At 38.7% G+C, this 144,179-nt stretch overlaps 3 protein-coding genes across 9 annotated transcripts; 2 read left to right on the forward strand and 1 right to left on the reverse strand.

The window, feature by feature from the left end:
- Window positions 1-56,161: 56,161 nt before the first annotated feature.
- Window positions 56,162-112,937, forward strand: LOC122030936 (uncharacterized protein YnbD-like). 7 transcript variants are annotated; one of them, XM_042589983.1, is made up of 9 exons: window positions 56,175-56,385; window positions 57,602-57,812; window positions 57,908-58,004; window positions 58,973-59,177; window positions 59,269-59,290; window positions 59,402-59,437; window positions 106,017-106,193; window positions 110,316-110,892; window positions 112,595-112,937. In XM_042589983.1, exons 8-9 carry the CDS (start codon window positions 110,355-110,357, stop codon window positions 112,813-112,815), a joined length of 759 nt encoding a protein of 252 aa, XP_042445917.1. In that variant the 5' UTR covers window positions 56,175-56,385; window positions 57,602-57,812; window positions 57,908-58,004; window positions 58,973-59,177; window positions 59,269-59,290; window positions 59,402-59,437; window positions 106,017-106,193; window positions 110,316-110,354; the 3' UTR covers window positions 112,816-112,937. The 7 variants fall into 7 exon arrangements, with proteins under 7 accessions (XP_042445949.1, XP_042445917.1, XP_042445933.1 ...); XM_042589999.1 differs by having other exon boundaries at window positions 59,034-59,177; XM_042589995.1 differs by having other exon boundaries at window positions 57,602-57,807.
- LOC122030925 (expansin-A11-like) lies at window positions 57,687-58,718 on the reverse strand. Its single transcript, XM_042589966.1, has 3 exons — window positions 58,563-58,718; window positions 58,096-58,417; window positions 57,687-57,996 (listed from the first exon to the last, which is right to left on the reverse strand). Exons 1-3 carry the CDS (start codon window positions 58,705-58,707, stop codon window positions 57,687-57,689), a joined length of 777 nt encoding a protein of 258 aa, XP_042445900.1. The 5' UTR covers window positions 58,708-58,718.
- On the forward strand, window positions 75,668-76,870 carry LOC122002564. Its single transcript, XM_042557777.1, has 2 exons — window positions 75,668-75,730; window positions 75,971-76,870. Exons 1-2 carry the CDS (start codon window positions 75,668-75,670, stop codon window positions 76,868-76,870), a joined length of 963 nt encoding a protein of 320 aa, XP_042413711.1.
- Window positions 112,938-144,179: the final 31,242 nt, after the last annotated feature.

The raw sequence follows: 144,179 nt of genomic DNA on the forward strand, positions 1-144,179 counted from the left end.
TTTACTTTAGGAGGTAAAGTCATAACTATGGAAAAGTGATAAGCATAGGTGTTTTTCTGGACTTCACCATAGAAGCTTAGTATATGGCAAGCCTCTGAGGTAGCCATAAAAGCTGAATGACTCAATAACCTCAAGATAGACTTAGATATGATTTCTAGTTTGTCCAAAGATTATTACAATTTATTGTAATAATATTGGTGCAGTAGCAAACTCGAAGAAACCATAAGTCTATAAGGCAAGTAAACACAATAGAGCGCAAGTACCACCCAATACGAGAAATCGTATAAACGAGGAGAAGTTGTTGCTGCCTAGATTGCATCAGATGATGACCTATAGATCTTTTCGCTAAGGTCCTAAAGGTAAGAGCTTTTGATGGGCATGTTGAAGGGTTGGGAATCAGATGTATGGTAGCAGATATGGCAGCTTAGTCTTTTAGTATAAGTGGGAGATTGTTAGAATGTATACTAAAAGTCTAGCTTTTGGTATAAACATTTATCTAGAAATAAGAATCACATTGGTCAAATGTCTACATTTATGATAAATGTAGTTGTTCAATTAATTTATATTATAGATAACATGGTGTGTGGTGTCACACACAGAAGATCATGTTATCAGTACCTTATAAATTATAAACAGTAGCTCACGACCAAAATGGAAAGGAACAAACCATTGGAAGGTCGTAGTGTAATTAGGAATTAGTTTATCTTAACTATATAATTACACTAGTACACTTAGAGTGTATTGAGTAGGACCATTAGAGGTAGTTTCTTTTATACCGACTTTATAAAGAAACAAATACCTCAGTTATTATGGAAGTGTGTGCTCTTAATCCTAATATAATAACAAGCACATGTATTTGATATTTATTTCTTTAATTTATCAAATGGTGAGATTTAGTTCGATGAATCAATAAGCCCGATAAGTTGGGAAATGATATCACTTATAGTGTGTGATGTTGATTATAGAAGGAAGTTGTGTCCTAGAGATACTAGGTTGATAATGTCCCCAAGAGGAGCTCATAAGGATTGTCATGTTAAACCCTGCAGGTGGACTTAGTCCGACATAACGATAAGGTTGAGTGGTACTACTCTTGGACTAAGACATTAATTAAATGAGTTGTCAGTAACTCACTTAATTAGTGGACATTCGATATCTTAAACACAGAGAGACTAATACACTTATAATAAGAAGGAGCCCAAAAAATGTAATTTGGGATTGGTGTGGTAGTTCAATAGTAGTTCTCTAGTGGAATGAATTATTATTGATAAAATTAAGTTGTGTGTTCAGGGCGAACACGGGATGCTTAATTTTATCGGGAGACCAAAACCAATTCCTCCTCTCGGTCCCTATCATAGCCTCTTATTTATAGAGTACTATACCCACCTATACCCACCTTCTATACCCACCTAAAGGGGGCCGGCTAAGCTAGCTTGGGAATCAAGCTAGGGCCGACCTAAGCTTGGTTTATGGGTGGTCGGCCCTAGCTTGAACCCAAGCTAGAGAGGGCCGGCCATAATAAAATTAACAAAGAATTTTAATTTTAATTTTTTATTATGTGGAAGATATAATTTATTAAAGAGAATTAAAATAAAAATATCTCTCTTAAAATGATCTACAAAAGATTAAAGAAAGAGATTAGATCTCTTTCCTTATTTGTAGAATGGAAAGATATTTTATTTTCTCTTTGAAAATTATTCACATGTTGAAAAATTAAAATTATAGAAATTTCTTTTTATAAACCATGAAGGGATTTTTGAAGAGAAATTTTATTTTTAAAATTTCCGGAAACAAATTAGGAAGTTTTAATTTGATGATTGAAACTTGTCTAATATTTCCTCTCTATGATGTGACCGACCATTATAAGATTAATTGGGAAATTTTATTTTATTTTTCTCAATTAAATCATGTCAAGGAAATTAAGGAAATTTTATTGTAATTAAATTTCCTAATTTACCAAGACTAAGGAATATAAAAGAGGGGGTTGGGGTGCCTTCATGAGACACAACCTCTATTATTTTTCTCCCTCTCTTATTCCTTGGTGTGGCCGGCCAACCTCTCTTCCCCTCTTCTTCTTTGTGGTGGCTGAACCTTTCTCTTGGCTTGGAGCTCTTGTGGTAGCCGGATACTACTTAGAGAAGAAGAAAAAGAAGGAGAGAAAGTTTGCATCCCTTGGAGCTTGGTTGGTGTTTTTTCTTCTTCTTCCTTGGTGAAGCTTTCTTGTTTTGGCCGAACCTAGCTAGGAGGAGAAGAAGGTGTTTGGTGGTTTCTCATCATGGAAGATCGTTGCCCACACAACGTCCGAGGTTAGAAGAGGAATACGGTAGAAGATCAAGAGGTCTTTCTAAAAGGTATAACTAGTAATTTTTCTTTCCGCATCATACTAGTTATTTTTGGAAATAATACCAAATACAAGAGGCTTACGATTCTAGTATTTTGAATATGTTTTTCGATGTTGTATTCTTTTGATTTATATTTCCTTGTGATTTGATTGTTTCTTTCGGTTAACCTAAAGTTATTTTAGGAAATTAAATATTAGCTTTCCATAAAAGGTTTTGTCTAGTCGGTGGTGGTTGCTCCCATATCCAAGAAGGCCATGTGCCTCGCCACGTCAGTACTGGGAACCAATTATGGAAATTAATATTTAATGGAATTAATAACTTAAGGTGATTTGGATCGAACGTGTTAAGTTCCGCAGGAGATCCAAGTCTAAACCTAAAAGAACAAATAGATTAAGTTTTGGATCAAACGTGTTAAGTTCCGCAGGCGATCCAAAATTTAATTTAAAAGAACACATGGTAGCTAGGAAAAGGTTCAGACCTTTGTACAAAATTTTTGTACAGTGCAACCTCTAGGTTTTCCGAGTAGCATGACTATCCTTATAAGCTTCTCTTGGGGACATTCTCAACCTAGATAACTAGGACATAGATTCCTTCTATAATCAACAACATACACTTTAAGTAATATCATTTCCCAACTTATCAGGCATATTGATTTATCGAGCTAAACCTCACCCTTTGATAAGTCAAAGAAATAAATATTAAATATATGTGCTTGTTATTATATTAGGATTAAGAGCACACACTTCCATAATAACTAAGGTCTAGTTCTTTTACTAGGTCAGTACAAAAAGAACTTACCTAAATGGTCCTACTCAATACACTTAAAGTTTATCAGTGTAATTTATTAGTCAAGGTAAACTAATACTTAATTACACTACGACTATTCTGATGGTTTGTTCCTTTTCATCTTAGTCGTGAGCAACTGTTTATAATTTATAGAGAACCGACGACATGATCTTCTGAGTGTGACACCACACTCCATGTTATCTACTATATAAATTAATTGAACAATTACATTTAACAAATAAATGCAAATATTGACCAATGTAATTCTTTTATTTCAAAAATAAATGTTTACAAAAACTAGGCTTTTAGTATACACTCCAACAATCTCCCAAATTCTGGCGGAGGTGATGGTGGAAAAGATTGAGGAGATTCTTGAGAGAGTAGTAGTGAAGGATGCCAAAGAGCGGAAAGAGACGGCGGATGAGAAGGAGGCTTGGAGGTTGCTGAAAGACGCGGTGGTGAGCTACTGCGGAAGCGCAGTCGGGACGGTGGCAGCCAACGACCCGGCAGCGGAAGCTCTCAATTACGATCAGGTTTTCATCCGGGACTTCGTCCCTTCAGCGCTCGCCTTCCTCCTCAAAGGGGAGACCGAGATTGTTCGAAATTTCCTCTTGCACACCTTGCAATTGCAGGTAATACCTATAAAAAAATCTGCTTTTACATCTATTAATTACTCTATCGATCTCCTGGTACAACTTTATTCCTTTTCAAAGATTTCCTCAACTATTCCACCAATCCAAACCCGAGCAAATCATCCCGCTTGGTAAACTAGCATATAGCCTCTAGTCCTTCTCATGTACTTTAATATATATCTTACTCAATCAATGTCCTTGTCAGGTTACTCGATATGCTAAACAAGTAAATATCAGGTCTCGTGCGTACGCATTGCATACATAAGGCCTACGAGGCATAAGGAACTGCCTTCATGTCCTCTATCTCCTTTGATGTCTTCGGAGACATCTCTTTAGATAAAGCTACTCCATGCCTAAAAGGTAAGAAACCTTTCTTGAGTTTTGCATGCTAAAGCGAGCAAGGATCAGATCTATATATATTAGGATAGACACAACATTCTGATCCCTTATCTTGATCCCAAGAATGTGTGCACATTCTCCTAAGCCCTTCATATCAAATTGTTTGGACAACCATACCCTTACATCTGATAATACCTTGATATTGTTGCTAATTAACAAAATATCATCTACGTATAGTACAAGAAATACCACCACGTTTCCATCATCCGGACATTGAATAAATCCATATGACTAGATTACTTCATTAAGCGATGTTCCAAGATCTTAAGTTTGCTTCATCCATAAATGGACCGATAGATCTTACACACTAGATGCTCTTTGCCCTTTAACTCTTCGGGTTGCTTCATATGGATGTTTTCTTCAAGACTTCCGTTAAGGAACCTTGACATCCATTTGCCAAACCTCATAATCCATATGAGTGGTAATAGATAAGAGTATCCGGATAGACTTAATCATGGCTACTGGCGAAAAAGTTTCCTCGTAATCGATTCCCTCTTTTTGAGTGTACCCTATCGCAACAAGCCTTGCTTTGAAGGTTTCCACCTTCCCATCTGTCCCTCTTTTCCTTTTATAAATCCACTTGTATCCAACAGCTTTTACACCATTTGGTGGTTCCACAAGCTCCCAGACTTTATTAGAATACATAGATTCTATTTCAGGGTTCATCGCTTTTTGACAAGATATTACATCTTTATCTTGGAATGCTTCATCATATGTCTGGGGATCAGGTTCATGTTTACCAAGGATCAAGTCTAAAGACTCTCCCAAAAACATGAATCTTTCAAGTTGCCTCATAACCCTCCCACTACGATGAGACACTGTCTGTGGTTGTGTATCATTTGTGATACGTGTTGTAGTTTCTTGTGATATTTCATCTTGTACTGTTGGTACTAAGTTAGGCGTGTCCTCTCTTATTTCTTCTAGAACAATTTTACTCATGGGCTTGTGGTCGATTATATAGTCTTCTTCTAAAAATTGGGCATTGGTGCTAACAATGACCTTCTGGTCTTTAGGACTATAAAATAAACCACCTTTCGTTCCTCTGGGATAACCCACAAACACACGAACTTCTGTACGAGATTCTAACTTATCAGCATCTGGTTTCAGCACATGTGTTGGACTACCCCAAATTCGAATATGTCTTAGACTGGGCTTCCGCCCATTCCACAATTCTGTGGGAGTAGAAGATACTGATTTAGAAGGTACTAAGTTCAGAATGTACGCCGCTGTTTCCAGAGCGTATCCTCAAAACGAATTTGGTAATTCTAAATAACTCATCATCGATCTAACCATCTCCATAAGAGTCCTATTCCTTCATTCTGCCACAGCATTCTGTTGGGGTGTACCAGGTGCGGACAATTGGGATTGAATCCCGGCCTCTGATAAGTAATTCGTAAACTCTCCTAAGAGGTATTCGCCACCACGATCAGATCGTAGTGTCTTGATACTTTTACCTAAACGTTTCTCCACATCAGCCTTGTACTCTTTGAATTTATCAAAGCACTCAGACTTGTGGCGCATTAGGTAAATGTATCCATATCTTGAATAATCGTCTATAAAAGAGACAAAATATTCAAAACCACCTCTAGACTGGATAGACATAGGACCACACAAATTAGAATGAACCAATTCTAACGCTTCTTTGGCTCTATACCCCTTGGCCTTAAAAGGTCTCTTGGTCATTTTACCTTCCAAGCAGGATTCACATGTTGGAAAGTTTTCCAACTCTAATGGACTCAAGAGTCCATCGGCTACAAGCCTTTGAATCCTACTTAAGTTAATATGACCAAGCCTTAGATGCCAAAGATGCGTTTGGTTCATTTCCGAAGGTTCTTTTCTCTTATTAGAGTTAGAAGATGTGTTATTAATTTCCATATTTTGCTTTGTGGGAGAAATTGGATTTAAAGTATATAAATTGTCAACCAATGCACCAGAACAGATAATCACTTTATTTCTCTTTATAACCACATTGTTACTAAAAGAAACTGAATATCCATCCAAATACAGTTTAGAAACTGAAATTAAATTCTTTCTAAAACTGGGTACATAAAGACAATTTCTTAAAACCAATTTTCTATTCCTATCAAATGATAAGTAGACGTCTCCCACTGCAACAGCCGCCACCTTAGTAGCATTGCCCATGTAGACAGTTATCTCTCCATCAAATAGTCGTCGGGTTTCCTGGAACCCCTGCAAAGAATTGCAGACATGATCAGTGGCTCCCGTATCTACACACTAGGTGCTGGTAGATAACACCGCTAAACATGTTTCAACTACTAGAGTATGAGATATACCTTTATTGCTCTGGTTCCTACGAGGACAGTCCGCTTTCCAATGCCCTGTCTGCTTGCAGATGAAGCACTTGCCTTTCGGCTTCTTCATTCCAGCTTTTTGTCCCTGAGGTTTATTCATTCTCTTTGCTGAAAAGACCTATTTCTTCTTCTTCTTGTCTTTCGGCTTAGAAGTAGAATCATTTTCAGCATAGTGAATATGATAACTTTGACGAAATATTCCTTCTGCTGCCTATAGTTCTGTCAGAAGTTCCGCCAACGTATACTCTCTTTTGTTCATGTTATAGTTCAGGCGGAATTGCTCAAAACTTCTGGGTAGAGTTTGGAGAATTATATCGACCTGGGTTTCCCCATCGATTTCTCCTCCAAGGACTTGTATTTCATTCAGATAAGCCATCATTTTGAGGATATGATCCCTTATGGGTGTTCCCTCGGACATGATCGCTGTCATTAATTTTCTCATTGCCTTTTGCCTAGCGGTCCGACTCTGGTGCCCAAAGAGTTCTTTGAGATTGTCCATTATATCATAAGCTGTTGGTAAATCTTGATGCTGATGTTGCAATACATTTGACATTGATGACAAAATGTAACACTGCGCCATCTCATCAGCTTTTACCCATTTCTTATGATACTCAATCTCCTCTGGGGTAGAGTCATCGTCAGGTGCATCAGGGCAAGCCTCAGTCAGTACAAACTTATAGCTTTCAGCAGTAAAGACAATGTCCAGGTTTCTTTTCCAATCTATGTAGTTGGGTCCAGTAAGTTTGTTTTCTTTCAATATAATGGCCAGTGAGTTGAAAGTCATCCTAAGAATCACAAAAATAACTTTGGTCAGGACTCTAAATTTAGAATAATATTGATTCCTCAAACAATACTATTTTAAATTAACCAACACCTCAAAACACCGTGAATTTTGTATGCCATGATAGTGTGGACGTATACAAATTCAACATTTGTAAAAGGAGGGTGTAACCCATTAATTTTATTATCTTGTCAACCTAATTTTTTGACAAATAAAATTAATAGTTGGTTTCCTTCGGTCACACAAATAATAGCAGTGACTCCGATGGGGAGAATACTATTAGACGTGCCTAAGTGTATACCATTACTTGACACTAAGTCCATTAATAAGATTGTGCCCCTTCCGATGGGGAAGATCACACACTCTTGATTAATTTCCTATAGTCATCCAAAATGAAAGTTTGATCTAGTGATCCGCAAACAAACTCATCCGATATGGAGGAATGCACTCAGAGCCAACGCGCAAGTTTGTTTGCATCACTTACAAACCAGTAATGGAGACCGTGGAATTTACTAAAATAAATTCCTCTCCCACTTAGTTATTTAAAGTGAGGAATTTTAAACTATCCTAGCATGCATCAAATGCATACACACACATCACAATAAATAAAAGTAATAAATATGGAAATTATTTTCCAACTATTATGACCTTTTTCTGTTACTGTCCTCCATGTGCTCCAACCCTAGCTGCTGTCATCTTTAGCCACCGCTATCGGGTAGAGTCGTCGCATCCATCTTGCTTCTTATTCCGCTGCGCCTCTGGTGCTCCAAAAGTACCACGCCTCGCAAGAATCCGATATGTGATAAAAATAGAATTTTACATATATCGATCTTATATTCCTCGAGGGAATGTATATGTAATCTAGATCGAAAATAAAATTCTAAAATCCTAGGGCTAATACAACTCCTACTGTACTAGTTACATACAATCATGCACACACAAAATATTGCCCTTGACATGTCCAAGGGTCCAATCACACACAACATCAATAAGCCATAATAGTTGGAGCCTGCAACCAAAGAGTTAGTACATCCTACTATTATCCTGCCTAAATTATGTATGACATGTGCATAACCTATTTGAATTCTAAACACACAGAGGTAAACCCTAGCTCTGATACCAATTGTTGGTTAGTCCTAGGAAAACGTATCGGTTCCACTGTATAAAAATTTTTGTACAAGTGTCGAACCTTTCCTTAAATAACCTATTGTGTTCTTTAGAAGTTAAATTAGGAATCGCAGACGGAACTTAACATCATTGATTCCAAATTTAACTTATCTGTTCTTAATGGTTTAGATTTGAATCGCAAGAGAAACTTAACACTATTGATTCAAATCTACCTAAGTTATTAATTTCATAAATATTAATTTCCAAAATTGGTTTCCAGGACTGCATGGCGAGGCACATGACCTTCTTGAATATGGGAGCAACCACCACCGCCTAGGCAAAGCTTTTTAAGGAAAACTAATATTTATTTCCTTAAATAACTCTAGGTTAACAAAAAAGAACAATCAAATCACAAATTCAAAAAAGAAGAAAACACAAACTCGAAAAATAAATTCAAAAAACTAGATCTAATTGCCTCTTGTATTTAGAATTCTTACAAAGAAAATAACTAGTATAATGCGGAAGAAAACTACTAGTTATACCTTCTCTTTGTAAGCTAATGACCTTGACATCTTCTGCCGTATTCCTCGCCTCGCCTTGGACGTCGTGTGGGCGACGATCCTCCAAGATGAACACCACCCAAAAGCTTCTTCCTCTTCTTCTAAAATCCGGCCACCAACACCACCAAGGAGAAGAGAGCAAAAGGGAAAAGAGAGAAGAGAGGGAGGGTCGGCCACTTGATGATCTCCAAGCAAGAGAATAAGAATTGTGTCTCATGAAGCCCCCTCACCCCTTCTTTTATATTACTTGCCCAAGGCAAATAAGGAAAATTTTTTACAATTTTCCTTTTCCCTTTTTATTTTCCTTTTCTTTCCTCTTGATTGAATCAATCATCAAATCAATGGTTGTGATCAATCCTATTTGGTTTAGGATTGGGTTTGGCCGACCCCTTGCTTGGGCACCAAGCAAGGAGGTCGACCACCATATTTAGGAAAGAAAATAATTTTTTTTAATAAAATTTTACAAGAAGAAAAAATTTTTATAAAATTTTACAAGCTCTCTTTCCTAGAGTAGGAGTTAAAAAAGAAAAGTTCTAAAAATTAAAACCATGTTTTAAAATTTAAAACTTCTCTTACAAAATTTCCTTTTTTAACATGATGATAGAAAATTTTAATTTTAAAACTTATCTCCCTTTTTTTTTTTCTTAAACCATGAGGATGGTTAAAAAAGAAAGTTTTAAAACTTTTAAAACTCTCTATTAAAACATGTGGCCAAATTCAAATAAGGAAAGTTTTTAAAATTAAAATCTCTCTTTTAAAACTTATAATTTTCTACAAAGAGAAGATTTTAAAAATTCAAAAACAACCCTCCTTGTTTGAATATTGTGGCCGACCCCTTCATGCTTGGTCACCAAGCAAAGGGTTGGCCCCTATAAAGAGGATGTGGCTAGCCCTTGCTTGGTCACCAAGCATTGGACCGACCCACTTCTTGGACACCAAGAAGATCCTTACATTTGGATGGACTTGAGGCTATAATGAGGCTACGATAGAGACCTAGAGGAGAAATTGATTTTGGCCTTCTGATGTGCTTGAGTATCCCGTGCTCGCCCTGAACACACAACTCAAGTTCATCGATAATAACTCATTCCACTAGAGAGTTATTACCGCACTACCACACCAATCCCAAATTACATTATGGGCTCCTTCTTATCATGAGTGTGTTAGTCTCCCTGTGTTTAAGATAACAAATGTCCACTAATTAAGTAAGTTACTGACAACTCACTTAATTAATATCTAGCTCCAAGAATAGTACCACTCAACTTCATTGTCATGTCGGACTAAGTCCACCTGTAGGGTTTAACATGACAATCCTTATGAGCTCCTCTTGGGGACATTCTCAACCTAGATAACTAGGACACAGATTTCTTCTATAATCAACAACACACACTATAAGTAATATCATTTCCCAACTTATCGGGCATATTGATTTATCGAGCTAAACCTCATCCTTTGATAAGTCAAAGAAATAAATATTAAATATATGTGCTTGTTATTATATTAGGATTAAGAGCACACACTTCCATAATAACTAAGGTCTAGTTCTTTTACTAGGTCAGTACAAAAAGAACTTACCTAAATGGTCCTACTCAATATACTTAAAGTGTATCAGTGTAATTTATTAGTCAAGATAAACTAATACTTAATTACACTACGACTATTCTGATGGTTTGTTCCTTTCCATCTTAGTCGTGAGCAACTGTTTATAATTTATAGAGAATCGACAACATGATCTTCTAAGTGTGGCACTACACTCCATGTTATCTACTATATAAATTAATTGAACAATTATATTTAACAAATAAATGAAAATATTGACCAATGTGATTCTTTTATTTCAAAAATAAATGTTTACAAAAACTAGGCTTTTAGTATACACTCCAACAGTACCAAAATATTTGGTATATAAAAATCATACCGATATCGTATCAAAATTTTGATATATTGAAAATTTGATATATCAAATTTTTGTTATAGTTAAATTCCATACCGTTTAGAGTAAAATTTTGGCATTATACGGTACCAAAAATTTCAAAATAATGTTATACTATACCAAAAATTTTGGTACTATGTAATACCATATCGAAATTTTTGATATACCGTTAAATTAGTATGGTTTGGTATATTTCAGTATAGTATATGTGGTATATCAAAAGTTTTAGTATTTTCCTCCACCCCTAGATTACCAATCGATTGTGATACTGTGCATAATGGTAGGGTCTGGTCAAGGGGATGTGGCAGTCAGAAGTCAAAGGGACGTGACAGCCATAAGTCAAGGGGACGTGGCAGTCAGAAGTCAAGGGGACGTGGCAGTCAGGAGTCAAGGGGACATGACAGTTAGAGGTCGAGAAGACGTATCATCCCACAGAGGGGCTGCAATTTTAAAAGTCAGCTAACACTCATTCGAGAGGCCTAGGTATTATACGGTACCAAAATTTCAAAATGTTGTTTTGCTATACCAAAAGTTTTGGTACTATGTAATACCATGTCGAAATTTTTGATATACCGTTAAATTAGTATGGTTTGGTATATTTCAGTATAGTATATGTGGTATATCAAAAGTTTTAGTATTTTCCTCCACCCCTAGATTACCAATCGATTGTGATACTGTGCATAATGGTAGGGTCTGGTCAAGGGGATGTGGCAGTCAGAAGTCAAAGGGATGTGACAACCATAAGTCAAGGGGACGTGGCGGTCAGAAGTCAAGGGGACGTGGCGGTCAGGAGTCAAGGGGACATGACAGTTAGAGGTCGAGAAGACGTATCATCCCACAGAGGGGCTGTAATTTTAAAAGCCAGCTAACACTCATTCGGGAGGCCTAGGTCTGAAATTCAGACAGGTTACTCGGGTTGTTGGAACCCCAATGTTGTTTTGGTGTGATCAACAAGTTAAGTTAGGTCCTGTGTTGTTCTAACCTTGTGTATAAGTGTGCAAGAGCTTAGGAGCACTATCTTAAAAAGAACCTCTCTGAATTCTTAACATTTACTAAACTAAATGTTTTACTAAGTTAAGTACTTTTTCAAGGTATACCTAAACATTTTTTTTAAATCTTTTAAAATATACTTAAGTACTATGATTTTTTACTCTCCTTGTATTTTGATGTATGGCAAAGGGGAAAGTAGCATAAAATTCAAAAGAAAGCTCTAATTAAGGGGGAGAGCCTTACACTTTAAAAGTTTTAGCTTAAGCTTTGATTGCGTCCAAAATTGTGTTCTATGCTTACACTAAAACTTTAAAAAATTGTTGTTACTTATGCATCTGTTTACTTATGCCTGCTTTTACTTAATTTTGAATTTGAGTTGTCATAATCAAAAAGGGGGAGATTGTTGGTGCTAGAAACATCCGATGATTGAACCCGTGTTTTGATAATGGTAAAGGATTCAAAGTTAAGTTGTTTTGTGATCTAATAGTTTGAATAAGCTTGCAGCAAAGTCCTAAGTATACTTAGGTAAAAGTCCTAGCGGTGGTTAGGCAAGTGGAAAACCCTAGGGGGAGGTAACCCTAAGTCATAGGGGGTGGTAATCCTATGCAAAAAGTCTTGGCGGGTCGAGAGCTTCAGGCAAAAGTCCTAGGGGGTGGTAACCCTGTTGGAGTGTATACTAAAAGCCTAAGCTTTTGTAAACATTTGTTGTGAATAAAGAATCACATTTGGTCAAATTATCTACATTTGTTTGTAATTGTTCAATTAATTTATATTGTAGATAACATAGTATGTGGTGTCACATGCAGAAGAATGATCAGTTCTTGCAATTATAGCAATTTTCACCTCAAATTCACCATGGAAGGTGCATAATTAATGAATTGGGTTAGTTTATCTTGACTATATTTTATGAGTGTAGACCTTTGGTCTTCTTTTACCTTAGAAAAGGAACAAAGACCTCGATTATTATGAAAGTGTGTGCTCTTAATCCTAATATAATAACAAGCACATATATTTGATATTTATTTCTTTAATTTATCAATGGGTGAGATTTAGTTCGATGAATCAATAAGCCCGATAAGTTGGGAAATGAATATCACTTATAGTGTGTGTTGTTATAGATTATAGAAGGAAATCCTAGAGTAGAATACTAGGTTGATAATGTCCCCAAGAGGAGCTCATAAGGATTGTCATGTTAAACCCGGTGGACTTAGTCCGACATGACGATAAGGTTGAGTGGTACTACTCTTGGACTAAGATATTAATTAAATGAGTTGTTAGTAACTCACTTAATTAGTGGACATTCGATATCTTAAACAGACTAACACACTCATAATAAGGAGCCCAAAATGTAATTTGGGATTGGTGTGCGTCTCACAATAACTAATACGCGAAATTTATTTCATATAGGTAATTAGGATATCCCAACACAACAGAAAGCTCTGATTTAAAGAGCAATTTAACAGTAAACGATATGGCAAAGCAAATTGAAATTACAATTCATAGGCATAATTGAAAGCGACGAAAAAAGAAGAAGGGGAACCTGGAGCGTCGGCGCCGAAGGGCCGAGCAGCTGGTCAGCCGAACAAGGTGCGCGTAGGAAAAGCAAGCGACGTCGGTGAACCCTATTCCCAAATTTAATTATTAAAATTTTAATTTTAATAATGTATTATGTGGAAGATATAATTTATTAATGAAAATTAAAATAAAAATATCTCTCTTAAAAGGATCTACAAAAGATTAAAGAAAGAGATTAGATCTCTTTCCTTATTTGTAGATTGGAAAGATATTTTATTTTCTCTTTGAAAATTATTCACATGTTGAAAAATTAAAATTATAGAAATTTCTTTTTATAAACCATGAAGGGATTTTTGAAGAGAAATTTTATTTTTAAAATTTCCGGAAACAAATTAGGAAGTTTTAATTTGTTGATTGAAACTTGTCTAATTTTTCCTCTCTATGACGTGGCCGGCCATTATAAGATTAATTGAGAAATTTTATTTTATTTTTCTCAATTAAATCATGTCAAAAAAAGTAAGGAAATTTTATTGCAATTAAATTTCCTAATTTACCAAGACTAAGGAATATAAAAGAGGGGGTTGAGGTGCCTTCATGAGACACAACCTCTATTATTTTTCTCCCTCTCTTATTCCTTGGTGTGGCCGGCCAACCTCTTCCCTTCTTTGTGGTGGCCGAACCTTTCTCTTGGCTTGGAGCTCTTGTGGTGGCGGATACTACTTGAGAAGAAGAAGGAAAGTTTGCATCCTTGGAGCTTGGTTGGTGTTTTTTTTCTTCTTCCTTGGTGAAGCTTTCTTGTTTTGGCCGAACCTAGCTAGGAGGAGAAGAAGGTGTTTGGTGGTTTCTCATCTTGGAAGATCGTTGCCCACACAACGTCCGAGGTTAGAAGAGGAATACGGTAGAAGATCAAGAGGTCTTTCTAAAAGGTATAACTAGTAATTTTTCTTTCCGCATCATACTAGTTATTTTTGGAAATAATACCAAATACAAGAGGCTTACGATTCTAGTATTTCGAATATGTTTTTCGATGTTGTGTTCTTTTGATTTATTTTTCCTTGTGATTTGATTGTTCCTTTCGGTTAACCTAAAGTTATTTTAGGAAATTAAATATTAACTTTCCATAAAAGGTTTTGTCTAGTCGGTGGTGGTTGCTCCCATATCCAAGAAGGTCATGTGTCTCGCCACGTCAGTACTGGAAACCAATTATGGAAATTAATATTTAATGGAATTAATAACTTAGGTGATTTGGATCGAACGTGTTAAGTTCCGCAGGAGATCCAAGTCTAAACCTAAAAGAACAAATAGATTAAGTTTTGGATCAAACGTGTTAAGTTCCGCAGGCGATCCAAAATTTAATTTAAAAGAACACATGGTAGCTAGGAAAAGGTTCAGACCTTTGTACAAAATTTTTGTACAGTGGAACCTCTAGGTTTTCCGAGTAGCAACCAACAAACCCTAGGTGGAAAGTCCTGGTGTCACGAACTAGGTGGAAGACTGGACGGGTCGGGGAGCGGGCGTCTAGCAGAAAGTCCAGAAGCATCGAGCGCTGAGCAAAAGTCCAGTAGATCTGGAGGATCGTACTGGAAACAGGTAACTCTCCTGAGTGGAGTAGGTGAGGATGCGTTCCCCGCAGAGGGAATAGTAGGCGTCGAGTCGACCTAGGGTTTTCGGTAGGGAATCCGAAGTCAGACTCGAACAGTTCAAAAACTGTCAATATCCTATTCATAGCTATTATTTGCTAACTTTGTTTTGCAGGGTATGTGTTTGGGACTAACACATTTTGCAGGAACAAAGGAATAAATCACACCTCGGATGAACAGTGTCCGAGGCGCCTCCATGGAGCTTGGAGGCGCCTCGGGTGCAGACTGTGAGCTGGCTACGAAGAGGTGCTGGAGGTGCCTCGAATGGAGCTGGAGGCGTTTTGGACTAGTGCTTGGAGGCGCCTTGGACTAGCATGGAGGTGCCTTCAAGTGGATAAGTGACGAATTCTTCAGCGCTGATCGACGCGGCTGACTCAACTTGTTAGAGGCACCTTGGAGCTTAATGGAGGCGCCTTGAACACCCTTTATAAGAGGGTCTCGACCAGCAGCTTAATAACACACATTCTAAGTGATCCTTTTGCGACAAGTTGCTAACAAGCAGTTCCCGAAGTGTTGTAGCAACATCCAGACGACCTGGAGCTCCAGATTTGATATTCTTGTTATCGGTATTGCTTTCTTTACAAGTTCAAATTGTAATAAGTTTGTAATAATCTTTCAAGCTTATAGTTGTTGCCCACTAGAAGCGATTAACGATCGCGGACCTTGGAGTAGGAGTCGTTACAGGCTCTGAACCAAGTAAACAACCTGTGTTAGCGTTTGATTGTGTTATTTCTCTCTATTCCGCTGCGTTTATTATCTCGAGTGTTTTAAATCGAATGAAATAGCCACGAGCGCTATTCACCGCCCCCCCTCTAGCGCTTCTCGATCCAACATAAGAAACTGCCTTCATATCCTCTATTTCCTTTGATGTTTTAGGAGACATCTCTTTAGATAAAGGTACTTCATGCCGAAAAGATAAAAAACCTTTCTTGAAATTTTGCATGCTAAAATGAGCTAGAATAGTATTGATGTATGAAACTTGGGATAAGCACGACATTTTTTTCTTGCAATCTCTTATTACTTTGATCCCAAGAATATGTCCACATTCTCCCAAATCCTTCATATCAAACTTCTTGGATAACCATACCCTTACGTCTGACAACATTTGACATTGTTTCCAATGAGCAAAATATCATCTATGTATAGTACAAGAAATACCACCATGTTTTTGTCAATATTCTTGTATACACAAGACTCATCCGGACACTGAATAAATCCATAAGATTGGATCACTTCATTAAACCTGATGTTCCAAGATCTCGAACTTGCTTCAGTCCATAGATAGACCGATTGAGCTTACATACAAGATTCTCTTTGCCCTTCGCAATGAATCCCTTTGGTTGCTTCATATGGATATTTTCTTCAAGACTTCTATTAAGGAAAGCTATTTTGACATCCATTTGTCAAATCTTATAATCCATATGAGCGGCAATAGATAAAAGAATCTGGATAGACTTAAGCATGGCTACCGGCGAAAAGGTTTCCTCATAATCGATTCCCTCTTTCTGAGTATACCATTTTGCAACAAGCCTTGCTTTGAAGGTTTCCACCTTCCCGTCTATCCCTCTTTTTCTTTTATAGACTCATTTACATCCAATGACTTTTACACCATTTGGTGGTTCTACAAGCTCTCAGACCTGATTAGAGTACATAGATTTCATTTCAGAGTTCATTGCATTTTGCCAAGATGCTGCATCTTTATCTTGAAGTGTTTCATCATATGTCCAGGGATTAGGTTCATATTCACTAGGGATCAAGTCCAAAGATTCTCCCAAAAACATAAATCTATCAGGTTACCTAACAACCCTCCCACCACGACGAGGCACTACTTGTAATTGTGCATCATTTGTGACACGTGCTGCAGTTTCTTGTGGTATCTCATCTTGTACCGTTGGTGTTGGATCGAGACGCGCTAGAGGGGGGGGGATGAATAGCGCTCGTGGCTAAAATCGTTCTATTATCGGAATCGTAACAACTATCGGAGAAGTAACGCAGCGGAAAGTAAACAAACACACAGAAAGACAAGAGTCTGAAGTACTTCTTCACTCAGAACATAATTCAAGCATGGGTCCCCAAGTCCAACCTAGTTAATCAATTGGACTTGGACAATATTGGGTCCCCAAGGATCAGGTCCACTACCTCGATAGACCATATCGAGGCTATGATCCAGGGGGAGCAAGAAGGAAAACAATTTTAATAAATTAAATTCAAAATTCATAAATCTAAAATCCACAATTAAATTAAAATTCAAAAATTAAAATTCAAAATTTAATTAAAATTCAAAATTCGAAATTAAAATTCAAAAATTCAAATTACAAATTCAAAATTCAAATTTTGAAATTTAAAATTCAATAGAAGGAGGATCCAGAATAGTTGGCACTCCCAACTAAACTACCCGACTGGGTAACCGAACTTAATCTACCCGAAATGGGTAAACAAGAGTAGACAACCCCGGCAGGGTAATTAAGGTTAGATAAAATAGGCTAGGTTTAACTTTACTAACAGTACTGGTGAAGTTTTTGGATGATAGTACGTTAGGGAAGCTTGGCTGGTGCATTTGGCCAAGTGGAACTGACCGAAGCTACCCTTAAATGGATCCTAACTAATTAGACCAAGTTTTAGTATTAAGTTCAATGGGTAAGACTATTTGGAAAACCTCGAAGGCATGGTTACTTTAATGAGTTCATTGTGACTCACCATAGCCCAGAAGTTTATCCAAAGAATGCTTACTTGTTGAACCCAAAGCTAAACCTGAATCTAACACAAAGTTAAACCAACCCCTTAAACTGAACCACAATTCATCTCACCACAATTATAGGATTACCTGATTGAAAATTTAGATCGGGTGAGATGACTAAGAAATTAAAACTAAAATTAACTTAAATCAAGTTAATTCAAAATTCATTTCAAAATCTTTTAAAACTTAATTTCAAAATCATTTCAAAAATCTTTTGAAAATCAATTTCAAAATTATTTAAAAATCATTTCAAAAATCTTTTAAAACTTAATTTCAAATTCATTGCAAAAATCTTTTCAAAATCAATTTCAAAATTATTTAAAAATCATTTCAAAAATCTTTTAAAACTTAATTTTAAAAATCATTTCAAAAATCTTTTCAAAATCAATTGCAAAATTATTTAAAAATCATTTCAAAAATCTTTTGAAAATCAATTTCAAAATTATTTAAAAATCATTTCAAAAATCTTTTAAAACTTAATTTTAAAAATCATTTCAAAAATATTTTCAAAATCAATTTAAAAATTATTTAAAAATCATTTCAAAAATCTTTCGAAAATCAATTTCAAAATTTTTTAAAAATCATTTCAAAAATCTTTTAAAACTTAATTTCAAATTCATGTCAAAAATATTTTGAAAATCAATTTCAAAATTTTTTAAAAATCATTTCAAAAATCTTTTAAAACTTAATTTCAAATTCATTTCAAAAATCTTTTCAAAATCAATTTCGAAATTATTTAAAAATCATTTCAAAAATCTTTTAAAACTTAATTTCAAATTCATTTCAAAAATCTTTTGAAAATCAATTTCAAAATTATTTAAAAATCATTTCAAAAATCTTTTAAAACTTAATTTCAAATTCATTTCAAAAATCTTTTCAAAATCAATTTCAAAATTATTTAAAAATCATTTCAAAAATCTTTTAAAACTTAATTTTAAAAATCATTTCAAAAATCTTTTCAAAATCAATTTCAAAATTATTTAAAAATCATTTCAAAAATCTTTTGAAAATCAATTTCAAAATTATTTAAAAATCATTTCAAAAATCTTTTGAAAATCAATTTCAAAATTATTTAAAAATAAATTTCAAAAGTATTTAAAAATCATTTCAAAAATCTTTTAAAACTTAATTTCAAAATCATTTCAAAAATCTTTTGAAAATCAATTTCAAAATTATTTAAAAATCATTTCAAAAATCTTTTGAAAATCAATTTCAAAATTATTTAAAAATCATTTCAAAAATCTTTTAAAACTTAATTTCAAATTCATTTCAAAAATCTTTTCAAAATCAATTTCAAAATTATTTAAAAATCATTTCAAAAATCTTTTGAAAATCAATTTCAAAATTATTTAAAAATCATTTCAAAAATCTTTTAAAACTTAATTTTAAAAATCATTTCAAAAATATTTTGAAAATCAATTTCAAAATTATTTAAAAATCATTTCAAAAATCTTTTAAAACTTAATTTTAAAAATCATTTCAAAAATCTTTTCAAAATCAATTTCAAAATTATTTAAAAATCATTTCAAAAATCTTTTGAAAATCAATTTCAAAATTTTTTAAAAATCATTTAAAAAATCTTTTAAAACTTAATTTCAAATTCATTTCAAAAATCTTTTGAAAATCAATTTCAAAATTATTTAAAAATCATTTCAAAAATCTTTTAAAACTTAATTTCAAATTCATTTCAAAAATCTTTTGAAAATCAATTTCAAAATTATTTAAAAATCATTTCAAAAATCTTTTGAAAATCAATTTCAAAATCATTTCAAAAATCTTTTGAAAATCAATTTCAAAATTATTTAAAAATCATTTCAAAAATCTTTTGAAAATCAATTTCAAAATTATTTAAAAATCATTTCAAAAATATTTTAAAACTTAAAATCATTTCAAAAATCTTTTGAAAATCAATTTCAAAATTATTTAAAAATCATTTCAAAAATCTTTGAAAAACTTATATAAAAATGATTTGAAAAATCTTTTGAAAAACTTATTTAAAAATCCTTTGAAAATTCATTTCAAAAATCTTTTGAAAATTCTCTTCAAAATCTTTTAAAATTAATTCAATTACTGTCAAAATATTAATTTAAAAGGATTTAAAAATATTTAATTATCAAATTCTGATTGCTAAAGTTAACTCTAATTAATTTTCAATAAATTCTCAAAGGTTTAGCATTTTCTCATTTGGAACTTAAATTTTTAATATTTTCAAATAATCTCATCTCAAACTCATTCATAAGCTGCACATGTTTGATAATCTAGAATGGATGAGCTAGAATTAGGATAATATAAAGTTCTTCTTATGCTTGTACTCTAAGACCCTAAGAATTTAATTTGGCATTAATTAAGGGGGAATGAACAGAGTCATGCTAGTACTTTAAGGCTAAACAAATTCCTTTAGGGCTCTGATACCCAATCAAGTTAAATAATTTAATTTGATTCATGCTTAGACACCTAAACTCAAAGAAGTTATTAAGGCATTAACTTAAAATTTAAATTATCTATGCAACAATTCTTTTCAAACACCTTATGAATTGAGCTAAGTACTTCACCTAAATTTTTTAAGTCTGAGTACTTAACTATGCTACCCTTTAGGGGGAGCTTAAATTAACTAGACTATTTCTCTCTTCTTAATTCTTTTTGATTTATGTCAAAGGGGGAGAGAAAAGTCAAAGTTAAGAAATCAAGAATGAAAGGGGGAGCATAAACTTTAAATTTTATTTATGCATTGATGCTTCTGGTTAACTTTCATTATTTATTCCTTTATTTAAAAGTTATGTTTTACTTAACTTTGAACCAAGATTGCCATAATCAAAAAGGGGGAGATTGTTGGTGCAGTGAGCACCAGATGATCGAACCTGAGTTTTGATTATGGCAAAGGGCTCAAAGTTAAGTGGTGGTGTTATCTAACAAAGTTCATGGAGCTTGCAGGAAAGTCCTAAGTGATACTTAGGCAAAAGTCCTAGCTGCGGTTAGGCAGGTAAAAACCCTAGGGGTGGTAACCCTAGGTCATAGGGTGTGGTAACCCATGGAAGAAGTTGGCGGTCGATGGCTTCAGGCAAAGTCCTAGGGGTGGTAACCCTAGGTGAAAAGTCCCGGTGTCGCGAACCGGTGAAAGTCCGGACAGGCCGAAGCGGATGTCCAGCAGAAAGTCCGAAGGCGTCAAATGAGAAAAGTCCATCGATCCGGAGGATCGTCTGCGAATGTAAATTTCGAGGAGTAGGTGAGGGGCGCGTTCCGTAGAGGAAAAAGGCCGTCGGTCGACCTAGGGTTCCGGTTAGAAAACCGAAGTCAGACTGACAGTCCGAGACTGCTAATACTTCATTTATAATATCTTGTATTATGTGCTAACTTTGTCGTGCGCAGGTAGTGTTTGGGACTAACGTATCTTGCAGGTGCAAAGGAGCAACTTAAAGCCTCGGATGAACGGTGTCCAAGGCGCCTCCATGGAGCTTGGGCGCCTCGGATGCAAGGCGGGAGTCTGAGCTCTTCAGAAGCGCCGCTTGATGAGCAGTGGAAGGCGGCTTGAACAAAGCGCATAGGCGCCTTGAGTGCGTGATAAATCCGATCGCTCCTCATCTCCTCGTCAGGCTACAGGCGCCTTGGTGAATAGGCGCAGAACACCTTTTATAGGGTTTGACCAGCTCCGGAGAACAACTTCCAAGCATTTTTCACGCCGGCTCACGATCGGCGATCGATGCACAGACCGACCGTCCGAAGCTCCGAGATTACGATATTGTCGTCAATATTTTTTCATTATTATTATTACTTGTACTCTTGTCGAACTTATAGTTGTTGTCCCAAGGCGATCAAGGATCGCGGCCCTTGATAGGGAGTCGTCACATGCTCCGGCAATTTTTCTCAGTCTTTACGTGTTGTTATTTCCGCGTTACTTCTCCGAGGTTGTTACGATTCGATAATAGAACGATTTTAGCCATGAGCGCTATTCATCCCCCTCTGCCCGTGGCTAAAATCGTTCTATCGGAATCGAATAACCATCGGAGAAGCAACACAAATGAAAGTAAACAAACACCTGAAAGACAAGAGAATTTACTTGGATCCATCACTCCTACTGGCCCGCGATCCTGATCGCAGCAACAACTATAAGTTCACAAGAGTACAAGTATTACGTTAGTATAATGAAAAGTACGCTTATACCGACGACAATATCGTAATCAAGATTTTGAGCCCGGTCGCCTGTCTCGTAGACAAGACTGGATCGCCTGGCGTGAGCCAGGTGAAAGATTGCTTGGAAGTTGTTCTCGGAGCTGCTGGTCGAAACCCTTATAAGGGTGTTCAAGGCGCCTTCACTGCTCACCAAGGCGCCTTGAACCCGAGTCGCACGGAGACGAGGAGCGAATCCTCGATCTTATCACAGACTCAAGGCGCCCACTGCTCACCGCGCCTTCATCCGTGTTAGGACCAAAAGTAGCTAGAGGGGTGAATAGCTCGTCGATTGCTCGTTGCTGCTCGGCGTTGCTTGTTTCTTCAAGAATATGCAGCGGAAAATACAGAAACAAATACAACAACGCTAACACGGTTGGTTTACTTGGTATCCACCTCACAAGAGGTGACTAGTCCAAGGATCCACACCACGCACGCACCCTTCACTAAGAAAACACTCCTTTTCGGTAACTACCGAGGGCAGAGAAGCCCTACAAGACTCTCAGTACAAGAAGAAAGGAAAGGGAAACAAAATACAAGCGCAAAGCTTACAATGAGTACAGAAAACCCTAACCCTAGCTTCTCTTCTTGCCTTTGATCCGCCTCTTGACTTGGAAAGCTTCCAAGATCCTTCAAGAACTGGCGATCTGATCTTTGAGAGCGCTATGGAGGAGTTGGCGAGTAATCTGGAGTGAATCGGAGAAGCAATACCGGAGCCATCACACGCCTGCAGCTATAAACGACGCCAACGGTCGGATCCCGATCGATTCGAATGATCCCAATCGATCGGGGAGGCTTTGGATCGATCCACGGATCGATCCGAGGATCGGCTGGAAACGCGCCTGGATCGATCCACGGATCGATCCAGCGCTTATCGCGCGAAGCAGCCGCGTCCCAATCGATCCACTGATCGATTGGGACCTCTGGATCGATCCACGGATCGATCCAGAGGCTCTCTGTTCGCTGGGACATGTCTAGATCGATCCAAAGCCTGGATCGATCCACTGATCGATCCAGCACTTGATTTTTGTCCAAAACCAAGTCCCAAACCTCCCAAACCAACATCCGGTCAACCTTGACCTGTTGGTATGTCATGCCTAGCATCTAGTCACTCCCTTGACCTGCTAGGACTCCCTTACCAAGTGTCCGGTCAATCCCTTTGACCCACTTGGACTTTTCTCATGTCAAGTATATCCGGTCAACCTTGACCTACTTGGACTTTTCTTTCATGCCAAGTATCCATCAATCCTTTGACCTACTTGGACTTCCCAGAACCGGATGTCCGATCATCCTTGATCCATCTGGATTTTCCCTCGGCTTCACTCACGGGACTTTCACCTAGCTTCACTCACTAGGTTTTCCATCCGCCTAGCTTCACTCACTAGGACTTTCACCGCCTCTTCACTGGATTTCCATCGCCTAGCTTCACTCACTAGGACTTTCACCGGCTTCACTCACCAGATTTCCATCTGCCTAGCTTCACTCACTAGGACTTTCACGGCTTCACTCACCAGATTTCCATCTGCCTCGCTTCACTCACCGGGACTTTTCCTGCCTGGCTTCACTTACGAGGACTTTCCTTCTGTCGGCTTCACTTACAGGACTTTCCTTGCCTAGCTGACTTCCATCTGCCTGGCTTCACTCACCAGGACTTTCATACTGCCTAGCTTCACTCACTAGGTCTTTCATTTTGCCTAACATCCCAGTTAGGACTTCCCAGTCAAGTATCCGGTCAACCTTGGCCTACTTGACTCTTCTTCAATTAATATCTTATTGTCAAACATCTAAACCCAAACCAAGACTCGGCTTGGTTACCCAGGTCAACCTTGACCTGAGGGATATTGCACCAACAATCTCCCCCTTTTTGATGTTTGACAATACCACAATAACACTTACAATCCCATATGTAAGTTAGGCTAATCCCATAGCCTCCTTCTTCATGCCACTAGGTAATGAAAGCATAAATTAAGCTCTTCATTCTCCCCCTAAGAGGGCAAACTCCCTCTAGGTAATGAAAACCTAACTTACTCCCTTTCATGAGTCCTTTCATTCTCCCCCTATGACCTTCCCATAGGTAATGAAAGCCTAAACTTAACCATACATTCTCCCCCTATTGGCACACATCAACCCATCGTTGGACACACATCAACCTATGCTCCAATTCTGGGCACACTTCAACAAATCCATTTGTTGAAGACTCTCGAAGAGTTGCTCATCGTTGTTCACAACATCACTCGTTGTGATCAACACGATAATGAAGGTCACATACCCTTCATTTATCCTTAACTTCTCCCTCAATGTAGACAACTACCCAACCTTGAGCATTATCTACCACTTGAGTGTCCACTTGAAATAATGAGGATATCCACTCCCCATTTCTTCCCATTTCAAGTTTAAATGCTCAACCTTGAGCAACTTCACAACAGAAGGTTAACCACCTTCCAAGGTTCATGAAAAATAATTTTCATGTCTTTAAAGAGTCCCTCCCCCTAAAGACATGGTGGTAACTTCTGTCATTGCACCAACAATGACTTGGAATCCCTAAAACATTAGGAAACCCAAATTTAGAAGTTTTGAGGTTCAAATATTCAAAATTTGAAACACACTCAACCTAAACTTCTACTTAGTCTTCGTTAACCAATCCATCCTTGTTTTCAACATGAAAACACCCTTTGTATGTATACAAATGTATTTAAGGGGTTTGGAATGGTTACCTAGACTCAAAGAGGTTCAAAGATGCTGAAATCAAGCCTTCCCCAGCCAAAATCAGCAACTTGGATCGATTGGAGTTGGGTTCCAATCGATTGAACCTTTCTGAATCGATCCACTGATCGATTCTGGATCGATCTACGGATCGATCCAGCGAGCTTCTGCTCGTGAGATTTACCTTCTCAATCGATCGCTCGATCGATTGAGGCACTCCTATCGATCGAGTGATCGATTGGAGTTCTGATAGTTGCTGAAATTTCATTTCAGTCAACTTCAGAAACCCCTAGAAAATTCTACAAAAATCCAAAAATCGTGAAATTTTGTGTAGACACTATTTAGGGCATACTTTATCATGGAAAAAATAGTTTTCTACGGAAATACATCATATTTTCAAAGATTGACACAAACTTGAGAACTTGCGAAAACTTTAGTGTTTTCTTCAAGTTTGTGTCTAACTATTCAATGGTGATTATTATCAAAAGATAGCCTTCACCAAGGTTTTCCAAAAACATTTTAAAAACATTTTCAAAACCAATATCCCATCATGTTCCTTGGGCATAATGCACATGACTTGTACATTAGCTTTCCCAATGATGGGAAAACACATAACTATGTGTTTTGATGAATTTAAAACTCAAAGGAATGCACTAAATCAACATCTTGAGCTTTGTTCATCATCCTAACATCTCACTTGTATATAATATGCACTAAAACACATACAAGTCACCTTAGAGGTCTTTGTGAGATGTAAAATTTGGTTTTGCCCTATTCTAGGGATCATGCATATCTATCTAGGCATTTTAGAGATATTAGACATCCACCCAGGATGTCACTTATTAATAAGTGTCGTTAAATGCCATTCGTCCTTAATTACAAGGAATTAAACAAAATGCATGATTATGTTATGGCATACATCAAAAGAAAATAATTTTCAAAAGAAAATATCCTATTACTACATGATGTATGAATGTCATGACATGGTATTTTTGGATTTTTTTCATAATAAAACATGAGTGCAAAAATAGACATGATGTCATGGCATATGATGGGCAAACAATCATGGCAAGATTTAGCATAAATAAAATATACCTAGATTAACTATCTAAGTATCCTTAAAGTCTTAGCTAAACTTACAACTTAAACCTAGATTGCTCTAAAGTGCTTCAAGAGAATGCCAAAACCTAAATTGGCATTTCTAATTTCCTTGATTTAATGTATGCCAATTGAAAGTAAACATGTCCTCAAATGTTGGCATATTCCATTTTTCCTCAAGAGTAGCACTTTTAAATTTTAAGGCCCGGATTGCCTTAAATTGCCTAAGAACATACCAAAATCCCAACTTGATAGTTCTTATGAATTTCCCAATATGTGCCATTTAATATTAAGATCAATTCTTCCACCATTAGGCACATTTTACTCTTTCAAGGAGTAGTCAATAGGTCCATTTCATTTTCAAAGGTTAACTAGAACCTTGAAAATGCTCCTTGAGTGTCAATTTCCTCAAAGTTGGGTTAACTACCCTTCTAATTGGAGTTGACACTCTCTAACCCATCTATGGGGTAGAGAAGATGCTCCTAGGAACCCAACACCTATTGGTGCTCCTTGGATGCTCTAGGTACTCACTAGGGATAACTTCCCTAGATACCTTCCTAGTGACCTTGTTGGGCTTCTTAGAAGCCTTGGTCACAGTTTCTAGGTCAACTCTAGGGATATCTTCCCTTGTAACCTTCTTTGTGACTTTCTTAGACTTCTTAGAAGTCTTAGTCACATTTATTACAAAGATACTCTTAGGGATGACTTCCCTAGTATTTTTGGCTTGACCACTAGACCTAGGGTATGTTCCATAACTATATGGAACCCTATGATAACTAGGCACATCCTTCTTAGCTTTTGGTTTGTATCCCAAACCTTTATGGCCATTGGATGGCTTTGATTTTCCTAAACCTAAGTTATGCTCACTTTGCCCTAATAGGATATTTTCCATCATTTTTAGGGTCTTCTCCATTTTATCAAGTCTTGACCTCAAGACTTGATTTTCTCTCACTAAGTCCTTAGTATTTGATCCATGAGCATTTTTGTTTCTAGGCTTGTATCTTACATCCTTAGAGTTATCGCCTAGGTTTTTACCTACATTCCTAGCCTTAGGGATAGTAGTTTTGGCATGTAGGGCCACATGCTTTTCCTTAAAGCCCTCATGCTTCCTATTCTTATGGTAAATCGCATTAAAATGATAAAAATTTGACCTAGCATGCTTTTTACCATTTTGCAAGGGAATAGGCTCAATGAAAGTTACCTTCCTTTTTACCTTAGAGGCTCCCCCTTGACTAGAGCTTTCTCCATGAGCCTTGACCACCTTCTTCCCCTTAGGGCATTGACTTCGGTAATGCCCCTTTAGATTGCAAGATAAGCACACGATGTGCTCCTTGCTCTTCTTTGTTCCGGGGATGGTCTCCTTGGGCTTCTCCTTGCCCTTTTGTGCCACTTGGCCCTTCTTCTTGGCCAATTTAGGGCATTTGCTCTTGTAGTGCCCACTTTCCCTACACTCAAAACATATTATATGATTTTTATTTTTAATTGAACCATTTATACCTTCTTGTATAGGGATGGCATCTTTTTCTTTGGATCCAGAGGTAGAAACTTCCTTTTGATAGGACCTTGATTCTCCTCCATTTGATTTTTCTTGACTTGTGGAGGTAGAAGCTTCTTCCTCCTCTTCTTCTCTTGACCCGGATGTAGAAGCTTCTCCTTCTTCTTGATCCGGTGTCACCAAGGATTGCTCCCCCTCAATCCTAGAGGTGGAGGCTTCATCATCTTGAATATGAAACAAGGAGTATGCTCCCTCCTTGTTCCCTTCGTTGCATTCCCTTGAGGATGAAGCTTCTTCTTGGATTTCTTCTTCGGAGGTTGAGCATCTCTCAACCTCGGAGTCCTCCTCTTGGTCTTGCTCCAAAGAGTCACCCTCTCTGGATTCTTCATGATCTTGTACAGTGGAGGGGATCTCTTCATGAAGCTTAGCCAATTTGCTCCAAAGTTCCTTTGCATCTTCAACTTCTCCAATTTTGCAAAGAATGGTGCTTGGCAATAAATTGACCAAAAGCTTGGTCACTTTGTCATTTGCCTCGCACCTTTGGACTTGTTCCGAGCTCCATTTGCTTTTCTTTAGAACTTTGCCCTTTGAATTTCTTGGAGCCTTGAAGCCTTCCATTAGAGCAAACCATTGCTCTATCTCCATCATAAGAAAATTTTCGATTCTTGATTTCCAAGAATCGAAACTCGTAGAAGTGTATGGTGGAGCCACCCTTGTGTCAAATCCAAGCCCATCTTGGAATTGCATCTTGAAGTTGAGCTTGATAAAGTCTTGAACTTGAAGAATTTGCTCCAACTTCTTCACCCTCTAGCTTTTCTTGTTATGCTTGAGCCTTTTGATTGTGATAAGATGAATTGCCTTGCTTATACCACTTGTTAGGACCAAATAGCTAGAGGGTGATAGGTAGTCATGGTGTTATTGTCGTTTCTTCTCAAGAATATGTGGAAAAGAAACAAATACAACAACGCTAACACGGTTGGTTTACTTGGTATCCACCTCACAAGAGGTGACTAATCCAAGGATCCACACCACGCACGCACCCTCCACTGTGAAAACACTCTCCGAGGGCGGAGAAGCCCCACAAGACTCTCCACGAAGAAGAGGAAAGGGAAACAAAATACAAGCGTAAAGCTTAAAATGAGTATGAAAACCCTAACCCTAGCTTCTCTTCTTGCCTTTGATCCGCCTCTTGACTTGGAAAGCTTCCAAGATCCTTCAAGAAGCGCGATCTGATCTTTGAGAGCACCGTGGAGAGGCAGTAAGAGAGTGAGTGAATCGAGAAGCAATACCGACCATCACTCGCTGCAGCCTATAAACGACGCCAGCGGGATCCGATCGACGAATTCCCCATCGATCGGGAGGCTTGATTGATCCACGGATCGATCCCAGCGCCCCTGCGCCTGGAAACGCGCTGATCGATCCGGAGCTTATCGCTGGCCACAGGCGTCCCAATCGATCCACCGATCGATTGGGAACTCGATCGATCCACGGATCGATCCGGGCAGGCTCTCCGTTCGTCTGATCCGGATCGATCCAATCGATTGCTGCGGATCGATCCATCGATCGATCCAAGACTTGATTTTGTCCAAAACCAAGTCCCAAACCTCCCAAACCAACATCCGGTCAACCTTGACTGTTGGTATGTCATGCCTAGCATCTAGTCACCCTTGACTGCTAGGACTCCCTTACCAAGTGTCCGGTCAATCCTTTCACCCACTTGGACTTTTCTCTCATATATTGATCCAATCCCTTCGACCTACTTGGACTTTTCTTTATGCCAAGTATCCATCAATCCTTTGACCTACTTGACTTCCCAACACCGGATGTCCGATCATCCTTGATCCATCTGGATTTTCCTTGCTGGCTTCACTCACGGGACTTTCACCTAGCTTCACTCACTAGGGTTTTCCATCCGCCTAGCTTCACTCACTAGGACTTTCACCGCTTCACTCACCAGATTTCCATCCGCCTAGCTTCACTCACTAGACTTTCACCGGCTTCACTCACCAGATTTCCATCCGCTTTTCACTCGCCAGGACTTTTCTTCTGCCTGGCTTCACTTACCAGGACTTTCCTTCTGCCTGGCTTCACTTACCAGGACTTTCCTTCTGCTTGGCTTCACTTACCAGGACTTCCATTCTGCCTGGCTTCACTCACCAGGACTTTCATACTGCCTAGCTTCACTCACTAGGTCTTTCATTTTGCCTAACATCCCAGTTAGGACTTCCCAGTCAAGTATCCGGTCAACCTTGACCTACTTGACTCTTCTTCAATCAATTTCTTATTGTCAAACATCTAAACCCAAACCAAGACTCAGCTTGGTTACCCAGGTCAACCTTGACCTGAGGGATATTGCACCAACAATCTGTTCAAGGCGCCTTCCACTGTTCATCAAGGCGTTTTGAATAGCTTCTCGCAGCCAGCTCCAGCCTTGCATCCGAGGCGCCTCCAAGCTCCATGGAGGCGCCTTGGACACTGTTCATCCGAGGCTTTAAGTTGCTCCTTTTCACCTGCAAGATATGTTAGTCCCAAACACTACCTTGCAGCACAAAGTTAGCACATAATACAACAGATATTATAAATGAAGTATTAACAGTCTCCGGACTGTCCGAGTCTGACTTCAGGTTTCCAACCGGAAACCCTAGGTCGACCCGACGCCCTCTGCTCCTCTACGGGAACGCCCTCACCTACTCCACCTGAGATTTACATTGCCGGTACAATCCTCCGGATCGATTGGACTTTTGCCTCGGCATTTGACGCTCGACTTCTCGGACATCCGCTTCCCGGCTAGTCCAGACTTTCACCTGGTTCGCGACACCAGGACTTTTCACCTAGGGTTACCACCCCCTAGGACTTTTGCCTGAAGCCATCGACCTGCCAAGACTTCCCGCATAAGGTTACCACCCCCTATGACCTAGGGTTACCACCCCCTAGGGTTTTTACCTGCCTAACCGCAGCTAGGACTTTTGCCTAAGTATCACTTAGGACTTTCCTGCAAGCTCCATGAACTTTGTTAGATAACACCACCACTTAACTTTGAGCCCTTTGCCATAATCAAAACTCAGGTTCGATCATCTGGTGCTCACTGCACCAACAGTTGGTACTAAAGTAAACGTGTCTTCTCTTATTTCCTCATGAACAATTTTACTCATGGACTTGTGGTTTATTTCATAGTCCTCTTCTAAAAATTGGGCATTGGTGCTAACAATGACCTTCTGATCTTTAGGACTATAAAATAAACCACCTTTCGTTCCTTTAGGATAACCCATAAACAAGCGAACTTCTGTATGTGATTCAAACTTATCAGCTTCTCCCTTCAGCACATGTGCTGGACTACCCCAAATCTGAATATGTTTCAGACTAGGCTTATACTCATTCCATAATTCTGTGGGAGTAGAGATTACTGACTTGGAAGGTACCAAGTTTAGAATGTACACTATCGTTTCCAGAGCATATCCTCAAAACGAATTTGGTAATTCTAAATAACTCATCATTGATCTAACTATTTCCATAAGAGTCCTATTCCTTCGTTCTGTTACACCATTCTGTTGGGGTGTACCAGATGCAAACAGTTGGGATTGAATCCCGGCCTCTAATAAGTAACTTCTAAACTCTCCTAAGAGGTACTCGCCACCACGATCAGACTGTAGTATCTTGATACCTTTGCCATGGTGTTTCTCCACATCAGCCTTATATTCTTTGAACTTATCAAAGCACTCAGGCTTGCTGCGCATCAAGTAAATGTACCTGTATCTCGAATAGTCGTCTATAAAAGAGACAAAATATCCGAAACCACCTCTTGTCTGGATAATCATAGGTCCGCACAAATCAGAATGAACCAATTCTAACACATCTTTAGCTCTATACCCCTTGGCCTAAAAGGTTTCTTGGTCATTTTTCCTTCCAAGCAAGATTCGCAGGTTGAAAAATTTTCCACCACTAATGAACCCAAAGGTCCATCGGCTATTAGCCTTTGAATGACCAAGCCTTAGATGCCAAAGATATGTTTGGTTTATTTCCGAAGGTTGCTTTCTCTTATTAGAATTAGAAGATGTGTTATTAATTTCCATTTGTTGTATTATGGGAGTTATTGGATTTAGAGTATACAAATTGTCAACCAACGCACCAGAACAGATAATTACCCTATTTTTCTTGACAACTACTTTGTCATAAAAAAAACAGAATATCCATCCATAAATAGTTTAGAAACTGAAATCAAGTTCTTTCTAAAACATGGTACGTAAAGACAATTTCTCAAAATCAATGTTTTATTCCTATCAAAAGATAAATAAACATCTTCCACTGCAACAACCGCCACTTTTGTAGCATTGCCCATGTAGATGGTAATCTCCCCTTTATGTAGTCGTCGAGTTTCCTAGAACCCCTGAAATAAATTGTAGGCATGATCAGTGGCTCCCGTATCTATACAACAGGTACCAGTAGATAACACCACTAAACATGTTTCAACCACTAGAGAATAAGAAATACCTTTATTGTTATCCTTTTTACGAGGACAATCCATTTTCCAATATCTAGACTGATTGCATGTGAAGCACTTACCCTTCGACTTCTTCGCACCTACATGCAGCCCAGTCCCTAGAGATCGATTCACTTTCTTTGTTGAACCAACTTGTTTCTTTTTCTTCTTTCTGCCTTTCGGCTTAGAAGCAGAACCATTTTCTCAATGTGAATTTGAGAACTTTGACGAAATAAGCCTTCTGCTGCTTGAAGTTCTGTCAGAAGTTCCGCCAACGAATAAACCCTTTTGTTCATGTTGTAGTTCAAGTGGAACTGTTCAAAACTTTTAGGCAGCATTTGGAGAATGATATCGACCTGGGGTTCCCCATCGATTTCTGCTCCAACGACTTTCATCTCATTCAAAAGAGCTATCATTTTGAGGATATAATCCCTTACGGATGTCCCCTCAGTCATGGTGGTCGTCATCAAGTTTCTCATAGCCTCCTGCCTAGCAGCCCAATTATGGTATCCGAAGAGTTCCTTGAGATTGCGCATCATGTCATAAGCAGTAGACATGGCCTGATGTTGATGTTGCAGCACATTTGACATAAAAGCCAAAATGTAACACCGCGCCATCTCATCTGCCCTGACCATCTTCTTATGATACATAATCTCCTCTTCATTAGAATCGCTATTAGGCAGGCTTGGACAAATCTCAAAAAGGACAAACTTGTAACCTTCAGCCAAGTTTTGTTTCTAATTAATGTAATTAAGACCAGTAATTTGTTTTCTTTCAATATAATAACAAGAGGATTGAAAGTCATTTGAAATCCTAAGAATCACAAAATATTTAGTCAAAACTTTAGAATTTAAAATAATATTGATTCCTCAAACAATATCATTTAAATTCACCAACACCTCAAAACACCGTGAATTTTATATGCCACGATAGTGTGGACGTATACAAATTCAAACATTTGTAAGAGGGGGTTTTACCCATTAATTTTATTATCTTGTCAATCTAACTTTATAACAAATAAAATTAATAGTTGATTTTTCTTCGATCACACAAATAATAGCAGTGACTCCGATGAAGAAGATACTATTAAATACGCCTAAATCTATACCATTACTTGATACTTAGTCCATTAAATAGAATTGTGCCCCTTCAGATGGAGAAGATCACACAAACCTAAATAATTTTTTATAATCATCCATAAAGAGAGTTTGATCTAGTGATCTGCAAAAAAACTCATCTGATGTGGAGGAAGACACTCAAAGCCAATGCACAAGTTTGAATGCATCACTTACAAACCAGTAATGAAGACCGTGGAATTTAAATAATTCATCTCCCACTTAGTTATTTAAAATGAGGAATTTTAACATGCACACACACAGCACATATAAATAGCATAAAAGCCAATAAATATGAAAAATAATTTTCCAACTATTATGGCCTCATCCATAGCTGCCCTCCGTGTGCTACCAACCTTAGCCGCCACCAACGGGTCATGTCGTTGCGTATATCTTGCTTTCTTTTCCTCTGCGCCTCTGGTCCTCAAATAGCACCACGCCTCGCAAGGATACGATCCACGATAAAAATAAAATTTTACATTTATCGATCATATATTCCACGAGGAAATGTACATGTAATATAGATCGAGCAGAATGTAAAATCCTAAAACTAATACAGCTCTTGTTGTATTTAATAATTATAATCATGCACACACATAAAATGCTCTCGACATGCCCGAGGGTCCAAATCACACACAAACACAATAAGGTCATAATAGTTGAAAATAGGATGCCTGCAAATATAGAGTTAATCTATTTGTACATCCTATTATTATCCTGCCTAAATTTATGTATGAAAAGTGCATAATTTAACTGAAAACCAAACACATAGAGACATAAAACTAGCTCTGATACCAATTGTTGGTGTTACTCGGAATTCTGTTCTGTTTCCCCTGTACAAAAATTTGTACAAGCACAGAACTTTTCCTAGCAACCCATGTGCTTTACAGAAGTTAAACTTGGATTGCAAATGAAACTTAACATTATTAATCCAAGTTCAACCCATGTATTCATCAGAAGTTAAATCATATTACATAAGTTGATTAAATATTTATTTCGAGGATTGACTTCCAGGTCGTTGGCGAGGCACTCGACCTTCTTGGGTATGAGATCATCCACCACTTCCTAGTCAAAGCCTTTCAAAGAAATTGAATATTTAAACTCCTTACATTAAACCCTAGGTTAAACTACAGAGACCTCAATCAAAGCACAAGATCTTTAGCCTCTTGTGTTGGTATTTCAAGATCCATACAAAGGAAAAATAAACTAGTACGCAGCGGAAACAATTAACTAGTTATATCTTTCTTTGTAGCTTAAAGATCTTCTGTTGTATTCCTCTTCTTCTCTTGGATGTCGTGTGGGTGATGATATACCAAGACACAAAAACCACCCAAGTCCTTATTTCTTCCAAGACTTTCGGCCACCAAGGGATTAAAGCTAGGAACACCACATCTTGTTCTTTTTTCTTCCTTGCAACTCGCCGGCCACAAGATGGTTGAAGCCTCTTGATGTCGCCGACCTTAGGTGAGAAAGCAAGGGGAGAATAAGAATATGAGGGGGTCGGCCACAAGGAGAATAGAAGAGGAATAGAAATTGCGTAGATGATTATTTTCTCTAAGGCACTATCTATCCTCTTTTATAATCCTTGGTAATGGCTAAAAAAGAAAAATTTTAACAACAATTAAAATCTCTCTTTTAAATTTCCTATTGTGGATGACTACAAAAGAAAAGTTTTAAAATTAAAAATCCCTCTTTTAAACATTATAGATGGCTACAAAAAGGAAAGATTTTTATAATTAAAACCTCTCTTTTAAATTATGGTTACAAGAAAGGAAAGTTTTAACAAAAATAAAATCTCTCTTTTAAACCATTATAGATGATTACAAAAGGAAATATTTTTTTTTAAATTTAAAACTCTCTTTTAAAACCATGTGGATGACTTCAAAAAGAAAAGTTTTTAAAATTTAAAATCTCTCTTTTAAAACATTGTAGATGACTACAAAAAGAAAGATTTAAAAAATTAAAAACTCACTTTTAAACCCATCTTGGCCGGCCCCTTGCTTGGGCACCAAGCAAGGATGTGGCCGGCCATAAGGATGACTTGGGTGGATGCGAGGCTTTATACATAGAGGCTACAACAGGGACCTAGAGGAGGAATTGATTTTAGCCTACTGATGATCTTGAGCTTCGTGTGTTCGACCCGAACATCCAACTCAAATTCATCAATAATAACTCATACCACTAAAGAGTTATTATTGAACTACCATACCAATCCCATATTACATTATGGGCTCCTTCTTATCATGAGTGTGTTAATCTTCCTGTGCTTAAGATATTGAATGTTCATTAATTAAATGAGTTACTGACAACTCACTTAATTAACATCTAGCTCCAAGAGTAGTACCACTCAACTTCATTGTCATGTCGGAACTAAGTCCACTTGCAGGGTTTACATGACAATCTTTATGAGCTCCTCAAGGGGGCATCATCATCCTAATAAATAGGACACAGTTTCCTTCTATAATCAACAACACACCATATAAATAATATTATTTCTCAACTTATCGGGCATATTAATTTAATGAATAAATCTCAATCTTTGATAAATTAAAGAAATAAATACTAAGTACAGGTGCTTGTTATTATATCGGGATTAAGAGTACGCACATCCATAATAACAGAGATTTTGTTCTTTTATGCAGTCAGTATAAAAGGAACAACCTCAAATGGTCCTACTCTATACACACATAGTGTACTAATTTAATTTTATAGTCAAGATAAACTCATACCAAATTACACTACAATTATTCCAATGGTTTGTCCCAATCCATCTTGGTTGTGAGCTTCTATTTATAATTTACAAGAAACTGATAACATGATCTTCTGTGTAACATCACACACCATGTTATCTACAATATAAATTTGATCATGTCCGAAAGCTGAATCAATGAACGCTGGGCACGTGGCACTCTTCTAGCTGCTGACATAGATCTCCTGACTGTCCGCACAGACCTCCGATGAACCTGCACAGAAGTCGGGCCGGGAAGGGGTTCCCGGCGACGACCCTCCGACGCTCAAGTCAGGTAAGCGAATAATAAAGAAGTGGCTCCAAAAATCATAGAACGCGTACCTCCGGCGAAGTATAAGGCTCCTTATATAGAGCTGTGAAGGTGCTCACGCACACCTACCTGTTGGTGCAACATCCCTCAGGTCAAGGTTGACCTGGGTGACCAAGCTGAGTCTTGGTTTGAGTTTAGATGTTTGACAATAAGAAATTGATTGAAGAAGAGTCAAGTAGGTCAAGGCTGACCGGATACTTGACAGGGAAGTCCTAGTGAGTGAAGCTAGGTGAAAGTCCTGGTGAGTGAAGCCAGGCAGATGGAAAACCCTAGTGAGTGAAGCTAGGTGAAAGTCCTGGTGAGTGAAGCTAGGTGAAAGTCCTGGTGAGTGAAACCAGGTGAAAATCCTAGTGAGTGAAGCTAGGTGAAAGTCCTGGTGAGTGAAGCCAGGCAGAAGGAAAACCCTAGTGAGTGAAGCTAGGTGAAAGTCCCGTGAGTGAAGCCGGTGAAGGAAAACCCTAGTGAGTGAAGCTAGGTGAAAGTCCCGGTGAGTGAAGCCGGTGAAAGCCCTAGTGAGTGAAGCTGCGATGGAAAACCCTAGTGAGTGAAGCTAGGTGAAAGTCCCGTGAGTGAAGCCGCAGGAAAATCCAGATGGATCAAGGATGATCGGACATCCGGTGTTGGGAAGTCCAAGTAGGTCAAAGGATTGACTGGACGAGAAATTGATGGAAGTCCAAGTAGGTCAAGGAGTGACCGGATACTTGGCATGAATAGAAAAGTCTAAGTGGGTCAAAGGGATTGACCGACACTTGGTGGGAAGTCCTAGCAGGACAAGGGATGCTAGGCATGATGTACCAACAGTCAAGGTTGACCGGATGTTGGTTTGAGAGGCTTGGAACTTGGTTTTGGGCAAAACCAAGTGTTGGATCGATCGGCTGATCGATTCAGAGTCGATCGGTGGATCGATCCGACTTTTCATGCGAGCAGGTCGGATCGATCCGTGGATCGATCAGATGTTCCAATCGATCGCTGGATCGATTGGGACGCGCGATAAGCGCCGGATCGATCCGTGGATCGATCCAGCGCTTTCGTAGGCGCTGGATCGATCCGTGGATCGATCCAAAGCCTCCCCGATCGATTGGGAACATTCGAATCGATCGGGATCCGACCGTTGGCGTCGATAAAGGCCGCAGGCGTTCATTTCCTTCGGCATCTCTTCTCCGATTCACTCCAGATTTCTCGCCAGCTCCTCCACAGCACTCACAAAGCTCAGATCGCCAGTTCTTGAAGGATCTTGGAAGTTTTCCAAGTCAAGAGGCGGATCAAAGCCAAGAAGAGAAGCTAGGGTTAGGGTTTATACTCATTGTAAGCTTGTATTTCTTGTATCCTTTCCCTCTCTTCTTGTATTGAGTCTTGTAGGGCTTCTCCGCCCTTGGTAGTTACCATAAAGGAGAGTTTTATTTAGTGGAGGGTGTGTGTGTTGGTGTGGATCCTTGGATTAGTCACCTCTTGTGAGGTGGATACCAAGTAAAACCAACCGTGTTAGCGTTGTGTGTTTGTTTCTGTATTTTCCGCTGCATATTCTTGAAGAAACGAGCAACGCCAAGCACCGAGCGAACGCGACGAGCTATTCACCCCCCCCTCTAGCTACTTTTGGTCCTAACAAGTGGTATCAGAGCAAGGTTGCTCTTCACCGGAATCACCGCCGGAAGGGGCAAACATATCAAGAAAAGCTAGAGGGTGAAGAAGTTGGAGCAAATTCTTCAAGTTCAAGACTTTATCAAAAGCTCAACTTCTACAATGGAATTCCGAGATGGGCTCGGATTCGACACGAGGGTGGCTCCTCCATACACTTCCACGAGCTTCGATTCTTGGAAATCAAGAATCGAAAATTTTCTTATGATGGAGATAGAGCAATGGTTTGCTCTTATGGAAGGCTTCAAGACTCCAACAAACTCAAAGGGCAAAGTTCTCAAGAGGAGCAAGTGGAGCCAAGAGCAAGTCCAAAGGTGCGAGGCCAATGACAAAGTGACCAAGCTTTTGGTCAACTTATTGCCAAGCACCATCCTTTGCAAAATTGGAGAATTTGAAGATGCAAAGGAACTATGGAGCAAATTGGCCAAGCTTCATGAAGAGATCCCCTCCACTGTACAAGATCATGAAGAATCCGGAGAGGGTGACTCTTTGGAGCAAGATCAAGAGGAGGACTCCAAGGTTAAGAGATGCTCAACCTCCGAAGAAGAAGAAATCCAAGAAGCTTCATCCTCAAGGGAATGCAACGAAGGGAACAAGGAGGGAGCATACTCCTTGTTTCATATTCAAGATGATGAAGCCTCCACCTCTAGGATTGAGGGGGAGCAATCCTTGGTGACGCCGGATCAAGAAGAAGGAGAAGATTCTACATCCGGGTCAAGAGATGAAGAGATTGAAGAAGCTTCTACCTCCACGAGTCAAGAAAAATCAAATGGAGGAGAATCAAGATCGGATCAAGAGGAAGCTTCTACCTCCGGATCCAAAGGGAAAGATGTCACCCCTATAAGCAAAGGTATAAATATTTCAATTAAAAATAAAAATCATATTATATGCTTTGAGTGTAGGGAACATGGGCACTACAAGAGCAAGTGCCCTAAATTGGTCAAGAAGAAGGGCCAAGTGGCACAAAAGGGCAAGGCGAAGCCCAAGGAGACCATCCCCGGAATAAAGAAGAGCAAGGAGCACATTGTGTGCTTCTCTTGCAATCAAAAAGGGCATTACCGAAGTCAATGCCCCAAGGGGAAGAAGATGGTCAAGGCTCAAGGAGGCATTCGTCAAGGGGGAGCCTCCAAGGTAAAGAAGAAGGTAACATTTATTGAGTCTACCCCCTTACATTATGGTGAAAAGCATGATAGTTCTAACTTTTATCATTTTAATGCAATTTACCATAAGAATAGAAAGCATGAGGGCTTTAAGGAAAAACATGTGGCCCTACATGCCAAAACTACCCAACCTAAGGTTAGGAAGGTAGATAGACACATGGGTGGGAACACTAAGGAAAATAGACACATGCCCAAGATCAAAAATGCTCATGAACTTAATGGAAAACCAAAAACTAAGGACTTAGTGATGGAAAATCAAGTCTTGAGGTCAAGACTTGATAAAATGGAAAAGACCCTAAAAAGGATGGAAAATATCCTATTAGGGCAAAATGAGCATAACCTAGGTTTAGGGGTACAAAAGCCATCCAATGGCCATAGAGGTTTGGGATACAAACCAAAGGCTAAGAAGGATGTGCCCTCTTACCATAGAGTTCCATATAGTTATGAAACAAACCCTAGGTCTAGTGGTCAAGCCAAAAATACTAGGGAAGTCATCCCTAAGAGTATTTTTGCAATAAATGTGACTAAGACTTCTAAGAAGTCTAAGAAAGTCACAAACAAGGTCACAAGGGAGGTTATCCCTAGAGTTGACCTAGAAAGTGTGACCAAGGCTTCTAAGAAGCCCAACAAGGTCACTAGGAAGATATCTAGGGAAGTTATCCCTAGTGAGTACCTAGAGCATCCAAGGAGCACCAATGGGTGTTGGGTTCCTAGGAGCATCTTCTCTACCCCATAGATGGGTTAGAGAGTGTCAACTCCGATTAGAAGGGTAGTTAACCCAACTTTGAGGAAATTGACACTCAAGGAGCATTTTCAAGGTTTTAGTTAACCTTTGAAAATGAAATGGACCTATTGATTACTCCTTGAAAGAGTAAATGTGTCTAATGGTGAAAAATTGATTTTATTTTAAAATGGCACAAATTGGGATTTTGGTATTCTCTTGGAAATTTAAGGCAATCCGGGCCTTGATTTATGTAATCACTCTTGAGGAAAAATGGAATATGCCAACATTTGAGGACATGTTTATTTTCAATTGGCATACATTAAATCAAGGAAATTAGAAATTCCAAGTTAGGCTTTGGCATTCTCTTGAAGCACTTTAAGGCAATCTAGGTTTAAGTTGTAAGTTTAGCTAAGACTTTAAGGATACTTAGATAGTTAATCTAGGTATATTTTATTTATGCTAAACATTGCCATGATTGTTTGCCCATCATATGACATGACATCATGTCTATTTTTGAATTCATTGTTTTATTATGAAAACTTCAAAAATACCATGTCATGACATTCATACATCATGTAGTAATAGGATATTTTCTTTTGAAAATTATTTTCTTTTGATGTATGCCATAACATAATCATGCATTAAGTTTAATTCCTTGTAATTAAGGACGAATGGCATTTAACGACACTTATTGACAAGTGACATCCTAGGTGGATGTCTAATATCTCTAGAATGCCTAGATAGATATGCATGATCCCTAGATTAGGGCAAAAACCAAAATCTACATCTCACAAAGACTATAAGGTGACTTGTATGTGATTAGTGCACATTAGATACAAGTGAGATGTTAGGATGATGAACAAAACTCAAAATGTTGATTTAGTGCATTCTTTTGAGTTTTTAGGTTCATCAAAACACATAGTTATGTGTTTTCCCATCATTGGGAAAGCTAATGTACAAGTCATGTGCATTATGCCCAAGGAACATGATGGGATATTGGTTTTGAAAATATTTTTAAAATGTTTTTGGAAAACCTTGGTGAAGGCTATCTTTTGATAGTAATCACCATTGAATAGTTAGACACAAACTTGAAGAAAACACTAAAGTTTTTGCAAGTTTTCAAGTTTGTGTCAATCTTTGAAAATATGATGTATTTTCATAGAAAGCTATTTTTCCATGATTAAGTATGCCCTAAATAATGTCTACACGAAATTTCATGATTTTTGGATTTTTGTAGAATTTTCTAGGGGTTTCTGAAGTTGACTGAAATGGAATTTCAGCAACTATCAGAGCTCCGATCGATCCATGGATCGATTGGAGTGCCTGAATCGATCCGTGGATCGATTCAGAAGGCAAGTCTCCCGCGAGCAGAAGCTCGCTGGATCGATCAGCCGATCGATCCAGGTAGTCTGAATCGATCAGTGGATCGATTCAGAAAGGTTCAATCGATTGGAACCCAACTCCAATCGATCCAAGTTGCTGATTTTGGTTGGGAAGGCTTGATTTCAGCATCTTTGAACCTCTTTGAGTCTAGGTAACCATTCCAAACCCCTAAAATACATTTGTATACATACAAAGGGTGTTTTCATGTGAAAACAAGGATGGATTGGTTAAGGAAGGCTTCATTGAAGTTTAGGTTGAGGTTTGTTTCAAATTTTGAGTATTTGAACCTCAAAACTTCTAAATTTGGGTTTCCTAAAGGTTTAGGGATTCCAAGTCATTGTTGGTGCAATGACAGAAGTTACCACCATGTCTTTAGGGGGAGGGACTCTTTAAAGACATGAAAAATTATTTTTCAATGAACCTTTGAAGGTGGTTAACCTTCTTTGAAGAAAATGCTCATGTATGAGCTTTTGAACTTGAAATGGGGAGTGGATATCCTCATTATTTCAAGTGGGAACTCAAGTGGTTAGATAATGCTCAAGGTTGGGTATTTGTCTACATTGAGTGAGAAGTTAAGGATAAATGAAGGGTATGGGACCTTCATTATCGTGTTAATCACAACGAGTGATGTTGTGAACAAAGATGAGTAACTCTTCAGGGGGAGAGTCGTCAACAAATGGATTTGTTGATGTGTACCCAAAATTGGGGCATGGGTTGATGTGTGCCCAAAGATGGGTTGATGTGTGCCAATAGGAGGAGAATGAAAGGACCTATTAATGGGTGTAAGTTAGGCTTTCATTACCTAGAGGGAGTGTGCCCTCGTAGGGGGAGAATGAAGAGCTTAATTTATATGTTCATTACCTAGTGGCATGAAGATTGAGGCTATAGGATTAGCCTAACTTACATATGGTATTGTAAGTGTTATTGTGGTATTGTCAAACATCAAAAAGGGGGAGATTGTTGGTGGAACATCCCTCAGGTCAAGGTTGACCTGGGTGACCAAGCTGAGTCTTGGTTTGAGTTTTGATGTTTGACAATAAGAAATTGATTGAAGAAGAGTCAAGTAGGTCAAGGGGGACCGGAGGAAGTCCTAGTGAGTGAAGCTAGGTGAAAGTCACGGTGAGTGAAGATGGAAAACCTAGTGAGTGAAGCTAGGTGAAAGTCCCGTGAGTGAAGCTAGGTGAAAGTCCGGTGAGTGAAACCGGTGAAAATCCTAGTGAGTGAAGCTAGGTGAAAGTCCCGTGAGTGAAGCCGGAGAAGGAAAACCCTAGTGAGTGAAGCTAGGTGAAAGTCCCGTGAGTGAAGCGGTGAAAGCCCTAGTGAGTGAAGCTAGGGATGGAAAACCCTAGTGAGTGAAGCTAGGTGAAAGTCCCGTGAGTGAAGCCGCAGGGAAAATCCAGATGGATCAAGGATGATCGGATATCTGGTGTTGGGAAGTCCAAGTAGGTCAAAGGATTGACTGGATACTTGGCACGAGGAAATCTGATGAAAGTCCAAGTAGGTCAAGGGAGTGACCAGATACTTGGCATGAATAGAAAAGTCTAAGTGGATCAAAGGGATTGACCAGACACTTGGTGGGAAAGGAGTGACCGGATGCTAGGCATGATGTACCAACGAGTTAAGGTTGACCGGATGTTGGTTTAGAGGCTTGGAACTTGGTTTTGGGCAAAACCAAGTTTGGATCGATCGATGGATCGATCCAGCTCATGACAGAGAGCTCTGGATCGATCCGTGATCGATCCAGATGTTCCAATCGATCGGTGGATCGATTGGGATTGGGCGATACAAGTGCCGGATCGATCCGTGGATCGATCTAGGCACTTTTCCGAGCACAGGCGCTGGATCGATCCGTGATCGATCCAAAGCCTCCCGATCGATGGGAACATTCGAATCGATCGGGATCCGACAAGATGGTCGATAAATGCCGCAGCGCTCATTTCCTTGCATCTCTTTCCGAGCGCCTTCACAAAGCCTGATCGGCTTGAAGGATCTTGGAAGTTTTCCAAGTCAAGAGGTGGATCAAAGCCAAGAAGAGAAGCTAGGGTTAGGGTTTATACTCATTGTAAGCTTGTAAGCTTGTATTTCTTGTATCCTTTCCCTCTCTTCTTGTATTGAGTCTTGTAGGGCTTCTCCGCCCTTGGTAGTTACCATAAAGGAGAGTGTTATTTAGTGGAGGGTGTGTGTGTTGGTGTGGATCCTTGGATTAGTCACCTCTTGTGAGGTGGATACCAAGTAAAACCAACCGTGTTAGCGTTGTGTGTTTGTTTCTGTATTTTCCGCTGCATATTCTTGAAGAAACGAGCAACGCCAAGCACCGAGCGAACGCGACGAGCTATTCACCCCCCCCCTCTAGCTACTTTTGGTCCTAACACTACCAAGGCAAATACATGTCCTTAGCCCATACCTCGGTATGTGCTTGTCAGAAGAGCTTACCTGACACCATACTGCTACAGTCCAAGCACGTCCTCGATGAGACAGCGGAACCCCTTGTTGTCAGATTTGGAGTATGGCCGGATTATAAAGCATGCCCGCTGTCAGAATATGTCCTTTGTCCTTTTCTCCTTACTCCCTGTCGGGCGTCCGACCGGCCAGCACTTGCCTTACGTCCGGCCGGCCATATATAGTGATCTACTTGGGAGATACTCGGTAATGTGCTTTGTGGAGACTGTTAGCAGTATGCTACCTTATGTCTTCGGCCAAGCGTGTCATCTGCTCAGCCTTACGGTCCTGTTCAAAGAGTGCCGGAACCCCGACTCCCGCCGGGGCGTCTTTTGCCCTCAATCGGACATCGGTCGGCCGGCCGGGCGGTCGGCCCACCATTCTCCGGTCGGCATAGCGATCCCACCTTTTCTAAGTCGTCCGGTCGGTCCATCCTTCGCCGATCGATCACCGGGCCCGTTGACTTCCACGTGGCGTTGACTTCCCGGGACGGGGGTCCTCTGTTCTTACCACCGGATTACTTGCCTCCCCTTCAAGTCTAGTCGAAGGAGGCGATTAGCCCGACTGACTGGACAATTGGTTGGGCCGAGCGGCCCCATGCATCCATTACCCGCTCGAGCACAAAGGGGGTAGCCAAAACGCCAGCCAACGCCCAACATTTTTTAGCGTCTCTTCGAATCAACGTACGGCGGCGGCGTCGCAGGTGATGAGATCGAGGCGGTTTGAAATGAACGGCGCGATGCGTGCTTTGGTTCTCGTGACCTAGATCCAACGGTGGAGGCCGCTCGACCTCCGCCCTATAAAATCTTCGTTCTCTTCATTCGCCGCATTCTTGCTCCGACGATTCTGCTCCTGCTCTCCAACGATCTCCAGTGCCTCTTCCTTGATCCTTTTTCTCGTAGTAAGGCTCTATTTCTTTCCTTCCTTGTTTCCGGTGCTTTCTTTACATTTCTCAAGTTCCAATCCGTGGGGCCTCTTTTCGCTTGTTGTCTTCTTTCTTCTGCCTTTCTTTGCCTTTTTGATTTCTTCTGATCGGACCATGGCTAGTTCTTCTCATCCTGCAGACCAGTCCCTCGGCCCTTGGTACACTACCATGCAGTCACGATTCGATCGGCGTGACTTTGATATTCTGACCGATAATTTTGAAATCCCCGGTGATTTTGAACTTCTTTTAGCCGGTCCCTCCGCTGAGCTTTCTGTGTCTTCCGTGACCAGTTTTCCCTGTACATCCCTTCATTATAGATGTTTGTAACTTTTTGGTGTTCAGTCTAGTACCCAACACCTTTCGCCTTCGTGGTGTTGTTGTTTTGTTCAAGATCCACAACATCCCCCTCCGATCGGAGGTCTTTTATTATTTCTATTACCCCAAGGCACCTTCATGTTCCAAGCTCGGCCCGGCTTATATTCTTTAATAAACCGCCTTCTTCCAATAAACATTGAAGGAGTATTTTTCTATATTCGTATGCCCGATCGGGCCAATTTCCGGACCAAGTGGCGGTCGACCTACCCCCAAGAAGAAGTTCAAGACCCGACCGACTACCTCCATGTCGCAAATATGCTAACCTGCGGCTTGACATCAATAAGCTTCTGCACGAAGGAGTGATGTACATCTTCGCTTGAGTCCCATCTCGACCGTCTTCGAATTTTACTTGGGCATATGCTTTGATTGCTAACTGATTTCTCTTCTTTCCTTTGCAGCGGACATCGTCATGGAGTCGGTAATGGCTGGCATTTTGAAGAAAAAGGCGGCAGCGCTCGAAGCCGCGGCAGCAAAGGAGATGGAGGCGCTCGGCATCCAGCCGGTCGGCTCGCATGAAGGGGAGAGCGGTACTCATGAAGGGTCGGCCGCTCAGGCCTCTCATCAAAATGAGGCGAGAGGAGCCACTCCCAGTGGAGGACCAACTGTCCAGGAGGAAGGTTCCACTTGGGAGGAGGAGCAGCCTCGACAAAAGAGGCATCGAGCGGAGACTCCCCTTCGATCTGCTGGATCCGCGGTCCAACCGTCTGCCCGAGCTACTGCACGTGCTCGTGGCAAGGCTCCAGAGATCGAAGCTATTTCTTCCGATCGGATGCCCTCTGAATGGGACGAGCCGGCAACGTTCAACCATTCGATCTCAGTTTTCGACACCGGCCTCTGATCCTCTTCCGACTGTCGGTCGGACGACCCCCGGTCATGGCCGCACTGTACGGGTCACTCTTCATCTCCCGACTGAAGAGCTGTTGCCAGAGGCCAACCGCCCAACCGCGCCCGAGCACACCATCACCTTGAAGGGGCCCCTAGCTGAGATGTGGGCCGACGCTCAGGCGCGCGTCGCGCTGATCCCCCTCTGAAATTTGGCCAATAGCCACATGTAGGAGGCCACGGGGGTAAGTTTGTTTTCTTCGAAGTTTGGTATGCATTATCTCCGCTCGGCCACTAACAACTTCTAATTTTCTCTTGCCAGAGATGGGTGGAGGAGATAGTTGTCTCCAATCGCTTGGCGATGGTGGACGAGAAATTAAGACAACTGAAGGCGGCTGGCGGTCCATCCGGCTCTCAAGACCCTTCGTATGCCGAGCTGCAAAAGGAGCTGAAGAAAGCTCAAGATTTGTTGGCGGCCGAGCAGAAGAAGACGGCCGATCAGGCCCACGCCTTGGCCGAGTCCGAGCGACAGGTCAAATCGCTCGACACAAAAATAACCCTGGCCACTACTCGCAAAAACACGGCTATCTCCGACCTGGAGAAAAAGAATGTGGAGGCTCGGGGTCTAGAGCAGAAAGTAAAGGAGCTGATGGACCATCTTGATGGCGAGAAGGCAGGCCGCTCGGCTGATGCAGTCAAGCATACAGACGAGCTGAAAACTCTGTAGGAGTCTCTTGCTGCGTCTCAATTGGCCTTCAAAGAATACCAAGAGGCCGAGCCGAGCCGGGTCGCTACTCTGAGACAAAATTACATCCGCTCGCCGGAATTTTCAGAGAAGGTTTGCGAGCGGATGTATACTGCCTTTGACCTCGCCCATGACCGCCACCACCACATATCTAAAGTCTAAGGGTCTTCTTCCGGACTCCACTACTATTCCGGCCGGCGATCAAGTGGCGCTCCTGAACAACATTCCCAAGGACCTTTACGATTATATTGAGTAGACGTTTTTATATGTAATTAGGCCGCTCGGCCAAAAAAATAATCCTTTTTTGTACTTAGGCTGCTCGGCTTAAAGTTTTATTTTTAATGCAATGCTTTCCTTTCGCGTACTTTGCCCTTTTGCTAGCCAATGTGTGTTGTCCGCTCATCTATTATCACACCTCTAGTATTCGAAAGGGATTTTTACGAAGCATTTGGCATGACCCTTCCGCTCGGCTAAATATGTAATATTCCGCTTTGATAGCAGAGATCGCTCGCTAGATGTCGATGAAGTACCTTTGGGTACAGAGCCGAGCGGATCGGATACAGGAGCGGTCGAACGATATTGACGCTTTGATAGCAGAATTCATTGGACACTTGCCGTCCTTATTGCCCTCTTCAGCTTGGAGGGTTTATAGACGCCGGCTCGTCTCTCGATTTTTAACGTCGGAGCTCGACGGTCTTCCGCTCGGAGGGTTTATAGACGTCGGCTCGTCTCTCGATTTTTAACGTCGGAGCTCGACGGTCTTCCGCTCGGAGAGTTTATAGACGTCGGTTCGTCTCTCGATTTTTAATGTCGGAGCTCGACGGTCTTCTGCTCGGAGGGTTTATAGACGCCGGCTCGTCTCTCGATTTTTAACGTCGGAGGTCGACGGTCTTCAAGGCTAATTTGAGCATTGCCGTTCGGTGAAGCTATTCGTCATCCTTTTTTATCATTTTTGCTGCATGCATTACAAGTACATAGGCGACCAAAACGTATGCAAGATTACATCAGCGCACCTCTTACCCAGCTCGGTACGGCTGGAGATGATTCGCGCACCATGGTCGATCCAGCTGTCGCCTGTCTTCATCCTCCAAATAATAAGCTCCCGAGCGGAGCTTCTCGATGATTTTGAAGGGGCCTGCCCAGGGAGCCTCCAGTTTGCCGACGTCGCGGACCGGCTTTACTTTCTTCCAGACAAGGTCGCCAACTTGGAATGCTCTAGGGATCACGCGTGGTTGTAATTCTGCTTCATTCTTTGCCGGTACGCCATCAGTCGGACGGACGCCTTGGCTCGTTCTTCTTCGACCAAATCCAGCTCCATGTTCCTTCGCTCGGCGTTGTCATCATCATAATTTTGGATCCGGACGGACTCGACGCCCACTTCGACCGGAATAACCGCTTCGCCGCCATACACCAGATGGAAAGGCATGACGTCTGTTCCTTCCTTTGGGGTTGTTCGGATGGCCCATAGGACGCCCGGCACCTCATCTACCCAGCTTCCTCCCAAATGGTCGAGCCGAGCACGCAGAATACGAAGAATTTCCCGATTGGCTACTTCGGCTTGACCATTGCTTTGGGGGTATGCCACGGACGTAAAGTGTTGCTCAATGCCATAGTTTTTGCACCAATCTTCGAGCAACTTTCCCGCGAACTGCCGCCCATTATCGGAAACAAGTCGACGAGGGATGCCAAATCGACAGATGATGTGTTGCCATATAAACTTTTTAACCATCTGCTCGGTGATCCTGGCCAACGGCTCGACCTCCACCCATTTAGAATAATAGTTGACAACCACCAGCAAAAACTTCCGCTGACCGGTCGCCATAGGAAACGGACCCACAATATCCATTCCCCATTGGTCGAACGGACAGGACACAGTAGTTGCTTTCATTTCCTCCGCCGGTAGGTGTGAGAAGTTGTGATACTTTTGGCAAGAAAGGCACGTCGACACGGTCCGAGCGACGTCTTCTAGTAAGGTTGGCCAGAAGTATCCGACCAACAGGATCTTCTTAGCCAGCGATCGTCCGCTCGGATGCCCCCCGCACGATCCTTGATGCACCTCTTGGAGGATGTACGCCGCGTCTTCCGAGCTTACGCATTTCAACAGTGGGCGGGAGAAAGTCTTCTTGTATAGTTGGTCTCCAATGAGCGTGAACCGATCGGCTCTCCTTCTTAGTAGTTGGGCCTCATCCCGATCGGACGGTGTAGCACCCGAGCGAAGAAACTCCATGATGGGTGTCCGCCAGTCGCTCAGAAACGAGAGGCCCTCCATCCGATCGACGTGCGCCACCAAAGATACTTGTTCAATTGGCTGCTGGATGACGATCGGCATTATTGATCTTGCGAGTTTGGCTAACTCATCGGCCGCCTGGTTCTCCGCTCGGGGTATCTTCTGGATAATAACCTCTCTGAAGTCGGCCTTGAGTTTCTCGAAGGCTTGAGCGTAAAGCTTGAGCCGAGCGTTGTTGATCTCAAAAGAGCCTGAGAGTTGTTGAGCGGCCAATTGGGAGTCTGAATGCAGCATCACCCGTCCGGCCCCTACATGTCGGGCGGCCTGTAAGATGGCTATAAGGGCTTCATACTCTGCTTCATTATTCGTAGCTCTATAATCAAGCCGGACGGATAGATGCATCTTTTCTTTTTGGGGAGAAAGCAATAATATACCAATACCGCTCCCGAGCCGAGTGGACGATCCGTCCACAAATATCTTCCATATGGCTTCGGGTTCTGGCCTTTGTACTTCGGTGACAAAATCCTCCAAGAACTGAGCCTTTATCGCCGACCGGGGCTGGTATTGAATGTCAAATTCGCTTAACTCCGTTGTCCATTTGATGAGCCGCCCGGACGCTTCGGGATTCAACAACACTCTTCCCAGGGGGTTGTTCGTCCGGACGATGATAGTGTGAGCCAAGAAATAGGGACGGAGGCGCCGAGCAGCGAGGACCAAAGCGAAAGCCTGCTTCTCGAGCCCAGTGTAGCGAGATTCAGCATCTTTTAAAATATGGCTCAGAAAATATACAGGCTCTTCTCCGCTCGCCCTAACTAGTGCCGAGTCGACTGCTTGCTCGGTTGAAGATAATTAGATACAAAGTGGCTCACCCATAGTTGGCTTGGCTAGTATCGGGAGAGAGTTCAAATATGTCTTCAGATCTTCGCACGCCCGATCGCATTCTTCGTCCCAGTGAAACTTAGTGGCTTTGCGCAAGATTTTGAAAAAAGGTAGGGCCCGGTCGGCGGTTTTAGAGATGAACCTGGACATAGCAGTTATCCGACCGGTCAAGCGCTGCACTTCCCTCAGATTTCTTGAGGGCGGCATATCTTGTAACGCTTTCACCTTGCTGGGATTTGCCTTGATGCCCCGCTCGGTCACTATGTATCCCAGGAAACGCCCTCCTTTTGCTCCGAACAGACACTTCTGGGGATTCAGCTTAACTCCATATTTCCGCAGCGTTCAGAAAGTCTCCTCCATATCTTTACAGAGGTCGGCCGCTCGGACGGACTTGATGAGATTGTCGTCCACGTATACTTCCAGATTTCGCCCGATCTGCTCTTTGAACACTTTGTTCATCAAGCGCTGATAAGTGGCTCCCGCATTCTTCAGTCCGAACGGCATCACATTATAGAAATAGGTGTCGTCGGCTATAACGAAACTGACTTTTTCTTGATCTTCTCGGGTGAGCGGCACTTGATGATAGCCTTGATAAGCGTCGAGCATGCATATCAATTCGCAACCGGTCGTGGAGTCCACCAATTGATCGATCCGAGGCAGGGGATAAAAATCCTTTGGGCACGCCTTGTTAAGGTCCCGGAAATCGATGCATACTCTCCACTTGTTGCCCGGCTTGGAGACTAGCACCACGTTCGCCAACCAGCTCGGGAACTGGACCTCGCGTATGTGGCCAGCCTCCAGGAGTTTCTCGACCTCCGCTCGGATGATGGCATTCTGTTCGGGGCTGAAGTCCCTCTTTCTCTGCTTCACCGGCCGAGTGTCCGGTCGGACATGGAGCTCGTGCTGCGCTATACTTGGTGAAATTCCGGGCAACTCATACGTCGACCAGACGAAGACATCATGGTTCCTCCGGAGGCATTGGATCACTTCCTCCTTCTAGCTCGCCTCCAGATCGGACGCAATGAATGTCGTGGCCTCCGATCGGGTCGGGTGAATCTGCACTTCCTCTTTTTCTTCATAAATCAAAGAGGGTGGCTTTTCAGTGATAACATTCACCTCGATCCGGGGCGTTTTCCGAGCGGCATTGGCTTCTGCTCAGACCATCTCGACGTAGCATCGCCGAGCTGCTAGTTGATCTCCTCGTACTTCTCCCACTTTGTCCTCGACGGGGAACTTGATCTTCTGGTGGAAAGTGGAGACGGCCGCTCAGAATTCACTGAGAGCTGGTCGCCCCAATATTACGTTGTATGCCGACGGAAAGTCTACCACCACGAAGTTTTCTGTCTGCGTCCTCCTGAGTGGCTCTTCTCCCAGCGAGATAGCCAGTCGGATTTGTCCGACCGGCTGAATTTCGTTGCCCGTAAACCCGTAGAGGGGGGTCGTCATGGGCAGCAGCTCGGCCCGATCAATTTATAGTTGGTCGAAGGCCTTTTTGAATATGATATTGACCGAGCTTCCTGTGTCAATAAAAATGCGGTGAATAGTGTAATTGGCTATTACCGTTTTGATGAGCAGGGTGTCATCGTGGGGCACTTCAACTCCTTCCAAGTCCCCGGGCCCGAAACTAATTTCGGGTCCGCTCGCCCATTCCTGGCTGCAGCCGACTGCATGGATCTGGAGCTGCCGGACGCCTGCCTTCCTTGCTCGGTTAGAGTCACCTCCGGTCGGCCCGCCAGCTATAATGTTGATCTCGCCTCGGGAAGTATTGCTTCTATTTTCTTCTTCCCGACCGGATGGTCGGGGCTGCTCCCTAGACATCCGGGGATTCTCACGCCTCGGAGTGTGATGTCGCTCGGGAGTCGGTTGTTGTCGCCTGTCGGCTATCGTTCGATCGGCTTCACGAGGCCTCTGTTGCATGTCGGCTGATGGCGATCGACGACCGCCACTCCGGGGAACGGGGTGGGCGATTAGAGGAAGACTCCGGCAATCCCTGGTGTTATGTGTGTCCGTCCGGTGGAAGGAGCAGAACATAGGGGTCTATACCTTCCTCTTTGGTTTGGGCCGCTCGGCAGCTACCTCTTGTACATGGGACCTAGCCTGGGGGGAGCGGATCGCTTCGGCCCTTGGTCCTCTGGGCGGCTGATGAGCAGTGTGTGGCTTCTGTTCGGTATGGGGAGCCCGTTCGGTGGGAGTTTCCTTCCTTCGAGCTGCTTGGGCTTCCTCCACGTTGATGTATTCGTTGGCCCGGTGTAGCATATGGTCGTAGTCTCGGGGCGATTTCCGAATGAGCGATCGGAAGAAGTCCCCATCCACGAGGCCTTGTGTGAAGGCATTCATCATGGTTTCCGAGGTGACCGTTGGAATATCCATGGCCACCCTATTGAACCGCTGGATATAGGCTCGGAGCGATTCACGGGCTTCTTGTTTGATGGCAAACAGACTGACACTAGTCTTCTGATAGCGCCGACTGCTTGCGAAGTGGTGGAGGAAAGCCGTTCGGAAGTCTTTGAAACTTGAGATAGATCCGTCCGGCAGTCTCCGAAACCACCGTTGAGCCGATCTCGAGAGGGTGGTAAGAAAAACTCGATACTTCACTCCATCTGTGTACTGATGAAGAGTAGTTGTGTTGTGAACTTACCTAAATGATCATCCGAATCGGTGGTTCCGTTGTATTCACCGATCGCTGGAGGCACATAATGCTTGGGCAGGGGGTCTCGTAGAATAGCCTCTGAAAATTGACGGTTGATCCGCTCGGGAGAGGCGTCCGCTCGGGGGGCTTTCCCTTTTTTGTTATCTCGTCTTGGCATTTCATCCGAAGAAGATCCTCGATCACGATTAGTTGCTACGGCTTCAGGAGGAGTGCGGAATAGGGCCCGATGGAATGCAACTGTGGCCTGTGGTGCTTCCGCTCGGCCCGTCAGCATCCTTCCGCCCACTCCCCAACGAGTCCAGCGTTCAACCATCTTATCCCAATTCTCGGCTCCGGCCTCTGATCCTTCTCCGACATCTGCTCAGGCGTCCCACAGACGGCGCCAAATTGATCCTGTCTGAAAGCTGAATCAACGAACGCTGGGCACGTGGCGCTCTCCTAGCTGTTGACGTAGATCTCCTGACTGTCCGCACGGACCTCCGATGAACCTGCACAGAAGTCGGGCCGGGAAGGGGTTCCCGGCGACGACCCTCCGACACTCAAGTCAGGTAAGCGAACAATGAAGAAGTGGCTCTAAAAATCGTAGAACGCGTACCTCCAGCGAAGTATAAGGCTCCTTATATAGAGCTGTGAAGGTGCTCACGCACACCTACCGAGGCAAATACATGTCCTTAGCCCATACCTCGGTATGTGCTCGTCAGAAGAGCTTACCTGACACCATACTGCTACAGTCCAAGCACGTCCTCGATGAGACAGCGGAACCCTTTGTCGTCAGATTTGGAGTATGGTTGGATTATAAAGCATGCCCGCTGTCAGAATATGTCCTTTGTTCTTTTCTCCTTACTCCCTGTCGGGCGTCCGGCCGGCCAACACTTGCCTTACGTCCAGCCGGCCATATATAGTGATCTACTTGGGAGATACTCGGTAATGTGCTTTGTGGAGACTATTAGCAGTATGCTACCTTATGTCTTCGGCCGAGCGTGCCATCCGCTCAGCCTTACAGTCCTGTTCAAAGAGCGCCGGAACCCCGACTCCCGCCGAGGCGTCTTTTGCCCTCAATCGGACATCGGTCGGCCGGCCGGGCGGTCGGCCCACCATTCTCCGGTCGGCATAGCGATCCCACCTTTTCTAAGTCATCCGGTCGGTCCATCCTTCGCCGATCGGTCACCGGGCCCGTTGACTTCCATGTGGCTTTGACTTCCCTGGACGGGCGTCCCCTGTTCTTACCACCGGATCAAAATTAAATGGACAACTACATTTAACTAAATGCAGACATTTGACCAATGTGATTCTCATTTCAAAATAAATGTTTATACAAAAAGCTAAGCTTTTATGTGGCATCCTCTGAGGCAGACAAAGAAGCTGTGTGACTCAGAAACTTCTTGATGGACTTAGATGTGATTCCTAATTTGCCCAAAATTATCACAATTTATTGTGATAATAGTGGCACAGTAGCAAACTCGAAGGAACCACGAGCCCATAAGGCAAATAAACACATTGAGCGCAAGTACCACCTGATACGAGACATCGTAAAGCAAGGAGAAGTTGTTGTCGCAAAGATTGCATCAGAAGATAAAGATAACCTGACAGATCCTTTCACTAAGGCCCTTCCGGTGAGAGCTTTTGATGTGCATGTTGAGGGGATGAGGATCAGATGTATGGCAGCATAGTCTTTTAGTATAAGTAGGAGATTGTTAGAATGTATACTAAAAGCCTAGCTTTTAAACATTGGTCAAATAAAAGTTTTGATTTTTATTGCGTTTATTCTAAGATTGCCGAAATGAAAAGTGAAAGTCACGAGCACTATTCACACCCCCCCCCCCCCCCCCCCCCCCTTCCCTCAGCGCTTTTCGATCCAACACTAGTATGGGTCACAAACCTTGGCGTGTCAACCTGCTTTAAATAGATAGATAGAATTTTAACACAATCCACTGAAATGTTTGACGGGATAGACCAACCCGTCGGGTCCAACTGAAATTGATAGCTCTAATCACGTCCTCTCCTCGTCCCATTGGTTGAAATATGGTTAAGATGATGATCTTCTCTAGGGATATGAAACCTTTTATTTTTTCCAATATTACAGCGAATTCTTGATTAACTTTAACTAAAGTTTCATTTTCAAAGTAAATTTTTGGATTTGTTTTTGTTTTTCAATGCAATGTGAACATCTAACTTCTTCTTCTAAGTCTATATGAAATCATGTCGTTGACATCTCATCTTGTTATGATGTAGATCTAAATTGAATAAGGAAGGGGTCCCAAGTAAATGAACTTTCTCGGGATGGGAGAATATCAATAGTCATTTATAAAATCAATAATGACATATAATTAATTAAAAACTTTTGACTATATAACATATATTTAGCATGAGTTAAAAAATACAATAATTATCTGAGTAGATAAGACTCCTACTTAGTCTTTACTTTATTTCTATGAGAATAAGTAGACCTCTACTTAGTCTCAGTGTTACTATATTATTTGCCAGTTGAATAGAGATATGCTCAAGAAACTAAACTTGTGTCATAATTCAATAATTAGATATTATTACATATTTATGAAATAAATTAACTAACGCAAAACTTACATCAAATAGACTAGTAATATTTTTATATAATATAGTGAGAGATTAGAGTTAGGAGTCTTCCATACAAAAGCATCATCAAATATTAAGAGTTAAGGAGTAATATAATTATATATTACCTTAATCTAAATATAACTTTCTAAGTTGTCGAAATCATCAATAATATCTATAACTTATAGGTACATGCCTGTCTCTTATCTCTTTGGTTGTGAAGGATATAATCTTTGAAGAAATTGAATACCTTTGCTTTTAAATGTCAATTCTTAAATATATTCATCAGTAATCTAATCAGCAATCTCTTAAGATGTTAAATTTATTATATACTGAGAAATGGCGTAAAGTGCTAGAGGCTACTATTTATAATACTAATCTATTTTTTATAGAGAATTAACTTTTGATAGACCATTTCCTTTTCGTGTCCCTTTGTAGAGTTTCATAATAAAATTCTATAAAATGTTGTAATTTGCAATATAACTTTCCTCTAAAGTTGTTATATTTGATCTCAGTCGCAGAACAATGTATTTTTTTTTTAATTTCATGACGTATAACAAAATAATACTAAAGTTTTATAAAATTCAACCAAACATTTTTATAAAACTAAGTTAACTAACTCTAGAACAATAAATAATTAATGAAAAAATAAATAATATATAATTAAAAAATATTAAATTTGAATATAAGTTGTTGATAAACTAAGTAAAATAACACCATGAGATTAACTTTTTAAAATTAAGAAATCTTTATCACATTAAGAGTGCGTTTGGTTGGAGGTTATTCTTAATAATTTTAATTATCCATCAAAGATTATCAATAAAAATTCTGTTTAGTTTAGGTAATCGATGATTCTGAGTAATGTTTCATGCCCGATACGTCAACAAAAGAGACATGCAACCTAGAATCAGAAAATCTCGAAAAATTGAGATTTTTCTTGATTCCGAGATTAATAAATTTTTTTTTATCAAAAATACCTTTCGAAAAATATATAGAAATAGCAAAAAATTTTAAAATAAAAAATGTAAAAAATTTTAAAAAAAATAATAAAAAAATAGGAAAGATAATTAAAAAAAGGTAAAAAAGTTTAAAAAATTTATAAAAAAATTAAAAAAAATTAAAAAATGTAAAAAATAATAAAATTAAAAATTAAAAAAATTAAAAAACCATAAATAATATATTATTATTATTATTATTATTTGTTTTGTAATTAAGGGTAATACAATTTAGGTAATTTATTAAAACATTCAAATAAATAAATTTTTATTACATTACTTAAGTTGAACCAAATAATATTTGATTATGTGTTATTCTCCATAATTTTAATTATGTGATTATCTGATAATCATATAACTAAAATTATACATGATAACTTAAACTAACCATATCCTAAAGTAGAAAATATAACATAAAAGAAAATAAAATATGCTATTTAGATTAAGTATAGTATTAATAAAGTTAAATATAAATCTTATATGATAATTGAATATGCATATTTTAGATTATGGTATAAATCTAACTAATGGTAAACAAGAGTCCTAATTAATGATTATACTGAAATAATATGTTTTTTTAAACAAAGATTGATAAAGTAGCTAAATGAGAGTAGACAATTTAATCATATAATTTTTGTAAAACTGAATAAAACTAAATTGATGAATTAAGTAAAACTAAATTAAATTCAATTATAACGAGTGTATTAAAATAAATAAAAATTTAAAAATATATAAATTGTTGAAAAATTTTATAATTTATAAATTATAATCTTTGGAGACGACGAGGGGCTCTCTTTTGATATTGTCCTAAATGAAAAAGTTGCAAAAAGATGATCAAGCCCGTTTTTTTCCTACTTCTTCTGAGGAGGATCCCGCCCGTAATCCTTCGCTTCCGCCGGTGTAGCTCACTCGTCGCCTCCATTTCGGCGACCGCCCTTTTTCCCTCCGTCGCCGCCTCTTCACCGAGCTGAGCGGGCGTCGTGCATTCGTCGCGTACAGAAGCGACGAACTTTAGGGTATGTGGTCTATCTTTTAATTCCAGCTCGAGTTTCGCCTCCTAGGGTTCTTAATTGGTTATTTCTGCCAATTTCTTGTTGGATGTCCAATTTTTGCTCTTCTCTTTGCTTCTCTTCATTGTCAAATGCAAGCTCTTAGTGTCCAATTAATAACAAAACAATGAGACTCATGCATTCTCGGTGTGACTTGTTCTTAGAGCAGGTAGAACTCTTGCCGGATGAGCATTTTGGAAGGTAAGTAGATCTCCAGAAGATTGAGCGAGCCAAGATTTCTTCTTTTTGACATCACATTAGGAGAGATGCAATTTTATAGTGCATAAATATTAGTTCTAAATTTAACAAAGTAAGAAAACTGGTTCTATCTCTGCCTTTCTGTAACTGATGCATAGAACATTTTAGTGTTGTGGGAATGCACCATTCTCTCCGTTTTCCCCGCTTCTTGGTACTCATGAATTGTAAGGTCTAGCAACTGCAAAAAAAAAAAATTTGGAGCTGGCGTAACAATGATGAGTATGGTCACTTGTGGTGCCAACTAACTGATTAATTATGCTCTATTGTTTCATTTATATGTATTCATACAAAGTGCTAACCATGCCTTGATGTTCAATAAAGTTAGTGATGATAAACCAAAACAATCAATCTCTGACAGTCGACTACCATCAGATGACTTGTTTCTGATGGTTGGTGTATTTCCATTTTTCTTCTGCAACCCCTTAAGCTCTGGTGCGTATTGATTCAACACCCTTTCATCTTGTCTGGTCAATTTACCTAGTTTTGGTTGGTGGACTTGCGATAATTAGTGAAGTTTCTGTAGACATAATCTTCGATGTTGACATGTAGTAGTAGTCTTTTGAGTACACAGATGATTCAGTTGAAATCATGTTGATACAAATCTATGGGAAGAGTTTATTCCTTAGCCTATGTTGCTTTTGCCTGTCTTCTGCAATTTTAATAGAGCAGGTTTAGTGATTTTTGGAGAAGTATTCTTCTTCATGGATAATCAATTGCATGATATTTGGTTTCACTAGCATTAACAAGAAAGTCATTGTCTTTAGAAACCGAAACAGCATTTCATTAGATGAGCACTTCGTGCGTCCCATTTCATGTATGATTAATATAATGATACTTTCTATGATCAAGATGATCATTCTGATGCATTGGCTATAACATTGCATCGAGATTACACAGTATTTAACCTTAATTAACTAATTGGCAGGATGGCGGGCAGCTCAAGCAACAACTCCAGCAAGCCTCTGCCAACTTAAGTCCCGTTAGCTTCTCTTGATCACGGCAGCAAGCTCCTACTTGAATTGCAGGGGACTGGAGAAGGTCTGGCCGAATGCCCAGTTGGAAGGAACTATGTTAGGGAACACCAATGTCTGTCCATCACTGGTGGTGACCTTGAAGGAGAGAGACTGACGGGTGAGGTAGCTGTTAGATTGCCAATTCACGCCCCAATTCCTCGACATTGAGAGCCAGTCAGTTTGGGACCCTTTTACTGATATGGCCTGTATTGATCCAGCGGCGCCAACATTGGTCACTAGAACAAGCTGAAAATAGTCGTGCCCATTGATGGTGAACCTTACTCCGCCATGCTTCTTGCATGGTACCCTATAAAGGTAATTAGTTCTGAATGAGCTTTCAATTTGAGCCAAAGAATATAAATGCATAGATTGATCTCTTTGTTAACAACGTAAACCTGTGTCTAACCTTTGGAACAAGACCGGCACAATCCCTGCACGATAGATGCCAATCTTCTCCCACGCTGGTTGGGCCATGTCAAAGTGCTGGCGTGGGGGGTTACACCACCCCCCATTATTGTTGGGGAGTGCATAATTTGGGGGGCAGAAGTTGGTGGCCGTCACTGTCACCGACACACCTTTCTTGCACCATTGCTTATCTGAATTGTAGTCGCAAATGATCTTATAGCATTGCCCGCATGATGCCCCATCATTGAACAACGCAGTACTTAGTGCTGCTGTCCTGGTGCCATAGCCAGTCGAGTACAAATCACCATACCCACAAGCACCCCCTATAACCATGAAAACAAAAATTATCAACCTAAAATCCATTCTTGCCTATACCAGACAACATAACAACAACAACAACAACAATATCAAGTCTTGAGTAGTAACTTCTTGATGTAGTGTGACGAGGATACAAATGCATCTACTTACCCATAGTTCCAGAGGCATCACTACCACCATAAAACGTAGCAGATCCCTTCGTCCAGCCTGATGGTGCGAAACCTTCAGCTATGCTGTACATGTAGCAAATGGTGATGAAAACCAAGATCAACTCAATGTGGATACCCATTTGCATTTGCTTGGTATTGGAATGGTTTGCTACAATCTTTTTGAGGTTGTTTATATAGGAGAAGTCACCAAGCTAAAGCTTGGACATGTGACTAGAAGGCAAGGTCCATGACTTGCGGGTGTCGATTAGTCATCTTCCTGACTGCTACAACTAATAAACAGAACTTGCCAAGACTTTTAGATCTCATCAGTTTGCATGTTATCTTCCTCTGCCTTTTTTTTTTTTATGTATGTGAACAAATTAATGTTCATGTGACCTTTTGGCTGCTCAGATTCATCAGGAAGATGAACTTCTTTAGTGAGAGGCATCACATGGTCACACGCTGATAACAGGTTTCAGCACATGGATCATGAAACCAGTGGCACTAAAAATAAAAGAGGATACAAATATTTTTTTGTTTGGCTTGGATTGGTTTCATTCAAAGTATGAAGCATATACTTCCCAGCCAAATAAAAAACCATCAAAGGCTACAAGTGGTATATTCATTCCAGTTTTGTTTAGTTTTTCTTTTTTTTTTTTAAAAAAAATAGAATATCTTAATCTGTGTCTGTGATTGATGAATGGCAGATCGATCTACCATTTGGGAAAGGTAAAATAAGATTAAATGTTGATCTTCAAAATGTATATTTTATTCATTATTCCACTGTTTGAATTATTACAATTAATTAACTCTTGTTGCCGTACTTTCTTTCTTTGACAGGGAAATATGCTCCTGTGCTCTCACCTAGATCTGAAGGTGAGTGCAATTTAATTAAGGCTGTACGGTTAAAGAATAAACTTAATAATCATAGAGGATTGAGCCTAATGACATAAGAGAATCTATATAGTCAATCTCATTTATGAAATAAAAGCTTAATTATTATTGTTGTATTATTTGTGAACTTAATTTTTGAGTAGGGGGTTTTCACCATGAACCTTACACACACACAAGTTAATCATGGTAGTGTTCCTAATTCTGATTTGCCATGCTTTAGATTGGATTTAGGTAAACTGTAGTCTTCCTTCTATCTTTCGATTATTTTTCACGAGTTTAAGCACAACATACGGTTAGTCGTTTATCATATCACAAGCATTGAAGATGCTTATCGAGTTACTATGCCCTTATCATGTCACCATAAGATGTTTGATCTACTTAGCTGCTCTTATTTTAGTTTTCAAAAACTAAATTCAATTAGCAATGAATGTTCCTCCATAATCATAAGAAAGATTCTAGCACATGAGTTGACCTACTAGGGATGATTCATGGACCATGTTTTAAATATGTGATATTAATAATTATATATTTATGTTAGTTCAGGATAGTTGGTTGCTCATGTGGGCATTAATTGCAACTAATGTCTAGTCTACTATGAAGTTGACTAAACGTTTGTCCTTTATCACAACGATAAAAAAAAAACTTAATTTGGGCATTTTGGAAGAAAGGGCTTTTTTTATCCTGTAGCTTGTAGTTGAAGTTTTATAGGTTCCAAGTCAAAGATAAACAAATGAAAGAATCAATCTTAAAGGAACCTGATTAATTGCCATGTTGACTTTGGGGTCAGAGAGTTGACTTCTCATTTACATGGCCCATCGAGATGTATAGCTTTGACTTTGTGATAAAGTTACTTTTGGTCGAAGAGTGCATGTTCGAATGAATATTTCCATTCCTTAAAGGAGTAAGAGGGGATGATTGGAAATGATGGCTTGAGATTTTATTTGAGAATCAAGAGGAAGAAATGTTGAATCTTTGATGCAATATTTTATGTTAAAATCGTTTATTAAGATATAACAAATGCAAAAGAGATAGATAATATCTCTAATTTCATAATTGGAGACAATCTAATGGATTTGAACATAAAAAGGATAATTCAGTACATGAAATATCGATCAATACAGAGTTTTGGGAAAGAATCGGACCACATTGACGCAGTCTTACTTTGCAATTTACAAGTGGCTGTTTCCGGATTCAATTTTATCATTGTATTAAGACTCTCTTTCATATTTTCAGCTTCTTTGCTGCTTCTTGTAGCGCAGCTCCGACAAATCTTCGGGCACTTCCCTGAAGGATTTTATGAGAAAGGAATTTACTCAACATGGTTGCAAGAACTAAGTAATTGAAAGAACTGCACTCGAGCATCTAAATAAACACTATGGAACATATTGGCAAGTCAATCTAACAAACCAAACTCTAAATACATGAACACCTAGCAACATCTGCTAGAGCAGATTAAATGTTTAATATCCTGGTTTCAATACTCAGATTCAGTGACTTGCTGTAAGTACTCTTTCAAGGTTTACAAGTCTTCTATCAAGTCATATCATACAATTTGAAGCCAAGTGTATCGTTGCTAAAAGAAAAAAAAGGAAAAGGGTACAGAAAAGCCAAAAAAAAAAAAAAAAACAATTATTAAAAGTTCCATGAATTTTACTAACATTTATTAGCTTTGTGTTTGAACTGTCTTCCTCATTAATTAAGACCAACAGTCCTAGTTGTCAGAACTGAAATTAAACCAGAAAAGCTCCAGGTCACTGGTTCATTGGTTGAACACTTGGTCAATTAGACGAATAGCATATCGAATCGAAAAACAACCCCGGGCCGGGTCTGGCCTGGACCCCGAGCCCGTAATCGAGTCCAAGCTCGTAATCGGGTCAACAAGCCGGTTGGCCGTTGACTCGGTTCGCTGGTCGAATCGAAACCGGTCCGGCAAGTTTCTAGGCCGGTTCCGGTTCTTTTGGTGCAAAATCGGCGGATCGTCGGTTTGGCTCGCCGCTTCAACCATTTTATTTTTAAACGGCTTGAACCGTCGGTTTCTAGCCGGTTTTTTTATCAATGACTATGATTTAGTGTCCGTTACTATCAAAACTCTATAAATAGAGAGCTCATTTCATCTTTTTCACACACATCTTCTCTACTCTTAATTTCAATTTCGTATTCTCTACACATTTTCGTTTCTAATTTTCAATTACAATGGAAGGAGGTCGCGGAGGTGTAACATCTCGAGCTTGGAAGGGAAAGGAAATAATGAATTCGCGGGAGGAGGGTCTCAATATTCAATCCACCGATGATGAGAGCGAGCATCTTCTGAATCTGACGCCTGAAACACAAGGAAGTATCGATGCAATTACTTCTAAGATTTAAGAACTTTCTCTTCTAAAGTCTTCTATTTTTATTAAATATTTTGAGAAGGTCACTCTTCTGTCGGGAGAAATACGTGCAAAATGTAAACACTGCAATGTTTCCTACAAATTCTAAGCTGGCAGCGGCTATGGGTCGTTGAAACGACATGTAGAAACGAAGCACCCAACGGAATATGGACTCAATCGTTCTCAAACACAATTATCAAGATTTTCTTCAACTAGTGGTAGTACCGATTCTGATTTATTTTTATATTCAGATAATAAATTAAGAGAATCATTAGCTAAATTTGTTTCCGTAAAATGTCTTTTTTTTTAGTTTTGGATCTAAATGCACATTTGAAGATTTTTGTAAAAAATCTCTTAATCCATGTGTTAAACGTATTCCTAGAACGATACTTACTTGTATAATTAAAAAATTAGTAAAATAAGAAAAAAAGAATTTGTTTGATGAATTTAGTAAATTAGATAATAAAGTTTCTTTATGTTACCATATTTGAAGGGATTATTGGTAAATACATTCATATATGGGTGTGACTTGTCATTGGATCGATAACTTTTGGAATCTCCAAAAAAGATTGTTAGCTTATAGAGTTTTTGATGAATCACATAATGCTCATAACATCACACAATTATTATGTTTAATTTTAGAAGAATATGACTTAACTCATAAAATATTTTCAATATCATTAGATAATGCTAGTTCCAATACCGCTTGTATAGCTCATCTAAAATTTGTTTGTCAACCTATTATTGACGGTTTATTTTTTCATATTCGTTGTGTATGAATTATGTATTCAAGATATATTAACAATTTTAGAAAGTTATATTCAACCAATTAAAATTGTAATTTCTTATTTATGGTTTCATCCATCTATAATGAAACAATGAGGTAGGTTTTGTAAAACTAATGGAATGAGATTTAAAAAATTTCTATGTGATGTACCAACACGTTAGAATTCAACATACCAATTATTACAAGATTCATTTAAATATAAAGAATTATTATGTTCATTTTTTGTACAAAATACTAATACTAATAAATATTTATTTTCACAACAATGAAATATTTGTAGTAATATTTGTGAAATTTTAAAAGTATTTAATGATGCAACCAAATAACTTTCTGGTGTTTAGTATCCCACCGCTCAATTATTTTTAGAAAAATTTTCTAATATAGTATTAGTTTTAAATGATAATATTAATAATGAATCTTTATCTCCTTGCAGCTTAGCTATGAAAAATAAATGGGGAAAATATTTTTATTTTATTCCTTAAATTTATTTAATTGTATTTGTTTTAGATTCTATATTTAAATTAGAAGTTTTACAAGAAATATTAACTTTATATTATGAACATTTAATTCCAATTAAAGGTTCTTCTTCTCCTGATCCAGTTAATATTATATATAATGTTAGAATTTATTTATTTAATATTTATAATCAATATTATGCAAAATATGGAACACAAATTAATATTTCTGAAATACAACAAATTACTAGTAGTAATTTAAATTTTATAAAACACAACTTTTATTAAAAGAACGGACAAAATGTCTACGAGAATCCTTAAGTTCCACACAGGAACTTGAGAATTATTTTACGACTTCTTTTGATTTTAATGAAGCAGATAGCGAAAATTTCGATATCTTAAAGTGGTGGTCATAGAAGGCTCAAAGCTTTTATGTTCTCTTCGTGATTGTCAAAGAAATTTTAGCTTGTACAGTGCCAACTGTTGTTGTGGAGCAGACGTTCAGTGTCGGTGGTAACATATTAGATGAACGACGATCGATTTTGTCTCCCGACTCATTAGAAGCTAAGCATTACTGGACGATTGGACCACAACGAAGAAAAGAAACCAAGAAATGCAACTTTCGGATGACGAAGTTGAAGATTTTGATACTGAAGGAATAAATACGATAAGAACGAGAAATGGAAGTGAGTGACAATGTAAAAGAATAAAAATGTAAAAGAACTACGTGAGTCTTGATTTTCCTAAGGGGATAGACAACTTAAATAAGTACAAGTCCTTTTTTTTCAATAAATTTTAATTTGTAATTTGTATTTTTTAATTTTTAATGTTTAATTTTTAATTTTTTTAATATAATAATCTTGAATCGTGACGAACCGTGACAAACTATGAACTGAACCGTAAACCAGCAGTTTCGAACCGTGAACCGGTAGTTCCGAACCGTGAACCGTAACTGTCTTAGCCGGTTAAGGTTAAGGATCGATCTGTCTAGAACCATCGAATTGATGATTCCAAACCGTCGGTTCCGAGTCGTGATAAAGTCTATACCACATTATCCCAATCAAACAGCATGAGCCTACAGCAACAATCTGAGGCTACACAGGCCATTGTTTGGTCACCAAGGAGATAAAACCCTCGTCTGTTGATCGGTATGCCTTTCTTATTACATCAGTCGACATGGAATGTTGCTCTGTTGCAAATCCTGTTAAAGCACAAAAAATCTATGAAAATGGCCTAAAGGAGCTGCATGTATCAACATGTTATTGTTAGTGAAGAAGTATGCATTCTAACAAATACAAATCCCATAAAAAAACGAAATGTCAAAGCAACCTCATAATACTAATGTCTACAACCAATATTTACAAAAAGATGCATCATATTCATATGAAGATTTCAAAATATACTAGAAGAGGATTTTTCTGATATTAATGACAGTGCAAGTTAAGTTTTTGAAACACTAGCATGTTCTTAACTTAAGTGCCATAACCTTCATGTTATAGGATCAACTCACTCTTCAAATTCTGAAAGAGATGTTCATCGACACAACGAGAAGTTTCTGGAACACCAGGCCCATCATAAACACCAACAAAAGTTCAGTATGGGCCAAATTCAAGTGTGCTGAGAGGTCCTGACTCGAGTTGGCTCGGATCCTCCAGCAAGTTATTTGCTTGTAGAACGGCCATGGAGAACTCGCCAAACACACATTCTCCCCAGTGTTTTTGTACCATAGAAGTCCATCCTGTCGACCAACCGAATTAGAATCTGCGTGGGCGTATTTGTTCAAGATGGCTAAGACAAGCAGGCCTTCAATAGGTTTATCAATTTCTTTAACATCCCTCATCTCATCTGATACAGCGCATGATAGTGGGGTCGGACAACGGACGTAGTCGGAAGTCAGGCCCACGGGACGGTTAGAAGTCAAGTTTACGTGGTGGTCAAAATTCCGGCCTATGTGGAGTGCAAAGAGTCAGGTTACAGGATGGTCCTAGTCGGGCACAAGTGGCATTCCAGAGTTAAGTCTACATGTCAAGTAGGAACTTGGAAGGTAAGACCTATAAGTCAGGATTTATAGACCTGCGGAACAAGATAAGAGGACCAAAGGGTTACAGGTCTGGATATGCGGATCAAAGCGTATAGGTTGGGATATGCAAGCCAAGGATTACAGGACAGGACTGGTAGACTTGTGGTACAAGATATATGGATTAAGGCATACAAGTCGGGATAGACAAATCAAGGATTACAGGTCAAAAATTGTAGACTTGCGGTACAGGATACACGGATCAAAGCGTACAGGTCGAGATCGGATCAAAACGTACTGGTCGGGATATGCAAACCAAGGGTTACAGGTCTGGATATTCGGATCAAAGCGTACAGGTCGGGATAAGCAAGTCAAAGATTATAGGGTTGGATTTATAGACCTGCGGGACAAGATAAGAAGACCAAAGCGTACAGGTCGGGATATGTAAACCAAGGGTTATAGGTTCGGATATGCGGATCAAAGCGTACATGTCGGGATAGGCAAGCCAAGGATTACAGGGCTGGACTTATAGACCTGCGGAACAAGATAAGAGGACCAAAGCGTACAGGTCGGGATGTGCAAACTAAAGATTACATGGTTGGATTTATAGACCTACAGAACAAGATAAGAGAACCAAAGCATACAGGTTGGGATCTGATCAAAGCGTACAGGTCGGGATATGCAAACCAAGGGTTACAAGTCCGGATATGCCGATCAAAGTGCACAGGTCAGGATAGACAAGCCAAGGATTATAGGGCTGGATTTATAGACCTGCGGAACAAGATAAGAGGACCAAAGCGTACAGGCCGGGATGAGCAAACCAAGGATTACAGGGTTGGACTTATAGACCTACGGAACAAGACAAGAGGACGAAGACGTACAGGTCGGGATAGTCAAATCAGGGATGACAAGTCGGGACTTACGGACTTGCGGAACATAATACGTGGACAAGATGTACAGGTCGGGATAGGTAAACCTAGGATGACAGGTCCAAGACTGGCGGACTTGCGAAACAGGATACACGGACAGAGCGTATAGGTCGGGATATACGAACCAAGACTCGCGAAGCAGGATACGTGGAGTCAAGACACAGGTCAGGATATGTGGACGAAGACTTACAGGGCGATAGACACAGGTCCAGATGTACCGAGGTAGACCGAATGGCAAATGCAGGACGGGACGTATAGATCTGGATTTATGGGACAACAAACACAAGTAGGGGATTGAACCAGGGAATGCAGGTCTGGACCTACAGGTCAAAATTTACAGGTACGAAGATCCAGTCTAAGGTTAACATGTTGGTTGCTACTCGGAAAACCTATAGGTTCCACTGTACAAAATTTTTGTACAAAGGTCTGAACCTTTTCCTAGCTACCATGTGTTCTTTTAAATTAAATTTTGGATTGTCTGCGGAACTTAACACGTTTGATCCAAAACTTAATCTATTTGTTCTTTTAGGTTTTGACTTGGATCTCCTGCGGAACTTAACACGTTCGACCCAAGTCTCCTTAAGTTATTAATTCCATTAAATATTAATTTCCATAAAAGGTTCCCAGTACTGACGTGGCGAGGCACATGACCTTCTTGGATATGGGAGCAACTACCACCGACTAGACAAAACCTTTAATAGAAAGCTAATATTTAATTTCCTAAAATAACTTTAGGTTAACCAAAGAGAACAATCAAATCACAAGGAAAAGAAAGAAACAAAAGAACACAACTTCGAAAAAACATATTCGAAATACTAGAACGTAAGCCTCTTGTATTTGGTATTATTTCCATAAATAACTAGCATGATGCGGAAATAGAAATTACTAGTTATACCTTGTAGAAAATTCCTCTTGATCTTCTACCGTATAACCTCGGACGTTGTGTGGGCAACGATCTTCCAAGATGAGAAACCACCAACCACCTTCTCCTCCAAGCAAGGTTCGACCACAAAAGAAAAGCTTTACCAAGGAGAAAACCAAAATACTAACCAAGCTCCAAGAGATGCTAGCTTTCTCCTTTTCTTCTTCTTCTTCTTCTTCTCCGAGTAGTATCCGCCACCACAAGAACTCCAAGGAGAGGAGAGGTTCGGCCACCACAAGAGGAAGAGAAGGAGATGATGGCCACACCAAGGAACAAAAGAGGAGAGGAATAATAGATGTTGTCTCATGAAGGCACCTCACCCCTTCTTTTATATTCCTGGCCTAGGTAAATTAGGAAATTTAATTACAATAAATTTTCCTTAATTTCGACATGATTTAATTGAGAAAAATAAAATAATATTTCCCCAATTAAACAATGGTCGGCCAAATCATTAAGAACAAATTGGACAAGTTTCAATCAACAATTAAAACTTTCCTTATTTGTTTCCTAAATTTTAAAAATAAAATTTCTCTTTAAAATCTCTTCATGGTTAATAAAGAAATATCTATAATTTTAATTTTATTAACATGTGAATAATTTTAAAGAGAAAATAAAACATCTCTCCAATCTACAAATAAGGAAAGAGATCTAATCTCTTTCTTTAATCTTTGTAAATCTTTTACAAGAGAGATATTTTAATTTTAATTCTCTTTAAATTAAATATTCCACATAATAATAAACATTAAAATTAAATTTTCTTTTAATTAATTATGGATGGGGTTAGATTTAATTCATAATTGGGCAAGATTTGGTATGAAGGTGGGTATATGTGGGTATAGGCATAAATAAGAGGCTACGATAGGGACCGAGAGGAGGAATTGGTCTCCCGATAAAATTAAGCATCCCATGTTCGCGAACACAACAATTTTATCAATGATAATTCATTCCACTAGAGAACTATCATAACTATCACACCAATCCCAAATTACATTTTGGACTCCTTCTTATTATGAGTGTGTTAGTCTCCATGTTTAAGATATCGAATGTCCACTAATTAAGTGAGTGACAACTCATTTAATTAATTTCTTAGTCCAAGAGTAGTACCACTCAACCTTATCATCACGTCGGACTTACAGGGTTTAACACGACAATCCTTATGAGCTCCTCTTGAGGACATTATCAACCTAGTATCTCTAGGATACGCTTCCTTCTATAATCAACAACACACACTATAAGTGATACCATTTCCCAACTTATCAGCTTATTGATTCATCGAACTAAATCTCACCCATTGATAAATTAAAGAAATAAATATCAAATATATGTGCTTGTTATTATATTAGGATTAAGAGCACACTTCCATAATAACCGAGGTCTTTGTTTCTTTATAAAATCGGATAAAAGCGACCTCAAATGGTTCTTCAATACACTCTAAGTGTACTAGTGTAATTATACAGTCAAAAAGCGATACCTAATTACACTACGACCTTCTAATGGTTTGTTCTTTTCCATTTTGCTCATTTATAATTTATAAGGCATAAACGATTGATCTGTCACACACCATGTTATCTACAATATAAATTAATTGAACAACTATCATATATAAATATGATTCATTTGACAATGTGATTCTTATTACTAAATAAATGTTTATACCAAAGATAGGCATTTAGTATACACCCATTATACTTATGATCCAAAAAGACGTATTTACTCTGTCCTTATACATCATTCCACATCTGATAACCTGACAATATTGAGCTTACTTGCTTCTTAAGGAACTCAAGGACCCTCGGGTGGCAAGGATATGAGTGCATCAGATCTGAAAAAGATAATCGCGTTTCGGTACTCACCTTCGTTTCTGTGCTTATAGATCGATGTAGTACACTGTGTTTCTACGACGCAATTTATTCAATAAAATAGAGAATTATGACGAAATTTCTTGAAGTTATCTATTTGCATTCGTTCAATCCACAAGGTAACTAAAAAGGTATATACTAAGTACAGGATCTTTTATCAGACTCTTCATAGTTATGACCATATTAAGACCTCCTTAAAGTAAATCCAATCAAGAATTGACTCTATTATTAGTGTATTCACTATCCGAAGTTGAAGGTCTTGGAAGTGCGCATACGGAGACCAAATTTAAATGCTGTCTTGTAACTTAGTGTATATATACTTCGTCTAGTAGGCTCTCTAAGGTACATATATATTTCTGCGAGCACCCCTCGCTTTGAGGTTACCTTTGATATTCATAACTGAACTCCTTTAGATTCATTAGTCCGTATACCGAAGTGTACCGAGATAGTAGCTTCTCATTATCGAGCATACATCTCTATGCTGCTTCAGGGCATAGACATATCCGTTTTAGCGAACAAGAATATTCCGATAGAAACCTAGTTTTCTTAGTACGCTTAGACTCCGAAAGGTCTTCTTAGAGGTAAGTACGCTTCGGCAAAGATAAGCTCGGAACGGTCAGAATGTACGTGTGATGTATGAAGCTTGGATTGCGATTATATGATCCCTCAAGCAATATTGAATATATCATTCTCCCAAGTCCTTTATATCGAATTTCGACAACCATACCCTTGATTTACGACAACGTTTGATATACATTGACGCCACAACATTTTGTTTCAACAACATTCTAACATACATTTTTCAAAAGTCAAAATGACCAACACTGCTTTCCAAAATGTGATGTAGAAGAAGACATCCGCAGTTATTATCCCAGCTTCCAGATTACTGGACTAAACCGGATTATTCCAGCGGAAGCTTTCACCATGACTTCGGTGCAAGGCCCATGGTAGCTCTCTCAACATCGTACGACAACCTTGTTGCGCTTTATACGATGTTTTTCAAGAAGACTCATTGGGATTAAGGAACGCCGGAACCAACGCCCTCTTCGATCGGCAGATAGATCGATATCCAGACTTATGAAAACCGCTCATCGAAGAGTTAAATTCCCGCTCGCTTTTCAGACTCTACCTTACTACACCCAACGGCTCACCTTCTTCTGTCAATACGGCATGAGACGGCTGACTCTTTAGAATTTGTGTTTAATTAGAATACATATATTCTAATTCTTTTATTCATTACTCTTTGCAGATGCTACATCTTTATCTTCGAGTGCTTAAGCCATGCTGTGTGGGAGAATCGTGGTTCGTATGTCCTCTGGGATCGAGGTCAAAACTCTCCAAAACATAACCTATTTAGGTTGCATACAACCCTCCCACTCACAACAAGACACTTTACGTAATTGTATCAATTTGTGTTGCAGTTGCGATTTCTTGTAGCATCTCGTCTTACTAGATTGGTACTAGACATGTCCTTTATTATTTCCTTAAGAACAAATTTACTTACGGATTCATTATATAGTCTTTTTAAATCGCCATCATTCGTTGATGCTAGCAATGAAGCCCGATTTTAAGACTATAAACCTACTTCTCTAGGATAACATAAACAAACAAGTGAACCCTATCCAACTTATCATCTCTCTTAATATACGTGACGGATTATCCGAATCAATATGTTGCAAAATAGGTTTCACTCACCTACGGATTTCTATACGAGTAGAGTCATACTTCACTGTTCTCGTAGTTTATCCTTAAAATAAATTTGAAATTTTAATATAACTCATCATCTATCTAATTATTTCATAAGAGTCTTTACCTCTTTCTACTACATCATCCTGTTGGGGTACCAGAAGCGCATTAGTCAAATCCAACTAATAAGTGACTCTAAAATCTCTCAAGAGGTACTTGCCACTATGATCTTACCATAGTGACATTTACTTTAACATTTCTTCGCATTGAGAATAATCAACTTAGTCTTCAAGTCTTACATTATAAATTTATTTGTATCTTGAATAGTTGTCTATAAAATAGATGAAATATTCAATACTACCTCTTATGCGGATAGTCATAGGATCAGAATGAACCGATTTCAACATATCTTTGACTCCATACCCTGGACTTAAAAGCTTCTTGGTTATTTTCCTTCCAAGTAAGACTCGCAGGTTGGAAGATTTCCACTACTAATGAACCCAAAAGTTCATCACCACCAATGAATCCTACTTAAGTTAATATAACCTAGCCTTAGATGTCGAAGATATAATTGGTTCATTTTTTTTAAGTTAGAAGATGTGTTATTAATTTCCATTTGTTGCATCATGGGGTTATTGGATTATAAATTGTCAACATACCCGGAATAGATAACTTGCCTATTTTTCTTGATAACAATTTTGTTATCAAAATGACACAATATCTATTCTATAATAGTTTAAAAAATCAAGTTCTTTCTAAACTTGGTATGTAAAGACAATTCCTAATAATCCAAATTTTATTCCTATTAGAGAATAAACCTCTCCCACTGCAACACCGCTACTTTTGCATAGTACCCATGTGGACGGTGTTTTTTTTCATTTAGTTGTCGGGTTTCCTGGATGTACCAGTAGATAACTCCACTAAACATGTATCAACTAATGAATAAAATACACCTATATTGTTCTTAGTTCTAAGAGGACAGTCTACCTTAATGTCCAAATTCTATTTCCAATCAATTATAATTGGGACCACTAAGTCTATCCTAAAGTATATCAGCTAGGGATTGACCATCTTTCTAAGAATCACAAAAATATTTGGTTAAGACCAACTCCTTAAAAATCCCCATGAATTTTGTATGCCACGTTAGTGTGGACGTATACAAATTCAAAGAGGAAATTTTATCATTTAATTTTATTATCTCGTCAACCTTACTTTATGACGAATAAAATTAATAGTTGGTCTATCTTTAATCAAATATTTGGTCAAGACTCTAAATTTAAAATAATATTGATTCCTCTAACAATACTATTTAAATTTACCAACACCTCAAAACACCGTGAATTTTGCATGACACGTTAGTGTGGACGTATACAAAATCAACATTTGTAAGAGGAGGGTTTTACCCATTAACTATCTTGTCAACGTAACTTTATGACAAATAAAATTATCTCAAACACCGTTAATTTTGTATGTCACGTTAGTGTGGACGTATACAAAATCAATCATTTGTAAGAGGGGTTTTAACCCTTTAATTTTATTATCTTGTCAACCTAGTTTTATGACAAATTAATAGTTGGTTCCATTTGGTCACACAAATAATAGCAGTCGGGAGGATACTATTAGATGTGTCTAAGTGTATACCATTACTTGACACTAAGTCCATTAATAAGATTATGCCCCTTCCGGTTGGGAAGATCACACGCTCTTAATTAACTTCCTATAGTCATCCAAAAATGGAAGTACGTTACAGTGATCCAAAACAAGCTCATCCGTTATGGAGGAAGGCACTACAAACCAATAATGGAGACCATAGGTTTACTTAAAAATCCCTCTCCCACTTAGTTATTTATTAATGAGGAATTTTAACTATGCTAGCCTACTAAACTTGTAAACACACACAGGACAATATAAAAGCAATAAATAGAAAATCTAATTTTCAACTATTATGGCTTTTATCTCTAGTTATCCTCCGTGTGTTGTCCTAGCTATCGCATCCATCTTGCTCCTTGTTCCGGTCCTTAGAATGTTCCACGCTTTGCAAGATTCGATGACATAAATAGAATTTTACAATTTTGATCCTATATTCCATAAAAGGAATGTATGTATCTAGATCAAAAATAAAATCCTAATAAAACTAAATACTCCTGTATTTTATAATACAATCACGCACACATATAAATGCCCTTGACATATCCAAGGGTTCACACACATAAAATTATAAGCCATAATAGTTGGATCCGTCCATCAAGTAGCACATCCTGCTATTATCCCGCCTAAATTATGTATGTGTGCATAATTAAACTAATACCAAATACACAGAGGTAAAACCCTAGCTGTTGGTTGCTACTCGGAAAACCTATAGGTTCCATTTTGTACAAAGGTCTGAACCTTTCCTAGCTACCATGTGTTCTTTTAAATTAAATTTTGGATCGCTGCGGAACTTAACACGTTTGATCCAAAACTTAATCTATTTGTTCTTTAGGTTTTGACTTGGATCTCCTGCGACACGTTCGACCCAAGTCTCCTTAAGTTATTAATTCCATTAAATATTAATTTCCATAAAGGTTCCCAGTATTGACGTGGCGAGGCACATGGCCTTCCACCGACTAGACAAAACCTTTAATAGAAAGCTAATATTTAATTTCCTAAAATAATTTTAGGTTAACCAAAGAGAACAATCAAATCACAAGGAAAAGAAAGAAACAAAAGAACACAACAAAAAGCATATTGAAATACTAGAACGTAAGCCTCTTGTATTTGGTATTATTTCCATAAATAACTAGCATGATGCGGAAATAGAAATTACTAGTTATACCTTGTAGAAAAACCTCTTGATCTTCTACCTATTCTCGGACGTTGTGTGGGCAACGATCTTCCAAGATGAGAAACCACCAACCACCTTCTTCTCCAAGCAAGGTTCGGCCATAAAAGAAAAGCTTTACCAAGGAGAAAACCAAAATACTAACCAAGCTCCAAGAGATGCTAGCTTTCTCCTTCTTCTTCTTCTCCGAGTAGTATCCGCCACCACAAGAACTCCGGAGGGGAGAGGTTCGGCCACCACAAGAGGAAGAGAAGGAGATGATGGCCGACCCAAGGAACAGAGGAGAGGAATAATAGATGTTGTTCCTGAAGGCACCCTCACCCTTCTTTTATATTCCTTGACCTAGGTAAATTAAGAAATTTAATTACAATAAATTTTCCTTAATTTCGACATGATTTAATTGAGAAAAATAAAATAATATTTCATTAAAATGATGGCCGGCTAAATAGGAAGCAAATTGGACAAGTTTCAATCAACAATTAAAACTTTCCTTATTTGTTTCCGGAAATTTAAAAAATAAAATTTCTCTTTAAAATCTTCATTTAGTTAATAAATATATTCTATGATTTTAATTTTATTAACATGTGAATAATTTTAAGAGAAAATAAAATCTCTCGATATACAAATAAGGAAAGAGATCTAATCTCTTTTTAATCTTGTAAATCTCTTTTTAGAGAGATATTTTAATTTTAATTCTCTTTTAAATTAAATCTTCCACATAATAATAAACATTAAAATTAAATTTTCTTATTAATTTACGGTTGCTCTACTGGCTTTGGGTTCAGCTTAAAGGCCTAGCCTAGGCCACCTTCCAACCAGGGCCTACTCCCATGTATAAGCAGGCCCCTATTAGTATGGGGTAGGTATAGTACTACAAAGAGGCTCAGGGAATGGAGGAGAGGTGGTTTGGTCTCATAAAATTAGTATCCCGTTCAGCATACAACTGACAATTTTATCAATGATATAATTTCATTCACAGAGAATTATCATTGAAACTAAAAAATTTACATTTTGGGCTCTTCTTATTTATAGTGTGTTAGTCTCCGTGTTTAAGATATCGAATGTCCACTAATTAAGTGAGTCGACAACTCATTTAATTAATTTCAGTCCAGAGTAGTACCATCTCTATCTTATCGTATCCACTCGACTGGGTTCGTTTTAACATGACAATCCTGAGCTCCTCTTGAGGACATTATCAACCTAGTATCTCTAGGACACGGTTTCCTTCATAATCAACACACACTATAAGTGATACCATTTCCCAACTTATCGGGCTTATTGATTCATCGAACTAAATCTCACCCATTGATAAATTAAAGAAATAAATATCAAATATATGTGTTTGTTATTATATTAGGATTAAGAGCACACACTTCCATAATAACCGAGGTCTTTGTTTCTTTATAAAATCAGTATAAAAGAAACGACCTCAAATGGTCCTACTCAATACACTCTAAGTGTACTAGTGTAATTATACAGTCAAAATAAACTGATACCTAATTACACTACGACCTTCTAATGGTTTGTTCCTTTCCATTTTGGTCGTGAGCTACTGTTTATAATTTATAAGGTACCGATAACATGATCCTCTGTGTGTGACACCACATACTATGTTATAATTGAACAACTACATTTATCATAAATGTAGACATTTGACCAATGTGATTCTTATTACTAAATAAATGTTTATACCAAAAGCTAGGCATTTAGTATACACCCTAACATAACAGGCCAGAGCGGACAGGTACTACACTACAATCAAGCCAGAGAATTGTAACAACCTGTCAGAGAATAATCATCACCTATTAGGAAATATGCTAACGATCGGTGGCTCGTTGCCACCTGATCCCTTCTCAGATCTATAGAGAGATGCCACGTGTTATTCACCGTCAGACAAAGCCTGACACCCGACATTCCCTGACACTCGACATTCCCTGACACTCGTCAGATTCTAGAAGCATCTACTGCCATATAAAAAGGGAGGTTTTGTCTCTACACAGGTACGCTCACTCGTCATTTCATTCTCGTCTTTTACTTTTCGTCCTTTCGCTGTGCTTCTGGGGAAAAAGTACCTAACTTGAGCGTCGGAGGGCCTGACTCGAGGACTTTTCCCCTGGTTCTTGGTCTCTAACGCAGAGACGGCTTGTTTGAGTGTGTGCAGGGCCTTCGCATCATCGTCCCTGTCACCAACCCCTGTCATCCGCTCGTGAGAACCCTTTCCGGTAGGTGTCAGATCGACCAAGCCCTTCCACGACTTTTCGTCAGCACCAGCGACAGCGCGGCCAGCCTCTGTCCGACTCAGCTTCTGGACGGGATCAAATTTGGAGTCGTCTGTGGGAACACAGCTACCTGCTCCGGAATGTGAAGATGGAGGATTCTGGCAGAATCAACGTGAACATGACAGTGGGAGAGTACGAACTCTTCAAAGAGGTCAAGAAGCGGACGACCTCTGAAAAGCAACAAACTACTACCTCCTGACCACGAAAGTTACCTGAGGTTTCTAAAGAACCGGCTCATGCATTGGATCGAGGTTCGAAGAGAAAACAACCCATAGAATTTCCTCCTGCCTTCTATAGAGAGCCAGGCCAGGGTTATTATCAGCCAGACCCTGGATGTTATAGTCGCAAGGAGCAGCCATAAGTTTCGGTGGTTGAGAGTTCTTTGCCCAAGGATTCGAAGAGAGGGAAGTCTATCATCCCGCGCGAAGAACGCCGGGTGGAGCCAGAAAAGAAAGTGTCCTTCTCTTCCAAAATCTTGGAGAAGAGGCTACCCAAAGGGTACCGACCCCTTGCTATCGGAGAATACGATGGCAGTAAAGATCCTGAAGACCATCTCCGCAAGTTCAGGAACGCGACTCTGCTACACCAGTACAGCGATGCTGTTAAATGTGGGGTATTTATGAATACCTTATCGGGCTCTGCCCAGAAATGGTTCGATGGACTGCTGCATGGGTCCATCACTTGCTTCTCCGACTTCAAGATCGCATTTCTGCGTCACTTCGCCAGTAGCAGGAAGTATCAAAAGACGAATCACTGCTTGTTTGCTCTCAAGCAAGGGCTCTCCGAGCCGTTGAGGAGCTATATCAAGCGCTTCAATCAAGTGGCTCAGGATGTTTCCTCGGTCACATCAGAAATACTCATGAGCGCCTTCTCTCATGGGTTGACAGAAGGAGAGTTCTTTAGGGATCTCATCAAGAATCCCGTAAAGAATTTCGATGAGATGCTGGAAAAGGAGGCCAACTATATCAATGTGGAAGAAGCGCAGACGACGCGAAGAAAGACAGACAAACCTCCTCCCGTAAACAAGCCTGAGAGAAGAGCACCCCAACGACCCCTCCCGCACGCTCGGGACGGCCGACCGACTTTCCACCCCTGTCAGGATGCTCGGCTGATCCCACGAGTAGCTGTAGTTCATGCTCCCCGACCTGGATCTTGGGGACCGCGCTATTGCATATATTATCGATCCCACTCGCATGCTACCAGCGAGTGCTTTCAATTCGCCCGTGATGCCCGACGTGTTGCTGAGATGGGCTTGGCACCCCCGAGCTGGCTCCTCAGGTCTAACGAATGATGGAGGAGCGGCGTAATGCAGCGGGGCAGACCAGCCGACCCAGGGCCGATCAGGAGGGACCAAGCATGCAACAATAAGGGTGCACTGGGGAGCAAGGAGAAGCCCGCGAGGCGGAGAATCGGGGCAACGCAGCCATCCATGATATAGGCATGATCTCCGGAGGACCTACTGACGGAGATTCGGGTCGGGCACACAAGTCTCATGAACACCAATTGGAGATTCACGTTGTTGGATGCAGTAAGGAGCATGTCGCTAGCCCTGTTATCAGCTTCGGGCCACAAGACCTGGAGGGACTGGAGTTGCCTCATGACGACGCCCTTATCATCAAAGCTGTCATAGCCAACAGTCGCGTGGCCAGAGTCTTCGTTGACACTGGGAGTTCTGTCAACGTATTGTTCAGGTCTGCTTTCGAAGAAATGCATATCGACGCTAGCGAGCTTCAGCCGGTGGCTATTTCTTTATATGACTTTACTGGTAATGAAGTAAAGCCTATGAGTCAGATCAAGTTGGCCATATCTTTGGGGAGCGAGCCATTAGTTAGAACCAAGAGGAGTACCTTCCTCGTAGTAGACTCGCCCTCTTCTTACAACGTTATTTTGGGTCGACTGACTCTACATGAGTTCAGAGCTGTTGTCTCTACCTTTCATCAGAAAATCAAATTCCCCGTATGAGAGCAAGTCGGGGAAGTTAGGGGAGAGCAGCGGGTTTCTCGGCGGTGATATATTGACATGGTCAAAGTAGAAGCTTGCAAAGCACAGAGGACTCAGGACGGGGTTGTGCATGTCATTTAAGAAGAATCCATGCCTATAGCTGAAGAACTTATTCCCTGGGAGGAAGTTCAGCTATATCCTGAACGTCCAGAGAGTCTTACTCGAGTAGCAGATGACTTATCTCCTGAGCTCAAAGAAGAACTGATCCAGTGTTTGACCCGCAACAAAGATGTCTTCGCCTGGTCTGCTGAAGAGTTACCAAGGGTCAAGCCTGAAGTAGCGGAGCACAAGTTACACCTCTCGCCTGACGCCCGGCCTGTCAAGCAGAAGAAGAGGAACTTCTCGGCCGACCAGAATAAAATTATCAAAGCTGAAGTGGACAAGCTCAAGAAAGCAGGATACGTCCGAGAAGTACAGTTCCTATCCTGGTTTTCCAATGTGGTCTTAGTAGCAAAACTCAATAATAAGTGGAGGGTCTGCATAAACTTTCGGGATCTCAATCGGGCCAGCCCTAAAGAGTGTTATCCTTTGCCCAGAATTGATCAGCTGGTAGATTCAACCGTCGGCTGTGAAAGAATTTGTATACTGGATGCTTATCAGGGGTACCATCAGATTCCCTTAGCCCTGGAGGACCAGGAGAATGTCAGTTTCATTACGGCTGATGGTATTTTTTGTTACACTGTCATGCCTTTTGGGCTCAGGAACGCTGGAGCTACTTATCAAAGGATGATGGACAAAATCTTTTGGGAGCAAGCTGGGCGCAATGTGGAAGTCTATGTGGACGACATACTTATCAAATCCCCCTCAGCCGCAAATCTAATAGCCGATGTGGAGGAGACCTGCGGCACCCTCCGACAGTACGGGTTAAAATTAAATCCCCCGAAGTGTCTGTTCGGGGCCAAAGGAAGAAAATTCTTGGGATACTTGGTGATGGAGCGGGGAATTGAAGCTAACCCTGAGAAAGTCAAAGCACTCCGGGATATGAAGGCTCCCCAAAACCTGAAGGAGGCGTAGAAGTTGGTAGGCAGGATAACAGCCCTGTCTCGATTTATCTCCAGATCAGCAGACAAAGCGGCGCCCTTCTTCAAAGTGTTCAGAAAAGCCTCCAAATTTCAGTGGGATGAAGAATGCATACGAGCTTTTGAGAAGTTAAAGAAGTATCTGAAGACCCTGTCTTCCTTGTTCGAGCCTATTATAGGGGAGCCGCTTTGGGTCTACCTGTCAACCACCCCTGAGGTCGTGGGGGTGGTGTTAATAAAAGAGCAGGACAATGTGGTTGAACTTCAGGGCCACAAATAATGAAACAGAGTATGAGGCTTTATTGGCAGGGCTACAGGCAGCCCGGCATGTGGGAGCTGCCCGAGTAATTATATACTCGGATTTTCAGTTAGTAACCTGGCAGGTAGTCGACAACTTTGGGATCAATAGTGACAAGCTGCAAGTATATCGAGAAGCTTATGAGAAAATGAAAGAAGAATTCAAAGAGGTCACGGTGAGCAAGATTCCCAGGACAGAGAATGGTTGAGCTGATGAGTTAGCCAAAATAGCTAGTTCTCTGATAACCTGGGTATTAGATAAGTTAATAGCACAGACCTTCCTAATAGCTCAGATAGATCTTCAAAACAACATGGATGAGCCAATTGATTGGAGGATTACAATCAAGGGTTACAAGTCCGAATATGCGGATTAAAGCGCACAGGTCAGGATAGGCAAGCCAAGGATTACAGGACTGGACTTATAGACCTGCGGAACAAGATAAGAGGACCAAAGGGTACAGGTTGGGATGTGTAAACCAAGGATTACAGGGTTGGACTTATAGACCTAATGAACAAGACAAGAGGACCAAGACGTACAGGTCGGGATAGTCAAATCAAGGATAACAGGTCAGGACTTACAGACTTACAGAACAGAATACATGGACAAGACGTACATGTTGGGATAGGTAAACCTAGGATGACAGGTTCAAGACTGGCAGACTTGCGGAACAGGATACATGGACAGAGCGTATATGTCCAGATATACAAACCAAGACTCGCAAAGCAGGATACGCGGAGCCAAGACACAGGTCAGGATATGTGGACGAAGGCTTACAGGGCGATAGGCACAGGTCCGGATCTACCAAGGTAGATCGAATGGCAAATGCAAAGCGGGGCGTATAGATCTGGATTTATCGGACAACAAACACAAGCCGGGGATTGAGCCAGGGAATGCAGGTCTGAGCCTACAGGTTAAGATTTGCAGATACGAAGATCCAGTCTAAGGTTAACAGGTCAGAGCGGACAGGTACTACACGACAATCAAGTCAGAGAATCGTAACAACCTATCAGAGAATAATCATCACCTGTCAGGTGTTGGTTGGTCCTAGGAAGATCATACCGGTTCCACTGTACAAAAATTTGTACAAGTCCTGAACCTTTCCTAACAACCTATTGTGTTCTTTCATAAATAGAATTTAGCATTATTGATTCCAAATTTAACTTATTTGTTCTTAATGGTTTAGACTTGGATCGCAAACGATGCTTAACATTATTGATCCAAATCCACCTATGTTATAAATTCAATTAAATATTAATTTTTAAAATTGGCTTCCATGACTACATGGCGAAGCAATAGTCCTTCTTGGGTATGAGATCATCTACCACCGCCTAAATAAAGCCTTTTAAAGAAATCTAATATTTAATTTTCTTATATAACTCTAGGTTTAATCAAAAGGAACAATCGAATCACAAATTCAAAAAATAAAACAAAAGAAACATAACTTCGAATATCTAATCCGAAAATCTAGAATCTCTAATATCTTGTGTTTGGAATTCATACAAAGAAAAACTAATATGATGCGGAAAAAAATTACTAGTTATACCTTTCTTTGTATGCAACGACCTCTAGATCTTCTACCGTATTCCTCTTCTTATCTCGGACGTTGTGTGGGCAACGATCTACCGAGATGAGAACCACCCAAGCCCTTCTTCTTCCTTCTTGCAAGTTTCGGCCAAGCACTTCTCTTTGGGATGAAGAGTTTCGGCCACCACCACCAAACTCCAATAGATGCTAGAAACAAAACTTTCTTTCTCTCCTTCTTCTCCTATCTAGAACCGGCCACCAACAAAAGCTCCAAGAGAGGGATGAAACCGGCCACTAAAGAAGAAGAGAAGAGGAGAAGAACAAAGTCAAGGGTCGACCACCATCAAGGAAAAGAGGGAGGAAAATAGAATAGAGTTGTATCTCATGAAGGCACCCCTACCCCTCTTTTATATTCCTTAGTCTTGACAAATAAGGAAAAATTAAATAAAACATTCCTTATTTTCTTTGACATGAAAAGGAAAATTTTAATTAATTAAAATCAATTCCCCTTTCCTAAATATCATGGTCGGCCACCTCATTGTTCCAAGCAAGGAAAATTTTAACACAAAATTAAAACTTTCTAATTTATTTCTGAAAATTTTAAAATAAAAAATTCTCTAATAATTTTTCCCTTCATGGTTGGCTATAAAAGGAATTTTATAAATTAAAATCTCTCTATTAAAACATATGGATGATTTCCAAAAAGGAAAGTTATCTTTTAAAATTAAAATCTTCCTCTCAATCTACAAATAAAGAAAGATATCCAATCTTTTCTTAATCTGTTGTAGAAACTTATAAAAGGAAAAAATTTATAATTTAAAAACTCTATTTTAAATCATGAACATAGTTACAAAAAAGTAATGTTTTCTCAAAATTAAAATCTTCCTTTCAATTTACAAATAAGGAAAGATATCAAATCTTTTTTTAATCTTTTGTAGAAAGTTATAAAAGGAAAAATTTATAATTTTAAATTCCCTTTTAAAACCATGGAATACATATAAGAAAATTTAAAAAAAAATTAAAATCCTTTTAATTTGATGTGGCCGGCTACACCAAGCTTGGGTTCAAGTTAGGGTCGGTCACACAACTTGACTCATCCTATTTTGCTTGGTCGGCCCAAGCTTGGGTTCTAAGTTTGCTTGGTCGGCCACCTTAGGATAGGTATAAAAGTAGGTATAGGTGGGTATAATACTTTATAAATAAGATGCTACGATAGGGACTGAGAGAAGGAATTGATTTTGATCTCCCAATGAAATTAAGCTTCCCGTGTTCACCCCGAACACCCAACTTAATTTCATCAATAATAATTCATTCCACTAAAGAATTATTATTGAACTACCGCACCAATCCCAAATTACATTTTGGGCTCCTTCTTATCATGAGTGTGTTAATCTCCCTGCGTTTAAGATGTCGGATGTCCACTAATTAATTTAGTAACTGACAACTCACTTTAATTAATATCTTAGTTCAAGAATAGTACCACTCATTCTTATTGTCGTGTCGGACTAAGTCCATCTGCAGGGGTTAACATGGCAATCCTTATGAGCTCCTCTTGGGGGCATTATCAACCTAGATTATTAGGACACAGTTTCCTTCTATAATCAACAACACACACTATAAGTAATATCATTTCTCAACTTATCGGACCTATTGATTTATCGAGCTAAATCTTACCCTTTGATAAGTCAAAGAAATAAATATTAAATATACGTACTTGTTATTATTTTAGGATTAAGAGCGCACACTTCCATAATAACTAAGGTCTTGCTTTTTTATTAAGTCAGTATAAAAAGAACTTACATTAAATGGTCCTGCTCAATACACTTAGAGTATACTAGTGTAATTTATCAGTCAAGATAAACTAATACCTAATTACACTACGACTATTTCAATGATTTGTTCATTTTCATCTCAGTCATAAGCTACTGTTTATAATTTATAAGGAATTGATAACATTATCTTCTGAGTGTGACACCACATACCATGTTATCTACAATATAAATTAATCGAGCAACTACACTTAACTTATAAATGTAGATATTTGACCAATATAATTCTTATTTCTAAGTAAATATTTCTACAAAAAGTTAGACTTTTAGTATACATTTCAACAATCTTCCACTTATACTAAAAGATTATGCTACCATATACCTTGCCATACATCTAATTCCCAAACTTTCAACATGTCTATCAAAAGCTCTTACCTTAAGGACCTTAGTGAAAAGATCTCTCAGGTTATCATCTGATACAATCTAGGCGGCAACAACTTCTCCTCGTTATATGATGTCTCGTATTGGGTGGTACTTGCGCTCTATTGTGTTTACTTGGCTTATGGGCTCGTGATTCCTTCGAATTTGCTACTGCACCAAATAATTTTGAGCAAATTAGGAATCACATATAAGTCCATCATGAAGTTACTGAGTCATTCAATTTCTATGGTCGCCTCAGAGGCTGCCACAAACTCAGCTTCTATGGTGGAGTCCGAAAAAACACCTATACTTAATACTCTTCCATTGTTATGGCTTCACCTCCTAAAGTAAACACAAAATTCCGAGGTTGACTTAATATTGTCCCTATCTGATTGGAAGTCTGAATCCGTGTAATCCACAGGGAATAAATCATCTGCCTTGTAAACTAGCATATAATTTCTAGTCCCTCTAAGGTACTTTAATATATGTTTTACGGCAGTCCAGTATCTCGGTCTTGGATTACTTTTGATATATGCTAGTCATGCCCACGGCAAAGCAGATATTCGGTCTCGTGCATAGCATACATTAGGCTTCCGATAGCCGAAGCATAAGGAACTGCCTTCATGTCCTCTATCTCCTTTGATGTCTTCGGAGACATCTCTTTAGATAAAGTTATAATTCCATGTCTAAAAGGTAGAAAACATTTCTTTGAGTCTTGCATGCTAAAACGAGCTAGGATCGTATCGATATATGAAGCTTGGGATAATCATAATATTCTTTTCTTGCGATCCCTTATTATTTTGATCCCAAGAATATGTGCATTCTCCCAAGTCCTTCATATCGAATTGTTTGGACAACCATACCCTTATTTCCGACAACACTTTGATATTATTTTCAATCTACCAAATATGTCATCTACGTATAGTTTAAGAAATACCACCACGTTTCCACCACACTTCTTGTATACACAAGACTCCTTCGGTCACTGAATAAATTCATAAGTCTGGATTACTTTATTAAACCGGATATTTTCAAGACCTTGAAGTTTTACTTCAATCCATAGACCGATTGAGTTTACATACATGATGCTCTTTGCCCTTTGTAATGAACCCCTCTGGTTGCTTCATATAGATGCTTTTTTCAAGACTTCCTTTAAGGAAAGTTGTCTTGACATCTACTTGTCAAAACTCATAATTCATATGAGCAACAATAAATAAAAGAATCTGGATAGACTTAAGCATGACTACCGGTAAAAAGTTTCCCTTTTTCAACAAGCCTTGCTTTGAAAGTTTCAACCTTCCCGTCTGTCCTTCTTTTTTTATTGTGGACCTAATGGCTTTTACACAATTTGATTATTCTACAAGCTCTCAGACTTTATTAGAATATATATATTCTAATTATGTATTCATTGCTCTTTGCCAAGATGCTGCATCCTTATCTTGGAGTGCTTCATCATATGTCCAGGGATCAAGTTCATGTTCACCAGGGATTAAGTCCAAAGACTCTCCCAAAACATGAATCTTTCAGGTTGCCTTACAACCCTCCCACTACGACGAGACACTGTCTGTAACTGTGCATCATTTGTGATACATGTTGTAGTTTCTTGTGGTACTTCATCTTGTACTGTTGGTACTAAAGTAGACGTGTCCTCTCTAATTTCTTCTAGAATAATTTCACTTATGGGCATATGGTTCATTACATAATCTTCTTCTAGAAATCGAGCATTGGTGTTAACAATGATCTTCTGATTTTTAGGATTATAAAACAAACTACCTTTCGTTCCCTTAGAATATCTCACAAACAGACAAACTTCTGTACGCGATTCCAACTTGTTAGTATCTCCCTTCAGCACATGTGCTGGACTACCCCATATCCGGATATGACTCAGACTAGGTTTACTTCCATTTCCATAAAAGTCATATTCCTTCTTTCTGTCACACCATTCTGTTGGGGTGTACCAGGTGCAGACAATTGAGATTGGATCCCGACTTCTGATAAGTAATTCCTAAATTGTCCAAAGAGATATTCGCCATCACGGTCAGACCGTAATGTCAATGTCTTAATACTTTAACCAGGACGTTTCTCCACATCAACCCTATATTCTTTGAACTTATCAAAGCATTCAGACTTGCGTCGCATCAAGTAAATGTATCCGTATCTTAAATAATCATCTATGAAAGAGACAAAATATTCATAACCACCTCTTGCCTGGATAGACATAGGACCACACAAATTAGAATAAACCAATTTCAACACTTCTTTGGCTCTATACCCCTTAGACTTAAAAAGTTTCTTGGTCATTTTTTCTTCCAAGTAAGACTCACAGGTTGGAAAGTTTTTCACCACTAATGTATCCAAAAGTTCATTGGCTATTATCCTTTGAATCCTACTCAAGTCAATATGACATAGCCTTAGATGTCAAAGATATGATTGGTTCATTTTCGAAGGTTGCTTTCTCTTATTAGAGTTAGAAAATATGTTATTAATTTTCATTATTGCATCGTGGGAGTTATTGGATTATAAATTGTCAATCAACGTATCAGAACAGAGAACTTTCATATTATTCTTGATAACAACTTTGTTATCAAAAGAGACAGAATATCAAGTTCTTTGATAGTTTAAAAATCGAAATCAATTCTTTCTAAACTTGGTACGTAAAGATAATTTCTCAAAATTCATATTTTATTCTTATCAGAGGATAAACATCTCCCACTGTAACAGCTGCTACTTTTGTAGCATTACTCATGTAGATGATGATTTTCCCTTCATATAGTTGTCGGGTTTTCTGGAACCTCTGCAATGAATTGCAGACATGATCAGTGGTTTCTGTATCTATACACCAGGTACCGGTAGATAACATCACTAAACATGTATCAACTAATGAATAAAATACACCTCTATTGTTCTCAGTTCTGAGATGACAACCCACCTTAATGTCCAAGCCTTATTTCCAATCATTATAATTGAGATTACTAAATCTATTCTATAATATAACAGCTAGGGGATTGCCAAATATTTGAAATCCTAAGAATTTTATGTCACGTTAGTGTGAACGTATACAGATTCAAACTTTAAGAGAAGATTTTATCCATTAATTTTATCTTGTCAACCTATCTTTATGACAAATAAAATTAATAGTTGGTCTGTCTTTGATCAAATATTTGGCCAAAATTTTGAATTTAAAATAATATTGATTCCTCAAAACAATATCATTTAAATTTACCAACATCTCTAATATCGTGAATTTTGTATGTCACGTTAGTGTGGACATATACAAAATCAAACATTTGTAAAAAGAGGGTCTTACCCATTAATTATCTTGTCAACCTTAAATTACCTCAAACACCATGAATTTTGTATGTCACGTTAGTGTAGACGTATACAAAATCAAATATTTGTAAGAACAGGTTTTACTCATTAATTTTATTATCTCATCAACCTAAGTTTATGACAAATAAAATTATCTTAAACACCGTGAATTATGTATGCCACGTTAGTGTGGACGTATACAAATTCAGACATTTGTATGAGGGGGTTTCACTTAGCTTCATGACAAATTAATAATTGGTATTCCTTTGGTCACGCAAAACAATAATAGTGATTTCGTTGGGGAGGATATTATTAAATACGTCTAAGTGTATACCATTACTTGATACTTAGTCCATTAAATAGGATTATGTCCCTTCAGTTGGAGAAGATCATACGCTCCTAAATAATTTATGGAGGGAGGTACTCAAAGCCAATACGCAAGCTTGTTGCATCACTTACAAATCAGTAATGGAGACCATGGAATTTATTTAAAAATCCCTCTCTCATTTAGTTATTTAAGGTGATGAATTTTAACCTAGCAAGCACACATCACACACATCACATTAAATAAAAACAATAAATATGAAATTAATTTTTCAACTATTATGGTCTTTTCTATCACTGTCCTTCGCGTGCTGCCAGCCCTAGGGTTCATGCCGTCGGGTCCATCGAGCTTCCTTTTCCGCTGCGCCTCTCGTCCTCCAATAGTACCACGCCTCGCAAGGATACGATCCACGACAAAAATAGAATTTTATATATTTCAATCCTATATTCCACAAAGAAATGTACATGTAATTTAGATCGAAACAAAAATGTAAAATCCTAATAACTAATACAGTTCCTGCTGTATTTAATATTACAATAATGCACATACAATAAAACCCTTGACATATCCAAGGGTCCAATCACACACAATATCTATAAGTCATAATAGTTGGAGTATGCAACCATAAAGTTAGCACATTCTACTATTATCTTGTCTAAATTATGTATGACATGCGCATAATTAAACTGAAAATCAAACACAGAGGCAAATCCTAGCTCTGATACCAATTGTTGGTTGGTCCTAAGAAGATCGTACCGGTTTCACTGTACAAAAATGTGTACAAGTCCTGAACCTTTCTTAACAACTTATTGTGTTATTTAGAAATTAAATCGGAATTGCAAATGAAATTTAACATTATTGATTCCAAATTTAACTTATCCGTTCTTAATGGTTTAGACTTGGATCGCAAGCGATGCTTAACATTATTGATCCAAATCCACCTATGTTATAAATTCAATTAAATATTAATTTCTAAAATTAACTTCCAGGACTGCATGGCGAGACACTAGTCCTTCTTGGGTTATGAGATCATCCACCACCGCCTAGACAAAGCCTTTTAAATAAATCTAATATTTAATTTACTTATATAACTCCAGGTTTAACAAAAAGGAACAATCGAATCACATAGTCAAAAAATAAAACAAAAGAAACACAACTTCAAAAATCTAATCCAAAAATCTAGAATTTCTAGCCTCTTGTGTTTGGAATAAAGAAAAACTAGTATGATACGGAAAAGAATTACTAGTTATACCTTTCTTTATATGCAACAATCTCTTGATCTTCTACCGTATTTCTTTTCTTATCTCGGACGTCGTGTGAGCGACAATCTTCCAAGACGAGAACCACCCAAGCTCTTCTTCTTCCTTCTTCCAAGTTTCGGCCAAGCAAATTTCTCCAAGAGGTAGCAAGTCTCGGTCATCACCACCAAGCTCCAAGGGATGCTAGAAATAAAGCCTCTTTTTCCTCATTCTTCTCCAAGCAAGATCCAACCACCTTCCAAGCTCCAAAAGATGATGAGGTTCGACCAAGGAGAAGAAAGAAAAAGGAAAAAGAAGGATAAGAGGGTCGGCCACACCAAGGAAGAGAGAAGAGAAATAGAAGAGAGTTCTCATTGTGAAGGCACCCTCTCCCTCTTTTATAATCCTTGGTCGTGGCAAATAAGGAAAGTTTTAATAAAAATTTCATTACTTTCTTTGCCATGAAAAAGAAAATTTAATTGATAAAAAATAATTTCCTTTCTTTTATTAAAGTGGTCGACCACCTCTAATTCTCCAAGCAAGGAAAGTTTTAATCACAAGAATTAAAATTTTCTAATTTGTTTCTTAAAATTTTTAAAATAAAAATTTCTCTATTAATTTTTCCCTTCATCGTTGGTCAGAAAAGGAAATTTTATAAATTAAAATCTCTTTATTAAAACATATGGATGATTTCTAAAAAGGAAAATTATCTTTAAAATTAAAATCTTCCTCTCAATCTACAAATAAAAAAAGATATCAAATCTTTTCTTAATCTTTTGTAGAAACTATAATAGGAAAAATTTAATTTTAAAACTATCTTTTAAAATCATGAACATGGTTTCATAAAAGGAAAGTTTTATTAAAATCTTCCTTTCAATCTACAAATAAGGAAAGATATCAAATTTTTTCTTAATCTTTTGTAGAAATTATAAAAGGAAAGATTTAATTTTAAAACTCTCTTTTAAAATCATGAGGATGGTTTCATAAAACGAAAGTTTTATCAAAAATTAAAATCTTCCTTTTAACTATAAATAAGGAAAGATATCAAACCTTTCACTTAATCACTTAATCTTTTATAGAAAATTATAAAAGAAAATATTTAAATTTTAAACTCTCTTTTAAAACCATGATATCCACATAAGAAAGATTTAAAAAATAAAATTATTTTTAATTTACTGTGGCCGGCCACACCAAGCTTAGATTCAAGCTAGGGTCAACCACACAACTTGGCTCATCCTATTTGCTTAGCCGACCCAAGTTTGGGTTCCAAGCTTGTTTGGTCGACCATCTTAGGATGAGTATAAAGGTGGGTATAGGTGGATATAATACTTTATTAATAAGAGGCTACGATAGGGACCGAGAGGAGGAATTGGTTTTGGTCTCCCGAAAAAATTAAGCTTCCCGTGTTCGCCCCAAACACCCAACTTAATTTCATCAATAATAATTCATTCTACTAAAGAATTATTATTGAACTACCGCATCAATCCCAAATTATATTTTGGGCTCCTTATAATGAGTGTGTTAATCTCCCTGTGTTTAAGATGTCGGATGTTCACTAATTAATTTAGTTACTGACAACTCACTTTAATTAATATCTTAGTCTAAGAGTAGTACCACTCAATTTTATTATCGTGTCGGATTAAGTCCACCTGCAGGGTTTAAATGACAATCCTTATGAACTCTTCTTGGAGACATTATCAACCTAAATTACTAGGACATAGTTTTCTTCTATAATTAACAACACACATTATAAGTAACATCATTTCCCAATTTATCGGGTCTATTAATTTATCGAGCTAAATCTCACTCTTTGATAAGTTAAAGAAATAAATACTAAATATACGTGCTTGTTATTATATTAGGATTAAGAGCACACACTTTCATAATAACTAAGGTCTTGTTCTTTTATTAAGTCAGTATAAAATTAAAAAGAACTTACCTTAAATGGTTCTGCTCAATACACTCAGAGTGTACTAGTATAATTTATCAGTCAAGATAAACTAATACCTAATTAAACTACGACTATTCCAATGATTTGTTCATTTCCATCTTAGTCGTGAACTATTGTTTATAATTTATAAGAAATTGATAACATGATCTTCTGTGTGTGACATCACACACCATGGTATCTACAATATAAATTAATCGAGCAACTACACTTAACTTATAAATGTAGATATTTAACCAATATGATTCTTATTTCTAAGTAAATATTTATACAAAAAGTTAGGCTTTTAGTATGCATTCCAACAATCTCCCACTTATATTAAAAGACTATGATGTCATATATCCTGTCATACATCTGATTCTCATCCCTTCAACATGTCCATTAAAAGCTCTTGCCTTAAGGGCCTTAGTGAAAGGATCTCCCAGGTTATCACCTGATGCAATTTAGCAGCAACAACTTCTCCTCGTTATACGATGTCTCGTATTGGGTGGTACTTGCGCTCGATTGTGTTTACTTGTCTTATGGATTTATGATTTCTTCGAGTTTGCTACTACACCACTATTATTACAATAAATTATAATATTTTTTGGGCAAACTAGAAATCATGTCTGAGTCCATCATGAAGTTTCTGAGTCATTCAGTTTCTATGGTGGAATCCGAAAAGCATCTATGCTTAACACTCTTCCATTGTTATGACTTCACTTCCTAAAGTAAACACAAAACCCCGAGGTCGACTTACTATTGTCCCTATCTGATTAGAAGTCAAAATCCGTATAACCTTCAGGGAACAAATTATCTGCTTGATAAACCAGCATATAATTTCTAATATTTCTCGGGTACTTTAATATATGCTTAACAGCAGTCCAATGTCCCTGTCCAGGGTTACTTTTGATATCTGCTAACCATGCCCACGACAAAGCAGATATCGGATCTCATGCATAGCATACATTAGGCTTCCGATAGCCGAAGCATAAGAAACTGCCTTCATGCCCTCTATCTCCTTTGATGTATTCGGAGACATCTCTTTAGATAAAGTTATTCCATGTCTAAAAGGTAGAAAATCTTTCTTGGAGTCTTGCATGCTAAAACGAGCTAGGATCGTATCGATATATGAAGCTTGGGATAATCATAATATTCTTTTCTTGCGATCCCTTATTATTTTGATTCCAAGAATATGTGAATTCTCCCAAGTCCATATCGAATTGTTTGGGCAATCATACCCTTACTTCTGACAACACTTTGATATTGTTTCCAACTACCAAATATGTCATATACGTATATTTAAGAAATACCACCACGTTTCCATTACACTTCTTGTATACACAAGTCTCATCCGGACACTGAATAAATCCATAGGTCTGGATTATTTCATTAAACCGGATGTTCCAAGACCTTGAAGTTTTGCTTCAGTCCATAAATAGACCGATTAAGCTTACATACTATATGCTCTTTGCCCTTCGCAATGAACCTCTCTGGTTGCTTCATACGAATGCTTTTTTCAAGATTTTCATTAAGGAAAGCTGTCTTGACATCCATTTGTCAAATCTCATAATCCATATGAGCAGCAATAGATAAAAGAATCCGGATAGACTTAAGCATGGCTACCGGTGAAAAAGTTTTTTTTTCAACAAGCCTTGTTTTGAAAGTTTTCACCTTCCCGTCTATCTCTCTTTTCTTATTGTAGACCTATTTATATCCAATGACTTTTACACCATTTGATGGTTCTACGAGTTCTCATGCTCCATTACACTTCCCGTCTATTGTAGCCGAAGGTGACTTTCGGTCGGAACATGCTCCTATGACTGACGGTTTGGTCGCTGCAAATGAGCCCCGGTGATTGTATCGCAACAGTAGGAGACTAGCGACAGGGTCGCAGGTCAGCGATCGAGTCGTCGTCGACGTCAGCATTGCTGTTCGGCAACGCATTGTGCAAAAATTGCGATAAGGCCACGATTTCCATCGGAGGATGGCTCAGGCCGGAGGGATATGCCGACGACGGCATTCCATGGCGGGTGATGACGTCCCGACTAACCGGCAATGTGCTAGTGGCTGGGATGGACAAAATAATCGTCGGCAACCTCATCAGGCCGAGGCCGAGAGCAACCGGAGTCTGGTGTTGAAAAGGACCAGCGATCTTCCCAATAAGCTAGTAAGAAATTAGCATGGCCGGCGACCACGTTCGTCGTGGTTGCGCGGTTGAAGCGCGTGGGTGACGTGCAGCTTAAAAAATAAATATGACAAAGTGAACACAAAGCACAGTGGTTCGTGGGAAAATGTTAGATTTTAATAAATCAAATGAAAGACAAACTGTTTTTTTTCTGCAGGTTATGGTCGGTTGATTAGAACAAATAAAAAAAACGTGATTGCTTTAGCTTCACATGAATAAACAGTGAGAGAAAAATTATATTTTTTTCTTCACCTGCCTAGTTCAAACCGTATGGATTTTAACCAGATGATCTAATTAGACCACTGGACTTGTTCTAATTTAAATCATTAATTACTTTAGCTGAATCAGCTTGATCTAAATCGAAACCGATTTGAGTTGATTTAATTAGGCCTAGACAAGATATGATTTCATGGTTAGATTTATTCTAATAGATCAAATTTGATTAAAATAATTAGATTTATTCTAATTGGTCAGACTTAATCCAATGAACGTTGATTTGATCAAACGGACTTGAGTTTGATCAATAAGTCTAAAATTAGTTGAAATTGACTTAGATTAAACAATAACTACTGAAAATCCCTCTCCAATTAGATCAGTTCTAATTGAGGACAATGGATCTAACTTAGAATCTGGATTCTCGATCGATCGATCCAATGAGTCAGTCGACTTAGACTCCTGAAAATCAAGAAGATCTGTTTTTCTTGATTTATTATGTTAATTCTATGTCTGTATAAATTGAATTAAGCCGGTTTTGTACTGGTTAGTCGGTTTTGTATTGACTTATTTAATTTTAATTTTTTAGATGACACAGACGATTAACACATTGACTCGTCGCAAAATGCGACAGAACTAGCTCAGGGAGGAAATTCAAGAGATAGAGTATAACTCTACTTATGGAGTCAACGACCATGTTGGACGACTTGATAACCTATTTTGGAAACTTGAGAGAGAGGAGTTTCCAGTCCTGGACAGTAATAAGATCTGGGCTTTGACGCGTTCATTGCCAGAGCATCCTAAGTTTGTAGCAGACTATATATAGGGGCGTCATGAAGGACGAGTCACATATTTAGAATTGTGTGAGGAACTACTTCATCATAAGGCTGAAGAAGATCCTGAAGAGTTCGAAGAGGACCCAGAAATGATCGAGGAAGATCCAAAGATGGATCCAATTGTGGATCCGATAGAGAATCTGAAACTGTCCCACCTATGATTACCCCAAATGAGTCTAGGATGAAAGGGATTATATTAGTTAGTGCACTAGTATCTGTCCTAGTGGGAGTAGTGATAGCCTATCTAATTTATTAGTGCTCTGTTATTGTTATTGTCGTTATGTATAAACAATATTAGTCCATTTCATTCATGTAAGTTTGTTATATGTTAACAATATGCAATATATTTATGTTAATGATATGTTCATTAATTTATATTGTTTACTCTACATGATACATGATACTCTTTGATTAGTTCATTATGAGTATAATAAACAATGATTAGTTCATTAGTTGTGATGTGTGTAATAGTATTAATCAATATTAATTTGATTGGTTTTACAAGTGATGAGTGAAAACGTATTTATCACTTGATTTTGAAAATCAATTCAAATTAATATCGAGTCAATCATAAATTGCATACATATGAATTACACTAAATACTAAATAATGTGTTTATTTATGATAGATTATGGCAACCAAAAATATTATAGCTAAACTCAACAAGGGTGAAAATTTTAATGGGGATAGCTATAAGATCTGGCACCTTAGGATACAGTATGTACTTGAGGAACAAGAAGTTCTAGAGGTTGTAAATCAGGTTATGGTAGAACTTGTAGATAGTCCCAATATACAGTACAGACGAGATCTTGATGTCTATAAGGCATGGAAGAAAAAGGACTCTACTGCAAAGGGCATATTGATTAATTCAATGATAGATGACCTAGCTTTTGAGTATAAGTCGTATCTTTCGGTTCATGCAGTCTGGGTAGCCCTTAAAAAAAATATAGTGGAGTAAGTCTGAGCAAGCTTCGACAGTTGACGATCAAGTTTGACAGCTACGAGAACCGTCCAAATATGTTAATGGTTTAACACCTCAGGGAGATGTCGAACATGATTCGGGAGCTCAAAACTACTAGTCATGAGTTGACCGATGGATAACAAGTTCAAACAGTTATTTGTTCTCTTCCAGATTCTTGAAAGACCATGAAGCAGACCCTAACTCACAGTGAAAGTATCAAGACTTTCCTTGACATCTCACGCCATGTAGAATTGAAGGTGGAGAAAGTTGAATCCGCAAGGATTTCTAGACTAGCCTATGTTGATGTCGGTTCTGCTCGATCATCTGGATCCATGAAAAAGAAATTGTTCAAGAAAAGGAAGGGAAAGAAGAAGGAAGCTATTACTGTGGAACAGGGCCCCATCAAGAAGATAGGAAAGAAGACAGGAAAGAAACCTAAAAACAAATTGACTTGTTTTAACTACGGCAAAAAGGGTCACTTCGCTCGGGAGTTCACTGAGCCGAAAAAGGTAAATTCAAGTGTGTCTTCTTTTCCTGAGCATTTTGTTGCTAACTCAATGTTGTTAGTTGATTCTTATCCTTTGTGGAATAGATTCGGGAGCAACCAATCATGTAGCTCGGGAGCAAGTTACATTTGTAGAGTACTATCGAGTACCAACTAGCAACAAATGGATCTATGTAGGAAATAATGCAAGAGTTGAAGTCAAAGGATTCGGCGCTTACAAACTCAACCTTCGCGGTGGTAGTGTTTTGTTTCTACATGATATCTTGTATGCTCCTGAAATTCGACAAAATCTTATATCCGCTACGTATCTTCTTGATTTAGGGTATTGTATTAATTTCACAGTCGATGTGTTGAACTTAAGATTGACTCAGTATCAATCGGATATGATTTTTTAACAAATGATTTTATGATTCTTGATGTAGAACTAGATGCCAATTATGCTATTGATGGTTGTTTTTTAAACATTGCTCTAACTAGTGATGCATATATAACTGATAAGGTTTGGCATGCTAGATTAGAACACATATGACAAGAACGTATGAATCGGTTGGCTAGAGAGGGTCTATTGGGCACTTGGGCTAAGATTCACTTGTCTATATGTGAGCATTGTCTTGCTGGAAAAGTAACTAGGAAACCATTTGGTAAGGCTATTAGAGCTGAATCACCATTGCAGATAATTCATTCGGATATTTGTGGTCCAATGAATGTGAAGGCTAGACATGAAGCTTCCTATTTCATTACATTTATTGATGATTTCTCTCGGTTCGGTCATGTGTATTTGATTTCTTATAAATCTGAAGCATTGGATTATTTCATTCGTTATATAAACGAAGTTGAGAATTAAAAAGAACGTAAAGTTAAGACTTTACACATTGATGGTGGAGGGGAATATTTGTCTGATATGTTCAAGACAATATGTAATGATACAGAGATTATTAGACAACTGACAATCCCTGGAACTCCACAGCAAAATGGGATAGCTGAAAGAAGAAATATGACTCTTCTTGAAATGGCTAGGTCTATGATGGCACAGGCTAATTTGCTGATCTCTTATTGAGGAGATGCATTATTAACTACTGCCTATATACTTAACAAAGTACTTTTATAGTCAGTTTCATCTATCCCATAAGAACGTTGGATAGACAAAAAATCAGATTTGAGTAATTGAGACTCTGGGGGGCAGCTGTTTATGTTTATGATAGTTCTCACAAGTATGAAAAATTGGGACCTAGGGGTAAGAAATGTATCTTTATAAGATATCATGAGACCTTCAAAGGTTATGTTTTTATAGGTGAGCAACTAGATGGAACCATCTCCAAAATAGATTCAAGAGATGCAACTTTTCTTGAAATAGAGTTCCCAACCAGTGGTGATGTTGATAAAACAGTTCTTCTATTTGAGGAGGATGACATATTATCAACAAGAGATGTGTCAAAAAGGATGTCTGAGTCTAGTCAACCGAGTGGGAGTGATATGCCAAGTCATGAGTGTTGGAGTAATCTAGTGACCCTAAGTTTTGATGTTTGGGCAAATATTTAAATTAGGTTTATTGTTGTATTTGATAGGTATTGTGAGTGTGCAGGACACAAGTACAACAAGGAAAGTCCAAGGGTGATCTTAGCAAAGAAGGAAAGTTTAAGGATGAGTCTTGGCGGTGTAAGTCCAAGCATGTAGTCTTGACAACGTAAGTCCAAGTGTGACTTGACAATGGATGAAGTCCCAGAGACACAACCTCTTGGCAAAGGAAGACTCGACAACAATAGCAAGGCCAATGGAAGTTCCAGAAGGCAAGACGTAAAGGATGGCGAGGCATCCGAGTGACGCAAGGCTGATGGAGGAGGCTAGAAGGCTAGGTCTAGGTTGATTGGGCGAGGATGAGTGCTGAGTGAATGTACTCGGGGGTTAAATCCTAAGATTTGGGTTTTATTGTACTGTTGTTGTAGCAGTACTGTAGCGTTACTGTAGCAGTACTGTAGCGTTACTGTAATAGTATTGTAGCAGTCGACTGGTGTTTTCATCAGTCGACTGGTAGCCGATCGTTGGCTTGTAACGGCTGAATTTCACTTAGGACCAGTCGACTGGTGGCGGGAAAAATAGTAAGTATTTTCCTCCTGAGCTCTATTTAATATAATTCGGGGTGCTTGGCTAAGATTGACGAAATTAGTGGTGGTTAACCCTAATTAGAGTCTCCAAGTGCCCAAGTGATCTAGCGTGCTTGTACGAGGTTGTGGTGAGGTTTCTCCATCCATAAGGAGCTGTGCGAGCTAGTAGGAAGTTCTCCGGGGAATCATCCACTGACGGATCTGGATCGTCCACCTTACGGACAGTCGTAGAGTAGGAGGTTTATCTCCGAACCACGTTAAATCAATGTGTTAGGTTTGCTTTCTATTATTAGTATTTGTTTTTGTATTCCGTTGTGCGTATTAACCATTATAGGAATTGACGTTTTGGGTGAAATGTTATTCACCCCCCTCTAGCGGGCATCAAGGTCTCAACAATGAGTTGACTTCTCAACAGGTTAACTTACGAAGAAGTGTTCATAAAATCAAACCTACGAAGAGATTTGATATTGAGAAAGAGACATTAATAACACTTCCAGTTGACAATGACGAATCTCAATCCATTGAGGAAGCATTGGGATGTAAAGTTAGAGAAAAGTGGATAGATGCAATGGATAAAAAGATGGAGTCAATGAATTAGAATCATGTTTAGGACTTAGTCGATCTTCCTCCGGGCCGAAAGGCTATTGGGAATAAGTGGATTCTCAAAATAAAGAGGAAAGCTGATGGTATGATTAACAGATACAAAGCTCATTTAGTTGCAAAAGGATATACCCAAATAGAGGGTATTAACTTTGAAAAGACATTTTCTCCCGTAATGAAATTTATATCAATACGAGTTATTTTGGCCTTTGTGGTACATTATAACTTGGAATTACATCAAATGGATGTAAAAATCGCTTTCCTTAACAGTGAGTTTGATGAGGAAATCTATATGATTCAACCAGAAGGTTTCATTGTTGAAGGTCAAGAGGAGAGTGTATGTAGACTTAAAAGGTCTATATATGGGCTAAAGCAAGCGTCAAGATAATAGAACATAAGATTTAACGAAGTCATTTTGTCTTATGGTTTTGAAATGATCAATGAGGATCATTGTGTTTTCTTGAAAAGAGAAAAAGGAAAGTATGTCATTTTATTATTATATGTTGATGATATGCTGATAGCTAAAAATGACATTGGGTATGTGAATGAAGTCAAGAAGTGGTCATCACAATTTGATATAACGGATATGAGAGAAGTTGAGTACATCTTAGAAGTGAAGATCATTAGAGATCGTCCTAAAAGACTTTTGAGTATGTCACAAGAGTCTTATATAAATAAGATGTTACATCATTTCAACATGTCTAATTACAATATAGAACATATACCTATTGTGAAAGGTACTGTTTTGAGCAAGAGTATGTGTCTCAAAACTCCAGAGGAAATAACTGAAATGAATAAAAATCATCTGCCTTGTAAGCTAGCATATAATCTCTTGTACCTCTAAGGTACTTCAATATATGCTTTACCACAAACCAATGTCCTTGTCCAGGGTTACTTTGATGTCTGCTAACCATGCCCACGACAAAACAGATATCCAGTCTCGTACACAGCATTGTATACATTAGGCTTCCCACAGCCGAAGCATAATGAACTGTTTTTATGTCCTTTATCTCCTTTGATGTCTTTGAAGACATCTCTTTAGATAAAGCTACTCCATGCCTAAAAGGTAAAAAATCTTTTTTGAAGTTCTGCATGCTAAACGAGCAAGGATTGTATGAAGCTCGGGATAAGCACAACATTTTTTTTTCTTGCGATCCCTTATGTCTTTGATCCCAAGAATGTGTGCACATTCTCCTAAGTTTTTCATATCGAATTGTTTGGACAACCATACCCGTACTTCTGACAACACTTTGATATTGTTTCCAACTACCAAAAATGTTATCTACATATAGTACAAGAAATACCACCACGTTTCCATCACACTTCTTGTATACACAAGACTCATTCGATTATTAAATAAATCCATAGGTCCGGATTACTTTATTAAATCGAATGTTCCAAGACCTTGAAACTTTACTTCAGTCCATAGACTGATTAAGCTTACATACTAGATGTTCTTTGCCCTTTGCAATGAACCTCTCTGGTTGCTTTATATGGATGCCTTCTTCAAGACTTCCATAAAGGAAAGCTGTCTTGTCATTCACTTGCCAAATCTTATAATAGATAAAAGAATCCGAATATACTTAAGCATGGCTACCGGTAAAAAGTTTCCTTTTTCCAACAAGCCTTGCTTTGAAAGTTTCTACCTTCCTGTCTATCCCTCTTTTCCTATTGTAGACTTATTTTCACTAAATGACTTTTACATCATTTGGTGATTCTATAAGCTCCCAGAATCTATTAGAATACTTATATTCTAATTCTGTATTTATTGCTCTTTGCAAAGAAACTTCCTCTTTATCTTGGAGTGTTTCGTCATATGTCCGGGGATCAGATTCACGTCTACCAGCGACCAAGTCCAAAGACTCTCCCAAAGCATGAATCTTTTAGGTTGCCTAAGAACCCTCCCACTATGACGAGATACTTTCTGCAATTGTGTATCATTTGTGATACGTGTTGCAGTTTCTTGTGATATTTCATTTTGTACAGTTGGTACTAGATTAGACATATCCTTTATTATTTTCTTAAGAACAAATTTTCTTATGGGCTTATGGTTCATAGTATAGTCCTTTTCGGGCATTGGTGCCAACAATGACCTTCCGATTTTAAGGACTACAAACCTCTTTTCGTTTTTCTAGGATAACTCACAAACAAGTGAACTCATGTCCAACTTTTCAGTGTCTCTCACGTGCTAGACCACCCAAACCCGAATATGCTTCAGACTAGGCTTACGATCATTCTGCAATTCTTGTGGGAGTAAAGAGTTCTGACTTAGAAGGTACTATGTTCACTTCCGTTTTAAGTGTATATCCTTAAAACGAATTTTGGTAATAACTCGTCATCATTCTAATTATTCCATAAGAGCCTTATACCTTCTTTCTACTACATCATTCTGTTGGGATGTACCAAGTGCAGTTAGTTGGGATTGAATCCCTACTTCTGATAAGTGACTCCTAAATTCTCCCAAGAGATATTTGCTACTACGATCTCACCGTAGTGTCTCGATATTTTTACTTTGACATTTCTCCGCATCAGCCTCGTACTCTTCAAAACACTTAGACTTGCAGTGTATCAAGTAAATAGTTGTCTATAAAATAGACAAACTATTCGAAACTAGCTCTTGTCTGGATAGTCATAGGACCACACAAATCAGAATGAACCAATTCCATTATATCTTTGGCTCCATATCCCTTAGACTTAAAAGCTTCTCGGTTATTTTTCCTTCTAAGTAAGACTCTCAGGTTGGAAAGATTTCCACTACCAATGAACCCAAGAGTTCATTGATTACCAATGAATCCTACTCAAGTTAATATAACCTAGCCTTAGATGCCAAAGATATAATTGGTTCATTTCCGAAAATTGCTTTCTCTTAAAGTTAGAAGATGTGTTATTTATTGCATCGTAGAAGTTATTGGATTTATAAATTGTCAACCAACGTACCGGAACAGATAATTTTCCTATTTTTCTTGATAACAAGTTTGTTATCAAAATAGGCAGAATATCTATTCTTTGATAGTTTAGAAATCGAAATCGAATTCTTTCTAAATTTGGTATATATAGACAATTTTTCAAAATTCAATTTTATTCCTATCATAGGATTAATATCTCCCACTGCAATAGCTGCTACTTTTACAGTAGTGCCCATATAGACGGTGATTTCTCTTCATATAGTTGTCGGGTTTCCTGGAGCCCTTGCAATGAATTGCAGACATGATAGTGGCTCCCGTATCTACTCACCAGATACCGGTAGATATCACCACTAAACATGTTTCAACAACTAATGAACCAAATACACCTATATTGTTCTTAGTTCTAAGAGGATAGTCTACCTTAATGTCCAAGTCTTATTTCCAATCATAATAATTGTGACAACTAAGTCTATTCTATAGTATAACAACTAGGGGATTGACTAACCTAAGAATCACAAAAATATTTGGTCAAAACCAACATCTCAAAATCTCCGTGAATTTTGTATGCCACGTTAGTGTGGACGTATACAAATTCTAAAAAGAAATTTCATCCATTGATTTTATTATCTTATCAACCTATGACAAATAAAATTAATAGTTGGTCTGTCTTTGATCAAATATTTGGTCAAGACTCTAAATTTAAAATAATATTGATTCCTCTAACAATACTATTTAAATTTACCAATACCTCAAAACACCGTGAATTTTGCATGCCACGTTACTGTGGACATATACAAAATCATCATTTGTAAGAGGAGGGTTTTACCCATTAACTATCTTGTCAACCTAACTGTATGACAAATAAAATTATCTCAAACACCGTTAATTTTGTATGCCACGTTAGTGTGGACGTATACAAAATCAATCATTTGTAAGAGAGGTTTTAACCCATCAATTTTATTATCTTGTCACCCTAGTTTTATGACAAATTAATAGTTGGTTTCCCTTTGGTCACACAAGTGATAGCAGTGACTCCGTTGGGGAGGATACTATTAAATGTATCTAAGTGTATACGATTACTTGATACTAAATCCATTAAATAGAATTATGCCCCTTCAGTTGGAGAAGATCACACACATCCTAAATACTTCCTATAACCATCCATTAAGGAAGTTTGATCTAGTGATCCGCAAACAAACTCATCTGTTGTGGAGGGAGGCACTCAGAGCCAACACGCAAGCTTGTTGCATCACTTACAAACCAGTAATGGAGACCGTGGGATTAATATACTAATCCATCTCCCACTTAGTTATTTAAAGTAAGGAATTTTAAACTATTCTAGCATACATCACATGCATACACACACATCACAGTAAATAAAAGCAATAAATATGGAAATTATTTTCCAACTATTATGACATTTTCATCACTGTCCTCCGTGTGCTCCAACCCTAGCTGCTGCCTTCTTTAGCCACCGCCATCGGGTTAAGTCGTCGCATCCATCTTGCTTCTTATTCCGCTGTGCCTCTGGTGCTCCATAAGTATCACGCCTCGCAAGAATCCGATCCGCGACAAATATAAAATTTTACATATATCGATCCTATATTCCATAAATGGAATGTACATGTATTCTAGATCGAACAAAAATGTAAAAACCTAATAACTAATACAGCTCCTGCTGTATTTAATTTTATACAATCATGTACACACAATTAAATGCCCTTGACATGTCCAAGGGTCCGATCACACACAATAAAAATATGTCATAATAGTTGGAGTCTGCAACCACAAAGTTAGCATATCCTACTATTATCCTGCCTAAATTATGTATGACATGTGCATAACCTAATTTGAAAACCAAACACACAGAGGCAAACCCTAGCTCTAATACCAATTGTTGGTTAGTCCTAGAAAAATCGTACCGGCTCCACTGTACAAAAATTTTGTACAAGTGTCGAACCTTTCCTTAAATACCCTATTGTGTTCTTTAGAAGTTAAATTAGGAATTACAGACGGAACTTAACATCATTGATTCCAAATTTAACTTATCTGTTCTTAATGGTTTAGATTTGAATCGCAAACGGAACTTAACACTATTTATTCAAATCTACCTAAATTATTAATTCCATAAATATTAATTTCCAAAATTGACTTCCAGGACTGCATGACGAGGCACATGGTCTTCTTGGATATGGGAGCAACCACCACCGCCTAGGCAAAGCCTTTTAAGGAAAGCTAATATTTATTTCCTTAAATAACTCTAGGTTAACCAAAAAGAACAATCGAATCACAAATTCGAAAAAGAAGAAAACACAAACTCGAAAAAAAATCTATTTTGAAAACTCTAGAATCATATGCCTCTTGTGTTTGGTATTTCCATAAATAACTATACAAAGAAAATTAGTATGATGCGGAAAACAATTACTAGTTATACCTTTCTTTGTAAGCAAAAATAACCTCTTGATCTTCTATCGTATTCCTCTTTTAACCTCGAACGTTGTATGGGCAACGATCTTCTGAGATGAGAACCACTAAGCACCTTCTTCTTCTTTGCAAGGTTCGGCCACCACAAGACTCCAAGAGAGGATGAGGTTCGGCCACCACCACTAAGCTCCAAGGGATGCAAGAAACAAAACCATCTTTCTCTCCTTCTCCTAACTAGAACCGGCCACCATCAAGAGCTCCAAGAGGGGTTGCCGCCGGCCATAAGAAGAAAAGAAGAGGAAGAAGCTAGGGTCGGCCACCAAGGAGGAAAAGAGAGGAGAAGAATAATAGAGTTGTTCACCCATGAAGGCACCTCTACCCCCTCTTTTATAATCCTTGATCTTGGCAAATAAGGAAATTTAAATAAAAACTTCCTTAATTCTTTTGTCATGAAAAGGAAAATTTATTTAATTAAAAAATAATTTCCTCCTCATAAATATCATGGCCGGCCACTTCTAATTCCAAAACAAGGAAAGTTTAATTCACACAAGAATTAAAACTTCCTAATTTGTTTCTATAAATTTATAAAAATTTCTCCAATAATTTTTATCCCTTCATGATTGGTTAGTAAAAAGGAAATTTTATAAATTAAAATTCTTCTTTTAATCATGTGGATAATTTCCAAAAAAGAAAGTTATCTCTAAAAATTAAAATCTCTTTTCAATCTACAAATAAGGAAAGATATCAAATCTTTTCTTAATTTTTTGTAGAAATTAATAAAAGAGAATATTTAATTTTTAAACTCTCTTTTAAATCATGAACATGGTTAAAAAAGGAAAGTTTTATCAAAATTAAAATCTACCTTTTAATCTACAAATAAGGAAATATTTCAAATCTTTTCTTAATCTTTTGTAGAAAGCTATAAAAGGAAAGATTTAAATTTTAAACTCTCTTTTAAAACCATGGAATACATATAAGAAAAATTTATAAATAAAATCCTTTTTAATATGATGTGGTCGGCCACCTAAGCTTGGGCTCCAAGCTATTAACCGGCCACCTTAAGGCTCAACCTTTAGGCTTGGCCGACCCTAAGCTTGAGTTTCAAGCTTGGCTTGGCCGGCCCCTATTGGTTGTGTAAGAAGGTGGGTATGTGGTGGGTATAAATCTCTTTATACAAGAGGCTACGATAGGGACCGAGAGGAGGAATTGGTTTTGGTCTCCCGATGAAATTAAGCTTCCCGTGTTCGCCCCGAACACACAACTTAATTCGATCAATAATAATTCATTCCACTAAAGAACTATTATTGAATTATCGCACCAATCCCAAATTATATTTTTGGGCTCCTTCTTATTATGAGTGTGTTAGTCTCCCTGTGTTTAAGATGTCGAATGTCCACTAATTAAGTGAGTTACTGACAACTCATTTAATTAATATCTTAGTCCAAGAGTAGTACCACTCAACCTTATCGTCATGTCGGACTAAGTCCACCTGCAGGATTTAACATGATAATCCTTATGAGCTCCTCTTGGGGACATTATCAACCTAGATTACTAGGACACAATTTCCTTCTATAATCAACAACACACACTATAAGTGATATCATTTCCCAACTTATCGGGCTTATTGATTTATCGAACTAAATCTCACCCATTGACAAATTAAAGAAATAAATATCAAATATATGTGTTTATTATTATATTAGGATTAAGAGCACACACTTCCATAATAACTGAGGTCTTTGTTCCTTTATAAAGTCAGTGATCCTGTCCGAACCAGAAGTCAACAGACGCTGGGCACGTGACGCTCCAAGGCTCGCTGATGTAGATCTCCAACTAGTGTCGAGATGCTCCGGCTATCCTGCACAGAAGTCGAGCCGGGAAGGGGATTCCCAGCGACGACCCTCCGACGCTCAAGTAAGGTAAATCACGATGAACAAGGTGGCTCCAGAAGTCTCAGAGTACATACCAGAATCCTTTGTCGATGAAACCTGAGGTTCTTTATATAGAGCTGTGAAAGGTTTAGGCACGCGTACCAAGGTGCATAAGTGTCCCCTGTCCTATCCTAGGTATGCGGCTGTCAGAAAGCTTACCTATCCTTTCCTAGGTACGCGGCTGTCAGAAAGTTTCGGTCAAAGCATGCCCTCGATGGGACAGCAGAATCCCCTGTCACAAGATTTGGAGCATGGCACACACGTGAAACCTACAGGTTGTCAAAGAAAGAAATCCTCTGGCCTTTTCCTTTGCTCCAAACTTGTAGTCCGAGTGGACAGATACCTAAACATCCGACCGGACATCCGCAGTGGTTTACTTGTGCTTTGTGGAGACTAACAAACAGGGGTGCTTTATGACTGCGGTCGGTCAAAAGGTCAGCTCGGTCCATGACCTTTTTAACTGAGCGTCGGAACCCCGATTTGACAGGGTGCCTCCCAACTACAAGTGCGAGCCGGCCGGGCCCCACCGGGTACTCGATTCCATCGGCCGGCCGGCAGTCCAATCGGACCCATCCGTCCGGTCGGACCACACTCTCCTCTGGGTGGGCGGCTGTTCCGGTGACTTCCCCTTGGCGTTGACTTTGCAAGAAAGGGGGGGCCCACTCTTACTACCGGATCAGTCAGTATAAAAGAAATGACCTCTAAATGGTCCTGCTCAATACACTCTAAGTGTACTAGTATAATTATATAGTTAAGATAAACTAATACCTAATTACACTACGACCTTCCAATGGTTTGTTCCTTTCCATCTTGGTCGTGAGCTACTGTTTTTAATTTATAAAGAACCGATAACACGATCTTCTGTGTGTAACACCACACACTATGTTATCTACAATATAAATTAATTGAACATCTACATTTGGTATATATAAATGTAGACACTTGACCAATGTGATTCTTATAAATGTTTATACAAAAGCTAGGCTTTTAGTATACACTCCAACACTCTCTTCATTTTTTTCTCATTATATTTTCTCTCTCTTCATCCTCTCCCATCATACTTTCTATCACATCATATTTTCTCTCTCATCATGTTCTCTCCTATCACACTCTCTTTTCTCATTTTCTCTCATCATTCTCTTTCATCATATTTTTCTCTCACATTCATCTTTCTCTCTCATCATTCTCTTTCATCATATCTTTCTCTCACATCTATTTTTTCTCTTATTTTCTTTTAAGGGTAAAAAAGGAAATTTTGATTTATTCCGATAGAAAAAATGCAACTAACCAAACATTGCTTTTAAGAGTGATATCCATGCTCATACCCATTCCCATTCCACATTACATTGATTCCAATTCCGATTCCTATTCCTAGGAAAGAACCAATCGCCCCCTTAATTTCTTAGTTATTTAAGGATCAAGGGTTCATTCTAACAAAATACATTTTTGAATAGACGGTTAACTTAAGAATATAAAATCTATAGATTATTTGATATAAATCCTTTTGTATTTATTCTGATAACTCGTCCTTTTTTTTTTATTTTGTGGTCTATTCTAAGGTAAAAAAAAACAGGCGTTAATTGTTAATTTTACTTAAAATTACAAATGTATCATATTTATAACCGTAATTATATTTTAAAATATCTTACTTTTAAATTTATGAAATTATATATTTATTTACCTTCTTTATCCTCGTTGATAATTGGTCAAACGATGCTCAAACTAATTAACTTGTCACAGCCAAAATTTTAGGGTTACTTAATCAGCTTAATCGCAATTTTATGATTGTTATATTAACAAAGTGTTTTAAAAAATAAAAATATAATTTAATAATTTAATAATAGATAAAAGAGGAAGATATAAATGGTAGAGTGGCTAAAAAAGTGAAAATAATAACGTGAGAGGGTGCTTTTGTAATTTTACTTCTTTTATGTGGCTCAGGTGAAGGGACTGATACTTCATCTCGTTGCCCTACCGACGATTCTGCCGTGCTGTCGCCGTCCTTCGATTTGCCGGACTCACCACGGTCTCCTTCCTTTCGACCTCTCTCTGCAAGCTTCTTCCCCTTACCGCATCGGTCTGGTCTCCATGGAAAGCTTCTGAGTTTGAACAGGAATGGTATGGCCGTTGTCCCCCAGTTGAGTTTTGCCCTATATTTTTCATGTTTGGTGTTGAATTGCTATGCATTGCTGGTCCCATTTGTTATTTTGAGTTGTTGGATTTATTGTTGGGGATTCTACTGCACATATTCGTAAAGGTTTTCTAAATTTCTGTGCTGTCATATCATTCTGGTTCAAGTATGATCGCCACAACAAGGACATTCATGATCCATCGAGGTGAACAAAAAAAGATCCTTTTGCTGTGTTTGGTGGGTGGACGTGGAAAAGAAAAGAAAGCAGCAGAAGAAAACCATTAATTTCTTGTGTTTAAATGGAAGGACATAGAGAGAAGGATGGTATTTAATTCTGCTGAATTCCTCAATTTTATTTCTGTTCGACTCATGGGGAAATAGAGGGAAATGAAGCTCAATAATCTATTCCTTTTCCGTCCAAGTAAATATGAATAATAGAATTTAGTGGAGATTAGATAATACAAGATAATAGTGCACAATGACCGGTAAAATCTTGATTTTGGAGATGAGTTTCAAATTACTCTATGTACTTAGTTATAAGTGCTTTTCATGTCGTGATAGGAGATCAAGTTATACCTGAAGTTTGCTAAGAGACAACTACATTTATTGCAATGTCATTGTCTTGTTTAGGGGTGTAAATGAATCAAATCGAGCCAAATATGCTAAAAAATCTAAGGCTCGAAATAGCTATATTTGAGTTCGAGCTCGATTCGAAGCTCAAAAAATTTAAAATTTTGTGTTCGAGTTCGGTTCGAGTTAGAGCTCGGGTTCGAGTTCAGCTCGAAAGATTCGAATATGTTCGCGAACTATTCAAATTATTGCTCGAAAATAGGTACTCGAAATTTATTTATTAATATATATTTAACTTATATTAATAAAATATTAAGGTTCGCGAGCAGCTCGCGAACTATCGAATAATATAATTTGGGCTCGAGTTCGGCTTAAAAAAAAGTTCGAACATGTTCGAATTCGGCTCGAATTCAATAAATTCGAATACGAATCAAATATTTTTCGAGCCGGCTCGAAAAGCTCGCGAGCCGGTTCGATTCGTTTGCAGCCCTAGTCCTGTTGATTAACAATGTGGATACTGATGATTCACATGATGAGAGGTCCATATTGTGGTGCAATAAAATATCATACAGGAATCATCAACGTTCTGTTAATACAAAAGGAAAAAAAAATGCACACTTGTGCTGTAAATGTTATAGAGATCAGCAAGGTTCTCTTTGGTTGTGATTTGAATGTTAAGTTGGGAAGTCATAAATGGATCAAGTGCATATGTTATGCTTTAAAAGCCACCGCTTTGTGTCTTAATGCACACTCCTAGCATTGGAAAGGCAAATTATTCAATATATTGAAATAGCTTCCATATCCATTGGGCAAGTCAGATGAAGTTGTGGTAAACAAGATCAAGTATCCCTAGTGCACTTCTTTTCGTTTCTAATATACAATAAAATTCTTTTTTTGTTTACTTTTCAATTTCACATATTCAAAACTCTGTAAACTAGAATTAACCTACCTCATGCTAAAAATGTATTTCTAGGATGAAAGAAGGGTGTGAATACTTATTGGTCAATGTAATCAAGTGTTTTTATTTGACCACATTAGGCACATTACATTAGGAAGTGTAGGTAATTGTTGGTTGCTACTCGGAAAACCTAGAGGTTCCACTGTACAAAAATTTTGTACAAAGGTCTGAACCTTTTCCTAGCTACCATGTGTTCTTTTAAATTAAATTTTGGATCGCCTGCGGAACTTAACACGTTTAATCTATTTGTTCTTTTAGGTTTCGACTTGGATCTCCTGCGGAACTTAACACGTTCGACCCAAGTCACCTTAAGTTAGTTCCCAGTACTGACGTGGCGAGGCACATGGCTTTCTTGGATATGGGAGCAACCACCATCGACTAGACAAAACCTTTTATAGAAATCTAATATTTAATTTCCTAAAATAACTTTAAGTTAACCAAAAAGAACAATCAAATCACAAGGGAAAAAAAACACAACTTCGAAAAACATATTTGAAATACTAGAACGTAAGCCTCTTGTATTTGGTATTATTTCCAAAAATAACTAGTATGATGCGGAAAGAAAAATTACTAGTTATACCTTTTAGAAAGACCTCTTGATCTTCTACCGTATTCCTCTTCTAACCTCGGACGTTGTGTGGGCAACGATCTTCCGAGATGAGAAACCACCAACCACCTTCTTCTCCTCCTAGCTAGGTTCGGCCAACAATAAGGAAGCTTCACCAAGGAAGAAGATCAAAACACCAACCAAGCTCCAAGAGATGCTAGCTTTCTCTCCTTCTTCTTCTCCAAGTAGTATCCGCCACCACAAGAGCTCCAAGGGGAAAGAGAGGTTCGGCCACCACAAGAGGAAGAGAGGGAGAGGATGATGGTCGGCCACACCAAGGAACAAAAGAGGGAGAGAAATAATAGGGGGTTTCAGAACCTCTCCCTTTTTTATATTCCTTGATAAATTAGGAAATTTAATTACAATAAAATTTCCTTAATTTTCGACATGATTTAATTGAGAAAATAAAATAAAATTTCCCAATTAAATTCTAATGGACGGCCAATTAGACCAGTTTCAATCAACAATTAAAACTTCCTAATTTGTTTCGAAATTTTAAAATTAAAATTTCTTCAAAATCTCTTCATGGTTGATAAAAGAAATTTCCATAATTTTAATTTTACAACACGTGAATAATTTTAAAGAGAAAATAAAATATCTCACCAATAAATAAGGAAAGAGATCTAATCTCTTTCTTTAATCTTTGTAGATCTTTTACAAGAGAGATAATTTAATTTTAATTCTCTTTAATAAATTATATCTTCCACATAATAAAAATTAAAATTAAAATTCTTTTTTTAATTTAATGTACCTAGGCCAGCCCTAGCTTGGTTCCCAAGCTAGCTTGGCCCCCTTTAGGTGGGTATAGTACTCTATAAATAAGAGGCTACGATAGGGACCGAGAGGAGGAATTGGTTTGGTCTCCGATAAAATTAAGCATCCCGTGTTCGCCCTTAACACACAACTTAATTTTATCAATAATAATTCATTCCACTAGAGAACTATTATGAACTACCGCACCAATCCCAAATTACATTTTGGGCCCTTTCTTATGAGTGTGTTAGTCTCCGTGTTTAAGATATCGAATGTCCACTAATTAAGTGAGTTACAACTCATTTAATTAATATCTTAGTCCAAGAGTAGTACCACTCAACCTTATCATCAGTCGGACTAGGTCCACCCGCAGGGTTTAATACGACAATCCTTATGAGCTCCTCTGAGGACATTATCAACCTAGTATCTCTAGGACAGTTTCCTTCTATAATCAACAACACACACTATAAGTGATGTCATTTCCAACTTATCAGCTTATTGATTCATCGAACTAAATCTCACCCATTGATAAATTAAAGAAATAAATATCAAATATATGTGCTTGTTATTATATTAGGCTTAAGAGCACACACTTCCATAATAACCGAGGTCTTTGTTTCTTTATAAAGTCAGTATAAAAGAAACGACCTCAAATGGTCCTACTCAATACACTCTAACTGTACTAGTGTAATTATACAGTCAAGATAAACTGATACCTAATTACACTACGACCTTCTAATGGTTTGTTCCTTTCCATTTTGGTCGTGAGCTACTGTTTATAATTTATAAGGTACTGATAACATCATCTTCTGCATGTGGCACCACATACTATGTTATCTACTGTATAAATTAATTGAACAACTACATTTATCATAAATGTAGACATTTGACCAATGTGATTCTTATTTCTAGATAAATGTTTATACCAAAAGCTAGGCTTTTAGTATACACTCTAACAGTAATGAATTGGGAAAAACTTGACTTTGCAACCAAAGATTGACTCTGAGAAATTGACCACGCTGAATCTTCTTCTTGGAGGTAGTTTTGTGGTGCTTCTTTCATCTAAAGATGTTTTATTCTTTATCTTGAATATCTTCTTATTCATGAATCTCTAGACAAACTGTTCAGATCACAACTTTAGTTACCATGTCATAATTTTTTGAAGTTTTATTTTGTTTGCATTTTTGATAATGGAATCTGCATTTTATTTTCTTGGCTTAGTAAACTCAAGCGAGGATTATTTATTCAAGAGGAAAAGAAATGGGTATATCCATACTTATTGGGTTGAAGGCAACTACTCTGTTGTTGGCATTTTACTTTGTCAGAGAACTGGGAGTAAACTTGATTCATCTACCACTTTTGCATGCCTCTTTGGTTTCATATTTAATTGCCATTGCATCTCTTCCAGCAGTGAATCTTCCACTGCTTTTGGGAAAGAGTTCTGATGGAAAGTTTCCTCTCTGGTCACTGATCATATTCGGACCTTATCTTTTGTTCATTCGTTTATTTGTGCTCTTGAGGAGATGGAAGAGTGGGGAACCTTTGTACAGTGAAATTTCTGAAGGTATATATGTTGGTGGCTGGCCTACTTCCATGGATCATTTGCCTCCTGGCAGACCTGCAGTGATTGATTGTACATGTGAGCTACCTCGGAGCTCTGCACTTACTCCAAATGGATATTTGTCTGTTGCCACTTGGGATACAAGAGCCCCTCAACCGTCTCAAATTGAATCTGCAGTTCGTTGGGCATGTAGAAAAAGGACACAGAAGGTTCCTGTATACATCCATTGTGCCTTTGGTGAGCAGTCTTTTATTTAGCTACTTGCCAAAAAAATAGTAGTATGACCAAGTATTTGCTCCGCTTATTGTCCTTTACTATTATCTGAATTTGCAGAAAATAATTTAATCGGAAATCTGCACATAGTCATGTAGAAAATTAGTACATGGACCATATTTTTTATTTCATTCGGATTATTCTTTCTTACAAATTAAGCTTATATTAGTGGGCATCACTCAAGCTTAAATCTTGATATTTTCTCATTTAATTTACTGCAAATTTTAATTTTATCTGCTCTAACAAATGAATTTTGAATCATCCCAATTTGGGACAAACACAAACACTGGTCGATGATGATAATGAACTTGTGAATTGTGAGAAAAAGGTGCACGGCTTGGCAATGGAGTATTATGTGTTGACTTTTGACAGCTCAATGATGGTGAAGCTCTTCGTTGCTTTACTACTTTGTATATACCCCTGTGTATAGGTAGTTAGGTAACATTTAACTCATGAATTAGTTCACCTATTCAAGATAATTTATAAGTTGTTGAACTTAATTCTTAATAATAGACTAGACAAAATGATTGCTCTTATTTTTATCTTTAATTTTAATAAAATACAGTTAACAAAATTAGAAAGGAAGAGATCCCACAAATGGAATGATATGATCTTGTAAAATTATTAGTGCATGGTTTGGAGGAAAATGAGTCCACTAGGTTGAGTTTCTCATGGAGATATATTTGCAAGGCCTTTGAGAATGAGCAACTAAAGAAGAACTCAACTTACATTTCATAATAGTAACTAACAAATTTCTTGGTTCACACAAAGAAACCAAGGAATCAACGATTATTAATTAGAAAGAGATGGTCTCGTGACAAAAAAAGTCTATTAATGATAAAATGCTTTTGGCGACAATAATTCTGTTACTAGATTCATTGGCATAAGTCTTGTGGTTAAAACCATTAGCCAAAGGAAATTAATTGATCTATAACTAAGTGTGACATTAGTGATAATTTTCTTCAGCATTAATTGACAATTTATTTTAAAAAGTCATCACTTTATGATATAATTGTGGCAAAAATTATTTTTAAAAAATTAACCACAACCTTATCTCCCATTGTTTTTCATTAGTTGTGGCTTAAATCTTGACTTCATGCCCACTTATATATTATATCTATTAATAATTGTAGAGACGCATGCTGTACTTTGCATTTCTTGTTAATTGTTAATTCAATAAGTTTAAATTATTACTATGGATTCTTATTTCATGTAAGCTGTCCATATCATTTAGATTATATTTTCATAAAAACAGTTAATGTCATTGATTCTGTTTTCCATGTGAAGACAATATATATGTTTGTTTGCATAACTTATTTCTCTATGTTGTGATCCAATCAATCTAAGTTTTTAAAAATCTTGGTGAGGCTAATGATACATGAACCCAAGGTTTCTCTTTTTCTGTACTTTAACTTGAAGAATTGTTTTTAAGGTGCAGTGTTGAATTGTTCTCTATTTCCTTTGAGTTGTGATTCATCTAATTGGAATGAAATTTTGTTCTATGCCTTTGGGCGACTATGATGTTTCTGTGTTTTTGGATCTCTAATTCTTGTCACTCAGTGATGATTTCCTTCACACTATTTGCAAAATGTTATTCATATTCATCAGTCAACTACTTGGAAGATAGCTTGTTTTCTTAAATCCATGAACTTGGAACAATCAACAGGTCACGGAAGAAGTGTGTGCGTGACATGTGCTGTGCTTGTCGCATTAGGTTTGGCCGACGATTGGAAAAGTGCAGAGAAGATTATTCGAGGAAAGCGTCCTTTCATAATGATGAACAATCTTCACCGCAAAAACCTAGAAGAGTGGTCCAAACATCGGCTATCACCAAAAAGAGATGGACTATCATCTGTTAGTTCTGCAATTCTTTCTGAGAGATCATAAAGTGCAGTCAGTGTGACTACACACATCATGAAAGTGTTGTATTCTGAAATTTCTGATTTTTGTGTTCTTCACAAATCATGTGTAAGACTATTATTTTCTAAATTACAAACGTTTATTATTCATGATTTGTGGTAGCATCAGATATAATATTAGATTTTGTGCACATTGTAGCAAAGGTGATTATGTTCACTCTAGATATCTTTCACAATTCCTTCTCAAGTTCTATGAGGAAGATAAATTATGGGATCTAACTTATAAATTTTATGCACATGAGAATGTGGAGGTCATAATCAATCTTATTTTGGGTGTATTTATAAGGATACTCCAAGGTAAAGGTTCTAATCTTCTCCCTTTGTTTTTTTTTTCTTGTAATCATTAAGGTGCTTTCCTTTATTTTTTAAAATCAAAATACATACTACCCTTGCAATTCTTTATAACTTGACCCAATTAGTCTAAAAGTACACCGTTTGATATTATTATTTCTTGACAAACACATTAAATTATGAATCAATAGGTCAGTTGTATGAATAGGATAAGTCTATGTTGTAATAATTATAATTTTATAATTATATTATGGTAATTATAATTTTATAATTGTTATAATAAGGACATATCTTATTCAATAATATTCACATTATAATAGTTAAAAAATATAATTGTTAAAAAAAAAGTTGAAAGAAAGACATATATGTGATGATTTATTTATTTTTCTCAAATTGTATTGAATAAATTTGATATTTACTTTGATATGACTTTATTTACATTCATTTAATATTAAAATAATAAACAGAGAATAAGTTCATTACTCTAAAAAAACGTTTTGAATAATTTATAAATGAATTTATTGATCTTAATTTTTTTATTAAACATTATTGTTTACCATACCAAACGTTAAAGAAATCAGAAAACATATTTTTCAAAGAATATTTTAAAACTGAGAAAAAGGTACAGTGTTTAAGGAAAAAAATGACTCAGAAAAGATAAATGATATGCACCATGTATAATTTTTTAAAAATTTTTTGTTAATCTAAATACTATAGTCTAAAGCTAATGTAAATATTCGAGTTAATTTTAATAGAGTCAACAAAGTTAAGGTGGACCTTATGTATTAGACATTTATGTATTTGATATCTTATGTCTAAATATATAGGGACTTAAAAATATAAAAAGTCAAACGGAAGACGTGGCGAATGAAAAAGATGACATGGAAAGTGAGTCGATGGACTTGGTATATCCAAAGGACGAGAAGCTACAGAAGAGTACACCGGTGGAACGAGAAAGACGTGTACGACACATCCAAGGGACTGGAAGCTAGGAAATAAGTTTGCTCGAGAAGAAAGTTGAAATTGGGTTAGGGTGAACCCAACTTTGGACAACCGAAGCATCACCCAAGTGAGTGGATTGAAGAATAGTCAACTTCCGAGTTAACCATTTCATGTGCCTGGATCAAATCCAGGCGCCCGAATTCCAGGCATCTGGATCCATTATAGGCGCTCGGGAAGAGTTGCCACGTCAGCTAGAGTCGTTGCCGAAGAGGATCGGTACGAAGTCCATGTCAACTGACTCCAGAGACCCGGATCCCTTCTAGGCACCCGAGAAACCCAAAACTGTCGAAGAGATATGTTGCAAAGTGGATCAATTCGACCGAGTTCAGGTGCCCGAATCGCTTCCAAGGGTCTGGGAAGTGTCACATCAGCAAAACAGTCATTTTGACTAGTAGGTTATAAATAGAGAGTTGGTGCTTGAAGTTTAAAAACACACTATGTACTTTTATCTACAAACTCTTAGTTTATTTTCTATGCTTTCAAAGTATGTAAGAGGCTAGCTACTCCGCCTTCAAAGAATGAGATTTTTAGTTGAGATTTCACTGTCTTGGATTAGCAACTTTCCTTATTGTGAACCAAGTAAAAATCCTATTTCTTACTTATTTCTTTTTGTGTTAATTATTTTGAATTAATTGTATGTCCTTGCCAAGCTAGAAGCAAGAGAAAGTGCTAACTTTGCTTGAGGCTATTCAACCCCTTTTAGCCGGTCTATCCGATCCAACAAGTAGTATCAAAGTCCAACTATTTCAGAAGGACTAACCGCCGACTACAGTAATAAGAAGATGGCTGCATCAAGTATTTATCCACCGAAGTTCAAAGGAGAGTTCACGCTATAGAAACGTCAAATGGAGGTAGTCTTCAAAACTATCTTTGATATTCTTTTAACTATAAAATATAATTTTGAAGCACCCAGGGATGAGAATAGAGACGAAAAAGAAGAGTTCCAATGGAACAAGAAGCAGCAGACTGACTTTATGACCAACGTCAAAGTAAAGTTTCATCTGCTAAGCATACTACTGCCCAAGAAGTCAACTGTATAGGCGCCTACGACTCTGCAAAAGAGCTCTCAAAGAAGTTCCTGGAGTACGTGAAGGAACCTTGGAGTATAAATTCGTAAGACGGGGCTTGCTCCAGAATCAACTAACAAACCGAATAGAAAAGGGAAAGAAGGTGGCTCAATTGCATGTGAAGATCAAAGAGCTTATCACGGACTGACCAACCTCGGAGAAATAGATTCAAATCGAAATTCACTCTGATATGCACTCAACACTTTTATGAGAATCCAAAAGTCGATATCGATAGTAGATGCCTACTACACCTCAAAAGACTTGGAGGTAAGTACTTTATAAAAAATGTTTTCAACTTTGGAATTATACGAGTCTCGGTGTGTAGGACAAAGAAAGGAGACGAATCAGGGTTTAGCATTGCAAGCCAAGAAGATCGAGTTGGATTCAAAATCATCGCTCAATGAAAATGAAGAAGCATTTATGGCAAGAAAATTTAATAAATTTTTTTAAAACTAACAAATTTAATGAGATATAGGTCAAGACGCTTCTACGAGGCAAAAGGAAAGTGAGATACTACAATTGCTAAGAAGAAAGGCATATAAAGGATAACTTCCCAAACTAAATAGCAAAGGAAAAGAAAAGGAAAAAGAATCAAAAAGGTCTAAGTACAATAGCCTAAAATGAACGTGGAGCGAGTTTTCATCAGAGGAGTCTGAGACGGAACAATACGTCGGACTCACACTAATGGATAGCCACCAAGAAAAAGACAATGAAGCCACTTCAGAAGAGAGCAACGATGAAGAGGGGAGCATCTACCTATAAATCCGATAAGATAAGTGAAATACGATTCCTACCCTCCGATCAATTATATGATACTATTTGTAGGAACTAGATGTGCTAGAGGGGAATGAATAGCGCTCGTGGTTTTTTCACTCGTTTCAACAGTTCGAGTAAAAATGCAATGGAAATAAGAAATAAAGTAGAAGCAAAATAAGCGCTAACACTTTTCTTTTACTTGGTTCTGTAACACCCGTAAATTTTCTTTATTTTTACAAAGCACAAAAAGAAATAGAAGAAGAGAAAAGAAATAAAAATATAGTATCGATTATATGATACTATCTGTAGGAACGAGATGTGCTAGAGGGGGATGAATAGCTCTCGTGGTTTTTTCACTCGTTTCGATAGTTCGAGTAAAAATGCAATGGAAATAAGAAATAAAGTAGAAGCAAAATAAGCGCTAAGACTTTTCTTTTACTTGGTTCTGTAACACCATAAATTTCCTTTATTTTTACAAAGCGCAAAAAGAAATAGAAGAAGAGAAAAGAAATAAAAATATATGCATAAATGGCCTGGGCTAGAATTTGAACCCAAAACCTCTTGTTTGAAATTTATTTAAGTAGCCATTAGGTGGTGGTAAAGTATCACATGAGCAATATGAAACAATTCCTTATATGTGGATTATGTGCGAAGAGACTCTCCAATTTCCACTTAGTATAAAAGGGGTTGGATGAGATCAAAAACCTAATCTTCCGCCTCCTTTTTCCTCTCTAGCCAAATCCTCTTCTCCCTCCCTTCAAGTTTCAGCCAAGGAAACCTAGGGCTCCAAGTCTTAAAGCTTTCAAAGAAGGGAATCTAAGGGAGCGTTTCTCCCAAGGAGGTAGGACGCAAAAGGAGGGTGACTCAAAGATTAAGGCACACGAGGGAGGATTTTGGGGTCTTCCTTGCACCTTATAATCGTAAGATCTAGCGAAAGGATGTAAGTACCTCTCACCTGCAGTATGAGTAGCTTCGTTAATACATGTTACGATATGTTTTAAAAGTGTTGCATGTTAAAGGAGATAGATGTTATGAGATGTAAGATACCCTGTAAAGTTTTGGGATTAAGAGCATGCTTAGATCATCTTGGTTTGCTTCCCATTAAGTTTTGGGACTAAGAAGTATAATCAAGTGCCTAAAGTGCTTCCCTATAAGTACGGGGCAATTAAGCGCACATAAGGTGTTTGGTTAAATGGTAAGCAAGTGCAAGTACAAGAAATTAATAGTTAAAAGGAAGTATTTTACTTTAGAAAGGCATGTACTGGGCACAAGGTCCTTGGGTGGGCTCCTAGATCACCCCTAGGCTCCTAGACCATCTAGTAGTACCTTAATGGGTTCGGGATTAGCTACCTCGGATCTTATTAAGGATGCCCGTAAAATGGTACACTGTCAGACCCAAGCAAGTGAGTATTATTTTCACTATTACGTAATATAAAGTTTTTAAACTTCATGGTTTGTCTTAGTGGAAGTTTCCTAAGTTTAGAATTGAGTTATGTAGTGCAGTAGTGGCAAACTCAATAATATGCCAAGATGACTGTTTTATTTAGTTACTAGCATGGTTTTGTGTTGATGATCTGCATGATAAACTGGTTTGAAAATACATGCCATGTGCATATTTTCGATGTACGATTTTGGGTATAATCTACTGGCAAAAACATGGTTACAATGTTGTATTTTTCTTCAAGCAGTTTAAAAAGCATGTCTTTTTTTAATGTCTCGTTTTGTGAGTAAATGGTATTTACTAAGCATTCTCTTATAGATTGCATTTCCCTATACTGCAGATACAGGTAAAAGAAAGCTCGAGTAGGAGGAGGCAGCAGGAGCAGTGCTTGGGGGTGTGTGTGTGGCGGAACAATGGAAAGAGATCAGGGAATTTGTTATTTTGGAAGCATATAGAACTCTAGTTTTGTTTTCTTCTCTCCGCTTTACCTAAGAATCTGGCACTAATTGGTTCGGAATGGATTTGACGAAATTTTGAATGACAAGTGTGTTGAAGTGTATACTAAAAGTCTAGCTTTTGTAAATATTTTTTTTTGAAATAAAAGAATCACATTGGTCAATATTTATATTTATTTGTTAAATGTAATTGTTCAATTAATTTATATAAGTAGATAACATGGTGTGTGGTGTCACACTCAGAAGATCATGTTGTCGGTTCTTTATAAATTATAAACAGTTGCTCATGACTAAGATGGAAAGAAATAAATCATCGGAATAGTCGTAGTGTAATTAAGTATTAGTTTATTTTTATTAATAAATTACACTGGTACACTCTAAGTGTATTGAGTAGGACCATTTAGGTAAGTTCTTTTTTTACTGACTTAATAAAAGAACTAGACCTTAGTTATTATAGAAGTGTGTGCTCTTAATCCTAATATAATAACAAACACATATATTTAATATTTATTTCTTTGACTTATCAAAGGGTGAGGTTTAGCTCGATAAATCAATATGCCCGATAAGTTGGGAAATGATATTACTTATAGTATGTTGTTGATTATAGAAGGAAACTGTGTCCTAGCTATCTAGGTTGAGAATGTTCCCAAGAGGAGCTCATAAGGATTGTCATGTTAAACCCTGCAGGTGGACTTAGTTCGACATGACAATGAGATTGAGTGGTACTACTCTTGGAGCTAGATATTAATTAAGTGAGTTGTCAGTAACTTAGTTAATTAGTGGACATTTGTTATCTTAAACACAGGGAGACTAACACACTCATGATAAGAAGGAACCCATAATGTAATTTGGGATTGGTGCGGTAGTGTGATAATAACTCTCTAGTGGAATGAGTTATTATCGATGAACTTGAGTTATATGTTCGGGGCGAACACGAGATACTCAAGCTCATCGGAAGGACAAAACCAATTTCTCCTCTAGGTCCCTGTTGTAGCCTCATTAAAGCCTCAAGTCCATCCAAATATAAACCCATATTGGTGTCCAAGAAGGGGGTCTGTCCAATGCTTGGTGACCAAGCAAGGGTCGGCCACATCCTCTTCCAATAGGGGCCGACCCTATTGTTTGATGAACAATTTAGTAAGGGTCGGCCACATTAATCAAACAAGGAGGGTTGTTTTTGAATTTTTAAAATCTTCTCTTTGTAGAAAACTATAAGTTTTAAAAGAGATATTTTAATTTTAAAAACTTTCCTTATTTGAATTAGGCCACATGTTTTAAAAGAAAGTTTAAAAGATTTTATGTAAAATACCGGAAAATAGGTAAATATTAATAAGGGAATTTTCCAGAATTTTTGGAAATTTTTCGGAGCTCGTACGGACGAGTTAACGGGGGAAAAAAAGGCACCAAGGAAAGCCTGTTTAGGCTACCCCTTTAAGCGAAGAAATGTTTATATTTACATTTCCTTTTCTTTTATTTATTTTTATTTTCTTTATTCCTCCGTTTCTTTTTTTTTCCCCGAACCTGTGCATGCCTCTCCCTCGCGCACCCGAGCTGCCTCGCCCGGCGCCTCTCCAGCGTGCCCTAGCACCGCCGTCGCCGGCCCTAGCACCGCCGCCGACCCAGCTCCTCACCTCTTACCGCCGGCCACAGCCCGAGCACCGCCGACCACCAGATCCGACTCAGCACAGTGCCGACGCCGACCCCCTCACCTGTGCCCTAGTCGCCTGCCACCGAGCGCCCTCCGATTATCGCTACCGTGCCCTAGCCATTCCCGACAGCGCCTTATTCCTCTCTTCCGATCTCTCTGCGTCGCTCCGCCGCCACTGCCAGCACCACATGGAGCAGCGTCGACGCCCTACAGCCGACGTCGAGGTTCTCCCTTTTCCTCTCTTCTGCCGACGCCGGTCTCTCTCTCTCTGCCGATGGCCATGAGGTCTCGCCCTGCTCGAACTCCGGCTCTCCGGCCATAGGTGTCCCGGTTTCCACCACAAAGAATCGTGCCCTAGCTCCGGGCTTCGTCCTCTCTTCACTGTCTTGGTCACGGAAAAGGTGCCAAGTGATGGATTCTAGTAGGTTGTTTGCTGTGGATTGTCCCTGTTGCCGATCACCACTTTCTCCTTCTTGATCCGATGGGTTCCAGCAGTACCTCTTTATTTGCAGTGTTGCATCGAGGTGAGAAGTGTATAGAATTGGATTAGTACTAAATTAAATCCATTATTTTGTTGTTGCATTGAATTTGGTTATGGTTTTAAGAATTTAAGTGTTAATTGTGAACAGAGGATTGATTCATTTTCGGGATTGAGGTTGTTAATCTGTGCAGCTTGAGGTATGGTGTAGTAAATTTTGATACATGATGTAGTAGGTCACATGATCATTTATAGGATTATGGGGTTAGTATCATGATTTGTTATGATGGATTTTTAATCAAATTGACATTTTGATTAATAGAAGAGTTATGATCGATATCAAGGATCATTGGATTGATTATAAGATGTATAGTGTTTTGGAAAGATTAAGGGATTAAAGGGTTATTTGATTAGGGTTTTTCCTAATTAGGTTGAGTTGAGATTTAGCTAATTGTTGCATATATAATTAGCTAAATTATAATCATGTGATTTGCAGGACGTTGATTCGGGACGAGCACTTCGACATAGATGTTGATTAGCTCAGTCTACATTGGAGGCGGGTACCTTGACTTATCTTTTTGATATGTCTTGTTGATATGTCTAGTAGGTCATAGCTTTTAGTAATAATTATGTTCGTCGTTGTTTCGGTATGTCACTTTTGGATACCTGTAACATGCTTGTTTGCTCACCTGATATGCATTTTATGCTAGTACCCACATGATTATATATATATATATGCTCAGAGAAGTAGTGACATACCATGCTTGTTATGTTCAGGACCTAGGTTTTTGATATCCTATCTGACCTGTGTACTTTAGATCTTCGTATTTGACCATCGATATTATGATACTCATTTTATGTATATGGATATGGTTATGCTGATCAGTTTATTACCATGCTTAGTGTCATGCATCATGATTGCATGCTGCGCGATTGTCGGCTCCACTATGGTTGAGCACATCGCCAGTTACATGTACTGCACACACCACCACTCATGGGTTAGTGGTATATCGCAGTGTGTGGCTGCATTGCTGCGCCCGTTGGTCCCTGTCGAGGACTCGCCGTAGCCGCCTCTGGCTCACCGGCATTTAGTACAGGAGTAGTAAGGCGACGGCGATGGACTTCGCTTTGGCCGCTGGTCGTGTGACTGGTAGACAGAGATACCTCCGTCGCCATCGTAACGGAGATGAGAGCATTGAGCCCCCATTTATGATTTGGGGTCACAGGACGGAGGTACTCGACAAATCCCATCCACTCACTCACTCATCGGTGTAGTGATGGTAGAGTGCACGTTGTCATGACCCTACCCACCGGCTCACTATTGTGTGAGATGGTAGTCGACGGGCGGGGGTGACAGGACGCATCATTGACATCATACACATTTATGCATTTATCTTGCTTGTGCTTCTGCGCACTTATACCATTGATTGATGGATGTTCATGTTGATTTACGACACTTCCTCGGTCTGGCGACCGATTATTCGATAGGTGGCCCTCGTGAGTCTCTCTTCACCTTTCATTATGCATTACCTTCTTTTGTTCATGTACTCTATAGTTATTACTATTTGTTATAGTTTACTATACATGTCAACTAGGTATCTGCTGAGTTGTTGAACTCACCCCGTGGACACTATCTTTTCGGTACTAGGTTATTTATGGAGACGCTTGGAGTATCCGGTCCCACGTCACATTAGAAGACGGTCTGCCTTTGTTTATTGTTATTTTTGTATATGTATTTGTGTACTTAGCATTGGGTTCCTTTTGTGTTCGGAGTGTTGTTTTGTGTGGTGTAAGCAATGGCTAAAGTTGTTTTATTTGGTTTTGTATGGGCTTGTATTTTATGTTTATCCGCTGTATTGGTTTTGTTTCAGCCGTGTAGGCTGATAATATATATATAACTGCGTGGTTGTGTGTATATTCTAGCCGCCTGTGGCTGATGTATATTATGCCTGTAGAAATGCTTCAGATTGTCACCCGTACAGGGGAGGTGCTGCCGAAATTTCTTCGGACAGGGACTCCTCTGGGCGTGACATTTTAAAACTTTCCCTTTTTAACCATCCTCATGGTTTAGAAAAAAAAGGAAGAGGAGTTTTAAAATTTAAATTTCTATCACCATGTTAAAAAAGAAAATTTTATAAGAGAAGTTTTAAATTTTAAAACATGATTTTAATTTTTAGAACTTTCCTTTTTTAACTCCTACTTTAGGAAAGAGAGCTTGTAAAATTTTATAAGAATTTTTCTTCTTGTAAAATTTTATAAAAAAATATATATCTTTCCTCTTATGGGGGCCGACCACCCTTGCTTGGTGCCCAAGCAAGGTGGACGGCCATATTAAAAAAAAATAAAATCATCAATTAATTTTTGGTGATTGATTCAATTAAGAGGAAAGAAAAGGAAAATAAAAAGGGAAAAGGAAAAACTAGAGGAAGATTTTAATTTTTGTAAAAATTCTTCCCTTATTTGCCTTGAGCAAGTATTATAAAAGAAGGGGTGAAGAGGCTTCATGAGACACAATTCTTATTCTCTTGCTTGGAGATCTCTTGGTGGCCGTCCCTCTCTCTTCTCCCTTTCCCTTTGCTCTCTTCTCCTTGGTGGTGGTGGTGGCCGGATTTTAGAGGAAGAGGAAGAAAGCTTTTGGGTGGTGCTCAACTTGAAGGATCGTCGCCCACACGACGTCCAAGGCGAGGCGAGGAATACGGTAGAAGATCTCGAGGTAATTAGTTTACAAAGAGAAGGTATAATTAGCAGTAACGACCACCCTTCTTACTACTACTCTCTAAGGGTGACCGTTACCTAACTACTACTCTACTTACTAGTGTCACTGATGCTGTTATTAGCATCAGTTAGATTTATCACGGCTCGAAGAAATTCCTACCGAAAATTTTCGGCAGAGTCTCCCCTGTACCGGTGACCAAATCAATAATACAAACAATATATACACAGCTACAGGCGGCTGGAACATATTTTTCACAATCACGCAGTGATAAAACCACAATAAGAAGAAAGAAACTACTCTAGCAATAGTAGACAACTATATCACTCCACGAATAATAAAAGAAAACTAATTACAAGTGCGGAATAAACTCAACTACAATCCCAATTGCATAATGACATTAAAAGAGAACTAAAAGAACTAAACAGAAAAGTCTTGGCAATTTGCCAGCTCATTCTGGATCTCTCCATAGTCCAGTCATCACACACCTTCATCACCACCACCTTGTCGTCTTCCTTTCATACTTTAGCTTTTCCTTTATCTGCAGTAGGAGGAAAAAATAGATCTATAAGCGAAACGCTTAGTAAGTACTATACTATCTCACAAAAACTCGAAGTGCATAAAAATGCAAACGATACTGAGACTGAAATGCTAAAAGAAAAGCTACATGTACTCATCTAATAGCAAGGTACTCAAATAAACTGCATACTCATGATATACCAGAATAAAGCTGAATACTGGAAATAAAACTAATCATGCTCACTAAACTGATAAGAAAAGTAATGAAACTCATGCTGTATGCTTAGAATTAAAGGAACTAAACTTCTGCAAATTCTAAACATAGGTGATATTTGTTTCATTTACTTATAGCTTTATACTTGAAATTAATCTTTTAATTTCTTTTACTTTTACTTTTCTTTCTTCTTCTTTTTCTTTGGGCCCAGGCTTAGTACCATCTTATGTGCGCTCCCTAATAGAGACTACTGTAGTCCCACAGGGTAAAGACCTCGGTCTTACCAGGGCCGAGACCTCAGAAACGGTCACCTGAATTTGTTTAACGACAACCTCGGAAGTCGGGTACTAGCCTCTTACTTTAATTTACTTGTTATCTCTTTTTAACTAGACCTTGGTCTTTTTCTTACTTATAGCTGCTCATTATAGCAAGGAAAGTCCAAACTAAATGCTATGTGCATACATGTATATGCTAAAATCTGTTCATGCATATCTTAAAGCAAAGAGAAACAAAAATCAGCATACTACTATATGTTATAATCTGTTCATGCACATCTTAAAGCAAAGGGAAACAAAAATTAGCATGCTACTATATGCTAAAATCTGTTCTTATGAATACTAAAAATCTGCACATGTGAATAACAAAAATCTGCACACGTGAATCATTAAAAATCTGCGAATGAAACAGAATTAAAAACTAATACTGCTCATGCTATTCTAATACTGCATACTTTAAATAAGGCTGCCATTCTAACTAAATAAAGGTTGTTCTTGCCCTTTGAGTTGCAAGGAAGATACTAATCCCATTCTTATACATGGCAGCGAGATAAAACACTAATACTACAAAGTTAACAGCCGAAATTCTCAAAAAGTTTAATGGATCACATAAAATTCTGCCAAAAATCAAGGCTACTCCTACTCATCTACTAGCAAGTAAAAATACAAGTTGCGTGCTTAATTAACAAAGTTTGTTCATGTTTAGAAACATGGAAATCCAAGGCTGAAATACCAACTTAAAACTAATCAGGTGCATGGTATTAGCAAGGAAAACTAAGCTACAATGTAAAAAATGGATCTGCCTCTGCTTAAGGGAACTAAGCTGGAGTTACTTGTGCTCAAACTAATGGTAGAGTGAAAAAAACTAACAGCAAAGGAACAAGAAAATTGTTCATGCTTGTAACCGGTAAAGGAAAGAAACAAGAATCAATAGTAAATGGAAACTAAACGATCTGCCCATGTATATCCATATAAACTAAGCTTGCTATGTTATTAAACAGGAGGAAAGCTAACACTATGTACTTGAATTGAGGGTTGTTCGTGCCCAACTAAAAACTAGTGAAATTTAGGAAACTTGCATGCATATCTAATAGCAAATGGTAGCTACTGGTGTTCAGCTAACAGAAATCGAAGGCTGCACATGCTCAACTGGTAGCAATGAAAACTAAAGCTGCTCTGAAATGCTTAAAATTTAGGAAACCTGCATGCATATCTAATAGCAAATGGAAGCTACTGGTGTTCAGCTAACAGAAACCGAGAATGGCATCTCAACAAAGCAAGGAGGGAACCCTAGCACTTCAAAAATCGGCACAACAAAGTCCGGAAGCCAGGAGATAAAAACCCTAAATTCGGAGCAACTCCTACCACAGGTGAGTAGTACTTACAGCGATTTCTTGGACTTACAACCGAAGAAAAGGCTGCTAGGATTCGGCGAGACTCGAAATCGCAGCTCTTCTTCGTGCCCACGGGTCCTCCTCGACGAGAGAGTCTCAATTAACAAGGTCCGCCGGAAGGAAGCCTTCGCCGGCCGCCGGAGGGAGGAAACCCTAGCTCCGTCGTCTTCTTCGCCCAAGCACAGTGTCGTCACACGCGAGAGAGAAGAAAGGGAGGAAGGAACGAGAGATTAGGGCACGGGAGAAAATAAAACTCCCTTTATAACTAGGGTATTTGGTTATCTATTACTACATAAATAAATTTCGTTTTCTATTTGATTACAAAACAATCCGCTGATCACTTGGCTAGCCGAATCAACTTACAACTTGGGCTCGAGTCCGAGGTCGCAGTTTCGAAACTCGGCTCAGCCCTTTTTCTGCAACAATTTATCTCGTTTTATTTCCATTCCCAAAAACTGCTTAAGTATAATTTGGTTCCTATATATTCACAAAACACCCGCAGCACACTTGGTTATCTCGCTTCGCTTAAGGCTTATGACTTATCCGTGGTCTACGGGTCGAACCTCGGCTGGAGCTCTTTATTTTTTGCAACTTCTTTCTTTTGGTAAAAATACCAAACGAACTTCAAAAATTACATAAAAATACTCTAAAAATTCCTTAAAATCTCTAGAATATTTCCATAGCATTTCTAAATATTTTTAAGGACTTTTATAATTCGAAATAGGAAAAATTGGGTCGTTATAATCCCCTATACCTTATAAAAAGTTCATCCTCGAACTTATAATAGCTCTGGATATTTCTGTCTCATACTATCCTCACGTTCCCAAGTGACTTCCTCGTGCTTCTAGTTTTGCCAGATGACCTTCACTAGTGGCACTTCTTTCGCTCTAGTCTCGACCGCCACTCTATCTCGTAGAGTCCGCTAGCTAAGATCCTCTCGATCGCACTTAGGTCAATCACTGGCTAGGGTCGTGAACGCACTTTAGCATGTAGACATTAAATACATCGTGTGGTCGACATAGTGTCCTGTGGTAAGTCCATCTTATAAGCTATCTTCCCAATCCTCTCTCAGAATCGGGTAGGGTCCTACATACGAGGACTTAACTTGCTGAATCTCATCACCCCTCATCTGAGCAACTGAAAGACCGAATCCCCTACTTGAATTCGTGTATTTGACGTGTCAAGATAACTCTCCGCCTCACTCGGGCCTCCCAATTCTGATCTTCGAATAGAGTAGTCTCATCTCTACTGTCGAATGCCCACCTACCTCCATTTCTTTCTCACCCGCTTCTTGCCAAAACGGGTGATCCCTCGCCATACAACGCCTAAGGTGTCATCTCGATGGTAGCCTGATAACTATTGTGGGCAGTAACTCCACCAAGGTACTGCACCAACTTCCTCGAAATCGCAAGCTCCCGAGCATATCTTCTAGAATGATTTACTCACTCTCATCCCATCACCGAGGACTAAGGTCTGGTCAACTTGAGTTTGGTGCCTAGATCAACCCAGAGTGAAGCTCATCTCATTTATAATAGATCTAGGAACCCATAAGTCTCGATCACTTCCTTAACATATAACCATAAGTAATCGCTTTAGAGTGGGACACCGATGGCTAAAAATGAAGACTTAGTCAATCATCCACTACTACCCATATGCCATATCCATTCAGTTCTTGGAAGATCTGTTAAGTCCATGGATATGTCTTCCCACCTCCACTTCGTATTGGGAGAGGTTGTAACATTCCTCCGGTCTCGTGTTCGCTCGCTGCACCGTCGCCAGCATATCGGCATACGCAACGCCTTCGAGTCACCACTCTTTTGTTTCACATCTGTAAATCTGTGGAACCAGGCATGGAGTAAGGGCGAGCTTCTTCTAAAATCTTCTTTCTCGTTCTTCATCATTGGGCACACAAACGCGACTTCCCCGATAAAGAATCCCTATCTCATACTCGAAACTCGAATTGCTCTTCTATATCCTCTGATCTTCTCGAATGTCCTCGATCTTCACTTTGCTTTCTACTGTCCTCAAGAAAGGTAGACTAAGGTCGACAGAGCTGTCCATAAATAATTTCAAGTCCAAAACCAACTCCTTCAACACAAGGCGGGGCTAATGACAAAGACATCGTGGACGACCGGATTTTCTCGCCGAGTGTATCTCGCCACACTTTGTTAGCACCGGTGGTAGAGGATTTCATCATAGTCTTCGACCAACTCTAGCCACCTACTGCCTCATGTTTAAGTCTTCCCGGTGAAGAAATACTTCAAGCTCATGATCTTGAAGATTCGCACTAGACCATACTATACGCTGAGATATCTAGCCTAAGCTTTAAACATTCATTATGAATAAAGAATCACATTTCGTCAAATTGTCTACATTTAGTCAGAGTTGTTCAATTAATTTATACAGATAACATATAAGATGGTGCCACGCACATAAGATTTATGTTATTCAAGACTTTATAAATTATAAAAGAGCTCACCAACCAAAACGGAAAGGAACAAATCATTAGAAGGTCGTAGTAATTAGGTATTAGTTTATCTCGACCGATAATTACACTAGTACACTTAGAGTGTGATTTAGAGATTCGGTCGCTTTTATACCGACTTTATAAACAAAGCCCTGTTAAGGATAATATAATAACATATATTTGATATTTATTTCTTTAATTTATCAATGGTGAGATTTAGTTCGATGAATCAATAAGCCCGATAAGTCGAAACGCATCACTTATAGTGTGTGGTATGAATATAAGGAAATCAGGTCCTAGAGATACTAGGTTGATAATGTCCTCAAGACGAGCTCATAAGGATTGTCACCCCTCGAGTCCGATGATGATAAGGTTGAGTGGTACTACTCTTGACTAAGACATTAATAAAATGAGTTGTCAGAACTTAATTAATGGACATTCGATATCTTAAACAGGAGACTAACACACCATAATAATGAGGAGCCCAAAATGTAATTGGATTGAGTGGTAACGATAATATAGTTCTGATCGACGGATTAAGTCGTGTGTCAGGACACGTGACGCTTAATTTTATCGAGACCAAAAATTCTTCCTTCCTCCCTATCGTAGCCTCTTATTTATGAGAGTACTATACCCACCATACCCATACCCACCTATACCCAACCAATAGTCGTCCAAGCCCAAGTTGGGAACAGCTCGCCTAGGTATAAATTGGCCCTTGAGCAGCTTGAAGGGTCCCAAATTAAAAAATTAAAAAAAATTAATTTTAATTTTTATTATGGAAGATATAATTTAAGAGAATTAAAATTAAATTATCTCTTGTAAAATATCTATTAAAGATTAAGAAAGAGATTAGATCTCTTCCTTATTTTGTAGATGAGATATTTTATTTTCTTTTAAAAACTATTCACATGTTGTAAAATTAAAATTATAAATTTCTTTTATCAACCATGAAGAGATTTTTGAAAATTTTAAAATTATCAAAAATTTAGTTGATTGAAACTCATGATGTGGCCTACCATTAGAATTTAATTGGGAAATTTTATTTTATTTTTCTCAATTAAATCATGTAGAGAAATTAAGGAAATTTTATCAGAATTAAATTTCCTAATTGTTAGAGCAATATATAAAGAAGGTGAGGGTGCCTTCCAAGACACAACCTCTATTATTTCTTCTTCTTGTGGCTCCATCTCCCTCTCTTCCTCTTGGTGTGCGTCGAACCTCTCCCGAGCTCTAGTGGTATGATACTACTCGAGAAGAAGAAGGAGAGAAAGCTAGCATCTCTGAGCTTGGTTGGTATCTTCCCTGTGAAGCTTCCTTTTGGCGAACCTAGCTAGGAGGAGAAGAAGGTGGTTGGTGGTTTCTCCTAAGATCGCCCCCACACAACATCCGAGGTTAGAAGAGGAATACGTAGAAGATCAAGAGGTCTTTCTGAAGGTATAACTAGTAATTTTTCCTTTCCGCATCACGCTAGTTATTTATATAACTTACGTTCTAGTATTTCAATATGTTTTTCAAGTTGTGCTCTTTTTTTTCCTCGTGATTTGATTGTTCTTTTTGGTTAACCTAAAGTTATTTTAGGAAATTAAATATTAGATTTCTATAAAAGGTTTGGTCTAGTCGGTGGTGGTTGCTCCCATATCCAAGAAGGTCATGTGCCACATCGTTGTTTAAACCAGGTCAAGGTCATAGGTCGACTCAACTTGCGACTTCGATGTTCTGACCAGATTATCTGGCAACCCAATGAAGAACATGCTTGAATTATGCTCGCATGTACAAGAGTCGAGCATGTTGGAGACTGCAAGATATGTTCGGAGATTGCTGCACTTAGGTCAGGTCCGAGATTCGAAAAGTCCAAGTACGGAGACTTGGCACCGGAAAAGTCCAACAGAGCTTGGCACGCTAAAAGTCCAAGTACGGAGACTGGGAAAAGTCCAAGTAATGGAGATCAGACTTAAAAGTCCTAACCTGGACGTAAGTGGAAAGTCCCGTGAGTGCCAGTAAAGGAAAGTCCTAACTGGATGTTAGGCACAAAAGTCCCCGTGAGTGCCAAGCAATGGAATCGTGAGTGAATCCAGGAAATCCTATGAAAGCTTTTAAGGAAGGTGAAAGTCCCGTGAGCTTAGCCATGGAAAATCTGATGAAGAGCCCGTGAAAATCCTATGAGGTGAAGTTGAATGAAAGTCCTAACCGGATGTTAGCTTGAAAGTCCTGAGCAGCCAGCGCAACTCAGTAAGCGAGCGGTGTGTGAAACCAGTGAAGGTGAAGCTGTGAAAGTCCCGTAAGTGAAGCGGCAAGGGAAAAATCCAGATGGATCAAGGGTGATCATCCGTGGGAAGTCCAAGTAGGTCATGAGTGACTACTTGGAAAGAGGAAAGTCCAAGTGGGTCAAAGGGATCGATGACCGACGGAGGAGAGTCTAGTCAAGGAGAGTGACCGGACGCTACGATGATGTACCAATAGGTCAAGGTCCGGATATTGGCTCGAAGGTTCGGGACTGGTTCGGGAAAAATTGTTCGATCCGTCTCGCATCGATTCAGACACGTTGCGGTATCCGATCGATCCGTGACCCATCGATAACAAGTAAGGCAAAGGCGCTTCTGAAGCTTACCGACGGTCTGGGACCGATCAAGATAAGCTCGACGGCTCCACGACCGATCGCAGACGCAATGAGAGTGGGATCGGTCTCAGACCGATCCACCGATCGGTCCCCACATCGATCAGAAACCAATGTAAAGGGCACTTCGCTGACCGACGGCCTAGGGACCGATCCAGGTCCTCGATCGGTCCCTGACCGATCGAGGCTCGACCGATCGCGAGCCTGATCGGTCGACGTCCCACGATTGACCGCGAGTCACAACGGTCGCCCGCCTTCTCCACCGGCTTCGCTCTTTCGCCATGTTCGCAGGATATAAAAGGAGATAAGGCTTGAGTAACAAATTTCTTTTTCGAAGTTCTTCATCAAGCTTCCGCTTCTTCCGCCGAGCTTGTTGAGCCTGCGTGCTAAAGCTCATGCAGCTTCTTCCGCCGGGTTTTCTAGCTAAGCGATCCGAGAAGTCCGCTCACTGTGGTTCCGACGACTTCAAGAAGGCAAGTGTTGCTGCATTTACTTGTTTTTTTGTTCATATTTCAGACTCCTATCTGTTGCTGCAAAGATCTGGTGAGGTTTCTCCACCCACAAGGAGTATCTATTAGCCGTTTCCGGGACTCATCCACCGACGGATTGACAGGTTTGGCCTACTTGACTCGAGTAGGAGTTCATCTCCAACCTCGTTATACGGTTTTGCCTCTTCTCCTGCTTTCTACGCTGTATTTCCACCACACTAACCTAATCGTAGAAGAACGCGAAGATCGGGGCGCTATTCACACCCCTCTAGCCGAGTACGAAGATCCCAACAACAAGATCGGAACCATGGAAATTAATATTTAATGGAATTAATAACTTAAGGTGATTTGGGCCTAACGTGTTAAGTTCCGCAGAGACCCAAGTCAAAACCTAAAAGAACGAATAAGTTTCGATCAAACATGTTAAGTTTCGAGAGCGATCCAAAATTTAATTTAAAAGAACACACAGTAGAAAAAGGTTCGCACTTTGTACAAAATTTTGACAAAGGAACCTTTAGGTTTTCCGAGTAAGAACCAACAATCGTATCGAGCTAGGGTTTTGCCTGTGTATTTGGTATTAGTTTAATTATTCACATACATTAATATATAGACTTCTGTGATGCAGATCCATACGGCTTTTAGTTATTAGTGATTGGACCTGACTCGATGTCAAGGGCATTTATATGTGTGCATGATTGTATTAAAAATACAGCAGGAGTCAGATTTAGTTTTATTAGGATTTTATTTTCGATCTAGATACATGTACATTCTTTTACGGAATATAGGATCAAAATGAAATTCTATTTGTCATGGATCGAATCTCGCAAGCGTGAACCTTCTAAGGAGGCGCAGCAGAATCCAGGAGCAAGACGATGATTAGACTGACCTGCAATATATGGGCAAAGAAACTGATGACAACACACTGAGGACAACTAGAGATAAAAGCCATAATAGTTGAAAATTAGATTTTCTATTTATTGTTTTTATATCATGTGTATGTGTTAGTTTACATGTTTAGTAGGCTAGCATAGTTAAAATTCCTCATTTATAAATAACTAAGGGAGAGGGATTTTAAGAATCCCACGGTCTCCATTATCGGGTTGATGCAAACAAGTCAGCTGCTGCTCCTTCCTCCATAACGGACGAGCTTGTTTGCGGATCACTATCATTTTGGACTATAGTTAATTAAAAGCATGTGATTTTCCCCAATGAAGGGGCATAATCTTATTAATGGACTTAGTGTTAAGTAATGGTATACACTTAGACACATCTAATAAGATCCTCCCCATCGGAGTCACCGCTATTATTTGTGTGACCAAAGACACCAACTATTAATTTTATTCACAAAAGAAAGGTTGACAAGATAATAAAATTAATGGGTTAAAACCTCCTTTACAAATGTTGAATTAGATATCCACACTAACGCGGCATACAAAATTCACGTTGTTTGAGGTGTTAATTTTAAATAGTATTGTTTGAGGAATCAATATTATTCTAAATTTGTAGTCCCGACCAAAAGTTATTTGTGATTCTTAGGATGACTTTCAACCCACCTGTCCATCATACTTCAATGTAATAGACTTCCGGACTAAATTACAGATCGAAAAGAAATCTGACATCGTTTTACTCGAGGGCTATAAATTCAGATCGACCGAGGTCATTTCCTCAAGCACCCATCGTGAATCAACCCAAGAGGAGATCAATATAATAGGAAATGGGTAAAGAGAGAGATGGCGCTGTTACATTTCGCTTCAATGTCAAATGTATCAACATCGCGATCAAGATTTACCGCTGATTTATTACGAACAATCTCAAAGAACTCTTCGTCATCGGATAGGCTTTTAGGCGAAGCCATGAGAAAGATAACGGCACCACCATGCAAGAGGGTACGTGAGGGATCATATCCTAAAGACGATGGCTTATCCGAACGAGATCATGTCCTCGAGGAGAAATCGATGGGAAACCCATCGATATGATCTCCAAACGCTACCAAGAAGTTTTCGAAGCTCATCAAGTATAATATGAATAAGAGAATTTATTCATTAGCGAACTACTCAGTAACTTCAAGCAAGCCAGAGGATTATTTCATAAACGCCAAATTCACTACTTGAAATGGTTCTACTTCTAAACCAAGAGGAAAGAAGAAGAAGAAACAAGTCGGTTCAAAGAGAAAGTGAATAAATCTCGTAGTCACGGATTTAAAGTCGGAGTGAAGACGCCAGGCAAGTGCTTCATCCGCAAGAGGTAGGACATTCGAAGGCTGACCTCGTAGGAACCAAAACAAAGGTATATCTCATACGCCTAGTCAACATGTTTAATGTTATCTACCAAGACCGTGTGTAGATACGGAGCCACCGATCATGTAGATTATGTAGGGTTCCAGGAAACCCGACGACTATCTCAAGGAGAAATTACTGCTCACATGGGCAATGCTACTAAGGTGTAGCTGGGGGAGACGTCTACTTATCTTTTAGTAGAAATAGGAATTTGTTTTAAGAAATTGTACGTGATCGCAGCTTTTAAAGAATTTAATTTTGCTAAATTTTTGATAGGATAATCAGTCTTAACGATGTAGTTATTAAGAGAAATAAAGGATTACGCACATTAGTAAATTTGTATACTTTAAATTCAATTTCTTCCACAAAGCAAAACATGAAAATTTATAACTCATCTTCTAACTCAAATAAAAGAAAAGAACCTTCGAAATAAATCAAGCATATCTTTACATCTAAGGCTATATTAACTTAAGTAGATTCAGAGGCTAATGTCAATGGACTTTGTTCATTAGAGTTGGAAAATTTTCCAACTTGGAATCTTGCTTGGAAGGTAACGACCAAGAGGCCATTCAAGGCCAAGGGTATAGAGCCAAAGAAGTGCGAATTCTGATTCATTCTCGTGGTTGGTCGTCTGTGCAAGAGGTGGTTTTGAATATTTTGTCTCTTTTATAGATGATTATTCAAGATACTATTTACCTAATGCGCCGCAAGTCCGAGTGCTTTGATAAGTTCAAAGAATACAAGGTTGATGTGGAAACGACAGTAAAAGTATCAAGACACTACGATCCGATCGTGGTGGCGAATACCTCTTGGAGAGTTTAGGAATTACTTATCGAGGCCGTGATTCAATCCCAATTGTTTGCAGACCGAACACCCCAAATGAACGGTGTAGCAGAACGTAAGGAATAGGAATCTTATGGAGATGGTTGATCGATGAAGTTATTCGAATTACCAACTTTGCTTGGGATACGCCCGAAACAAAGATATGTTCAACTTAGTACCTTCTAAATCGCTTTCTCTACTCCCATATAATATGGGCAAAACCCGCCAAGACATATTCGATTGGGGTAGTCCAAGACACGTGTCAAACCACGTCGATAAGTTGTAACCTGCATGGTTCGTGTGTTCAGAGGATATCCCAAAGGAACGAAGGTGGTTTATTTTATATCACAAGACAAGGTCATGTTAGCACCAATGCCCGCTTTTAGAAGAAGACTATATAACGGATCACAAGCCCAGAGTAAAGTTGTTTTAGAAGAACTAAGAGAGGACACGCTCACTTTGTACCAACAAGAGACAAGAAGCACCACAAGAGACCGCAACACGTGTCACACATGATACACAACCACGCATAAAGGCCTCGTCAGAGGGAGGGCAGTGAGCTCGAGAGATTCATGTTTTTGGGAGAGTCTTCGACTTGATCCCTGGTAATATGAACCCGATCCCTGACATACATAAGCACTCCAAGATATAGATGCAAGATCTCGCAAAAGGCGATGAAACATAGAGTCTATGACTTATAAGGTCCGGAGTCAGAACCACCGACGGTGTAAAAGCTGGATGCAAGTGGATCTACAAAAGGAAAAGAGGGATGGATCGAAGGTAGAAACCTTCAAAGCTAGGCTTGCCAAAAGGGTACACGTAAAGAGGGAATCGACTATGAGGAGACTTTTTCACCAGAGCCATGCTTAAGTCTATCCGGATACTCTTATCCATCACGCAAATATGGATATTTGGCAAACGGATGTCAAGATAGCTTTCCTTAATGGAAGTCTTGAAGAGAACATCCATATGAAACTAAGGGTTCATTGCAAAAGGCAAAGAGCATCTAGTGTGCAAGCTCAATCGGTCCATTTATGGACTAAAGCAAGCTTCAAGATCTTGGAACATCCTATTTGAAGTAATCCACCATATGGATTTATTCAAAGTCCGGATGAGTCTTGTATATAAGAAGTGTAACGGAAACGGGTGGTATTTCTTGTACTATACCTAGATGATATTTTGTTAATCGGCAACAATGTCAAGGTATTATCGACGTAAGGGTATGGTTGTCCAAACAATTTGATATGAAGGACTTAGGAGAGTGCACACATTCTTGGGATCAAAGTAATAAGGGATCGCAAGAAAAGAACGCTGTGTCTGTCCCAAGCTTCATATATAGATACAATCCTCGCTCGCTTTAGCACGCAGGATTCCAAGAAAGATTTTTACCTTTTAGGCATCGAGCTTTATCTAAAGAGATGTCTCCTAAGACATCAAAGGAGATAAGACACTGAAAGCAGCCCCTATGCCTATTGTAGGAAGCCTTATGATGCAATACTACGACGACCGATATTTGTTTTTCCGCGGCTACAGACATCGAGTAACCCTCGACAAGGACATTGAACTGCAGAAAGCATATTAAAGTACCCGAGAAGGACTAGAGATTATACGCTATTTACCAAGTAGACGATTTATCTGCCCTGAGTTACATTGATCTGATTTCCAATCGATAGGGACAAAGAAGTCTACATCAGCATGTGTTTACTTTAGAGGTGGAGCCATTTCACGGAGGAGTGTTAAATGCATTTTGGACTTAACCATGGTGTCGAGTATAGTAGCACCTAGAACCTAGCGTAGCATCGAGATCTTTCTATCGACTTAGATGTGATTCTCGGTTTGCCCAAAATCATCACAATTTATCGTGATAATAGCGCGCAGTTGCAAACTCCAAGGAACCACGAGCTCATAAGGCAAGTAAACATATAGAACGCAAGTACCACCAATACGAGATATCATATTACGCTTGGAATTGTAGGTATTTGGATCGATAACCCGCATCCTTTCACTAAGGCCTTCCCACGAAAGCTCGATTACGGTCGGAGGAATGGAAAGATGGTAGAAAATAAATTAGTCATTAGTATAAGTGAGAGATTGAGTGTATAATCAAAGCCTAAACTTTGTAAACATTCATTATGAATAAAGAATCACAGTCAAATTCTACATTTAGTCAGAATGTTCAATTAATTTATACTATAGATAACATAGTATGCGGTGCCATACAGAATTAAATTATAAATTATAAAATAGTTCATCGACCAAAACGGAAAGGAACAAACCATTAAGGTCGTGAAGTTAGGTCGCATTTATCTGACCGTATAATTACACTACACTTATCGAGTAGATTCATCCGAGGTCGCTTTTATACGACTTTATAAAGAAACAAAGACCCCTGTTATTATGGAAGTGTGCTTTAATCCTAATATAATAACAAGCACATATATTTGATATTTATTTCTTTAATTTATCAATGGGTGAGATTTAGTTCGATGAATCAATAAGCCCGATAAGTTGGAAACGACATCACTTATAAGTGTGTGTTGTTGATTATAGAAGAAACGTGTGTCTGTAGATACTAGGTTGATAATGTCCTCAAGAGGAGCTCATAAGGATTGTCATGTTAAACCGCAGTGGACCCATCAGGCATGATAAGGTAGTGGTACTACTGACTAAGATATTAATTAAATGAGTTGTCAAGAACTCACTTAATTAGTGGACATTCGATATCTTAAACACTGGGAGACTAACACACCCATAATAAGAAGGGGCCCAAAATGTAATTTGGGATCGAGTAGTTCAATAATAGTTCAGTGGAATGAATTATTATGATAAAACAGTGTGTTCCCAACACTGGACGCTTAATTTTATCAGAGACCAAACCAATTCCTCCTCTCGGTCCCTATCGTAGCCTCTTATTTATGAGTACTATACCCACCTATACCCACCTTCTATACCCACTGAAGGGTGTCACCAAGCCAGTTGGGAACCAAGCTCTAGGCTGGTATATAGCGCTAGTCTAGCTGAACCCAAGCTAAAGGGCCTAAATTAAATTAAAAAATTTAATTTTAATTTTATTATGTGAAGATATAATTTATTAAAGAGAATTAAAATTAAATTATCTCTTTAAAAGATCTACAAAGATTAAAAAGAGATTAGATCTTTCCTTATTTGTAGATCGGTGAGATATTTTATTTTCTTTAAAATTATTCACATGTTGTAAAATTAAAATTATAGAAATTTCTTTTATCAACCATGAAGAGATTTTCAAGAGAAATTTTAATTTTAAAATTTGAACAAATTAGAAAGTTTTAATTTGATCAAACTTGTCTAATTTGATTTCATGATGTGGGCCATTAGAATTTAATTGGGAAATTTTATTTTATTTTTCTCAATTAAATCATGTCAAGGAAATTAAGGAAATTTTATTGTAATTAAATTTCCTAATTTACCAAGGATAAAATAAAGGTGGGTTCTCTAGACCACAACCCTATTATTTCTCTCCTTTTGCTCCGCCGCCATCTCTTCCTCTGGTGGCCGAATCCCCTCGCCCTCGGTGGTCGATACTGAGAAGAAGAAGAAGAAGAAGGAGAGATGGTGTCTCCTTCGGTTCCGGTGTATCTTGATCCTCCCTGAATCGCTGAGTTATGGCAACAGGAGAAGAAGGTGGTTGGTGGTTTCTCATCTCAAGATCGCCCACACAACGTCCGAGGTTAGAAGAGGAATACTAGAAGATCAAGAGATCTTTCTAGAATGTATAACTAGTAATTTTTCTTTCCGCATCACGCTAGTTATTTATGGAAATAATACCAAATACAAGAGGCTTACGCTCTAGTATTTCAATATATTTTTCAAGTTGTGTTCTTTTATTTTTCCTGATTTGATTGTTCTTTTCGTTAACCTAAAGTTATTTTAAGAAATTAAATATTAGATTTCTATAAAGTTTGTGTTTGGTGGTTGCTCCCATATCCAAGAAGGCCACATGTGCCTCTCCATATCAGAACCAATTATGGAAATTAATATTTAATGGAATTAATAACTTAAGGTGATTTGGGTCGAACGTGTTAAGTTCCGCAGAGACCCAAGTCAAAACCTAAAAGAACAAATAGATTAAGTTTTGATCAAACGTGTTAAGTTCCGCAGCGATCCAAAATTTAATTTAAAAGAACACACGGTAGCTAGAAAAGGTTCGGACCTTTATACAAAATTTTTGTACAGTGGAACCTTTAGGTTTTCCGAGTAGCAACCATACAAGTAATGTCGCCGGAGTTTTAGTGCAAAGACCACACCGCCAACTCAAGATCATGAGGGGTAATTCTTCATAAATCTTTTAGTCCCGAAGCATAAGTCGCCACTTTTCCTTCTTCATGAGAACAACTTCTGACCCATCTTGGTGGCATCACCGAGATGTCAAAACTCTTGTCACTAGTCGAATAATCAAAACAGAGCACCGACCCTCCTCTTCAACTCGGGAACTCTACATACATGTCTCCGACCACTCAAACTTCTGCTTTTCCCGGTCGTCATCAACGGAGAGGCTATCCGAAAAGTCCTCCACAAATTTTCTGTAGTACCCAATAAACCAAGGAAACTTCGATCTCCCCTTGGCGTCTCTTCCATCCAACACCGCTTCTATTTTATGGATCTACTGATACCTTCTTTAGAAATTACGACCAGAAACGCCACCTCGATCCAACCGTAACTCGGACTGAGAATTTAGCATACACCGCTTTCACCGTAGGGTCCAATACTATCCTCTCCTCCGGGGTTCGAATAGACCGAATGTCGTCGATGAACACAATGACAAATTTGTCAAGGTATTCTCTGAACACCCTGCTCATCAAGTCCATGAAGACCGAGGTGCATTAGTCACACCAAAAGGCATGACTACAAACTCGTAGTGTCCATATCTCGTCCCAACGCTCGGTATATCCTTTCACCTTCAACTGATGGTACCCAGAGCGCAGTTCACCTTTAATAACACTATCGCTCTCTCAACCGATCAAATAAGTCCCGATCCCGAAGGGGCACTTGTTCGATCGCCACTTGATCTTGAGCTCGTAATCTATACACATCCGTAGATCCATCTTTCTTGACAAACAACACAGAGCTCCCATAGTGAATGACTAGACGGATGAAGTCTTTGAAGTAGCTCTCAAGTTGTTCTTGTAACTCCTTCACACGCTGAGACATTCTACGGAGTTTTGAATTGGTCCCGCAACCGGACCAACTCAATCTCAAACTCCACTGCTGAGGTAGCCTCCGAAATACTCGATACTCGACTCATCACCCAACATCTTCCCGGGTATTTTGCTATCTTTGTCCTTCCAGCCTGATTACTGACGGGGTCCCTGCTTTCCACCGCCTGTCTTCTATCTCGACCGGTTATGCTTTGCCTGTGGTCATTGCTGTTCAGATAGTGCTCACTAATGCCCTCACAGCCTCTTCACCAATCATGGTCGTGAGTTTCACCACTCACATTAGGTGCTATCCGGTCTCAGATTCAAGCGCATCCGACTGCTCTTTCACCGCACTTACTAACTCTAGGCAAAGACGAGCTAGCTTGTTAAATCTTTTCGACCGCTTCTCATCGGTAGGTCACCTGTCTCAATTCCATAAGCTCCTCATATTGTTTATGGTGATCCGTTGACGAAAGACTTTTTCAGAAACTCTATCTCAAGTCAACCCACCATCCGTTGACGGCTTCTTACTCTCCACTCGCTCCACCACATACAAGCACCTCCATCGCGTAAAGAGACACACTTAACCTTCTCGACTGCCACCAAGAAGCTCCATCGTGCTCTCAAGTGTGTTCAACCAAGCCTGGCATCCCAGGCTCCTAACGCTTCGAGAATCTTTCTCGCTTTGTGTTCACCAACGGATGAGATACGCTTGTCTTCTAGGTGTGGGCGACTTATAGGGCAAACCGATAGGACTTTAGTCACCACCGGGTCTCCACATTAATGGTTGGGGAGTGGGAGGGGCTTTGCCATTAGCTTGGCAATCACTTGTCTGCTTGCAATTGTCTCCGAAGTTGAGCAACAACTCGCAGAGAATAGCCTGTGGGTTTGGCTCTTCATTCTCCGAACTCGGTCCTCGTATGAATCAGACGGGACGCCCTCTCTCGACATCTAATTACGCAGAGGAAAAGACTTGATAGCTTCTCTAACCCTTCTAATCATACTTATATATATGAATATAGAAAAGGAAACAAAATCTTCTATCTTACTTAAGCATTCAAAACAAATACTCTATACTGCAGTTATAATAAGGAAAGCAAAATAAAAAGAATTTAAAACTTTCTTACTGAGACAATGCAGTCGAGCCGTGATGTAGAAATGATGCACGAGAATAAGCATTCTTGTGTAACGATCACCCTTCTTACTACTACTCTAAGGGCGATCGTTACCTAACTACTACTCTACTTACTGGTTTTACTTATGCTATCAACATAAATTCCTAAAATTTCAGGAAAGAATCTACCGTGACCAAATCAATAATACAAACAATATATACACAGCTACAGGCGGCTGGAACATATTTTTCACAATCACGTAGTGATAAAACCACAATAAGAAGAAAGAAACTACTCTAGCAATAGTAGACAACTATATCACTCCACGAATAATAAAAGAAAACTAATTACAAGTGCGGAATAAACTCAACTACAATCCCAATTGCATAATGACATTAAAAGAGAACTAAAAGAACTAAATAGAAAAGTCTTGGCAATTTGCCAGCTCATTCTGGATCTCTCCATAGTCCAGTCATCACACACCTTCATCACCACCACCTTGTCGTCTTCCTTTCATACTTTAGCTTTTCCTTTATCTGCAGTAGGAGGAAAAAATAGATCTATAAGCGAAACGCTTAGTAAGTACTATACTATCTCACAAAAACTCGAAGTGCATAAAAATGCAAACGATACTGAGACTGAAATGCTAAAAGAAAAGCTACATGTACTCATCTAATAGCAAGGTACTCAAATAAACTGCATACTCATGATATACCAGAATAAAGCTGAATACTGGAAATAAAACTAATCATGCTCACTAAACTGATAAGAAAAGTAATGAAACTCATGCTGTATGCTTAGAATTAAAGGAACTAAACTTCTGCAAATTCTAAACATAGGTGATATTTGTTTCATTTACTTATAGCTTTATACTTGAAATTAATCTTTTAATTTCTTTTACTTTTACTTTTCTTTCTTCTTCTTTTTCTTTGGGCCCAGGCTTAGTATCATCTTATGTGCGCTCCTTACGAGGGTAAAGACCTCGGTCTTACCAGGGCCGAGACCTCAGAAACGGTCACCTGAATTTGTTTAACGACAACCTCGGAAGTCGGGTACTAGCCTCTTACTTTAATTTACTTGTTATCTCTTTTTAACTAGACCTTGGTCTTTTTCTTACTTATAGCTGCTCATTATAGCAAGGAAAGTCCAAACTAAATGCTATGTGCATACATGTATATGCTAAAATCTGTTCATGCATATCTTAAAGCAAAGAGAAACAAAAATCAGCATACTACTATATGTTATAATCTGTTCATGCACATCTTAAAGCAAAGGGAAACAAAAATTAGCATGCTACTATATGCTAAAATCTGTTCTTATGAATACTAAAAATCTGCACATGTGAATAACAAAAATCTGCACACGTGAATCATTAAAAATCTGCGAATGAAACAGAATTAAAAACTAATACTGCTCATGCTATTCTAATACTGCATACTTTAAATAAGGCTGCCATTCTAACTAAATAAAGGTTGTTCTTGCCCTTTGAGTTGCAAGGAAGATACTAATCCCATTCTTATACATGGCAGCGAGATAAAACACTAATACTACAAAGTTAACAGCCGAAATTCTCAAAAAGTTTAATGGATCACATAAAATTCTGCCAAAAATCAAGGCTACTCCTACTCATCTACTAGCAAGTAAAAATACAAGTCGCGTGCTTAATTAACAAAGTTTGTTCATGTTTAGAAACATGGAAATCCAAGGCTGAAATACCAACTTAAAACTAATCAGGTGCATGGTATTAGCAAGGAAAACTAAGCTACAATGTAAAAAAATGGATCTGCCTCTGCTTAAGGGAACTAAGCTGGAGTTACTCGTGCTCAAACTAATGGCAGAGTGAAAACAACTAACAGCAAAGGAACAAGAAAATTGTTCATGCTTGTAACCGGTAAAGGAAAGAAACAAGAATCAATAGTAAATGGAAACTAAACGATCTGCCCATGTATATCCATATAAACTAAGCTTGCTATGTTATTAAACAGGAAGAAAGCTAACACTATGTACTTGAATTGAGGGATGTTCGTGCCCAACTAAAAACTAGTGAAATTTAGGAAACTTGCATGCATATCTAATAGCAAATGGTAGCTACTGGTGTTCAGCTAACAGAAACCGAAGGCTGCACATGCTCAACTGGTAGCAATGAAAACTAAAGCTGCTCTGAAATGCTTAAAATTTAGGAAACCTGCATGCATATCTAATAGCAAATGGAAGCTACTGGTGTTCAGCTAACAGAAACCGAGAATGGCATCTCAACAAAGCAAGGAGGGAACCCTAGCACTTCAAAAATCGGCACAACAAAGTCCGGAAGCAAGGAGATAAAAACCCTAAATTCGGAGCAACTCCTACCACAGGTGAGTAGTACTTACAGCGATTTCTTGGACTTACAACCGAAGAAAAGGCTGCTAGGATTCGGCGAGACTCGAAATCGCAGCTCTTCTTCATGCCCACGGGTCCTCCTCGACGAGAGAGTCTCAATTAACAAGGTCCGCCGGAAGGAAGCCTTCGCCGGCCGCCGGAGGGAGGAAACCCTAGCTCCGTCGTCTTCTTCGCCCAAGCACAGCGCCGTCGCACTCGAGAGAGAAGAAAGGGAGGAAGGAACGAGAGATTAGGACACGGGAGAAAATAAAACTCCCTTTATAACTAGGGTATTCGGTTATCAATTACTACATAAATAAATTTCGCTATCTATTTGATTACAAAACATTCCGCTGATCACTTGGCTAGCCGAATCAATTTACATCTTGGGCTCGAGTCCGAGGTCGCGGTTACGAAACTCGGCTCGGCCCTTTTTCTGCAACAATTTATCTCGTTTTATTTCCATTCCCAAAAACTGCTTAAGTATAATTTGGTTCCCACATATTTACAAAACACACGCAGCACACTTGGTTATTTCGCTTAAGGCTTATGACTTATTTGAGATCTACGGGCCGAACCTTGGCTGGGAGCTCTTTATTTTTTGCAACTTCTTCCTCTTAGTAAAAATATCAAATGAATTTCAAAAATTACATAGAAATACTCTAAAAATTCCTTAAAATCTCTAGAATATTTTCATAACATTTCTAAATATTTTTAAGGACTTTTAGAACTCGAAATAGGGAAAATTAGGTCGTTACATTAGCAATTATTTTTCGCATCATGCTAGTTATTTATTTTTGTAAGAATTCCAAACACAAGAGGCATTAGATCTAGTTTTTCGAATTAGTTTTTCAAATTTGTGTTTTCTTCTTTTTCGAATTTGTGATTCGATTATTCTTTTTGGTTAACCTAGAGCTATTTAAGGAAATTAAATATTAGCTTTCCTTAAAAGGCTTTGTCTAGGCGGTGGTGGTTGCTCCCATATACAAGAAGGTCATGTGCCTCGTCATGCAGTCCTGGAAGTCAATTTTAGAAATTAATATTTAATAGAATTAATAAAATAGGTGGATTTGAATCAATAGTGTTAAGTTCCGCTTGTGATTCCAATCTAAACCATTAAGAATAGATAAGTTAAATTTGGAATCAATGATGTTAAGTTCCGTCTGCGATTCCTTTAAGGTTCGACACTTGTACAAAAAAATTTTATACAGTGGAACCAGTACGTTTTCCTAGGACTAACCAACAAAGTGAAAGTGAAAAAGAGGAGAACAAGCTTTTCCGGCGGAGAAAGGGGGTCCTCCGCACGGCCCGTGGCACGGCCGTGCGGGTTCGTACGGCCGTGCCCTTCCTCCTCTCGGCCAAGGTGACACGGTCGTGTGATTCCACATTGTTGTGCCCTTCCTCCTCTTGGCCAAGGCGACACAATCGTGTGATTCCACACTGTCATGCCCTTCTTCCTCTCGGTCGAGGTGGCATAGTCGTGTGGAATCACACGGTCAGGCACCTCCTCCCTTCGGCCAATGCTACACGGTCGTGTGATTCCACACAGTCGTGTCTCTCCTTTCTCGACCGAAGTGACACGGTCGTGTGGGTTCACACGGTCGTGCAACCCTCACACGGTCGTGCCCTGTGTCAATTGGGAGTGTAATAGCTGTCAAGGCCACACGACCCAGACTCACCAGAAGCTTCAGACTCCCTTCGGCCCTACGTGGTTGCAAGTCATGTCCTACCAGTCATAACAGGTTAGGATAGTTCTATGGAC

The sequence above is a fragment of the Zingiber officinale genome, chromosome 1A (assembly GCF_018446385.1).
Source record: "Zingiber officinale cultivar Zhangliang chromosome 1A, Zo_v1.1, whole genome shotgun sequence".
NCBI classification, from domain to species: domain Eukaryota; kingdom Viridiplantae; phylum Streptophyta; class Magnoliopsida; order Zingiberales; family Zingiberaceae; genus Zingiber; species Zingiber officinale.

Excerpts from the sequence above, each read along its gene's own strand:
- LOC122030936 (XM_042589975.1), top strand. The coding sequence starts at position 110,355 with ATGGGTATATCCATACTTATTGGGTTGAAGGCAACTACTCTGTTGTTG. Across the intron at positions 110,893-112,594 it reads ATACATCCATTGTGCCTTTG|GTCACGGAAGAAGTGTGTGC; the intron begins GTGAGCAGTCTT and ends AACAATCAACAG.
- LOC122030925 (XM_042589966.1), bottom strand. The coding sequence starts at position 58,707 with ATGCAAATGGGTATCCACATTGAGTTGATCTTGGTTTTCATCACCATT. Across the intron at positions 58,418-58,562 it reads TGATGCCTCTGGAACTATGG|GGGGTGCTTGTGGGTATGGT; the intron begins GTAAGTAGATGC and ends TCATGGTTATAG. Across the intron at positions 57,997-58,095 it reads GTGCCGGTCTTGTTCCAAAG|GGTACCATGCAAGAAGCATG; the intron begins GTTAGACACAGG and ends TTACCTTTATAG.
- LOC122002564 (XM_042557777.1), top strand. The coding sequence starts at position 75,668 with ATGGAGGATTCTGGCAGAATCAACGTGAACATGACAGTGGGAGAGTAC. Across the intron at positions 75,731-75,970 it reads AGTACGAACTCTTCAAAGAG|GATTCGAAGAGAGGGAAGTC; the intron begins GTCAAGAAGCGG and ends TCTTTGCCCAAG.